Genomic DNA, 144179 nt, shown 5'->3' with positions numbered 1-144179 from the left:
GCCTATTCTTATTCCTACTACAGTACTTGTTTTCAGTATCTGAGGTAAGAGACATTTAATGCCCTTTAGGTTTTATAATTTATTTTAAAATTTCCTGCTAATGAGTATCAAGGAATGTAGCTATGTCCAGATATGGTGCTAATTAGCAGGGCTACTTAAACAGCCAAACTTGGTCTGGATCTCAGCGCAGTTCTCTCCCAAGACATAATTCTCAAACTCGTGATGGCTCTGTACTTTTGTAGATAATCCCAGTTTTTCCCCTTGACTCCTTGGTCACATAAAATTTGTGCAGTTGGAAATCTCTCTTGGTTCAAACTGGGTAGAAAGGACATTATACAATTTTCATGGCTAACCTATCCTTTTGAATCTCATACCATGAAGACATGCAAAGGGAAACAAAGTGTTCAAACAGTCTGCTGCCCAAAATTTTCAATGAAATAAACAATTTACCAGGAAATGGTTTGATTTTCTGAAGTGAAAAAAATATTCAGGTAGAAAATATGTAACCAGCTCTATTAAATACCATGACAGTCATTACAATATTGTTAATTCATGTCTGCAGCAGTTTTCTAATCAGCACCAAAGACACACACTCTGGGTAACTCAGCTCTGACAATGAACCACAACAGTATGACATCAGACATCCACACAGTGAGTCAGGGATTTGAGATGGAATGTAGATCACAACTGGGGGTGCTGATTACTACTCAAGTTCCCCTTTCTTCTCGGTAGTCATTCTTGTATGCTTCCACTCTTTTCCCTCCCTCTCACATTTTACTTTCCCATAGTCAGCATGGAGTTATACCAGTACTTCCATTTCTGTGTTTTAACTGGACTTTCCTCTCTGTGTACACATACTATATCTGAGTGGTTGCTCTTTGTCATGTGGTGCTTGCAGGCTAACATTCAGATGAGCAAAAAGCATGTACAGGGAAGCCTTAATCACCAATACAGTCATTAGCTAGCTCAAAAACAATGTGTTAGCAATCAAGCAAGCATTTTTCAAGGAGTAAACATTTCACCTTGAGCAATAACACTAATAAAATCAGATCTTCACTATTTTCACAAGACCATTGGAAGCTTAGTTAAGTTTAAAGATGCAACGAGGACAGAGAAGCTGTTCACCTGGGAAGACCAACTCGGTTGAACACTGTGAAGGCAGCAGATGTCCCACATCCTCTAAACCCTCAAGAGGTAGCAGTAGCAGCTCTACACATTCAGATTTCATGGGGACCAGGCATTAGAGGGATCTGACTCAGTGTTCAGTGCCAGAACAGAGGCAGGAATTACTGTCCTCAGCACCACACTGCAGCTCAGCTCTGTTCGATTCAGTATCGGCATAGTGATAAAGGGGTTTAGGCTGGATTTTGACTCCATGAAAGGTCCCCTTCTTGTCACCTCAGTCAGCAGCAGAACTGGATAATGAAGTAAATGACATACAAAAGCATCTTTTCTCGGGTCCCTTCCACTGTCCACAGTTTTTGCTCAGGAGCTCCAAAACAGATGAGCGTAGCAGGATGTGTCCTAAGAGATCAGTACCAGTATTTTCAGTTAAAAATATGCTTGTAATCATTTAGCTTTTAGAGAAGTACTTGCTTTTACAAGATACTTTGTGATTGTCTTGTAAACCAACCACCTAAGGAACCCTATTATAAGTTGTATAATATGCTTAATTTGATAAAGAATTCTGCCAGTTAGCAGTATAGCAATACCACACTCAGTCTGATAAGAAATACCTATAAAAGGTCCAAAATATCTAATATTTTTTAAGCTCTGTAGAAGAAGCGGGAGAGTTTTATTTACAGCCAGAGGTCTAAACAGTTCAGCAAGTTTATTACTATAAAACGCATAATAGCAGTTACATAACAAGTTTAATTTTTCTTCTCAAGATCCATATAAATTTCACTGAAACGGGCAAAGAAATGGCACAAGTTCAAAAATAGAGATGAAGTTGGGTTCTATTGACTTCTCAGTATTTATTGCATTAAGAGGTAAATATTGACAGAGATTAAGACAGATTAGAAGAAGGTTAGCAAGTCAATATGTGCCTTGAAGGACAAGAACACTTGATATTTATTAAAGTCGGGGTAAATTAACTAGAGAAGATTTTCCTTTGCTTTTTGCAAGGCAAAGAGTGCTGGCTTGCAAAGGACCATTCGTTGCTATCTAGCAGCTCATATGCCTTTAACCAGTGTTTTTCCATGTTTTGAAAAAACCCAAATAGTCTCCCTCTGGATGCTTACAGAACATTAGGTTCTTCTTGCCTTTCAGCCAAATGGTATGTGTTTCCGTGTCTGTATTTTTACTGGTATTGTTGCTATCAAAAATACCAAGAAATTTCTCCTAGTGTTTAAGCATATATTAAGGCCTGTTCATAACTAACAAAGCACTTTGAAACATACCTGCCTGCAAGAATAATATTTTCATTCTCTTTTGAAAGAGGATTTATTATTTATCATTTTAAACTGGGGGTTAATCAATCATAAAAATGATGGTATTGTGGAAAAAAATATGTTTCTCTCCATTTCCTTCAACAAAGGTCTTCCAAATACTAGATTCAGTTTCAGGTGTAAGTTTACTAGCAATAGCGAGTCTCTAGTTTGAAACTGTTTTTTCATCCTTTAACAATTAAAAGATGGTTTTATAAAGTTAGAACATTGTGAGTTACCAGTGATGGTCAAAAACAGATCCAAAAGTATAGGCTTCACATTAAGGTCTGCATCTGGTTCCCAGTTTTAACACCATACTGCAAACGTGAATAAAAACCGGAAAGGAGAATTTATGAATATTTTCATATTTGAAGCTTAAAAAGATAGTGGTTAGTTACATAATAGATACTCAGATTTCAAAATATCTTGTCATCGAGATACTGCTAGAGGAGGCAAATGTATCAGATTATCAGAGATAAGGTCAGAGCAGTATGTATGAAATCTAAGTCACAGAATCACAGGATCAGTCAGGTTGGAAGGGTCCACCATGGGTCATCTGGTCCAATCCCCCTGCTCAAGCAGGGTCATCCTAGAGCACATTGCACAGAATTGCACCCAGGTGGTTCTTGAATGTCTCCAATTAGGGAGACTCCACAACATCCTGTCTGTTCCAGTGAGTGGTCACTAGCACAGTAAAGAAGTTCTTCCTCATGTGTAGGAAGACATGCTTAAAAATTTTGTCCCTCATGTTCTAATGAAAATCAAAGGAAGATAACACCAATGGTTAACCTACTTTTAGTTTCTGCTCAACACTGTAGATTTCAGCTAAGAACAGCATTAATTATGGGGAGCTAGAGGTCCCAGAAGGGATTCTTGAACCATTCCTGATGAACATTACAGTAATAATAAAATGATGTAAAATAGAAAAATTAATTCCTTTTAAAGAAAATGTTATAGGTTCAAGTTTCAACACCTTATTGTAAGCAAAGAGTAATAAGTATTTATTTAAAAATAATATAAGCAAAGTATAATAAAGCTTTTCTCCAACAAGAAGTTTAAAGACAAAAAAATGTTTAAGGTTCTTTTTCATATTTTTAATTACTATTTTTGCATTACCTCCAGAATATATCCCAAAGAAATGTAGAGAAATTCAGTATGCATGGGTGAGATAGCAGCAACCTTCCTGTACTGTCAAATATTGTTTGGGGCAGTAAAGATTCTGCTGTCTCAGAATGGATTGGCTAACTTCTTGTGTCAGTGTTGGGTTTTTTGCTTTGTTTTATGATAACAGAATGTTAACTTGTCCTCTAACTTCTAAGCAGGTTTCTGCTTTTCCCTGGCTCTTCTCTCGAGCTGATTCATTTGGCCTACTTGTCCAATCGATAGAGAATTGAGAAAAAGTGTCCTCATCAAGCATCTGCTATGCATAAATGAAACAATTGAAACTCTAAAGATGCAAAAAAGTTATTAAATGCTGTAAAATACAGTTTCTTGTAAATGTGTTGTTGTGCAGAACCTTATTCTTTTAGGATTAATGTTTGAGCATATGCTGATCTGTCCAAAACAAAACACCACAATTCTCAGTCCCACAATATATGTTCCAATGTTTCTTTGACCAAGCTGTAAAGCTCCAGGGGAAATTCTAGAACAGCATTTCAAGTTTGCATTTCAAATGTGATTTAACTACAGGTCAACAGAATCCTGTGTTCAGAAGTCCATAACAAATTATCACAAATGGTTCCTGTATCTTCAATACCATATTCTCAATGTATCTTACAGTAACAATGTACTGTATACATTTCTAAAGCTGTGATGGTTATCTAAAGTATTTCAATCCACTTTTGAGTTTCTTTGAACCCGTATTCATCCTATGAAACTGTATTCATCCTGTGAAGTAACATATTTCTTTAAATGGTAAGTATACAGAATAATTATCATTTAAAAGCTTTTACTGCAGTTAATCAAACTCCAAATCATATTCTTGAAGTTGCCCACAAAATACTGCTCAATTTGAAAATTAAGAGCTCACAAGGAAACATCCTAGATGAAAACTTCAGCATACATTCCAAACACAGTAAATGAAGCTAATGTTGTCTGAGGAAGCTTTTTGCAGAAATATGTATTCAAGACTGCTCAAGGAAGTTGCTCTTGCAGTGGTCAAATCACAGTTGAAGTTGCTAAATTAGTTCTACAAAACCTTTGTGCACGTTGAAACAGAACAAGAACTCACTGGAGCTGCAGAAATTCAGTTCATGAAGAGTGGGTATAAATCTTACATGCTCTGATGGAATCAAAGGTCTGTCTGTAATAACCCCACTTGCCCATCATCTCAGCAGTGATCTGCACTGCTTCCTTCATTTATAGACACTACTGACCCATCCACACCACCCTAATGTGCTCTATACCTCATATTATCTTCCACGCAGCAAAAGCTCCCTGTTTGTACAGTCCTGCTTTGTCAGTCTTCCTACCTACCTCAGACCATACAACTGCCCGTTCACAGCTTCTCTGCTCTCAGTTCAGCCACCAAACCACAGGCCAAGCTGTTAAAGCCTGAGCAGCTTCCAATATATTTCCTTTTCCTTGTTGCTTTCTGCCTGAACCCTGCATATTGAAAAGGCACAAACAGCTAGTCACCAGCAATCAGCTGTGCACCACCTGTTCCTATAATCTCTTGACCATCTTCCCTGGATTAAGAAGAAATTTGATGCATCCATAACCAAGACAGAGAATGAAAGGTTGCTGGAGACACCACACAGGCATAAAACAGACCACCAGAGTTCATGCACATATGAAAGCAGGCCTGGTAAAACTGTCAAGTTTCCCCTTCCCTCTCCATGCCAGAGACTCCCTGAAACTTCAAGCAAAATGTGCAGAATGAGCTGGGACTTCCCAGGAGGTTGCAGATTTGCCAGCTGAGTTCACAATTCGCTAAAATAGGATACAGCCATATTCAGCAACAGAGTTTAATTCCATTAAGTAATTATTTCACCTGTGGTCTAGGGTATTAATTTTGATAGAGTCTTATAAAAGAAAGTCATTACTGATGCCTTAAAGGTGAACATCTAAGAAGTGAATGGCAGCTATAAATCCATCACTATCTAATTGTTGCAGTCCATACGCCAATGTATTTTTTTGCCCTGTCTTCTCCTTCCTTCTTTTCCCAGTCAAAGAACTTCTTTTCCAAATAATTAAATTAAATTAGATAAATTTGAGCCTAACTGAAACTAATTTTGTACAATATCCCAAACCATTTGCCTAAGGCTTCTAAAAATCTCCAAGCTATTTCTCTAGGCAGTGGGGTAGCTAATTATCTACCTTTCCAAGCAGCCTTCAAGGCACCACAGATCATATGTTTAGAAGACAGAACAATTTCATTCCTTTGTAAAAAAAAAAAAGTGTCCATTACAGTCCTCATGCATCACGAAAATTCCATGTTTCCACAAAGATTAAATAATTCACCCTCCATGGAATACCTTTCTTTGATCATATAAAAACAGGCAGACATGACCATTATGCCCTGAATATCACCATTTAGGAAATCAATTCCTGAACTTTTTGGGATATGCAAATCCAATTGATTCTTCAACTGTGGAGCTCTCAAAATGAACTGAGACTTTTGGTAACATGAAAATAGTCACCATCCCTTTAGGCTGGGCCAACATATCTGGCATCCTCAGACATACAACTGATTCTGTCTCATCCAGTAGGACACCTTTTTCTGCAACCAACTGGTTTACAAAACCTAAACTACATTACAGAACTTTTCTAATTATGACCACCATTCAGAAAGAGTAAAATATTAAAATCAGAGATTATATATGAAATTGTTATTCACAGGTATTGTCTCTCTACGTTCTTATAATACAGAGTTAACTTCTCAAACAAAAATCAGTCCCTTGGCCACAGCCCCTCATCAACACAGCGAATGTCTGCTTGGGGCTGACATGCAACCAGTTGTTTCAAACAGTGGATGGGCTGAGCTCGTCTGACTATATATAAGCATCATGGTAGAGCTCACCAAGATCCAAAATATCCAGATCTCTCACAACTCTTTCATACTGGCAAATTTCAGCTCAGAATTAAACAGTGGCAGAATTAAACGACAGAATTAAAGTGGTATTTTTACTAAAGCAAGCAATGAAAACATAACAGCATGTCCTGTATACAGATCCTTTTTTTCAAGCATCTAAATATACAGCTATTCATACCCCAGTCTAAGACTACGCACTTCTTACTGTGCTTGAAAATTAAATTATCTTTAAATTCCAGGTGATAATCTTGTTCCTGCAATGTATACGCAAGCAAAACTCCTTGAAAATTAATATGTTCCAAGTATTATCAAAAAATTCTCATTCTGCAGGTGGCCAAGGGTTGAAGGTTCAGGTCCACATACCTTCAAGGCTTGCCTACAAGCCAGGACAAGAGACTGTGAGTGACAATGATGGGCAGGGGGGACAATAACTTGGCATCTGATGTAAAGGAGACTGTTATACTTCAGAATAATCAGCCAATCATGATTAACCCAAATGTACCTGCTAACATGTTTTAAAACAATGCCCATCTTGAAGAGAAGGAAAGCATTCACCCCCCATGTTAATATCAGAAGAATTTCACAGAGTAATTTTCATCAATGTTTTATCCTTCCCTTCAATACTGAAGACACCACAAGACAAAGTACTCAGCAGAGGCCTATTCATAACTGAGATAAATGAGTGATTCACTTCATGAAGTCTGTCCCAGCCTGTCTTTAGGAAGAGCTTAAACCATAAACTCTTCACCAAAGAACATCTACTGCATTACATTTACAACCAGAACAAAAACACTCCTAATTCCCTGGAGGGCTCAATTATAGTCCCTCATTCAAGTTACAATCTGAGTCTCATGTCTCATCTGTCTAAATGACTTACTGAGTCTAGCACAAATCAACAACAAATACTCTTTCCTTGGTGTTCCAAGCCACAGCATCTGAAGTACAAATGCTAAGAGTAATTACTTCTAGAGACCCAAACACAGTCTACTGCAGTGCAAAGACACAGTATAAATTATTTTTCTGAAGTTTGGAAACCCTTGAGTGCATTTGCACCCAAGTGCACCAAAGGTTTTGTACCCTTGAGTGGACACAGAGAGAAAGGAGTAATTGATGCTTTAGAATACTCATCCACTTTATGGCTAGAACCTAAAGCCTATTATTTCATACACGGAAAGAGACAAAATTTCTTGTTGCTGTTTTAAAGCAACTCTTCATTTTGAGGATGGAGAAGAACTTCCTCCTGACACTTGAATATTACAGTTTAAACTTCAGCTCTCTTCAACTGTCTGAGTTACAGTACTTTTCCTTACATTACCCACAGGCCCACTAAGGCCACAAGTAATCTGAAATACTAGGGAAGATAATCCCCTTCCCCATCCTGCATTTTCATGGAGTTGAAGAACAACTTGTTGGAGCAACAGCTCTAACAACAAAAATCAGTTAAATCACATTATCGAAGTGCTGATAGGAAAGATAGGATGCATTCAGGGCATAGAGAGTGAAGAGAAAGAGGAGTCAGAGCATTATCCCAGTACCTGGGAGTCCTGTTCTGCCAAAGACTTCTGAGTCAGTCCTGGGTAAATCACACCATTTCTCCTATACCAGGTTCTTTCCCCCAGAGGGCAGACACTACAGAATATGCAAAACTCAATTTCAATGGTCATAAGAGTTGAAATTAGTACCCTTAAATCAAAACATGGATTGATATTTATTTGCCTAAATAACCCCAGCATGCTACAGGTATTGTAAAATCAAAACTGTTGTTCAAACTCACCGATAGCAATTGATAACATGCCGAATGACTGCAGCAGCTTTGGTAAAAATACAATATTAATAAAAACATATATGCACATCTGTATTTCTTTGAACTACTTTGATCTGGAAAGTAGGTTGTATGGTTCTTATTGTCAAGCTTTTTAATGAGGTTTCTAGTAATTCACAAAAATAGGAAAAATTACAAATACAAAAAATACTTGTAACTCTTAATACATTCAGTACTAGCACACTAATTTATAAATAAGGTATGGTTTTAAATGAACTTTAAAACAATGCAGTACTTATTAGTCTGAGAGCATGTCCAGGAGTCACCTAGAATAAAAGTAATTCAAATTGTAAAGTGGAGGACAGATAATCACTACAGCAAAGTCCATAGACAAAGAAAACTAAGTGATACCATACAACATGAAGAAAATTAAAGTAATATTATGCACCTGTGTGTTTATGTGTATAACAAAAGCAACAGGCTGAAATACCAATTTAATTGACAGAGAAAAATTAGAATATGAGACTGATCATAAAGGATACAATTTACAGCAGGAAATAAGGAAACATTCAGAATATCAGATTTCAGGTAGTAAATTGCCAAGCAGAAGCTTATTTAGAAGCAGTAGAATAAAGGTAGTAATTAAAATAACATTTAAAAGTATATCTTCTGAACTATCTTAACAACAAAAAAAAAAAAGCATAATTTACTTGCACTGAATATTTTTTGCAATGCAGCTGCCAGATTCGTGTCACACTGAATTTATTCACTATCCTTTTTTAAAAAAAAAAAAAAACTGATACATTTTCCATGAAGTTATTTAAATACCACCCTGAGATGCCAAGTTGGCTCTGTGACTGCAAAGATATATTTTTTAAAGAGTGTGAAGTAATTCATTAACATATTCATGAGGGAGTAAAATAACTGCAGACTTCAGGTGAAACACTAGCTTAAGTATCACCAGAGCTAAATTGCATCAAAAGGTGCTAAATCCTGTGAACGTGATTGCTGTAGCACCACTGAGACTTCTACCAAAACAGCCAAGTGTTCATATAAGTCTCCAGGAGCTTTACAACACAGAGAAGAAATTTGGTTTAAATAAGGACACTGGTCCAAAGAAGCCGCCATAAGGGCAAAGAACAAAGGAAGAGAGGAGGATAAAAGCAAGGGAGGGATTTCCAGTCAGGAAGCAATGTTCCAGCAAATAATAGGGAAAAGTTGTTTTGCGATCTGCATAGAAACTTCTTGTTTTCTGCAATTTCATCCAATCTTACCTTTTAAAATAGACTATGAAATTCATATACCACAGATACCTTTGGCCAAGTACTGTACATGCTAGTTAGAAAGGCAGCATTGCCTGTACAGCATTTTCCACAGTGGAGACAGGGTATCTAAATTACTAGCATAGGAAAAAACAGTGAGAGTAATCACTTCATTAGGACCTGTCTGATGTATCATAATTCCCTCAACTGTTTTTTCCCCACATTTAAAAAAGAATCATTGCAGCTGCATTCTGTCAGTCTTGTTACTATCCAATGTTCCTAGCAGGAAAATTTGGGAGTATTGCAATTTTTTTTTTTGTTTGAAGCAGAGAACAGGATTAAGTGATTATACTTCTCTTTTCTTTGCAAATATTTCCTCTCCTTCACTTTAGTGTTATTGTTAACATCTCTCTATTCATGACTGAACATGTGTTTTGTCTTTAATGGAGTCTCATTAGCTTGTCTGCAGTTTCTTTATCTTCTATTAAAAACACGTAAAAAGAAATTAGTCTATTAGCTAAACTGCAATAGTACCAATTTTGTAACAGTAATACAGAACATTTAATACAGAATTATTCCATTACAGTTAAAAAAGAAATATATTTAAAATAAACTGATTGCTGTTTTCCATGGAGCACAGATTAAGAGCAGCTCTTTAAGAGATTCTTTCATCATCATTCTCAGGACTGTTTTGATTCAAGACAACTGCATTTCCCTATTAGTTGGGCTTGATTTGTATTTAGTTTTTTCATTGTTTTTTTTCCTCAAAGTAACTGCCACAAAATGACATGTCCTAATAAAAGAGCAGCTCAGCACAGACCTCTTGCATCCTCCCTTCCTACACATGAAGTGTCTTGCACAGTCCGTTTTGACATGGTGCAACTGAAGACAGACAGATCTATACAAGGTAACATCCTCCACATCATGAGGGTCAAAGTTGCTTCCAGTTCTTACTCATGAATTCACACATCATCTGACATTTACATGTGTTTGTTCTCATTAGTCCTTGTCTCCCTCCAGTGGTGCGAGGATCAGACCTCTGCACACTTAAAACAAGGTACATGGTCACCCTCTGACTAAATTATACAGCTGAGCCCTCCTTGAAGTTTTTGTTCCCCCACTGAATGCAGAAACCCAGGAATATTTGTTATTTTTCCTCTAAACACATATCTTCCCATGATTTTAATACTAATTCTTTCCATCTCCAATTCATCACTATTCAAGGTCAATCCTGTAGGATGGTCTCTTATGTAGCTCCAGCTTCAAGCCATTAGCAAATTTCATTAACACATTCTTGTTTTTATCCTACTTTTCGGTAATTAGTGAAAATAATAAATAAGATCAATGTCAAAACCAGTCCCTGAGGAACTCCACTAATAACCTCCCTCCAGCCTTATAGCTTCTTTCAACACAGTTTCTTGTTATCTCCTTCAGTCACTCCCAAAGCATTTGTATTAACCACCCTCTCCTCCAGTCTAGACAGTATTTTTCCCACATAGCACCATATGGAGAGCTCCACTGGGGTTGGGACAGACTCAATCCTTCCTATGCTTTCAAGGCAAGTGACATGGCTATGAAAAAAGACAGAGGGCACATTGCAAGAGGTGTTGTCAGGGAGAAAATTAAAAAGCCATTATATCTGGCCCCTGGGGGGGACCTTATCTGGAAGGTTATGTATAGCTTCTCCATTTAAAAAAATAAGAAAAGTCCTGAAGGAGAACAATTAGAAGGTCACTCATGGAAACCAAAAAGAAGGACTTGCTTCTGTAGCTTAGCAAAATGATGGCATACATATACGGTTTGCATGGTGAGGTTTGAGTAATGAGGGGACTGCAGCAGTGGCTTCTGCAAGAAGGCCAAGCCCATCAGTGATGTCAGTAGTGCCTCTGTGATAACATATTTAAGAAGGGGAAAAAAAACCCATACACAATTGCAGCTGGAGAGAGAAGTGAGAATGTGAGAGCAACAACTACAAATACACAAAGATCAGTGCAGAAGGAGGAGCAGAAGGTGCTCCAGCCACTGGAGCAGAGACTACCACGCAACCTGTGATGCAGATCATGGTGAGGCAAGCTGTCCCCCTGCAGCCCATGGAGGATAATGCTGGAGAAGAGATCCACATGCAGCCCATGAAGAACCCCACATCAGAGCAGGTGGATGTCTGAAGGAGAGTGTGATTCTGTAGGAAGCCTGTACTGTAGCAGACTCCTGGCAGGACCTGTAGACCCATCGAGAGAGGAGCCCACACTGGAGCAGGTTTCCTGGCAGGACTTGTGAGCCCATGGGAGACCCATGCTGGAGGGAGGAGGCTGAAGAAGGGTGTGAGGAGATATTTTGGGATGTCAAAGTCTGTTATATTGTCATCTGCATGAGTCAATATTTTATTTAAAGCTAGATCTCATAATTACTGTGAAGAAACAGATGGTTTAAAATCAGTATTACCTCTGACATTTATGAGTGCCCTTGACAGTTACAGCACTGAGTTTTGGAGGGTTTTTTTATCATTTTTGGAAAATAACCCTTTATGATTTTTCTCTTTAATTTCATCCCCAAATAACTTACTCTATTTATTAGGCTACAGTATCAATTCAACCACTCAAAAATATTATAAAATTAATTAATCCCACTATAAATATTCTATTGTTATTTTTCTACCTTTTTTTTCAATTATTCACTTCTTTTTTCCAATAATGACATCTAAAAAAGGGGGAAAGGATGAAGTTTAGTCTGTGTCAGTACACCCAGCTGTGATCCCCTTTTGCACACCAATATCTGTGTTAACATGTAGGTATGGCTATCATCAGCAGAACAAATTTGGTCTTAAAATAGAAGCATGCAACACTTCAGCAACAAAATTCCTACACACATTTCACAAATCCTCTCTGCTGTAATGAAAATGAAATAACAAACGGAACTTGGGAACAAAAGGGGTTTTCCATCCTGCAGATTAAAAAAAAAATCCCATTGCTTAGGATTCATATGAAATCAAGGCTGATAGGGACCAGTTCTGGGAATATTTATTTCTTCACATGAAGAGTAAAGCAGACCCACGACAGAATAGCCAACAAGATCACTCTTCTCAGTTATGGATGATAAGAGTTCCAATTGGTGCTCTAGTTAAGGCTAGAAGATCATGTTAAATGACTGGTTTATTGACTTCTCTGCATCTTCCTCATTGCCACTTTGGCTCAAAAAAACCCCACGGCAAAGGTTTCATTAATATACCTCTAAAAGTACCATTTTCCAGTGAAAGTTATAATTCACACAACTGTTGTGGACCAAATCCTTTCAATGATACAAGGAAGAACAGCTACAATGCTAAAGTAAGACTGAAATTTAAATCTTAGTAATAGACTATTGTTTAAATATCAGTGAGTGTCTAAAACCATCTTGGAGACTGCAGAAATAAGTTGAGGCACATGGACATTATTCACAGCACTTTTTAGTCCGCATATGACTAAAGACAAGAGACAGTTCTGCTTTAAATTGGGACTCCAGCCTTGAACTTGATAGAATTACTTTAAATATAGCAAATTTATCACAAACCACAAGTCCATCAGTAGCTAATTCACAGACACAAAGACCTAGAATAAAGTAGCATTTGATAGGTCAGCTTTATTCAAGAAATCGCTTGAGACTAACAGCACTTGTCAGAAAGTGAGAGACATGAAGAGTTCTGGAGTTACCTCTCACATAATATAGGCTTCCCAGCATAGCCTAATTTTTCCTTAGAAGCAGAATAAAAGGCAGCATATATACATATATGTGCCATAGTATCAATGAGTACTGTTGCAGGTAAACAGTGGCGTTTGGGCTACTGTGCAAGAGTAGCTCCCTGCCTTAAAGGCATTGAAGCAATAACACCTGAGAAGGCTGGGAATGGCTGGTCATTTGCCACAAAACTTACTAGTTCAAAGCCAGCAAGTGTAAGCTATTTGATAGGATCAAGCAACAATTCCTAATAAAGAATAATTTATTTGCTTTCTCCTCACAAGTGGAGGATATCTGACCACAAAACAGCCAGTTACCTCCTCTATAGTCAAGTCAGGACATTACATAGAGAAATGGAGCAAGACAAATTTAAGTACTTGCGTTTTCTCGAAATACACGAGATAACAGGACAAGTAACTTGTTTCACTATGCAGGACAAACCAAGTCAGTCTTATTACTCAACCTATATTTGTATTAACACTTGTAAAATATTTCCTTGTCTGCTGAGAAGGCTATTTCTTAAACAGGGATGCTCATGAAAGAATTAAGTACACTACTGCTGTGCAGAAGTCAAGTAATTCAACTACCTTTGCCCTCACTTTGTGGCGTACTTTTCCAGAAGAGCAACAGTTTATTCCTCCCATCATTCTAGCACACTTAATCAACCTTCAAAAAAAAAAAAAAAATCTGAAAAAACAAGTACTTACCCTGCTTTTTCCTCTCTCTGTAAAGATATGATTGACTGGGAAGGGACACACAACAGAAATGCTACTGAAATGTCAAGTTCTAAATTTTTACAAAATATCAGTTAAAATGTTATTTTGGTCTGTGCATTTGTCACTCACTGCAACATGTTCATAAGCAAAACTTACAAAATACACCACAAAAAAAAAAAAATCTTGCCACAACTTTCAAGAGAAAAGGAAAAATGAAGTTCTATTTGTTCCCTATCCAAGATAAATTTCATTGGTGTTGGTGTCATGGAAGGAAGGTAGGGAAGTTCATGACCGAAAACAGCTTTCTGCTTGGGGGTAGGCTAGATGCTAAAGCAGATCTTGACACAGTTCAAGGTCACTTCTCTTTCCACTTACACACTTTCTGATGTGTCATTTAGGAAATCAATTTTTTTGGTACTGGGGCAGAAATGCAAAAAAGCAAAGGCTTATTAGGCCCATGTGCCACTGTTTTATACTCTCAGAGCTTATAAAATGAGGATAATTAAATGCATGAACCTCCCAAGGGTATTGTGAATATTAATTAGACAACAAATTCAGAGCACTTTGAGCCTAAAAGAGTGAAACACTCTGTGTTGGTATTTACTATCTTTATTCATACTGAAAAAAACCCCAAAAGATTACTTTTTAAAATTTATAAGAGAAAATGCATTAAGATGCTCCAAGTAGAAACTTTTCAAAATTTTTTCAAGAAACCAAAACTGTAGACTGTTAGTACAGTCTTTATAGAAGATGGCAACTCTTGAGCTCAGAAATTAAGTACAAGAGCTGCTAAAATAGTGAAAGAAGTCAAATTAAGTCTGGAACAATAATTGACAAACTTTTTTCGATCTATGAAGAAAATCAGATTTATCAGTTTTCTAACAAGGATAGCACAAATGATTCAAGAGACATAAAATTCAGCATATTCAATTCTGAAGTGAACAAATTAAACTATAGGAAGTTCTGTTTGCTGACTGCAGATCACTCTGTGTGCACAGAATGGCCATGAGCAGATCAGTTTCTTCAACTATTTCACTATTTAAAGCATAGAATCACAAAACTGTAATTATAGGAAGAGACCTCTGGAGGTCATCTAGTCAAACCCCTCTGGCTTGGAAGGGTCAAAGAGAGCAGGCTGCTCAGGGCTGTATCTGGATTTCGAGTAACTCCAAGGACAGAGATGTCACACACTCCCTCTCTGGACAGTCCATCTAACAATCACTCTGTCCAGTGTGTATCTTCTTTTCTTTGCTGTGTTTAGAAACAGCTTCTAGAAGAACTTGCTCTCTCTCTTTCCCAGTGATCAGGGTGAGGGTTACTGGCACACAGTTTGCTGGATCCTCCTGCTTGCCCTTCTGGAATATGGGAACCCGTAGGCACCGCATCTCAAACCCCATGACCTTTCAAAGGCAAACAAGTGTAGCTCGTGACATAAGCCAGCACTCATGGGTACATTCATAGCCCATCAGGTCCCATCTAGTTGTGTATGTCCAGTTTAAGTGTTCCTTAACTTGATCCTCCCCTACCAAGGATAAGTCTTCATTGCTCCAGGCTTTCCCAGTAGTCTCTGGGGACTGGAACTTTTGAAAGCAGATCTTCCCAGTAAAGAACAAGACGAAAAAGGCAGCAAGTACCCTGGCCTTCTCAATATCCTTTGCCATCAGGACATCACATTCAGTACCAGACCCACATTTTCTCTAGTTTTCTTTTTGCAGAAGCCCTTTTCATTCCCTCTCACATCACTTCCCAGATTTAACTCCATGTAGGCTTTGGCTTTCCCAGTCTCATTTCTGCACTCAGACTTATTTTTGTATTCCACCCAGGTCATCTGCCTACATGGATTCCTACTTTTTATATTGGAGTATTGTCAGGAGCTCCTTGTTCCTCCATGCAGGCCTCCTGCCACCCCTGCCTGTTTTCCTGAAAATCAGAATGGATTTTCCCATAAAGGTCAACTCCACCACCTCACTGTCCTGGCCTGTCCTTCCTAAAGAACCTGTATCCAACCATGGCAACACATCAGTTGTTTGAGATATGCCACCATGTCTCTGATGCCGCTGAGATTGTAGCCAGATAGGTATAAACACAGATGGACACTGCTTCCCTTGTTGTAAGCACTAGTGTACAGGCACTTCAGAGACTGACCCAGTTGTGCTGATTTCCCAGTAAAGGTATGAAAGCTTTTTCCTTCAAGCTGTCTTGTCACTACTCCCTTATTTGTGTACATACACTTGAAATGGGCCCACTTCGCCCCTGTTTTGTTGATTAAAAGGTCTCTCTTGCCCTCACTTGCTCATGGGTTGACATCTCCCTTTTCTGTAATTCCTAGTTTAAAGCTCTCTTTACTAGGTCAGTCACCGTGTTGTCAAACATGTGTTTCCCTTCTCTTTATAGCATTCTTTCATTTTCACAGGTTGAGAAAGTACATCATACTTGAACCACTTCCTATGAAAGAAGTTCTCATCTACATTTGGCCATTCCAGTAATATATAGTCACATTTCTTGGGAAAATAACAACTATCAGTTCTCCCATAAAGGAAGGAAATTATTCTTACAGAGACCCCTGTCGCTGAAAAAAAAATTGTATTTGGAGAACTGTCTTTGAATTTTGACAATAGCCAACTTGTTATTGATCTAACTTCATTCTGATTCATTCCATTTCTACAACTGTATTCTTTCCCAGAACCTGACCTTTGACTGGAGAAACCTGAACCTTCAAGTTTAAATGGTGAAATGGATCCTTCTATATTATTGAAAAACAAGTTCAAGAAATCCAGGTCCAGAAACAGCTGGAGAAAACTTATATAAAATATAAGCAAAAGCTAGAGATTTTATTTAATACACTCTGCTTCTGGGGTACTCATCCTTTTGCTCACAAGGTACCTCAGAATAAATATTCTGATGGAATATTTCCAAAACTGTCCCAAAGTTCTACAGCTGCACTTCTTATTTGCACAGATGAATTATGCAATCTTACTGATTTTCAAGAAAATTTAGACTTTTAAAATTTTAGAATTTGCAAAAATGAGGCTAAGATGCATTTGCAAGTCTTCTCTTTTAATGTTAGAAGGGACCAAGGATATGAGACATTCAGCAGTCATAAGTCTACCTGAAGAGTAAATTTTAAATTAATTTCACAACCAAAAGTTTGGATCTTGAAAGGAACAGGCCAAAGCTGGATAGTGACCAAAGAACCAACCTAGAATTACAATTAAACAGTCTTTCATAATCAAGAAAACACTTAATTCTACATTTCAGTAAATATCCATTCGACTCCCTTGTCTTACTTCAGGACTCTTCCTCATTACATTTGTCCCTCCACAATATTGCACCTGCACATCAAGATCCGTTTTTGCAAATACCAAGCCAATTCTTTTCTTTTTCTAGGATTGCCTTTCATAAATCAAGAGTCATTAAAATTACATACATAATAAAATTCTGTGAGGAGGAAAATCCCTGAGCAAGCAATTTCCCAGTATAAGATTTAATATCAATTGAGTTGAACAGCCAACTCAAATTTAGAGACAGTATGCCCTTAATTTAAGATGCTCAGCACTGAGTACAATAGTATCCAACCTGAGTCAGTTACCAACCTGACCCTACCAACCATTCCTGTACAAACAGCCAGAATGCTATATGCCTTTTAAAAGAAATCACTTGGCAAGAATTTTATGATTCACAACATTCAAGGACTTATTAAGGTCCATAAATAGTACAAGTAATTTTTAAAAAACCTTCCTCTGTTGCATGAACAAAAAAGATGTCATTATGAACTTTAGCAATGTCAGCAACATTGTGTGCTGAATAGGAGCTTGACTGGAGAATGTTCTAAGAAAACCAGGTTGATTTAATCATTCTATGAGAGGTGTTGGATTTTTTTAGCACAATACACACAGTGGGTATCTTACACAATAAAATCACCAGTTTCAAGAAGCTCAAAACGTTTCAAGTAGGTTTTGTATCAAAAGGATGTATTTATTCAAGCTGTGCTGGCTAGAAATTGTGAAGTCAGAACTGTATTCTGAGCCCACTGGAAATTTCTAAATGGATTACTTTTTAATTGAGTAACATTTCATTGCAATGGAATAGTCACAAAGCTTCATTAAGTAGTATACTTTTTCCCCTGCATCTGCTATAATATGCTCCTATAAACAATATTTGAAACTGTGTGTCTGTCTTAAGAACATTAATTTGGTAGGGCTGTTTGTCTGGAAATTCTTACGCATAACATGGAGCCCTCTGTCTCCTACCACCACTGATCTCCATTGTGCTAAGCACTCGGCAAAACACTCAATCTCCAAGCTGCACAGCTACATTTAGAGGCCACTGTAGTAACCATTGGTAGGAAAGAGGGAAAGGGACAGAGAAGTAAAACAATTTGGTTTTGTTTAGATGAGCCACCAGAGTCAGAAGCAAAGTCAAAACTTCGTATTTCCTAGCCAAAATCCATAAAGCAGGAGAAGTAATTTCTCAAAGACTACTGTTGCCTGCATTTCTTAGTTTAAGTGATAAAAAGAAAAGTTCCTAAGCCTGGTTAATGACAGGTTTCTTCCTCTTTCCCTTCCTCCCTCTCTCCCTCCTTCTCTTTTCTCCAAAAGGTGCTTCACATACTGCCAGATTTAGCTCTGTCAGGTTATATGGGAGAGAAAAAAAGCTAAAAAAAAAAAAAAAAAAAAAAAAAAAAAAAAAGCTGATTAAATAACAAACTATCACTCATAGACTTAAACAAGTGCTCAAATAGAATTTGGGGATGCAGATTACCTATGTTTCAAAGAGGCATATGAAACACGACATTTATTTTGAAATACTCTCCTTTTAAAGAACAGAGATTAAAAGAAAATTAAAAATTAAACCACTAACATTTTTTGCCTGTGGAAGGAGCAGTTATATTTACACCTTATTCCCATACATGCAGCAGGTCACAAGCCTCCTCACCTGCTTGTGTGCATGAACACAAGCCCAGGCTATTGAAGGTTAACCCCAGGAGAGATGACATACCTTCACTGACTTGTCTGCTTTCCAAGACAGCAAAGACCTACATATCTGAGGTCAATATAGCATGAAATTCAAACTAATAAGGCCTAATGAGTGAAAAGCATGTTGCTATGGACTGTTTCTCAGGCAGAAATAAACTTCTAGTTTTTGCCTGTTTATCCAAAGAGCAGATTGTTCCCAAATGAGATGCAAGCAAGATCAAAATCCAGACACAACAAATTTTCTAACTGATCTTTATTCTATCACAAAACTGCAATTTGTCAAATGCTAACATTTCATGGAAACACTTCCTTTTGACAGAACACATACATAGGCAGGGCTGGAAACGTGCTCTTTTCTAACAGTTTACTTACCTGTCTCCTCAGCAATAAGGAGCTAGATGCTAAGACTTGCAGGTTTCAGAGCCACCTGAGCTCCCAGCTGCCTGACTCCAGCCTGTGACTCCCAGGACAGTCTTCCACTCACCAGGGAACCCCTGGAGCCCATGATGCTGCCGAACAAGACGGCTATAATCCTTTTAGTTTCACTAGCAAACCCCACTGATTAGCAGCAGCAAAACTGTCAAACCCCATCAGTTTCACACAGCAGCAGTCAGGGATCCTGGGGAGCACACCAGTTTCATAAGCAAAATATTGTGATATTTTAATTGTGTGTTCTAGCAGAGGGGGACAGCTTTTCATTCCAGTTTAGAATTGTCACTGTTTTCACGTGAAAACTGATGAATAAAAAATTCTTTTCAAAGCTAGCTTGGCCAGAACCAAGTTAATTGCTCCTGTTTGGATACCTCATGATTTTTGGCAAACTACAGTGCTGTTTTCCCTAAGTTACTACGGGAAGCAAGAGACTCATGCCGGCATAGGGGCAAGCTATAATCCTTTCTGTCCTCCCTACCAGGAAAGAGAAACTAGCTATGAGATGTAAATTCATACTCACATTCAGGGTTTTGGCAATATAAACATTTCAACCAGAGGAAGCAGCCCCAGTCAGTAAATGATCTGCTAAAGTCTAAAAAGCATCCATCAATAAGATAATTCAGTCCCTGTGCTGGATGAGCCTGGGGGACCCAGCTGTAACTTATTACAAAATCGTTCCCATACACTGCTGTAGAGGGCATGCTCTGTGGCAGCAGGACATCATCTTACTGCATCTTTGCTCAGTGACAGCACTCAGAGAAATGTCATGAAGCTGAGTCAGGGGAGGTTTAGGTTAGATATCAGGAAAAGGTTCTTCACCCAGAGAGTTGTTGGGCACTGGAACAGGCTCCCCAGGGAAGTGATGATAGCACCAAGCCTATCTGAGTTCAAGAAATGTTAGAACAACAGTTTCAGGCCACATGGTGTGATTCTTGGAGTGTCCTGTGCAGGGCCAGGAGTTCATCTCAATGGCCCTGATGAGTACCTCCCAATTCAGCATGTTCTACGACCACACAGCTTTCATCTTGAATGAATTTTCTAGCACAAACAGATGTCATAGTCTTAAAAAAGGCCCCAAACTAAAGTAATTTAGTAATCCAGATATGCATGAGAGAAACCTTTGCACCATTTTTATAACCTTAAGGCTTTTGCAGGACAGGAAAAATACATTAGGGAGCCATTATGAGAGAAAATAATTAAAATCTGATTTTTACCATAGTTGTCTCTGTGTATGAATAGCATCTCTTGTATGTTTCAAGAAGCAGAGGCTGATTTGAAACTGCTCTGAAGCAATGTATTACCACTGTATGTTGGTCTGCTCACTGGCTCTGTGGAAAAAGTAACCAAAGAAAGAAAAAACTAATCCTACAGCTAACACAGATATGGCTAAGGGCTTGCTTTACACAGTGTAAGGACTTGACTGTCATGGTTAAAGGCCTGGAATGCTCTTGTAATATAACTGGAGACTGAGACAACAAGGTATGTTCCCCCCGGTTGGAACAAACTACAACCTCAATTGAGTTAATTGTAAATTCAAAACTACTCCATCTCACATCCTATTTTGCTCCTCTGCAAAGTAATGTCAAGTCCCTAGCTCTCACTCCTCGCAAACCCCACAAACCCACACCGATTGTCTTGCAGAGACCTCGAGGCTGCCCAGTATCACATATTTAGAGCATGTAAGATACTCCCCTTGCCTGACTTTTCTTCCTGAGATAGTCAGGTTTCAGTCATAGGAGATGTCAGCCTGAGATACCAAGAATTAAATATTTGTAAATTTTCTTTAAACTAATTTATGACATTATATGCAATTTGCCCACAGAAAAGTACAGTAGGTTTAGGCAACATGCATAAGGAGTTGCACATTTTGACATTTTGCCTGAGAGAACTTGGTGATGATGCCAACAAGCTGCTGCTTTCAAGGGTCCAAGCCACAGCTGAGCCTGTTTCAGAGCACTATACCCCCCATGGTTTTGCAAGGCCCAGCAGCCGCCACCAGCCCCAGCTCTGTGATTACATGATTTCCATCCATTTTGACAACATGGAGTTTCTGCTGGCATTGTCAATACTGAACACAGCACAGGCAACTTTTTTTTTCCTAAATTAACAGTAAACAAACCTAAATGTTTTGTGACAGCTGTCCTGGGAAGCTAGCTTAGCTGCTGCAAAAGAGAAATTCTACCTTTCCACCTTCAAAATTCTTTCCTCTGCGAGAAAATTCAGGTTTTAATGCAGTATCTCAGCAAACTGGTAAAGAAGCAGTTTCCAGAAAGATGATTTTAATTGTTGTTAAGTGAGCTATTATAAGTGACCTACAAAGATTTTTAATACCTTCAGTCATAACCCTTATTAGTGCCCTTTCTTAAATAAAGTGTGAAAGAGATACTTTAGTCAACTGTCCTTAAGCTTTAGGGCTCTGTGAGTTTCTTCTCCTCTCCCTTCCCCTACGCTGTTGTCTTTCACTTCAAAAAAATAAAGATAACACAAATTATATCTGTTTGTTGCACTGGAAAGTGTCAAAATTTAGCTAAAAAAGTGCTGTCAATCTATGGCAAATAGCATTCTGTAACACCTTTCAATGTTAATTTTTAACAGGGTTTAAAAAACATACGTAAAAAACAAGTGGTTAAGGGGATATAATAAATAATTTGGAACTTCATTTCACCCTAAGCCACTTACCTACCTTTCATGTCATGCATGGTACACTGACAGCTCCTTAAAGGAATAAAGCATAATGCTACCCTTTTCAGTCTATTGGAAGATAAGCAAGTTATCACAAACATTTCTTATCACTGAAGTTTTCAGAAAAAAACCCAAGACTAAAACTCCTCACAAATAAAACAAGCACAGCTTAAAAAAACCCTAAACTAACAAACCAAATAAACAAAAAAGCCCCCCCCCCACCCCCAAAAAAAAAATCTAACAAAAGCTTTATCATTGGGGGTGGGGAGATGACTGAAAGGCTTAGTCTTTTTACAGAAAAATGTAAAAAATATGCTTTTTAATTACAAGACAGTTTCATTCCAGATTTGTCTGGAACATGGCCATTACCATGGAAGCATGCTCATAATATGGAACATTACATATTGCAACAACATACACAAGATATAACATATAAATATACATAACCACAAAATATAAATATAACCACATCATATGTTGTTAAGACTTTATATGACTAGAACCTTAGCTTTGTTGAGATCCCAGGCCACTTGAGACTAGCAGACAAAGACAGTTTTTTAGCACATACAGTTATGAACATTAACAAAACCAAATCTCCCGGGCTACATTCAAAGGGAATTATGGATTGTTGACAACTTTTACAGAAAAGAAAATATTGGAATGAGAAGCCACCAAAGTTTTCTTAGCCAACATGGAAATAACTAACAAATACATTCAATGATACGTAATTATGTCCAAGACTTTAGAAAATAAGTGCCTACTGATAAGTTTCTACATCCGTATTTAGGAACATACTTTGTAGCACCGTTAGAAAAATTAAGTGATCTGCAATACAGCTGAAATAAATGCCTTTAGTGTTGTGACAGCATCAAATAAACACTGAAAGATGCAGGTCTGGAATTAGTGGTCTAATTTTAGACTCCCAGAATTAAAAGCAGAACAGGGACAATCACTGAATAACACTGCCAGCTGAAACTGCTTGACTTAGTGAGTCTTTCAATTAATACTCTATCTTTTTCACAGATAAAAACCCCCTTTTAAAAAAGCTGTACAAGAATCAGCAGTATTCCAAATAAATAAATAAAAAAAGTTATGTTCTGAATTTCTAGCAGAAACAAGCAATTGCCAAAAGGTTCAAACTTACTGTTTTCCAAATATCATTTGATTCTGCTTGGATTGCAAAAACACTGAGAACAAACAAAACAAGATCAAAGACAGAGTCCACATCGCAGAAAATCTTGAAATAGCAACAGAAATCTCAGAAGAAAAAAAGAAAAGTCAAACAAGAGAAAGCAACAAGGACATAACTTGGAACAGGTCTACAAATGAGGCTTTTTGTGTATCAGCACAAACATCTTACTTGTGTTTTCCCCTCAGTAATATTATTCCAGCCCATGCTGAAACGAGTCTGGATTCACAGCAGCTCACACCAGGTGCATCAAAAAATTCAGAGGAGAAGAAAAATAGGAAAATTGTTTTGATGGTATTGTCATCAGGAGCCTTACTGCTATAAACATACCGCTTTGCTCACTTTGGTATCAGAAGTTAATTCAGTTGTCACCATTCAGGAGAAAATCATGAGATTAACTTCCTTCCCTTCTCCCTACCCCAGTTTAGTTGTGATCCCTGTGGGCCCACAGCACAAACAGGTTGCTTTACAAAGTTTTTCAGAGAATTAGAGAGGCAGCTCAATTACCGTTCAGACGGCAGATTTCCAAAAGAGCCTTAAAGCAAGACGTTGTTGTGGTATCATGGCTGAGAGCGGACAAACTCCATCTGTGCCAGGTGGAGGGACTCCCTGCTCCCTCAGACCTGGCTGGCAGGTCTCGGCATCTTGGCACTCCCCCACATGTTTCAGGCAAGGGCTTAAAGACACCTGTTAGAATTTTAAATTAGGGCAATTAATTCTGACCGGGGGCGGGTGTGCTCGCATCAGCCACAGCCTGACCATTAGAAATAGGAACAGGTGGGAGATGGTGAGAAACAAAGCAGCTTGGGGTCAATAGAATCTATCTATAGCCTGGTACATGTGGGGCAAATCTCTCACCTATGGGAAAAAGGGCCAGAGCAGCTGTAAACACGTGGCTCAGAGAAAGACCCTGGGCATATGTTAGTCAGTCAGTCAGTAAAATTAAGTGACTCTAGCAAAGCAATTCAGGGTCTCTCAGTGTCCAGTGCTAGAACATACTCATTGAGCCCGAGCTCATTACAAGGTCCTGAGGAGGAAGCACTTGTAAACACAAACACACGTTGTAGTCCAAACACTCTTCAGACCCACAGCCCAGCATCAAAGGAGCTGAGCAAAACAAAAGAAGATGGAGAACACAGGGTTTTCATTTCAGCTATGAAAAAAATAGTGGTAGTGGCTCAAACAAGTCCTTTTGAGTGAATGCTGTAAGGAATAAGCAGCAGTTCAGTAGCTAGAGCCATGGATCTGCTGATTAAAGTCATGAGTTTCTGTCAGTGCCCTGAAGCCCCATCATGCCTTGTTTGTGCTGATCAGGATGCAGAACAAGACAGCTGAGATCCTATACTACAGTTGTGTGGGAAATGCTTGGCAACAGAGCAGGCAAATGGTTAAGTGCACAGAAACTGAACTACTTTGTCCCAGGAGACTGACACACACCTCCCAGAAACCTTCAGACTGTTCTGCAGCCAAATACCAAATGGTCACCTTTATTTTTCTTTTCTTTTAGTTACAGATGACAGACAGTTCACAGACACTTAGAGTGACATCTTCAAAGCTCTATTTCATTTTCTGTGTCTGAACATCTCCATGACCCATTTTTTAATTGCTGCATCTAATGGAGGTAGGAAGGTAGATGAAAAACACCAGGCTTTATGAGACAGTGAAGCCTGTTCAGTTCCCTATTGTTTTGCTATTTATTTTTACAGCAGAATATCATAATTTATGGCACTCCACCCTACCATGCACGTTTAGAATAATTTTCTTTAATAGAACATTCTTAAGAGGACAGACTCCTCTTGCATTTTTGAACACTTCATTTGCGTCTGTTTATTTATGTGCCTTTGGAAGGCTGGAAATCTTAATTTTAACCCCAGCTGGGGCCTAATCCTGCCCTATGGAACAATATGACAAACCTCTCAAACTCCTCTGGAAATTACTTAAAGAAGGAGGAGCCTGGCTGCTGATTTCTTGTATAATCTGTAATAGAGTACAGCTAACAATTTGATTTTGCAGGGTCCAGCGCAAATTGGTCTGGATGGAATTTTGAGACATTAAACCCAGAGAAAAAGGAGTAAAGAAATTAATATTTTAAAAGAATGACTAACCATTTTCTTTCATAAAACAAAATGTAAATTTAAGTTCCTGAAAAAGGACAAGATTCCCCAAAGCACAGGTATGATCTAGGCACACAAGTCCCACAGCTCAGCTTTGCAACTAATGTGTACAGCTAATATAACTGCTGACAATGTAGACATGTTTGTTTTGGCAGCATTTTCAGTGGTCACTTTTTCCACAGGTGATGACTACAGCCACTTTCTGCTGACTTGTGTTTTACTATTAAACAGCAGGATAAATAAGGGATCCTTTTCTTTCTCCTTTGTTTCCCCCAACAGATGGGTGCTGCCTTCAAACAAGCCAAGTTCAGCTATGTGCAGAAAATTCCATGCAGATCTCAGCATCCAAAACTGCATTCCCTCCAGGAATGGGAAATAAGTTTTCTCCCCTTTCAAAAAACTGAGAAGAGAGTTTTTACTTTTTATATGTAAAAGTATATGCACATACAAGTTTCTCATCAAATATATCTCATTCTAGTCTAGAAAAATCATCTGGGACCAGGCTCAGAATAGGTTTTTTTGGATCTAAAGCAATACCTCAGTAGAGAATATATATATTCCATAAAAATTGCAACTCTGGATAAAGAAAGAACCCTGCTCAGCTCTGCCTTGATTACCTGCATCATATAATGAAATGACAAGCTAGCATTTTATGCAAGTGAATCATAAGATAAAATAGTTAATCTTTTGAGGCAGCTGATTACCTAAATTTCCAAGGAAATATTCTAACTTTTAGGATATAGGGCACCTCCTCCCTTTGCTCTATTTGGTCTCATGTATCTCTTCTCATTGCAAGCATCTCCTTAACAAAAACAAGCCAACCCAAAGGGCTGAAATGACTGATGAGTGCCATTCTTAGCAAGACAGGTAGCTTTCAGCTTTCTCAGAGAGGAAAGAAAACCAAATTAACACCTTTCACACTCTGACAAAATACCCAAATTGTCTGTACGGGCAACAGTGGCCAGCACCTAGCCCTCATTTTCCACATTTCAGAAGAAAGGCAGACACAGGTACTTCCTTACATGCATTTTCTTTATGTCTTCTCTTGAGTAGCTTTCCACCTAACATACTGGTTTTATACAGGGGGGGTGAAGGTGCAGTAATATGGGTGCCATTCTGGCACACTGCAAAATGAGTTCATCCATATCTTGCAGCTGTGTGTGCATCCTCTGTGCTCATTACCTACAGGGCAAACTTCTCCATAAGCAATAGCCCTTAACATCCTAATTTCCCTCTAATTTCTGTAACCTTGCACTTTCGGTCTCCCCTCAGAGGAGGAGAAAGGATCCACATTCCTGTATTTCTCTTTCAAAGGTTAACTGCAAGGTAAAGCATAGCTGCAGTTCCACAGCACTGCGGGGGGGAAGGGGGGGAACAACAAGAACAAATGAAAATAGGAGCTGGGAATAAGAGGAAATCTCTTAATCTAGTTTAGCTGGTTTCATCTTTTCCCCTGCTGCCCATGAAAGAGTGATCACCTTGGGGGGAAAAAAATAATAGTTCAATAATCCCAGTTTATTCCTGGGACAGAGAATGAGTCCCTAAGCTATCTCTTGTCAACTGGATGCCATTAGACCACTGCTAGCCAACCTGTGACTAATGTAAGGAGACACAGGTGCAGCAATCATCAGCCAGCAGGCACCAGGGTAAGATGGGCTCGCTGCTCTAGAAAGACCCTGCAGAAAAACATGTGCATCCTTTCACTCAGCAAGATGGGGGAAAAAAACAGACTGCATAAAGCTGACAGTCACCTTTCCCATACCTAGCCAGATCCTCATCTCTAGGAAGACCACGTTCTCCCCTTCCTATTACCTTTACTTCTAGAGTCTGAAAGTTTACTTGAATTGAAATTATCTCTATTATACAGAAAATATTCTGGGGTCATTCGGTTTAATCCTTGGGCCTGGGGCTGGGGATTTTTTGTGCATATGCATGTCATCCATTAAAACCCAAGCTGAAAATAATGATTTTTAAGAGTCTGTTTCCATAGACTAAAATTTTGAAGTCAATCGAAGTCTGATTTCTTGACATATTAGACATACATATACCAGCTGCTGAGATCTTGTTTTAGTACTAATTATGATAATGTAGGGAGAACTCTACATTTAGAGGTTTTAGGTAACAAGTTTTAAGATAATAAGTTTTACCTGTTGATGCTCACAGTATAGTTTCTCCCAGGACCTTTAATGTTATTGCTGTTCTCTTACATAAGAGATGTTGCTCCCCTGTCACAACCCCCTCGCAAAACATCTGTTGGTTATACTGGATCAGTAGCATATGCCAGGAAAGTATTTCCACTATTATTGATCCCAGTACTAGCATTAAGAGTCATATTCTTCTACTACAGAAAAATAGTATTCCTTTCATCCATCTCCTGATTCTTTAGTCCATTAGCACTATAAAAGTTTTTTTCCTATAGCTTTGAGGGTAGAATCTCTTTTGTTACTGTTCTTAAAGGTGAGGTTGTCATAATTACACGCCTTCAGGATCTAGGATTTTAAGGGAACTGCTATTGGGATACTAAGAGTATCAGTATAATACTGCCTCCATCTTCTTTGCATTTCCCCCAGTGTCACCATAAGTTAACTTATGGCCCCAGTCTTGGACTCTCCTTGCCAACTTGAAGCAAAACCACACAATCCTGAGGAAAAAGACACCAATGGAATGCAGAAGGTCTGATTATTCTGGCAATAATAACTTTAAGAACAAACTCTCATATAATCCATACCCATTGTAAAAATTCTACATTGATTTACATTCTATTCCCTGGACAGTGATAGGGACCCATCAGGATTATTTAAGTATTATTATTTCAGCATTTCAATTGTTTGATTTCTTTACTACCTCCATATGCAGAAAATCTGCATGTAGAGAAAGCCATGTGTAGACATATATATATGTATGTGTATACATGGGTACACACGCATCTACACTAGCTTATCAAACATGAATGTTATAAAACTTCTTAAAAGCACAGCAGAAGCCTGTCAGTCAAATAGCTGGAAAAGACAGATTTTGATATTTCCCCCTCACTAAATATGAATACATTACTTTGAGACAAAAATAATAATGCCTTGCTTGGTTCATGTTTTATGCAAAAATCGGTTTTGGTAGATGACAGAGTTTTATCTGAGAAGCAGATTTAGTGAGATAACTAAATTCTCTTCCTAGCTTCTAGACTTAAATAACCTTGTGCAAATGTGCTTAATCTCCCTATATCTCCCTTAAAATACCAGAGAAAAAATATCTACTTTTAAAAGACTTTCAGAAAGCCTCAGGTAGAAAGACTACATATATATTTGAGGTTCAGTTTGATTGTCACTGATATTAACAGGACAAAGTCCCATGTGGACTTTGGAAACTCTTGGCTACTTCCATTGCAGTTGAGCCTCAGAATTAATCTTGTGATTGCTCCTCACGTCCCATCTATGCTATCTAGCAGTAATTAAAATCAAGACAGAGTACCTCGTGCTGAAGCAGATTGGGAGAGTCCACATTACAGCAGCTCTGCTTCAGGGACAATGGCAAGTGAGCAACAATCACGACAGCCCTTACTCAGCTTCTCATGGGGTTCTGCCCTTTGGTCAGATACAAAATATAATACATTAGGAAGCAAGATTTTCTTTCTTTTTTCAATGTCATTCATGAATACTTAATAGGAAAGACTGCATCTTTTTACACCATTAAGCAAGGATTAATGTTTTTTATGCATATTCACTTCCACGGGGGGGCGGGGGGGGGGACTAAAAAAAATCATTCTCTTCCATTAGCATGAGCTACTTTAGTACCTTTTCACACCATTTTGATTTTTTTTTTAAAAGCACTCTGACTATATAGCTGGCTTGCCTGAAACAAACCCCTGATGTGAGCCTTTTTACATAAGTTGAGTATTTCTGAATTCTTTCTATCCTGTGTCCTTTTCACCTACATGTGAAGGAAACACAGCTGTTAAAGTACAGAAGAATCCTTCCCCACCACATCCTGCTGTTGAACCATAGAGATATGACCAACTTTCTCTTTCATTAAAAAAGAAGCTGAACCTCTGCTGTCATTACTCATCCCAGCTGACTTCTCATACATGCTCAGATCTGAATCCAATCACTTCCATGGGAGCTGAATCCCACTCACCCTTTCAGAAAATTACTAGAAGGAGAAAATGGTGGAGTATGCAAGCAATATAAATATAAAAATATATCCAGGCCAGGGAACAGGCCAGTTTCAGGACTGTATGGTATTTTGCAGAGTAGGGCTGAGGACACCATGAAAGTGCATACTAGTAATATCTGAAACAAAGAAGTTTTACAGGGAACAGCAGGACAAAGAATAACATTTCAGCATCTTTTGCTTTTGTGTCAGAATGTAGAAGTTAAAATAGCTAACATTAGCCTGAAATTTTAAAAAGGATAACTGGTTTGATTACTCTGATATTTTCTAATCTTTCTGAAGAACAATATACACAATTACTTTCATGACTACAAAACACAGAATTACTTCTGTACGATATATCAAAGTCAAGGACAACATAAGACAAAAATTCAACTTTCCTTAACCATCTTCTTTTAAAGCTCCTAAAACTTATTGTTAACAAGTCCTGATGTTGACATTTTGGTATTAAATGAGCACACAGAAAAAAATCACATTGTAAAAATTTTCACTTTAGTACTCTGCTCATTATTCTCTTTCATGGTTTCCTGTTGTGGAGTAAAAAGAAGTTGCTACCTCCTTATTAAGATGGGATAATGGCTTTATGTCAATACTTGTCCCTTTTCTTTATATTTTACAGTGTAAGATTACAAAAAAGAGTTTCAACATGCTGGCTACGTGGTAGTTCTGAGACAAGTGCTGCACTGCTTCTGTATCTGGTATACAACTAAAAGGACAGGCTTTTCAGACAGCTTTCAATTCCAGAGGATTCTGGCTCTAAATAATTAGGTCCTCATGGCAAACAAGCAGAAATCTACCCAAACTCAGTCACTCTAGGTGCTCACTGTCCCTGAAATATCATAGAATCCATCAAGGTCACACAAACCACTTTTGCAAAAATTTTTCATCTAAGTATTTTTTTTAAACTTCAGACGCATAGAAACTATATTCTCCTCCCCTCTATAGTCAGAGGAATTAAAACAGCATCTTCTGCCCTCCAAGATTTCTCAAACCTATCCACTAAGCCTTCTTTCATGTTTACCCTTACCTGAAAACCAGCCAGTAAAACAGCTTGAGAGATTTAATGCAAGAGTTCTGAGTTCTCCTGCAGAGAAAGAAGAGGGTAGAGTCAAGGTGTTTGGCAGAGTTCACGTGTCCTGCCAGGTAACAGTGACAGAAGGCAGCACTGTCTGATCCAGTAGCAGACCACTCCATCCTCCCTCCACAGGAGCAGCAGCAGCACAGTAGACATCATGGGATGTGTCTGAGGAAGAATCAAATTGGCCAAATGGAAAGAGTGCAGAAAAAAAAGTTTCTGTTTTGATATGTACGATTTGTAGGAATGTACAGTAAGAGGAAAGGATATTGAATGAAATGGAAAACATCCATTTGCAGTCACAGCGAAAAGTTACAATATATGTGAAAGGTTTTTATTTGGGCATTATATGATCATTTTGCTTATTGCTTTTCTCCTCTTTCTACCCAGGTCAACTTTTTTAAAAAAGGTAAAAGTTATTCTGAAACAAAAAGTTCAAAAGAACTTTTAAAACAAACAAACAAACAAACAAACAAAAAACAAAACCAACCAACCAACCAAACAAAAACACACACGAAAAAAAATGACATGGAAATCAATTAATTCATCTTTACAAAATGAGTCATTTTAACATTTCTAATATGTGCATTTTTTCACCAAAACCATCTGCCTCTTTTTTCTGGTTTCACAAGTAATGTTTGTTACTTGTGAAATTCCAGTACTGAGTGCATATATCCTTTGTCAGACTAATATTGCTGGGCATTACCTAGAGCTGTGGATGCCCACAAACCCCAAGAACCATTGTCTTAGTTTCAGAGGAAGGGCAACTTTTATGAAAACTGAGGCAAAGTCCTACCCCAGCTAGTCTGAGCAGCACCACAAGTACCCAGCCACATCCAAACTCCAGCAGGTCCTGATGCTGACTGAGAAAATATGCTTTTTGTGTTCCCAGGCAGATTTCTTGTGTCGGGTGTGCCAATAATGAGGGAGCTTTGCAAAGTTCAAAACTTAAACAGTGAAATCAAGGTCAAGTCATAAAAAAACCCACCACCACACAGATGAAGAATTTATCTCAGAGTCAAGAGCAGCAGTTGGAAGGTCTTAAAAGACAAAGAGAGCACACAGAGATGAGTCAGAGCTAGTCCTCACAAATGTCTCACTAAGCTTACAGAAAGCACTTTAGATTTGTTGTTTTTTGATGTTTCATGAGTTTCTGTCAGTGCATTTGTTTGTTTTCAGGCTTTTCTTCCAAACATACCTGCACTTTATCTGCTTTTCTTCCTTCACAGGAGCTAATGGAGTCCATTCTGGCACACAAGCTGGGTGTTCTGTTTTGGAACAAAAGCTTTTCTTCTGACTCTGCCATGATTTTTTTTCTCCATGCCATGGCCAATCTCTGTCCAGATCCTCTGATGTATCCTTGACAAAGTGCTCAGCTCTGCAGGAGCCATGCCTGTATGTTTCCTGCACAGCAGCAGTTCTAAAACATAGCAGCTCGTTGAGCAAACGCACTACATCCTACTCATTTCTGGCTTTGCAAAATACTAACATAGTCAAAAGCAAGGAAGAAAGAGAACCAAAGTGAAAACTCCTAGTTAGAAAACAGAGCTTTAGCCATTTACTTCAGAAATTAAATATACCTTATCTCTTGTCCCTCTAGAGCTAAAAAACACAAGCGAGAGGGAAGAAGGGTGTTGAAAATTATCTGTCTCATCAGAAAAAATTGCTTTCATGAAACGAGGGCCAAAAAAATTGAGATCATTTAATTTGACCACCAAATCCACAGAACTGTGATGGTTTACACCCATCAAAAATTTGGTCACACACTGCTTCTGGTTTGCCAGACCTCTGCCTGCAGAGAAGCCTCTGCTGGGGTATGCATGATGAATTTATATCATCACAGGATGAGCAGAAATCCAGTCACTCAGCACTGGACAAACCAGCAAGAAAAAGAACATTTTAATTTCTTTCATGGTTGTTGGCTTTGAAAATATTTGTATTGAAATAATTATTGTTTTGTTTAATACTGCAGCTTCATAATTACAACTTTTAGAACAATACACTTGTCCTCCAGAGAATCAGAATAAATGTTCATTTGCATTCTACATTTATAGAATATCCAGCCACATCTCTGAAAAGGCAAGCAGAAGGATTTGTGGATTTTTTTTTCTTAAATGCTTTGCACAGAGGCAGCAAAAAATCACTTATGTACTTTGTGTAGCAATAATAATTAGCTCTTATGTAATCCAGCATGGAAATCATGCATGGATGCTGGCACAGCAAATTATTCAGAGGTCTTTGTGGGCCGGATGAGCTAAAGAAAGATCCAGTGATGCAAAGACTGTGGCCAGCTCAGAAATCCCTCTATGACTACATCTACAAAGCAGGACTTCTGCTGTGGAGCTGGTGGGAACCTTGTTCTGATCACATACCAAGATAAAAGTCACTCTTCTTCCTAGCATCTAGGAAAGAAATCCAGATGTGTGAACCTGGGAATATTCCTCCATGTCACTCACCATCACCAGAGGGGATAAAGACTGCAAAAGACACCACACACCTGCCACACAAGTTCACACCTGCTATTAGAGGAAGACTGAGAAAGGCCCAACAGGAACGATTTTTGGCAGGATTACTCAAAACTCTAGATGCCAACCACAGATAGGTTTTTGCCTGACAGTGCAAACATCACAGGTTTGTGAGGTCTCTCAAATTTCTCCTAGAAAAGGCATTTCTAACTTTGCAGAGTGCTCTCCTGCTTTAAACTGAGAACAATCACTTCTGGACAGTGCTATGCAATGCCCTGCCAGAATATCCAGGACAAAGATGGACCTAAGACCACAAGCCCCTCTCATACAAAGAACCTGTGCTAATTAACCTGTGGATACTGTGCAGTTCCACACTGACAGAACTGCAAGAGATTCACCAAAGACTTAGCTCAGTATTTTACAACCCAAAATACCTTCCTCAGAATAAGCAATTTTGCACCTCAGTTCATACTTCTTTAGGGCCCTTTTGACACAATGCTGTAACAGATGGGAAATTGTTTGTTTATTTTCTTTCTTCCAGGACTATAACCAAAACCTAAGACATTAGGGAGCACAAGAGATGAAACTATTAGGGCCATCCCTTCATCAGTACTAATAAACCTAATTGGACCTAGATTGTCTCTCTATATAGGTACACAGAGAATGCTAGCATACTTCTATTGTCTCATATTTTTCTACTACTGCTCAATCCATTGTTATTCCAGATTATGGAGCACTGTCTGCTTAATAAAAGTCTTATATTATGATAAACTAGCTAAGCAATCAATAACCCCAGAACTTGATCCAGATTGGAGCATTATCAATGCTGAACAGTGCAGAATTACTTCATGCACCTTACAGGTGATGCTCTCTTGCCAGTTTCATCTATTAGTACATTCCTTTGCATGGTCCCTCTTCCCCTTGTTACAACCATGCTCTGTTTCTGCTCTTCAGTTGAAATCATTTTATCCATGTAACATCAGCAACATTCTTCGTTTTTAGAAAAAGTATTAACTGATTTGGTGCTTGATTGATAAGTCTATATAATCTTTACCTGAAAATAATTCTTATTTTAAGATAGAAAAAAAATCTTCTTATGCTAAAGAGAATATTGAACATTCCTTCTCTCTGATCCAGCTGAGCTCTCTTTCTTCCAGAAGAGAGAAAGAACGGCTCCACAGAATGCAGACATTTTGTCTCTCTTCCTTTCTTTTCCCACTCTAGAGATATTTCTCTCTTGTACCCATTTTTAAAAATAATAAAGAATTGTTTCCATTCTCAGCAATGCTGATGCTAGCAGTAACAACATGTATTAGTGCACTAACATGTATTAGTGACTAATCTCATCCTTTTCCTGGTCAAAAGGCAGAATTTACCAAAAAAATTCATGATCTTTCAACAACATGCTCTTCTTGATCTGGAGACTGCTGGAATTGTCATAACGTGGGCACTTGGTCTCACTGATTCAAAGTTAATCTTTGCATTTTATTGTATCCCAGTTTGCTGAGCAGTGGGTTTTAGCGTTCAGACCAGGCTGGGTCTCTCCAAGCTCATGGCCAAAAACAAAAGCCACACTACTCTATTACTATCTCTATAGTAGTAGCAGTGATCTCTTTCACATGCCAATTTGTGTTTTATATCTCCTTAGTCCAGCACCTGTGCCTATGCATAAGCCCAAAACTCAGAAGAAGAGCGTGTCTGTGCGCCTACAGTTTTTTAGTCTATGACTGAATGACTAAACAACTGCCAGCTTACTTTTGTGCATCATGACATGGCAAACTTGTCATTTGAAAGCAATTTGGGTACTCAGTGAACCACAGTACGCTTGCTGCCAGCTCATGCATAGCATAGGTAGTGTGTCAAATTACACATTACAACTAACCATGGTACCTCTCATTTATAACATCATATCACTTATGTCAGGTTACATTATGTCAAGCCATACCATTTTCTATAAAGAAAACTCACATCAGACAGAATTGCAATGATAGCTTCTGTTCTTTTTTATTTCGTTTAATATGAATGGTCCACCTATAATAACACCAGTGGCCTCCCCCTTCCACTTCCACCTCTGAGGACCTCTCAGAGATTTTTGCTTTCTGTGTACAAATGCTAGAATCAAATGTTTAATTTCTCATCTCAAAATGCATCCTGCCAGTTTAATAAGGGCCCTGTCATCCAGTCCCTCAGGAATGTCTCCTGAAAGAACAGGAATTCAAAAAGATACTTTATTACTTCAAATCAATAATATTAATATTTTCCATTCTATAGTGCATCCACATCTCGACTGAGTGGATTGCAGCCCTTTGCAAGCATTAGCTTTTCAAAAGACCAGCCTGAAAAAAAGGTTGGCTTACAAATGTGTTGGGGCAGCTGCCCTTCTTGACTTGATTTGCTCTGGAGCAATATGGATACAAGCATACTGCCTGAAGGCACCAGAATTGTGGATTTTGTGGAAAATCTGAGAACTAGCTCACATACCCCCTGCATATTACAATTATCCATGTTTAGTTACCTGTTAGTCTTTTCCTACACCTTGTTATATTATCAGGACATTGTATAAGGGAACAGTTTTATACTGGGCATCTGGCACAATGAGGTGTAATTTGGGTACCTGACACACTGTAATACACAAACTTTGTATTGCTGGATGTACCAGACCATGAGTATGTGTGAACCTATGTGCACAGCTTGCTTGAAGCAGGTATCTGCCACAAATTAACCATGCATATAATCTGCTTTTTCCTCCACTTTGTTATTGATGCTACACCTGCAGCCAGGCTGCAGCTATCCTTGAATTGAAGGCCTCATTGTCATAAAGTATTAGAGGGGGAAGTGTGGCTCCAATAAGGCTTTCTCCACAAGGTCTGTCTCATCTTGAAACTCTATGACGAGCTTCTTCATACGATGCAACTGCTGACTCCAAAAAGGTATGACAGACCTGTGCAAAAAGCAGTTGCCATTACCAATGAATGGGAACCCCAAAGGTGTAATGAGGGCTCAACGGCCTGCATTCCTTTTCTTCCATGTGGCACACCAGTCATCCTAGCTAGAGTACCTGGGCATTGTGCTAGTGAGCATGTGGGAGAAATCTGTGAAAAAATGAGAGTAACTGCCATCAAATGTATTTAAGATAACTATCACCTTAATTTTCAATAAGGTCTCGCATGGAGTTCTGCTACATTAATTTCATACATAATTGCCAAAAGCCTCAGACTTTGTCCTCAGTATGCTTATTATACTGACAACTCAATAAATTTCCTACTTGTAATATTTTCCAGTAATACATAAATTTTATCTCTTATTAAATCATACTGTGAAGAATCAGAGATTAGCACTGTTTTTATCTAACTGTAATAGGACACAGCACTCAAGTAAAAAATGCAGAATTTATTACGGCTCAAAGATTAAATAGTTTCATTGTTTAAAAGAAATGTATTTTCTATACAAATTTAATTCTACAAAATTCATTCTTTAATTAAGGCCCTGATGCTTGTTCATCCAACCAATATAATAATTAATCTTAGAATACTAAAAAAATAGCATTACTGCTGAACAATAGGGAAAAGAGACAGCTAAAAAAAAAGTTTGAGAAACATGCCGGTTTTGCTCAAATACTACAATAAGGATCAGCATATAGTACCAGTTTTTACTACCTATCACTTGACCACAGCAGATTAAATGCATTCTCTATTCATAGAAATCACTTTTCATCTGAGTAAGAGTGTGAGAGTCAGAAAAGAGTAAAAAATTAAAACTCATTTTCAGAGCTCCAAAGACTGAATATCTGGTTCCAAAAGCTACATTCACATTTTATAAACAAAGGATGAAAAAGGATGAAATGGAACATACATTATATATATTTTTACATTTTATGTATACATGTGCACAGAGACACCATTACAGACAAGACCACAGAATAGAAACCATTTGGAGAACTTCACCATAAAGTGCAAATTTGAAATTACAGTACACCAAAACAAGACCTATGCACTTGAATGCTTTTCAGAAAGATTAGATGCAAAAGATTAACATAAAAACTGGAACTACATATTTCTTTTCTCATCCAAAGGGTTTTTTTCCTACACAACTACAATAAGGACAGGTTTATAAGCATCATGCTTGCAAAACAAGAAGACATTCCCACCTTTAGAAGACTTTAAGCAAATATAGAAATAAGAGAGCAATAATTTTGGACAAGAGATTCTCAAAACAAAACATGCACCCAACATTTGGAGATACTTGCTATACCAAGTCTCTACAAGTGTTTTGTCAGGAAACCACATGCCTGTAAAAACCACATTGACCTATGCAGGGAATGAGAATGAATTTACACCTACTTTGCACATTCCAAAGCACTTCCATTGATGGTGGCCACGTTGCTCAGAGAGTTAGCTAATGTCACTATCTACATGTATTTGTATTCTGGGTACCTATTTTAAGATGCACAGCATCAGGTTTGTAGAACCTATAATCACTCAGGACTGAAATGAATTAATAATAATAATATGATACATTACTATAGTCTGCAAAGCAAACATTCAGTCTGGGGCTTCAGGCTTGGTATCTCACATTAGCAGATACTTAAAAGGACATAATACAATACTTTATATTAAAAACATTAAAATAACCTCTGCTTTCAGGTCTTCATTCTCCAGCATTAGGGTGGAGGCACTATCTCACCTCTCCAGCCTCGTGAGCATTAACTAAACACTCACAAACATTTAGACACAACCTTGAAAACCCTTGACATGCCCCTGGGAAGAAGCAGCCATGGCACACGGGGAGCACGGTTTGTTTGGGGTGCCCTGTACACAGCCCCACAGCCATGTGTGGGCCTGACTGAAAAGAAATACTGGAAAAGCAGCTATTTGGTGAAAAAGGTCTGTGGGAAAAGATTACTAGCCAAACAATTCATATTTATAGAGGCTGAGAATGACATCTCATAGCTCTTGAGGGGTTAACCTTGCAGCCTTAACTTTTTTGTAACAGGTGCCTCTTCTGCTATTTAATGAAGTTCATTTAGCATCATATTCTTCCCCCATAGAGAGTAAGAAAACATGGTGCCCGCTGTTGTGGACCACAAACAGGGACAACACAACCCCACCATACCTGAGTAGTATCATGCTGGCCAGGCTCTGGAGCAGGAGAGGCAGCTGGAGACATAAGGTAGCATCCCCCATCCGCTACCTGTGCCACCAGGGGGGTTGATTTTTAAATCAAAGAGCTGGGGAGAAAAGGGAGGCTATTTTGGGGCAAAATAATATGTTTCCTCCAAATTGCGTTCTGAGATATGGCTGACTCACCTTCACCTGCAGCATTCCTAACAAAAACATTAAGCCTGAGAGCCTGCATGGAGAATTTAAGCCTGAAGGGTTAAAGTCATAAACAGTGAACAACGGAGTCTGAAAATAGAAAACTTTAGCCAAGTATCAAAACCAGTTTCTTCTGTGGTATTAAAACTGAAAGGGAATGGGTTCATTTCTGTGAGAAGGGTTATGCAAAATAACATCTTTCATAGCATCACATTGTTACATGAACTCTGTTTCGATTCTGATTACACCAGTGTGGCTTTCCTGTAATGCCACTGCTCCTGATTTATTCTGGTTCAAGGGAAAAAAGAATCTACCCATGTTTGTCTGGGCCTTTTTGTTACTGAACTATATCAGAAAATAAATCAAAACATCAGGACCATAACAGCCTGTCAGCTTTCTTCTCAAAAGCCAGAGCAGTGCCTAAACTGGCAAAAGAGCTTACAGCTCAACAAAACTCTTTTTTTTTTCATTTCAGGGCTTGACTTTTTCTGACCCCCTCAGCAGCGTGCATGATACATCCGCTTTGTGTGTGGTTGCTGTTTGTACCAATAAAATGAGCCATAAAACTGGAGTCCCCCAGCACTGCATTCCAAAGAGGCAGAAATGGAACCAGGCAGAGGGAAAGTTTGGCTGCAGCTGCTCACATCTCCCAGCTGCTGCCTCCCTCAAGCCGCTCCAGCAGAAATGAGTGTGGAACAACACTTACTCCATGAAGCCTCCCTGGCAAAAGACAGATCATTTCTCACTAGACAGGTTGAAAGGCAAAGGATCACAAAATATCTCTGCAGTGGCAATACCTTTGCTGTTGAGCACCACCAAACCTCCAGCACAGCTCCCTTCTTTGCAGAATGTAGAAAGGCAAAATTCTTTTCTTTTTATAACTTTCTGTGTAGAATTAAAATTTTAGTTTTGAGCTGTGATATCTGAAGAGAAAAGCTAGCATGGAAAAATCCGGACTGTGTCTGAAATAAGGAAAGAACACTGCTATGAATATACGCTGGGTTTGGGTTGTTTCTGTGAATTGTCAGATACATAAACTTTTTATGATATCTTTTGTAAAAGTGGAGTAAAAAATAAAATTACAACAAAAAGAAATACAGCTAATTTATCTTCCTTATAATCCATTGGATTTTTTCTGCAACAAAATTTAGCACCACAAACACCATGTCATCTTTAAAGGTCATTTTGACTTTGATACCTCAAAAAAAAAGGAAAAGGTAGTATTATCCACTAAAGCTTTGCTTCTGTGGTCTTAAATTTTAACCTTTTCTCACTATGATCTATAAATGGATGCAGGTTTCTATATAATGAGCTGGAATCTCAGCAGATTTAAAATAGGCATAGTCGACTGAGTTGAACTGAGCTGTGCCAATTTATACTTACTGAAGTGCTGGCCCGCCATTAATAGTTCTTTCAGCAGTTTCTAACTAGATTAATACATTCTTTCTCTGTTAATCTGTATTTCTGTAATGAGCAGCATACCAGAAAAGTTGAAACTCCATTCAACTGTACCACATATTCCCTAAAATTCTTAGCAACATGAAAAAATAGCATGAACCCAGAACATCCTCACTCTGCCTTAAGGTCTAATAGCTTGAGCTATGTAGTTACTTAAAATGTGGCACTTGTTGAAAGGCTGCAGCCAGCATCTGAACTATCTTTGACTTTCAGCTTGGTCACACTATAAGAATTTGCACAACTTAGTAGGATATTTCACATATAATTAGCAGGCTCATGCTTTTCACTAGGAGATGTAAGCTGGGGAATTGCTCCAAAGACTGTGTTCTAAAATACTACTTTTAAGTCACTAAAACATGATGTTTTGGTATGCTTGTCTTCCTGACACATTATCTCTAATAACCTTACCAAAAATATATTTCAGCCTATACTTCATGTTATTTCTTTGTTATTTTTTGGCATGAACCAAACTCTGTGATACCCATCCATTTCAGCCCTGACACATGGTACATTAAATGCCATACAAAACAGAACAAGTTTTCTCAAATCTGGATGTACTTGCCAGAGTTGATGTATTCACTCATATTTTTAGGTCAACATTCATAATAAAAATTCTTATTACATTTCATATCTATTATTATAAGATTATGGTCTAGCAGCGCCTAGAGGTCTCAGAAGTGGCTGGCTCATCATGCACATAGTTTTATACTCCAGGAGAAAGCACCCAAAAATGAATTTGGGTTATTTAAGCAGCTGCAGTGTATTTTCTAATTTCAGCCTCTGGACTTACACCAGACGTCATTTGGAGACACAGAGTGTGAGATGGCAGAAGACCATTTCCCAGCAGTGATATTAGCTCATATTTCTAAAGCAATTCTTAGTGCCTCCCAGACTAAATGTCTTTAATGGCTGTCACAGGAAAATGAAGGACATGAGAAGAAATAAGACAGGTTTCAACTGAACAAGGAAATTGTGTGTGAGTTTGAAGTCGTTTGAGACCCAGATGGAACTGAGGATTTAGGAATATGCCTCTGATCCATGTCTCTGGTTGGGTAATTGAAACTGTAATTCTGCTGGGTTTCAGCCTCTGTCGTCATCTACATTTAATTTCACCCTCCAGGGTGCTCGCTATAGTGCTAGAAATCCATACTAAAAGGAAACTTTACAGACAATACACTATAGGTGAATGAGAGACCTCAGAGCTGAAACCACAGAGAACTTTTGAAGAAGGAAAGAGAACAATGGAGAAGCTTGTGATACAGCTAAATCACTCACTGACTTCTGCAAAAGATGTGGTCTGCCTTAACTCTGCTTTTTTTTTTCTTTCCCCAAATTGGGTAGATGCTGCCCTGTTCTGCATATTTATTCCACAGATGTTGTAGATGCATCTGTCAGAATGAGACACACAATTGAAGAGAGCATTGTGTTAATATTTATCTTTAGCACTAATAAATATTTTCAAAAGCAACAAAAGTGTGAGACCCTTTCTCCCTTTGCTTCTGGTGCTAGAGCATAAGAATAGGCTAATATTAGGTTTATATAGGGATTAGAATAATATTAGGATTATATATACATATGATAGTTGTATAAGAATAGATTAATAGTGGAGAATAATAATAGGTTAGCACATAATTCTTCATGGAAGATTTTCCAGATATACCAAGGGCCATTTTCATACTATCTAACAGCTGCTGCATGTGTAGCTGCACATGTAACAGTTGCCTTCACATGTAGTACCCACTAGTGTAAAAGGCTTCTTGACACATCCTTTCCACAAGAGTTCAGTACCACAGACAGGACTGAAAGCATGCCCTTCTTTCCCTGACATTCAGCCTGTTTTATTCTGCTCAGACTTCGACCTCTACTTAAATCTCCCACCTCATTTATTGAGAACATCCACAGCATGAATAGCACATTGGAAAAAATAATGGAGACTCCATGTATGCCTCCATACTGCATATGAAAATATTTTTCTGCTACTGAAGGCATAGGCAGACCAGCCTGCAGACAGCAACATGGGATAAGAAAACCATCCAGTGAAAAAATCCAACAAGAGCTAAGGAACGTCCTCTATAAAGGGATTTCACTCAATAAAGGTGTCAGCATGTTAAAGGGTCTTCCCATTAGCAATCTCTCAACAGAAATCCCCAGAGGTGTTAGGAATCTGTAACATAAACCTGCACTTAAAATGAAAGGTATAATCATCTTGTGTAAGGCTTTCCTTTATTCCGACTGTAGCAGAGAACAATACCTTCTGCAGTTCCTGTTTCTCTTTAGACCCTTAGCAAGACCTCAGTCAAATCTAGTACACATCTCCCTTGCTCAAGGCACACATAGACATTCTTTGGAGTGACAAAAAAACCTTGGTAAAGATATTGCTGAGTTGAAAGCAGGTTGGTAGGTTCAGTAAGTACAAGAAATGCACATGTGTGTCTGAAAGGTTTAAAAGACAGCTAACAGAAGCAGATCTGTTCTTAAAATCTAAGTATCTAGTTAAGGTAGAAAACCAGCATAAGAGCACTATTAGCAGTTTGCCCTTACAAGCTTTATATTTGCCTACTTACTCAGTCATGCCCAAGTGTGCACAGACATTTGAAGAGCCAGATCTCAGTCAAGTCTTAATTAAATCTTGTTCTACATTTAAGAGCTTAGAAACATTTTTATGGGTTATTCAGCAATTCCAGCAACTGTATACTCAAATAGAAATTAGAACCCTGCTGAAGCCAAAGGGAATTGTGCCATGGACTGCTGTATCTCAGCCAGGTCACTCACCGTGAGCTAAACTGAGGCTGCAGTTATTGCTCTGGCAATTTGCAGCTACAGAAAAGGAAGCTAGTGGCTAAAATGGAGCAGTAAGTGCAAAAACTCACAATTTCAGTTGTTTCTCAATTATGTCATGCCACTGTCTAAATACCCTTTTAAGAGACACTGCATTACCAAAGTCATTAACAAGTCATTTTATTTCCATTATATCCATGTTTTCATCCAGAAATAGAGGAGAAAGTTAATCAGATCTCTTACTCACCTACACACATTGTGTGTTAATGGTTGCTTTCTTAATGCTAGACAAAACACTGGCACTTATGAATAGCATACTAAACCCACATCAATTGTGTGTACACAGAAATACAACCTAACCTAAACTTCCTCTGCTTTCAGAAAGATTCGGGGGAAATCAGAGTGACAGCACAGATTTCCTGATCAAGTGGTCTACTTGCCTGGTTATTCTGTGTTAAGAAAATATTCTTGGCATCTCAGAGCAATCTCCAGCGCTAAACCTGCTGGCCAAACCAGCTCGAAGCAATGAGAAATGATGGCATTCATGCAAGGCCAGCTTCCCAAACGAGAAAGTGAGTAGGTTGCACAAGTTGCTAAAATAATTTGCTGTCCTGGGGCCAGTGCAGTCTGGTGTCAGCAGGTACAGTTCGCAGGGCCTACTCAGCTGCAACTGAGACTTTAAATAAAGGTTCACTTTGCATGACTGATAAGTCAATATGACTCTTTAAATAATATTTTCCTATTGATTCATTTTATTTTTTTGTTTTGGCATACAACTTAACTTAAGCTCCATTAATATCCTTGTGACTACATAATGCAGCTGGCACAGTTTAAACAGCCAATCCCTTTGGGCAGAGATATAAAATCTCTGAAAGTGCTCAATATCTGCTCAGTGCATTATTAACCAGCAAGTTCAAAACTCAGACAAATCAAGGTGGATCTACTCCAACCACTGGTCACATGAGACGTATTTTGCTCCTTCTTCTGATCAAACAGATTCAGACTGTCACAGCCCAAATGCAGAGGTGGTATAGCCTAATTAAAAACATTTCTGAGTATCACATGAATGACAAATAGAGCCTTATACACAGCAATGTAAAAGATATGTAATTAAGTTCGTGCTTGATAGACAGGCATTACAACACCAACACAGAGAATCAGCCACATGAACACAAATGAAACATAGATGTATGAGAACAGAAACATAAGTTAAATTAACAGCTTCATCTGACGACAGAAACTAGGTACTTGCTTCCTCTTTATGACTTTGCATATTTCTCTTTTAAGTCCCATACTAAGTAAATCCACAGTATCTGTGAGGTATAGCGATTCATCTGAGGCAAATTCCACCAACAACTATGGAAAGCACCATTTATTGAGTTTAGAGCTGGTCACACTTCAGAACTGTTCTAAAAGATTTGAGTAGGTATTTTTCAATGAAAAGAGTTTGCTTTCTGTGGGAGCACAGTTGCTGAAAACCTTGGCAACTGGAAACACACAAGTTTATAAGAGAAACAAGGTTCTCATCCTCAATTCCAGCAAGGTCCCTGTGGGACACAAAGCTTTGATGCCTTATGCCCACATCCTCCTGTGTGTGATGCACCATGAAAAAGCACCTTGATAATAAAACATACATCTTAGATGCTCATAAATAGTCAAAGAAATTAATCTTCAGGTTTTTTACTGTAGGTTTTCATAGGAGGCTGGCTAAAATGTTTTTACTTTACCAGATTTCCCAGTAGAAGCCCAGTAGGAGTCAGAAATAAGCAAAGTTGTAGCTGTTCAGCTGATTTGTATTGTCTTGTATCAGATAAGGCTAAGGATCCACAAATTCCTAAGGGCCACCAAGTCTTCCCCCTCAAAAAAAAACAACCAATGTCACCTTTCACAGATAACCTGTCTACAGATTTCATGGACTAGTTCCAAGCACTTCACTAATCTCGTTGATTGTCATTAAAAATTTGTCTGCTTTCTGCCACCTTTTGTAGATTGCTGAAAACACTGCTATGTATTTGTAGATTGCTGAAACCACTGCTATGTATTTGTAGAGTGCTCCAGCTCACTGTATTAGTAAACAAAAACATTCCAGATTTCATCTGAAATTTTCTACCCTTGCTGCCTTCAAAGCCATGGGATAGCACACACATTTATCAGTGTAACCATGCAACAGGAGGTTGTTTAATAACACATTCCCAAGGAGCCAGGAGCTACAAGGATGAAAATCATTGCAAGCTCTGTCTGAACCAGGTAGACACCCTGGATTTGAGTCACAAGTAAAGTGGATAGAAAACTTCTGGGACTGCTTTTGCTCTCAATCTGTCATTCTTTTAAAAGGATTATTTTTTTAAAACTGTTCAGTGCAGAATACTCAAGGGAAGCTGAATTCTAATTCATTACTGAGGCATCTAGCATTCAACTGACAGTGATGCAGGCATGCCTAAATAAAGAAGATACTTGGAAGACAGAAAAGCAGAAGACGTTTTCCTAACTGCTTTTTTCACACTCCTCATGCAGACCTACTATGCTCAGTGGAACAGGTAAAAGTAGAATAGTCACTGATTAGGCTTGCTGCAGCAGAAAAATGTTATAGGAAGTCTTTTGGGGTAGCCACACACTGGAGTGGCCATTTCTAACTTCTTATTAATGATCACAGCACTGATACAAAGACCACTAGAGGCAATTGAAAGACTCTGACTAATGGGATTTGGAACAGCCCTGAATGCACTCACCTCCACAAAGATTTCTGTTGGGAAATCAGGGTGGGTAAAAATGGGAGTACACAGGCAGCTCAGAGCCATTGTGATGAGTGAAGTCCTGCAGCTGGGGAGTTATTTTCATTTTTATTGAAGGGCAAATTTTTAGATAAAGATAAAATGGTAGGTTCTTTTCATTCATCTTCTGGATGGGGAATGTTTTAAACCATGTTTTTAGCCTTTTTTCCCCCACTGTTTTCTCTCTTTCCTATGCAATCTGAGATTCTTCTATCATAGCACCAAGGATTAGTGGAAAATAGCACATATCTTAAGATTTCTGGTAAAAGATAAGAGCTGATGAAAGTGTAGTCATCACTGAGAAATCCTTAAGGACATCCTTCACCTTCCCCATTTGTATGCAGCACTTACTAATGTCATAATATCCTTAACATGTAAGACTTTACTGCATGTGGTTCCCCTTGAATAACTAACATTTGTCTCTTTCAGGCAGCTGGTGTAACATAAATCTATGGAGTTCAAGATATTGCTCATTTAGATTCCTTATTTAGCAGCTGAGTCTCACGCCTCTGTCATTTCTCCTGGCACATCTTAGAGTGCTAATAACTCTCAGTGGCTTAGTTTAACAGAGAATAGAGTGCACATCATAGGTCCACACCTGAGTTACTTCTAGCCCCTATCTTTGTAATTTCCTGATCAAGCTTCTAATCTCAATTATGAAGATGCTTTCTAGAGCCCAAATTGTGCTGGGCTTTTTTGGCAGAACATAGAAGTCACTAAACAAGTGAATATTTCAGTATCATATTCAGTGCATGGTTATAAGCATAGTTAGCTCCTTTAAAAGCACTGGCAGTTACAAACCTTCTGTGACACTTCACAACATTATTTCTCCCCAAATTACTTTAATTCTGAATTTACAGCTGCAGGCACAAAGACAGGAATGTTTTGTGATGACTTCTTCTGTCCTCAGTTAATTAGCATGTGGAAAGACTGTCATCCCTGGAGCATGGATGGCTGGTATCTGGAAGGCAATCAGATTTTCTAAACAAGTCCAGCTGCAGATGGGCCAGATTAATTTTTCTTTGGGTTCAAATAGGGAAAAAGAAATACATGAGTCATGGAACTGCTGTATTTACAGATGGTCCAAATGTGAAAATCCATAGTGCTTCCAGTAACACTGCTATAGAACACACAGCTCATTCAGGGATGACAGCATCTTAATGCCTTTGAAGAACATTAATATCTATGAGCAGTACTATTGACAAGCATTCAGCCATTAATTCTGTGAAATTATTGTCAGGCAAGAGTAGACCGTAAATTGTACAGAATCACTTTTCTTGACAAAGGTAAGTAATAACAGTAGTGCACAAAGAAAGTGCCTAATACCACCCCTGCCCTGATGTTAGAAATTCCTGTACTATAAAACAGAAGGAAAGATATAACATGGCAAATCTCTCTCCTCATGACTCTAGGTATCTGAGAAGGAAGGAAAGTCTCCCTGGAGAAGGGCTAGTTGGTAAGGGACTTTTTGTTGAAAAATCTGTGTCTGTAGACCAAGGCTTTTGTAGGCCGTGGAGACAGACTTGTCCATGATAAATTTAAGGATCCTGTAGCAGTGGTTCATATCCCTACTACTGCCATCCCCTCAGGCTTAACACTTGAGAGCCTAAGCAGCTTACAAATGGTGCACTAATGCTACTTAGAGAAACAACAACTTAGTCTTGCGGTGTGTCATGCACCTTGTTGCCCTCAGAGGTGAATGCTTCCAATGCTTAATCAACACTGCATCCCAGGGACTATCATGGACTCCATGCTCCCCATGTTGGAGGCCAGAAACAAGTCCAAATTAACATATTTGAAACTATGTGTGCATAATTACATGTATGAACAAGGCCAGCCTTGGAATTTGCAGATCCCCAACGCAGCCTGTTCCCAGCCACTGTAATATACACTGGAAGTGTATATATAGTCAAGGGCGAAGCCACAGGACCCCAGTAGACATGTGATATTGATGGTGCACTTGCCCAAGCCTGGGCTGGAATCTCAGTGCACCACCAGGTCACACCCTTTCTGTGCCAGGGTTGTGTTCAAGCCAACTCTACCTCCTGATAGTAGAGAGTACACCAGTTCTACAATTTCTTCGATTCAGCAGAGCTATGCCTGACTTACATCATTTAGGTGAAAAAGGATCAAACTCTGTATCTCTAGAAGCAATTCAGCCACGGTACTGGATAATCGCCTGAAATTTCTATGGCAACAAGAAAATTGTTCGACGCTTCTGTCTCGGTATTTTCACTCTGTATACGAGAGAGTATTATGTTAGAGACAGGGAAGGAGAGAATATTTAACACATAATCAATTAAATTTCACCTTTGATCCAGTCAGTTGTTTAGAAGCATTATCTTTGCATCAGTGAATGATTTTCTCATGGGCGGACAAGGTGCCTGTTTATTTTCTGTAAGGAATTATTAAGTTAGACATCCTTTTCTTCCTGTGAATGAGTGATGAAAAATGGATTCCGTATTGATTGGACCACTTTGTAATGCTTCTGGATCTCTGTGCTTCTACTCTTCATGAAACTGTAGCCCTGGACAGCATCATCCCCATGCCTGACCTGGCAAATTTTTTCTGTCAGACACAACACATTTTGCTTGGCCCTCATGTTACTATTAAAGGAAGGAGCAGTAGAAGGGGGCATAGAGACTTTCACAGCCTTTAACCGCTCACATTTGGGGAGAAATGAACTTTGTACCCTCCCTACTGCGGGGGCACCATTGCTGTCTCGTCTCCGTTCAGCATCTCAGTAGAGTTCAGCAAATGATGACAGACGTGCGGCAGATAAATAATTATCCCATACTGTCACTTCACAACATACATTGAGCAAGGAGCAAAAAAATTCCTCAAAGTGTAGTGCTACTGATTTCCCATTCTGAGATTATACAGGCCTATAGCAAGGTCAGACTTCCGTCTTAACTAGAAAGCTCAGTTCAGCAAAGATTCTTCCCAGGATCTCTGAGTAGGTCAAACAGTTCCTGAAGAATTCTGTGGGGTTTGTATCAGGCTCACATTATTTATTAGAGCTCCAGCAAAGCGTGAGTTTAGGGGCTGATTGACACCAGCTTGGGCTGCTCTGCAGCTCAAGATCCAACATAAATTTAAGCATATGCTAAATTTTTTTACAACATACACAACTACATCTTCCTACTGGACAAATAGAAAGTTTCAAAATACATGGAACTGAAATTAAAACTTGTCTGTGTAGACAGAAGAACGGTTTGGTGATATCCAGATCTTTTCACAGTTCACACAATGGAACAACTCATGTAAAAGGAAAAGCCTGTGTTATGATAAGTTGCAATCAATAAATACAGCTAAATTTGGTTGAATTTGGAAATATTGTCTTTCAAAATTGTGTATTGGTAAAAGCAAAGTGGGTAGGTTACACATAGATGCTTTATAAAATCATTTGTATGTGCCCTTAGCATAGTTTATGCAAGACGAGATTCAGCATTTTGAGACATGTCACTTGCATGCCATTTTGCTGGACAGTATCACCTAGATTGTGCAGGATCAGGCTAATTTTGAGATACAGCCTAGAATTCATAACCTGTCAAACTCAGAAACATGTGTTAAAAAACTCCTCATTTTTTTGCCATACAATCAACAGTGACATAAAATATTCTAATCCCCCTAGAATAACAATGCAATGTAATACAATCAAGTACTTAGCACTAGTAGCATCTATCCTTCTGTATATGGTTTTAGGCATCCTAATTATGTGATTTAAATTACCTCTGTGCAAACTTGCAGTACTTTAAAAAAGATTGTCAATAAATACTAATAATGTTGCTGAGAATATTGATAGCCTGCTATTGAGATAGAGCAAATGTCTCCTAGCCCTAGTTTTTATTCTAATAGCAACGCAGCAACATCTATTTTCCCAATTATATATTGCTGCCTGCTAAACGAGCTTTGTTTCTGTTAGCCCAGAATGTCCACTTGTCTAAATCAGAGAATCTGCTGCTATAAAATGACATCTGCACAAGAGCTGTAGGAATTCATGCATTTCCAGGCTCAGGATTTCTCCAAATTATAAGTTTTCTGTCCACCAGCAATGCCCTGGAGTTGAAGGAGCAGTGAGATGATTAAAGTGAATAAATAAAGTGAAAAAGCCAACATACATTTCACTCTAAATAATAATCAGGCAGCAGAGTCTGACAAACAAGGCTGAATATGTGTCTGGGAGTCAGAAATTCTCATGGTTTAACTGCAGTGTCCTTGGACAGTTTCTTTTACCTCTTTTGTCTTGCTTTTCAGGTTTTTTTTATTTGCTTACCTTAGGTTTTTTCTTGTAAATTATTTAAAAGTGTATAACAGCAATTTAACACAGTGTCATTACTCTTCTGGAGGTTCTGTGTTATAGGCAGCACCTGGACTATGCTGGCACATAGTCAAGGATCAGGCTGTCACACTGTGTGTGGCACTATGCAGTTATGGAATTCTATTTGCAGCCCATCATTGAGGTCGTGGTGGGGAGAAACAAGTAAGCTATGGTACAGGAAAGAGAGATACCAGATTACAATTTTCTCAGCCATCACCAGTTGCTGGAATTGGTAACCACTGGTGGCAAAGCAATTGTTTTGGTGCTGGCTGGTTAGAGAGAAGGCAAATTGATGTTACTGGGATTTTTATTAGCTCATACAGTCGAAACAGAGAAAGCAGCATTCTGCTTTTAAATTCACAAATGCCATTCATGCAGAGTCTCTGAACAATACTAGCCAGGAATGCTGAGGGAAAAGAGGCTGCTTACTGATTGCTGCTCTTTTCCTTACCTACTCTACAGAAATTATTAAATTTAAACAGACTTGGATTGCAGGCTTTAATTCAGACACTTGGTTGACAGCCTTCATGAAGAGAACTCATTGACTGTGAAGCTGTAACAAACACAAACACTGGACAAGTCAAGATCTGGTACTGAATGTGTAGGATACACAAAAGTGTTACATACCTCATTACAAAGAAGATCTCAGGTCAAGATTTTCAAAATCACCCACTGAAACAGAGTTGCCTTGGCCATACTTCAGCACCTATTTGAGCAATACTATTTGCAAAATTGTCAAGTATTCAGTATCCCTGACTAATCACAAGAAATAGGAAAGAAATGTGGGTGCTCAGTAGTTCTGAAAGAACCACAATATTTACTGTGTATTAGACAGAATGTGAGTTTAGATAACCAATTTGCAGATATTAACCTTAACTTTACGTCACAGAAGTGAGCAGGTTTAAGGCACTTCTATTTCAACTGGTTATTGCTGCTCTACATGGAATCCGATAGCATGATGCTTAAATGCAAAGTGAGATACATTTCGTCATCCATAAGAGAAGAGAAGGGTCTTTGAAGAATATCATTATTGTGCTGTACCTTGGATGCCTTTCTGAGCACCTGAGCTTAACAGGAGCCCATATAGAAAGGGGTACTATTAGGTAAACTTTCTGAGGCTTTGAAAAGCCTTCTTCCCTTATTTCAGTTAGCACAAGAAATGTACAGACTTATTTAAATACATGAAAATATGAGAGAGATCTCATCACATTTTTGTAGCTCAGCAGCTGAACAAATCCCTTGCAAGTGTGTTTAGCATAGTCTGCATTGCTTGCACAAGTCTGTCTCTGCTGACAATGTTCCAGCTGTTTCACTCATGCAGTTATTTGGAATTTGCTTGCATTTCAGATTGCTTCTGGACAAGTAAGACCCTGGAGCAAGAAGAAATTCTCTGGTATATGGCTTCTCACTGACAGTTTGATACAGCAAAAAGACTGAGCACACTGAGGCTGAGCCTTGCAAAGCACTTGACATAAAATATGTGTTTTTCTTATCACATCAGAGGAGCAAGCCCCATTCACAGTCGCCTTCTGTAGCAGTGACAAATGCTAGCTCTTACCTACTCTGCAAGATTGCATTTTCCACAAGACCAATTTTCATAAAACCAATGCTAGTTCCACTTCCTCCACTGATACCAGAAGTGGGAGGTCAAGATCTATGAATAGCACAGATTGCAGCACCCCCCTGAGAACTTCAAATCAGTGGTAGCATTAATATTTGCCTCTCAGTTTTCAAGCAAAGAATCTGGTCCCAGGAGCATGATCACACAAGCAATCCTATTCACTGTAAATGAGCTTTGCCCTGATTCAGTATCACCAAGTCAGCCCTAAACTGTCAGCAGAAACACAAAGGGGTCATATACCTTTGCTTTCCCATTTGTGGGAAAGTTGATTACAGCACCTCATATGCACTTTTGTGAAAGAAAGACTATTCTCTACAGTCCAGTCCAATTTTTAATAAGTTATGTGACTAATTTTTTAATATTTACTTTTTTAATGTAGTCGGCGTCTGGCTCACAATCTGCACTTTTAACAACACCAATGCATAGATTCACCATGTGAACTGTATAATAGTTTTCGAGAGTAATTTCTTGATCCTGTTGTCATAAAAACACCTCCAAAAGCTTTAATCCAGATGCTAGGAATTAAGCCAAAATTATTTTCAGTGTTTGTTTTTTAATCTGCAAGATTCTATGAGCCAATGCTAATATGCATTCATACATTTTCACAGGTCAAAATTTCATCATCAGTATTTCTATACCTCTTCACGTCACATACGTGACTATCAGTCACATACTGACTATCCAAATTATAAAACATTCATTTATGTTCCATCCTTAATTTGCTGATACTACTGAGCAGTGTAATTATCCAACATCAAAAGCTGGTTGACTTTCCTTAAAAACTGAGTGGGGTGAGGAGTCATTAAAAAAAATAATCAGTAATTTAAGGCACACAATACAGGCCAATCGAAATTGTCTACTTGCAGCATAAACAAGTTTTTCATAGATCTGTTAGTATACTGACCTGACTTTTGCCTCTCACTGGTACAGGTTTTTGAAACTTTAAATGTTTTGTCATGTCCCTATAAAGTGAAGCCTTTAACCTTTAACCTTTAAAGTGTTCTTTCCTATGTCTATTCTTGACCTCACGCAGTAAACCGGAACCAAGTCAATGTCTATTCCTTCCAAAAATATTTAATAGAATTAAATGTAGAGATCTCTTATTACTCATCCATTTCAAGAATCAATGAGTGACTCCTCAGACAGTTATTTATTTGTAGCTTTGGTAATGTTTAAACACAGTATGACTACAAAGGCCACAAATGGAAACAACTTACCTGAGTAATAGATGAGATAAAAAATGTTAGTGTGGTTCCTTTCCTCATTCAAAACAAAAAGTCATGAAGAATTAAAAATGCAGATAAGCTGTTTGAGTGCTGTTTAAAGTCTACAAGTTCTTAGTTTCTCTACATTATTTTAAAAATAGCAGGTATAGAATGTTCATTTCAGTCTGTATTGTTTATCTGGAACTATAACTGGAGAAATTAAATGTTTCTCCCAGAAGCAAGGCAGGAAAAGACCAAACAGATTAAGAGTACAAAACACAAAGTTAGTTGAACTTCTCAAAATTCTGGTTTTCATTTAGGGAAAAAATAAATACAAAATCAAATCTCCCTGATTTTTTTCCCATTTGTTTTATTTCGATTACTTATTGCATGTTACAGTCGATCAAAAGGTTTTGGCCTCTGGGAGGGAAAAGAAATCAACATTTAAAAAGGAATACATTGTTTTCCTTCTTGTACAAACTGCTATGCTCTATTTTATTGAACCATTTAGTTAAATTATCATATGCTCCTTTTCAAGACAGGGTGGAGAATGGTATCTTCCTAGTGAGCCAAACTGAATGGCCACCAGAAATGTAATTTCACCACAAGTCATGGATTTTGCTATAGCTGCTACTAACCAATGCTGTAGCACCTGATAGTGCTTGTGTAGCATCCTGATAGTGAATGTTGTTGCTGTGAGCCCAGGTTGCTGAGCTACTGTTTAAAAATGTGCCTTTCTGCAAGACTCACTTTGTAATTCAAGCACTCTACTTTGGCAGATTCATCACCCACCCTTTCAGGGGTTTAAAACCTAATGCTCTTGACGACAAACAGGTTACCTACCTGAAGCAATCAGAGGGAAAAACAGACTAAGGTAAACCAGATAGGGCCCTTTTGGTGAGCAGAATGGGCGGCCCCAGCAGCCAGCTTATTGTTTGGTTTTCATTAGCACTTCATTTGCTGATCACATTTTCAGAGAAAAAGGCACTGAATTCATGGTCATCAGGCTGAGTTTTTTGAGGTGCACCCTTTGGCCTGCTAAGAGAAACTCACAGGATGAAATAGTTCATGGAAAACTGTTGTGTCTTCTCAGGGAAGTGGAAGAGGGATACTTTTCAAAGGAGAACTGATTTTATAATTAATTTAGGAGATTTCATCCCCTCTTCTCCCTAACAGTAGTTAGTTGCTATTTTCACCACCGCCTAATTACTTAGTACTGTTTTGTGGGAGGATTCAGCTTAACACGGCATCCCACACAGGTTGTCATTTTGTCAAGAATTCCTTCATTAACAAGCTGTCAATACCCTGCCAACAGCCACCATTTGGTTTGTTAAGGGACTGGGGGCTCTGGAGTGAAGAGTTGGCTCTGTACCCTTTCCTTTTTTTTTAAGAAATAAATAAATAAGGCACGAGGCAGATGTCTGCCAGTCTGTTCCTTTGTGACACATTGCAGCCTTTTCCCTTTTTTTTTCCTTGCTGAAAGAGCAAGGCAGAAAAGGAGGGAGAGGAAAATCACTCAGACTGTGTAGGTTGTAGCTCAAGTTACTGTCTCCATATTGCGCTGCTTCCTTACGAAGTTGCTTGGGTGCTCTTTGCCCATGCTACCTCCCAGCTCCACATGCTCATGATACCTGCAATGCCCCAACTTTAGCATGTAAAGGAAAGCTCTAAAGGAATACAGGCACAGTTTTGCCTGCAACCTTTAAAATAATCATCCTAATGAAATATGAAGAAAGCCTGCCCACCACATAGATGCTTCCAGAGGAGTTCGTCCCTTCCTGCTAATTAACTGGATTAACACAGATACTGACAGGCTTTGCCAGGACCTTCTATCATGCCTGTTGAGATGCCGATACTTAAGAATGGCTTTGTGCATCTCCACTCTTGAAAGTCATACCATATTTGCACAGTCATCTTTTTTTCCCCTATTAGCTCCCAAATCTCAGCTTGATTTCACTGATTAGTTTTTGATTACACTGTGTCTACCAGGTAGAGTTTCAAGGTTAGCACAGATCCTGAGAGAACTGGGGTATTTGTCCATTGTCTGGGGCATTTCTGAGAACCTGCTATTACAACCAATTTTCAGCTATGTCAAGCAGCAATTCAGCTGGGTTGGCCCCGATGACTGGAAATTAAAAGCAGCCAGTGGGATGGAGAGCAAAGAGGGACAAAATTCTCTGTTGTATCCAGAAACTACAAAAATAAAGGATTATTCAGATTGACAGGGGATGAAGTAAGTGTTGTCTCTGGAGGTCTCTGTGGCAGGTTTTTGGTCCTTACATGCCAGTGAGGCTATCATTATATTCAGGAGACACTCAAAAGAACTCAGGGGAATCAAAGAAATTTCTTTTCTTCCTTTTTTTCCTGTCTAATCCTTATCACTTAAATGTCTGGTAGACCCTCCTCTCATCTGGAAAAGCATGTGTGCAAGGGTCATATCTGTAGACAGTACATTGATACTTATTTGCCAACAGTTTTATGTATGTGCAGCTGCCCACAAAGATGGGTTTATAATGAACCCAGCTACACGTTTCAGCTTATGTTAAAAATTAAGTTCCAGCTTTTATTTTGAAGAAGTACAAAGGTGTTTATGCCCCTATAATTCTCAGATACAGACAAAAGGATCTCTGCTACATAATTATGAGGAAGCAATGCCATCTAATTTTTGTTGTAGCTCACAGACACCTTTTGCACAGAAGTGACTGCCTGAATGATGAAGGAGGCAGCAAAGACCACCTGAGATTCCAGTAATAAAAGCAGGTTCCAGCTTTGTCAGATGCAGCTCTGAAGTTGGTTTAAAATATTCAAGTGCAACATAAACACATCTATCCAGACAGAAAAAACAGTCCCCTTGTCAGCTGCAATTAGATCCCAAACATAATTTCCATGGAGCCCATGTGAGTAGAGTCAGGGAATAAGTAGCAATGAGGAAAAACAGGTTGGATGCAGTACGTGCCAATCATCCTCTCTGGAAATATGCTTCTTTTATCATCTCCTCCCATCTTATTGTCTTTCTGTTTTTCCTTGCTTATTTAAAGGAGTTTTTTGTGAGTTCCTGCAATAGTGGGCAGTGTAAAAGTGGATAAACAGAACCAGCTGGGAGATGCTTTGGTAGCCAGACAGCATGCACCTTGCAAAACACGAGTGTGCATATGTATATGTACATATATGTATAGCTCTGCAAACTTTCCATCCTCTTCGGGCCCCTTCAAGTTGTCACCTCCACTGGATTACCCCAAAGCTGAGCTCTGGTGATTCCACTGCCCTTCGCAGCAGCAGAAGCCATCCAGGTTCAGCCAAAGGCCTCCACATGGGGATTGCCCCTGAGGCCTCCCGGGGCAGTGCTCCCCCTGTGGCTCTGAAAACCTGCAAGAAGTATTCACTCCGTATTTTAACTGACCAAAGCCCTGGTCCTCCATTTTCCCTGGAGGCTTCTCCTGTACTTGTTCCCATATTAGAGAAATTTTGCACAGGAGCATCTACTTTCATAATCAGGTCTAAAGGGCTTTTGTCCTTGTCTCTCACAAAGGGACAAGGCCTTTCTAAAATTTGCTTACTAATTCTGAAATAAAAACTTTAAATAGCACATCATAGTCAGAGGAACCAGAAAGAAACCAGAGGCTTGCACTTCAGAAGGCTTCTCAGCATGCAAATGAGATTCTTCAGTTGATAAATATTTACCTGCCTCTGCTCTTCAAGGATACTGTAAATGAGTCCAAGACATCTAATAAATAATGTTTAGAACAGAGGCAAGCTATATGTTTACAATGCCCCAAGTGACATGTTGTTAGAACTTCTGCAGAAGACATGTCCACACAGTCAGTAGCAGGAAAACTAAAGCAGTAGGAAGCAGGATATGACCCAGAATCCAGCCTCCAGGATAACTCTTTATCTGCAGCAATTTTCATGAGTTAAATGCAGAAAATAAAAACCTGAGACAGGTTAAAAAAGAGGAGCACTGAGCAGCACTTTCAAAATCCTGTGCTCTGTTACAGACAAAATCACCTACATTTTTTAAAGTGGTACTTAGGGATCTGGCCATATGGTTCCCATATACCTTAATGGGACTCAGGCAGCCAAATCCCTTATGCAGCACTTCAACAATGCTAAAAAGTATGTCAGGCTGTACACCCATCATTGTTATTTGCTGCAGAGCATTAAAAAATCAGCTGGATTTAATATGTTCCTGTTATAAATATGTTTCTTTGAACAACAGAGAAAGGAGGGATCAAGACAGAGAAGTTATTAGCAGGAGTGACACGCTGGCAGACCACGATACTGCTTCACAGCAAGTACTGTCATCACTGTTACTTCAACACTAATGTTATTTAAGCATGGGCAGGGCTGGAAATAACAAAGTAAAACCAGTTCTTATCTTTCAGTACAGTATTAAAAGTGAGTAATGAAAAAAATATATTCGTCATTACATTCTCTATTATTTCAATGCCTCAAATACAGTGATTTTCATCTAGGATTTCTTGAGTTCATTATTTGTGCCTCAGAACAGGTATGCTTCTTAAATATCTGTGTGGACACTGAATAACAACATGCTTAAAATGTTTAGAACATCTCAAAACAGCTCCTTTGTACTGCATTGAGCATCCAGTGCCCATGAATACCTCTGGGTTTTAGTGAAGGAAAAAAATCCCCAAGCATTAGCATAGACTCTTGAATTAGGTGACTGTTTACTTCTTCTTGCAGGTACTGTGGTTTACCCAGAACCAAAAACCCCAGTTTTCTGACTAGGATGACAACCATATTGAATCACATTTTCAAAACTAAACGAGCGAACTCTTCTACTAAGGCAAATCTGCCCCCATGAGCTTTAATAATGCAATGCCAGTTTACGTTGGTTTTAATAGTGGACTCAAGAGTCTTATTTCATTCATATTGGTATTTGTAGAGTATCTGTCTAAACAGCAATACAACAAAATCTTCATAACAAACTTAACCCAGGACAAAGAAGCTGAATTATCTTTCAAGTTTAAACATTTGCTGCATTTAAAATGTTTTTAAAGTTAATAATAGACATGAAATGTTTCAAGAGTTAGCCTAGTTTCAGGGAAGAGCAGTTAAACAATGACTCTGATGAGAGTTGAAGCCTATGTAATTAAGTTTTGCATACATGAGCCTGGAGTTAATTTTTTATGAATCATAATGTTTCTGTAGAGTGCTTCATTTTTTATTGGTTAGCAGTGATATTTTAGCTGGACTCTTTTCTTCCTCACACAAAAATAAAATATACTGTACCGGTGAAAGTAAGACCTTGTCATGGCATTGGTTCCGAAGCAGTTTTGCTTTCACAGTACCAGATGTATTGCTCTCCATACCCACTCCAGGTTTACCACACAACTTGCTAACACAGGTACGAGCAGGACAAAGACTATCTCACCTCAAGAAACCAAAATCTTTCCCGGCTCTCTCAAGCTAGACATATCCTGTGTTTCTCTGTAAGCGCTTACCAAGTCACCCTCTCTCTTAAGTTCCTGCTAGGAATTCAAAGTACTGGTTCAGGTGTTCCCGCATGGCTCATCTCAGGGCAAAAAAAGCCCCAAACTTATAGGGACCCGTAATAAAATTATAGAGAAAAACTGCAGTGATACTGGTCTATGCTTGCAGTTTCCTCTTTGGCAGTCTCAAGATTTGCTATTCTACCTGCTGTTATATAGAAACACAGAAAAATTCATTATATGTATTTGAAGCCAAGGTGGTAAATATACATCAATATTTCTAATGATAAAAGCACATTCTAGAGGCTGTTAGAACCCAGGCAAACCAATCAATACCAACTGTAAAATGCTAGCATCTCTGCCATGCATTCTGGGCTAAAAGTTCACCAGTTTAAGAATTTAGTGTAAGTGGGTTGGTATTACATTTCCAGTTATCAAAACAAACATGGACTGAGAGAGGCTGTGATGATCATCCTTGGATGTAGTTACATCTGTAGCACTTAACTAAAATACTACATTTTTAAAAGGAACGATTCAGTCTGAAAATACTGATTTTTACCTAAATAATACTGCCAATATCCTTCCTCAAGAGCCTTGGAGCCCACAGGGTATTTCTTATAGTATCTTAAAGATAATCCACAAAGGGCAGAGGAAGGCATTTGTCTTCCCTTGTTTTACAAAGACACCTCAAAAAGATTTATAATTACCACTCACAAATATTTTCCTCCATTAGTGGTTTTAATATTCAGGTGAAAGTCTTGACTACAAGCCAAACCATACACTGTATAAATTCTCAAAGGTATGTGGGCACTCATGTAGAGGTTTGGATCAAGTAATTAAAATACAGAAGAACTAAAATGCTTTAAGAGTCTCAGAGAGGTATTTGCAAGACCAGCTTCAGCCTGGAGAAATGCGTCTTCCTCAGTTCCCTCTAGAGGATGGAGGCAGGCCTCTTTGGGAGCAGTTCAGATCAGTGTAATCTCAATTTGTCCCTCATCTTGTCTTTTAGAGGTTTCAGTGTCTGAGGCCCTATCCATTCTAAGCGCCTCAGGGACAACTTTAGATGCTTGTATCCTCCAAAGTTAGAGATAAGGACCTTAGAAGATGGTTAATGTCCCTGACCAGGTTAGTGTTTTCCTGCCATTGATCCTAATGGTTTCAGTCCTCTCTTTGTGCGCGCACCAGACTCTCTTCTCAGTCTTTTTCTGAGCAGGACCTTTACGGTCTTCTTATTTTAAATACAAATGTTTGCTGAATTTCTTGGGGTTTTCATGCTGATATTTCTGCTAGTATTTATTTTAACAGCCACAGGAAATCCAAATGCTAAAAATTCAGTACTCAAGCAGTGCTTCAATAACTTCAATAACTAAACAAGACCCAAGATTCCAGATAATTTTTCTTTAGAACAAACCAAACAAAAGGAGACTTAAAAATTATTATACTTATCTCCCTTCTTCCCTTCCTTCATATATTGTCCAAAAGCATAGCCATCCTAGCGCTGGGCTATGTCTTTCTTACTACAAATCAGTTATGAAGATTCAGTTCCCTACCTTATCTGTCTCCCTTAAGCCCTGGTGTGCACTCAAGCTGCTCAGCAGTGAAGTTGCTCAGACAGCTGAAGGGCTCCTCTCTTGAGTCAACACCATCGCTGATGTGACTACAGAATGATGCACAATCTGACATATGGGAAACAGAGTAGGACCATAGTACTTTTGGATCAGATTTTAGTATCTAGAGGTACAGTGTATGGTAGGATTTTTACAAGCCTGTCAACATAAAATACCCATTGGTATTTCAGCATTTGGGGTCATTTTAAATCCCAGAAGACTTCCATCTACGTTTTTAGGAACCTAGGTATTGTTGTGATGTAAGCCTGCATTTGAAACAAGAATTTCAGAGAGGAATAGAGCTTAATCACAATTTATTTTGTCTACCTGGACATTGGCATAAATACACATTATATTCTATGAACATGCACATATATATGTACTCATACATATGCACATGCACCCAGAGATTTGCAAAACATCAGGTATCATTTTCAGTGGTCCCTAAGGCAATAGACACGTAGGATAAGGGAAGAGCAGATCACATGATGGCAGTTACCCACACACACAGACAGACTGCGCTGACAGGCAGAGAGAAGAGGTGACGTGGCACACAGAAGAGCAGGAATTTGAAACGTGAGAATTTCAGTCTGGGTTCAGTCACAGGAAAGCTCACTGATTTCAATACAAACCCAGTGCACTGGCAGAAGCAGCATCATTGGTCTGCCGCTTTTTGAAGCCAGGGCAGCTTGGCTTATCAAAGAAATACACAGCATGTGTGATTTAGATCCTCTGGGCTCCTGAAGGTGTAATATGAAATGACTCCTCAAATAGAAACTTTTGAATTCCCATGCTTTCTATGGAAAACGTAATCATGACTGTGGGACTGTAAATTGTACTGAATTTAGCAGCTACTTGCTAAACCAGAGCCTGTCCTCATAAGTGTACAGTTTAGATGGCTTTCATCTCAAGGTTAGTTTTTCTTTCATAATGAAAACCTTTCTCCAACACTAGCAAATGGATCCCATCTTATCAGTTGCCAAACTGATGGTTTCTTCCTGTGTAGATGTCATTATTTCAGATTAATTATTTGATACAATCTGATTGCCATGCCCATTGACTGTTTACTAGCAAAGGCCACTTTCACTTCTCTTTTTAGATGATGTGATATTGTCTCAAAAAATGCAGATTGCAGATACTGATATGTGTGTGTGTGTGTGTGTAACAAAACATGACTGAAACAGAACAGACTCCTCTCAGCTCCCAGTTGAATATCATCAACTGTGATCAAAACACTGCTATGGAGTTTGACTGTCCACTCTTCCATCGCACTACTGTATCACACAAATTTGTATTTAGGCAAACTCAGCAAACATATATGCAAATTGTTCTCAACACAGAATTCTGCAACCATTTACACTGTCTAGTAGCATTTTATACTTACCCTCCATATTTGCAAATGACTACAAGACTGTTCAGAATCAAGATATTTATCTTGATGATTGATGGCAATAAAAAAAAAATTAAATTTTAGTCATCTGCTTAAAAATTGTTCAGCCTTGCTAAGTGCATGAATGTATTCTTTCAAGGCTACCCCAAGGAAAAGAACAATAGCTTAAAGCTTCACTGCTCCAACTGTTCTGTCATTCCTACAACTGTTGCATTTGAAAACTGTCATCTGGAAGTTTTTTCTATAAAAAATGAGATTGTGTCAAGAACAGGGTTTGGCTAAAAAATGCTATTTTTTTTTTTAACAGGATATCTTATATAAAATTAAATAAGCATTCTAGTTTCGGTGGCTTTCAAGAGTCTCATGGCTTTTCATTCTATTTTCTTCTTTTGTAACTCTAAGCGTTTGAGTGAACAGAGCCGACTTTTTTCCATCTTCTGAATCATCAGAGAGTTCAGCAAGACTGAAAAGACAGAGTAACAAAAGGAGAAATAAATTTTAAAAATGCAGTCAATAATCTAAATTTCACAAAGTCGAGTCCCACAGCTGAAAAGAGTAAACACTTTAGAAAGAAAAAAGAGATAAAAAGGAAAAAAGTTAGATGCTATTCATATTGTTAGTCTCAGTGACAGAAAAAGGGAGGAATTAATATAAAAATTTCTGAATAGTATATTCCAATGTAAATTTTAAAAATAAAAGTAAGAAAGCATTCTATTTTAAAACCTGAATATGAGATTCTTAATAAGATTATGCATTTCTTTAAATCTAGTTTCTCATCAACTCTAACATTTAACTACAGAATTAGAACTTTTTCATACCTACCTCATAGTCATATTGTTAAAGTATTCAGATTTGTAACACTCCAATAAAATAAGGACTTTCAGTTTCCTGTCTATGTCTCTAGAGGGAAAACATGACGACAGTAGCAGTTTTCTGTGAATTAGGACTGCAGAATATGCCTTAAAATCAGAAAAGGTCTGTATTTTAATTCAGTTTTTAAAAGGACTGATTATTAATATGATTGCTCCTCAGAGAACTATTTATGCCTAAAACTTCTTCAAAATTTGGTACATCAATACAATTGTACCATCAGTACAAGGATAGATGAACAGAGGCTTGAGAACTTCATTGTTTGCCTTGTTCTCCCAACTCCTTTTACAAACTGTCACTCACCACTGTACCTTCAGTGATATTTTACAATCCTAAGTGGAGCAAACTCTATTTCTCTGAATATAGTCTCCAGTTCTAATAGGTATTGTCCATATCAGGTGTTCTCATCTTGGTTTTGGTAATGTTGATGATACAAGGAATTGGTTTTACATGATGGAGATAGCTCTTGTCTTTAATCATTTACAAAAACCATGAAGTTCAACTACTGACTGCATGACTACAATGGCTAAATGTAATAGCAGGCTGTTGGAAAACAAGACTTCCTAAACATACAATGGGAAACTCCGACAATCTCCTGAGGATCCCACTGCATTTATAGTGGACAGACAGTCCCATCTAGGAAATTATAAGTTAAAGGACTTTGTCTGCATAAAATTTGGTTAAAGAAAGCTACCTTTGTAAAGAGAACATCTGTGGCAGATTCACAGATAAAGCACCTGATGGAGAGCAAGAAGGAGACCTTGCTGAAAATTTGAAAGTAGCAGTCTTTTCCTCTTTTCCCAGAATAAATGGTTTCAAGTAATGAAGATCTAGGTGAAGACTTTTTCTTACCTTACAACCCCATTCTCTTACATGAAAGTTTGATAAGGTTTGCTTCACTTTAGCCAGGAAATCTGTCTTGTCACCAATGACAAATGCCATTTGCTTCTCCTGGGAAGAAAATGGGGTTAGTCCCCACCTGTGACTGAAGCTGGGGTGCAGTAACTAGGACCCAGTCTGATGCTGGGAGGATATAGAAGAAGAGAAGAAACATGAGATCTGTGGGAACAGGAAGGAAAGGAAGAAAAAATCAACCAAAAATACAGAGTAAGGATCACCCTGCCCTGCAGCCACATAGCCACAACAGCAGTCGTCTGAAATCAAGGGAGAAAGTTTTGCTCTGTTCTAGTCAAATCCAGAAGCAAAACAAAACAAAAGAATCCCCCAACCATTTCCTGTTAAGGAGTCAGGATGTTGGGGTTTTTTTCCCCAGCTGATTTAACAGATAGCAATTCATAACAGTTAAAATTCATTTGGCACTCAGAAAAAACATGAAATAAGTATGCACTGGACGTGAGATATAAATAAGACATTGACTTTAAGGACCCTGAGAGAATCACTGACCTTAGCCTCTTGTGACCTTCAGCACTGTAAGTCTACCTGCTGACCATTAGTACTGGTTGCTGAAAGCCTCTTTCAGCAGGCTTTATTGTAGATTCAAGGACAATGAGCTGTTTCTCCTTGCCTTGAGGTTTTTGCTATTTTAATGTTTCACATCCTTTTTTTTCTTTATCCCAAGAAATAAAAACTTTTAGCTAGAAAATCTTTTGTCTTGCATTAGGTGCAGTTGATGATGCCAAAAATAATACAACTTTTAGATTAACAATATTTTTCAAAGAGTGAATCAGATGACTGATATTTTCATTTAATAGCCTCTGTTAGCTACTTCTCCTTATGAGAGGACATAATTTGCCTATGTCTCATTTTATTTTTGGGAAGTTTAGCAGTACAAGAATGCTCCCTTAGGATCACAAAGCAAAGTTGGAAACTAAAGATGCAGAAGGAGTATTTGTTAAAAAGTATATAATTACAAGTGCCAATTTTTCTATAAAAAGGAAGCTGAGAAGCATGCCATGAATGTTCATTTGCAAAGTCTCAAGCTGTGACTGCGTAGCTGTGAATCTCATTCCGCTATTGTCAAAGCACCGCACTGGTAATTGGCAAGAATGGATGGCTAGCCACATACAAAGTAACAAAAGTTACAAGATCAGCAGCAGCTAAATATACTTGCTTCCTCTCCAAAGTGTATAATCTACTTTTATTCTTTTTCCTCTGAGAGCTGCATGATAGGTGATGAAGTATAAAGTTGGGGAATAAGGTGAAAGTGCAATCTCTGTGACTTAAAGCTGGAATCCAATCCCTCTGCTTGCTTTCACCTTCTCTCTGCTTTTCAGCAGACCCCAGCACTGCAGGAGGGGCCGAAGTGACAGCATCATCCAGGGACCATTCATCAGTGTTACTCATCAAACCCTTCAGGGACCACCAGGTGCCCGGATGTATTAACCCACACAGTTGTATGGGTTGTATGAGCATCACAACTGATGCTCCCCAGGGGAAAAGCATCACCAGCTGGGAGAGAGAATCATGTGTCACCGTTCTATGTAACGTGACATGACACACAGCATGATGGACTGCAACTTGGTATAACAGCAGCTATCTAGGGAGTAAGAATTTCACCTCAGCAGCAACCCAGATTGAAAATGTCTGCAGTAAATTCCCGTAACGTAGGAAAGATGCCGCGAGTAAAAAGATTGTGCCTTTTTTTTGCAACAGCTGTGAATCATTTGACATTTAGGCAATAGTGTAATAAAAATAATAAATAATAATTTAGCCAGAGCCTGTTGGATCCTTTAATAGATGCAACACTTGAGCTGCTGGTGTCTCTTGAGCATTTCTGAAATGTTATCGGAAAACACAAGTAAAAGAAGATCCCATTGGTAGCTCTGAATGTCCTCTAATAATTCCCTATTCAGATAATTTGCTTAGACTCATCACCTTTACTATCATAAATCAAACTTTGATGTGATTTTAAGTCTCTTAGCTACCCACACAGAAAAGATATTGTATTATATTGTTTTCTGTTGCCTTTTATCCCTTCTTGTTCCAAGATGTTTGGTAGAAATCAAGGCAAGTTTTGAAATTATGGGAAATTTGAAAGTGGAAGGGTTTTTTTCAGATATTGAAATGGCTTGGTCTTGTCCTTTATTTTTATGGAGTGTCTGAAGGAAAATGTTTACCATTTGGTGGAGGAGGAGAACCTGCGTTTGTGGTGTCTGAAAACCGAGAGAGTTGGGTAAAGGCTCAAGATGTACAAAGATGGTTTCTTTGTAACAAAATGGGAAAACTTTGAATCTAATTTCTGGTTGTTTTACACAAAATTAACTTTCTTAGACAGGGGTTGTGCCACTCCAGCTATGGTTCTGGAGCAGTAAATTGGGTGGGGACTGAAAAGCAGGACACCGCTGGTGGTAGCACCATGACTGGATGAGAAGAAAGACACCACAAAAAAAGTATGTAAAAGGGCATCTCAGAATAATCCAACCTAAAAAGAGTGCTTCTAAAAGAAGTAGGAAGCAGGAGTATTCAGAATATGTAAGAAGTTTCATTATGCAGGGAAATATGGCTATTTCAAACCTTGTTTCATTTTGAATATGTCAAAAATAAAACTAGTTCAAGCCACCAATGAATGAAAATTATCTATCCACGCTCCAAAAAAACATCTTTGTCTAAAACTTTAAAGTCTGAACCTTTCCTTTATCCCTTATAAACTCTCTAATCTCACAAACAAGTGCAGTGTAAAACTACTGTTTTCATGTGATTGTTTTTCTTTCCGATGGTCTCCCAAACTCAAATTCCCATGCTAAGGGCTTGGGTTGTAAAGTGTTTCCATTTTAACATCAGAACCACTTCTCCCAGTGCATTACACTCACTACCAAGCCCTTGTGACTAGCTGTATTGGTATGGCCATATGGAGGGCAATATGGCAAGAACTCTTAGTAAAGGGGCCAAGAGGTGTTTTGAGAGGGCTTGCAGGGAACAAGGAGAGGTGCAAGGAGTTGTTCAAAGGACTAAGGAGGTACTGATTGTAAGGGGAAAAGACTAGGAATTGAAGTGACTGTTGAGGGTAGGCTGGAAGTGGTGCAAAAGCGAAACAGCAGATGGAAAACTTGGGAAAGATGCTAGATTTAAAGAACAGGGTTACAGCCATGCTCACAGGGAAATATTTGCTACAAAGTGAAGTGTCAAGATCAAAACAATTAGTTAGCAGGGTGGTCTTAAAACTTAATTTTTTTCAGTGTGGTGAACATCAGAATATGTTCAAAGACTTTAATTTTCAAGTCGTGTGATTCAACAGACTGCATTTTTTCATAAGGGGAATGGGTCAAACTCTTGCCTGAAGTTGAAAGGCAAGAAGTCCTATGCAAAAAAGTGGGATGTTTGCCTTCATTCACCTGAACTGGAGGTAATTGAGCCATCTGGAACTGAGCAGAAAAGGATGAACAGCTTCTTTGAAGAGAATGTGGAAGTAACATCCTCTCTGAGCACTGCTTTCCAACATGGACTCCTGCTCTAGATGGAGTGGTCCTGTGAGGATAGCAGCAGGTGAGGCAGAGATTTGGTGGATAAGGAGGAGTGAGAGAGAGAATGATAAATGTTTTTCAGGTTTGACAAAATAAGCTTGAGCAGATGTACGGCTCTCTGCCCAAAAGGATGTTGTGGGGCAGAGCACCGATCCAAGCAATGTGTTCATCCAATTGACTGAGAAATGCTGATTTGTTTTAGAAACAATGTTTTTCTTTGAAAAAATGATTGCTAGCTGTCTCTGCTCCCAATGAAGGACTAAGACCTCATTTCTGAACAGCTGTAGGCAGCTCTCTGAGGGCAAGTAAGGGGGCAAGGGAGTCCAGGACAGGCTGTAAGCATGGTTGCTGCCCCAAAACCCCACACTTGCTGGCTGAGAAAATGACAGCTCCATCTGAAATAACAAGTACTCCTGAATCCATGCCTTAAGTCTCTCAAAGTACCAGACCCAGGAACCTGTTCTAAGAACAAAATGGCTCCTCTCCAACATAAACACAGAGGCATCCTCCACGAGGTTAAGCAGGATGCAGATGGATGCAAACCTGCCCCTTAACCCTATACATCTGGGAATGCAGCTGGGGTGTGTGATGTGGTCCAGGCAGTTTGAAGGGTTCTGAGATAACCCCACTAAAACTTAGGCTTGTGTATCTTGTATGGAGCAGCCATCCCTTTTTCCTCCTCTCCAAAAGTCTGCTTAACCGTTTAATGACCTCCTTAGCAGCACTGCCAGTCTTGACAACAGCTTGGGAAGAGGCCTTGGGAGTATCACCTATATCACCAACTCAGTCACTAGTTCATCACTATCCACTTCTTTCCCTGCTCCTCCCCACCAACCAGATGTTCTTTCCTAAAGCCTTTCTGTTGTTTTCTGGTTTGACTTTCCAATAATTTCTCCTTCTTTGTTGCACTGAACTCATCCATTCAGAGATAAAACCCCCATAAAGTTAAACAGTAATTATGGAAAAGGTCAAGGCACATGGACCTACACCCACAGCAGCACAGTCATAAAATACTTCTACTCCAGATCCACAAGCACTGTCCAGTCTATTTGGAATAGTCTCCTGATAATTTTGTACCTTTTAAAGGGCAAGGTGAGGGCCTTTTGCTGATCACGGTGAATAGCAGCAGGCTAGCTGACAGACAGGAAAGGCTGCAATCTCTTCAGCACTAATTCCTGGACACTGCAGAACATATCTCTTTTAAACAAGAAGTACTGGTAAAGGACAGTCTAGAAGCATTTGGAAGGAGCTGGGGAACACATATTGGGGGTTTTCATTGCAATTCTTTGCTTATTACATATGTGCATTTTTCTGTCTTAACTGCTGTTTGGAGCTCTGTTTTGGGAACTGCATAGTGCAAGACAAGGCAGAGGAGCTGACAAATGGGGAAGCAGGCTGGCACATCACGTAGCAGTAACACACCCTCTCCCAACAGCTGCTCCCCCTGGACAGCCACTTTTTTCATCATAGCTCCACAGTGATGCTTCACAGTGAACATCATACGGCATAAACTAGTTGCATTCGCTTACCTCAGATACCCATCTCCATCAAGGCCCATGGCAAAAGTACACACATCTTTCCTTGTGTTACCCTGTGAGCCATATCAAAGCACAAGGAGCCCAATCCATTCCTTTAACTCAATTTCCACTTTCTCTCCCTTCAGCAAGTACATGTATGCTGTTAATAATGTTTCCTTAGGCCTCATTGTGTTCCTTTTTTTCATATTTTTCTGCCAGGACTTGGTCCTTTTTTTTTTTTTTTTCATTAAAGCAGAAAAAAATGATGCTATTGGAACTGGTTTTATTTCACTTTCAGAAAAGCAAAGCATGCTGCAGAGAATATATGCAGTTGGACTTGTGTGGCTGTAACTCCCACACACACAGACCACTTCTCCTGGGAACTGAAGTGCTTTTACCATGTGTTGGGTGACAAAACACATTAGTATGTTCCTTATATAGAAATGCTATATACCACTGTGTTTCAAGCATAATCGGGTAGGAACATTGTAACATGAGCTCTAGAAAGTGGGACTCAGATGAGTGAGCATTAGTCGTTCCCAAGGAAAGGATTGAGATGAGATTTGGCTTCTCTGCTGCATTCTAGTGGATATCTAGCAGGCAGCTTGTATTTGCTTTGGGAAGTTTGGCATGTTCCATTGCAACTGATTTGATAGCAATACACACATACGCTGCACAAACATCAAGGAAATCTGTATTTAACAAAAGTAAGGCTGCATGTGCACATACACAGAGAAGAAAGGTTGCAAAAAGAGGCATGACTACAACTGTACTTACAATCAGGCACAAGAGAAATATTTCCTGTCATATAAGGCAGTGGATGCATGTGCCACTCTATAAGATGCCCTGTAGTCCAATGCAAACTCCATGCAACAACCATATTGTTTTACAGGTCAGAGATAGAAGACTTGGAGGTAGACTTTCATTGATTGGGTTGTGATTTGGACCACCCTTTGAAAGAATAAAGAGCTTAATTCCCAGTACTGCTAATTGCAATGAAAACCTAAAAGCATTAGTTACTTGAGCCCAATCCTGCAAATGGCTTTGACAGCAGCCCAGCTTACCTGCAGAGAACCTCGCTTAAATCCTAGGTGACAGCATTACCAGAATGGGGAGCTGGGCTCTGAGCAGGTAAAGGGATCCAGGAAATTACTTGTGCCAGGAAATTGGCATTTGTAAAGCTTGACTTGTCTTAGCACAGTGTTCTCTGTGAAATTATGAGGCTTGTGAAAGCTAAATCTGTCTTCAAGGAATAGCACTAATATCAGTCCATCCTTCCAGCTCTGCAATAACCAGACGTGGAAGACTTAGTACCTTAATAGCTTGTTTATGGGTCAGCCTGGGCTCCTCTGCCCTGCATATATGGCCTCAATCTGCAGTTTTACAAGGAAAAAAATCCTGTATTTGTTCAGTTTGCTTTTCCCACCCATCAAAGAGGCTTCTGGAGAGACCTTCAAAAAATATAGCAGCAGGGGAAAGAAGCAGGACAATTTTTGGACTTGCCTTTCTAGAGCTACCTCTCCCTGCTGCCTGCATTCATACTTTGGCAGCAAAACTGCTCTGGAACCACTGATGTATTCTTGTCTTTTGTAAGGTGTGTGGGAGATCTGGGCATAAAATCCAGGGCACAACTGTGCATTAAGCAGCACCATTTTCATCTCTCTCTAGCTCTCTGTGGCGCAGCAACTTCTTTCTCCTTCATTGCTTTAAGTGAAACGAGAAACTCCTTAACTATTTCTCTTGGCATTTGGGTTTTAAAGATTTTTTTTTTAACATCTATTGCTATATATGCTTCACTTTTCTGTTTTGTTCCCTTTCTCCCAATTATTTTGCCATGGCCACATTCACTTCATATTTCTGCTATTTTGGGATTTCAAATTTGAAAATATGTCTCAAATACCAGCATGAGCTTCAGACAATGAAATCATTAGCTTGAAAGAAGCCTAAGCTGTCCATCAGCAGTAATGTTGGCTACATGACAGAATGCATAGAGCTAGACATACAGGAAAGGAATTTTTTTTTTTAAATAGAGGAAATTAACAGAATTATATTTATTAAAATTATAAAAAAGGGATTAATTAAATGTAGCTGTTGGAGCATTCTGAGTACAGCGATGAGCCAGTGAAATATTTTCAGTGTTCTGATCAAGAATAATTTAATGTGTTCAGGGTGTAAAGGTAACTCAGCTCAGGGTATATTTGTTCAAGAAAGCATTTAGTTTAGAGAAAGTATTTCTGAAAGACTGGTTGGTGCTATAATTACTTCAAGCTTCCAATTATTTCATAGCTAAAGTGAAATTACTTCTTCAGAGGAAAATAGTGGTTTCTTTTACATCTATACCATTGTGTAATTTAAGAACAGGTAAAATTGAGCATCAAATAAAAACTAAACACAATTAGACCTTCTTTTGCTAAATAATTTTTTTATTAATTGAATATTTCCTGAAAAGAACATTCATAGCTCTTGCCTTATCAATGGGATTAGAGCATTTAGGGATAGTTTAGCTTTTTGCAGCAAAATTGGATTGTCTCCTCCCTTCTTTCTATTACACTTTAAAGTCCTGATCCACAGTAGTATTAAAACCTGACTTTGTATATCTGAGCAATTTCACTGTCTCCATTGGTAGTGCTGTCTAGACTGAGTTCTTCATGACACCTACAACCATACACTGCTATTCCACATCAAAACAGATGATTAATATCACATTATAAGAAAGAAAGAAGTTTTGTTTTAATGCAACTAAAATACATAAATCTGAAATAATAAAAATACTCCTGACTCTTCTCTGGATATGAATCTACACACGACTGCTATGCATACGAAGCATCTCAATCTGTATAGCTGCAGTAAAAAACAATCGGAGTAAGTTTAGAGACAATTGTCATTACCTTATCTTCCTCCATTTATAATTCTGTTATAATTCTCCTTCAGGAGAAGAAGCAAGGAGGGCTGACATACCTATTGCTCAGCACTGACAGATGTCTCTGCTGTTATTACAAGCTTAATCATAATTTAGTTCCTTGCAGTATGTTACTGTGTCTTATGCTGAATCTACTGAAGCTGCAGATACACTGAAAGAAAGCAGAAAAAAGATTAACTCTGTTTTGCAGATCAGTTGGTGTCAATAAAAATCCAGAATTTTTTGGATATGACTGAGCAAACATAATTTGTGTTTTTATTAAATGCCAGAAGCAGAGGACATTTTGAGTACAAAATATTGCAAACTGAAAAAAAAAAAAAAAAAAAAAAAAAAAAAAGCTGACCTGCCTGTACAGCCAGTTTTCTCAAGTCTCTCATTATTAGCCTTGTGCTCCTTGTAACCTTTCCTGGCCCTCTCCTGAGCAGAGATGTGACTACAACAGGAGGTCAGATGCTTCCTTATCACTCTCAGTCTCCACTCGATTGCTTGTTTTTGGCTGTAGAGTGAGTCAATTTGGGTGGGAAGCATCTTTATGTTAGAAAGCAATTATTAAGGAAAAATTAGGTAGGCTACATGGTTGTATAGCATATAAGAATCTGAATGAATATAGTAAAGTCTCTTGGCAGCTGAGATGGTGGATCTGCTTTTAAGATTTGCCTGCTGCAGATTTAAAGCTGTGATTACAAAATCTCTGGTATGGAGGAGCAGAGGATGCTTCACAGGGGATATTCCATGGACCCACTGGTCTTTTGAGAAACATGCTGAGGGGATGCAGCCCCCTTTATAATACATTTTTTCCAACATATGGTCACATGTCATGTGCTACAATCCCACTATTTTGGTTATGACTGTGCAGGATAAAAACTGTGTTTTATAGTCATACACAGGGACATGCAAACATGGTTGGTAGGCTGAGGTGACTGCTCTCCTTCCTGAACAGTAATGTCTCTTACTGCCTGGTACAACCAGCCCTGCCCACTGCTGCTCTCTTGTGTCTGCAACATGAAGCTCTTTGCGGTAAAGACTCTTTTTCTTGTTCTTCTGCACATTAGCCAGCCCCCTGCTGGGATGTCAGGTGATGCAAAGCCTTTCCTTTTCCATATCTGATGGGAATGAATCCACAGCCTTGGTGCAAGAACCCACAGGTCTGACTTGTTGAAATGCTGAATTATGGACTAATTATTTCAAGTCAAGAGAGGAAGGCATTGCAGACCATCTGGGAAATACTGTGAGTGGGATGAAGCCACTCGATGTGTAAACTGGATAGGGCCCATAGGCTGGAGGTTATATCCTCCTGACACTAGGCATTCAGGCAGAAAGCTTTAAAGTAACTTAGTGAAAACAGTGAATGACATCATCAAATAACTTAAGATTTATCAAAAGCATTGTAATTTTTAGAAAAAGAAGACATTTTTGCATTACTAACTAGCCATAGTGGGTAAAACTACTGCTGCAGTCCTGACCTTCCTTTCCCTTCTTTCATTCATCTTCTTTGTCTTTTATTTAAATAAGTCCATGATCACATCTTCATGTCAAAATGGGAATAAGATAGCAATTCCCAGTGAGTTTAGAAGGTGGTTAGAAAGTACTTTAGAACAAGAAACAAGATTGAGATTTTGGAGGAATCATTAAGAAATTTAAGCTGGCACATTACTCCAACTGCTTTCCACTGAGAAATAGTCCTCCTTGCACTATTCAAGCCAATGCTTGAGAAGGGTAACTGCTAAATTCATCTCGATTTTTTAAAGCTTAACTATGTGTGTTGGTACTACTCCTTCCTAAAAGTCTATATGGTGGTTTTATACTGACCATGAAAGGAAAAGTCACTTAAGGCAAACTGGATAGGGAGCAGCAGAATAAAATGCACTTATATGGCTTAGCTGCATTTCTTTACCATGATCGTCTCTTGTTGCTATGGAGAGACAGGTTTTATATATGTGACAGCAAAATCGGGTAATTCAGTGCCAAGCTACCAACTGTTGCAGAGATTTCAAAGATGAGTGGCAGAATTTTCTCTCCTAAATAGGGGATTTTGAAGGACAGAACATTCATCTTAATTTGTCAATTAAAGGTTTGCTCAGTCATTTGAAACCACTAGATTTTTGGCACACCTAACATAATTAACTCAGCCTGGAGTAATTATAATGAAGTCAATACAACACAGAACTCTCAAGTTTATGACATAATGTAGCTATTGTGGTGCTAACATTTTTTTAAATTTGATAATATATTCCAGCAAATGCCACACGTAAGAGTGCTTCTTTTCTTTCTCTTGGCATTGTCTGACAAAAAAAAAACAAGAAAAAAAAGAGGCAAAAGGCAACATGGATAACTGCCGAGGGGGATGGGGCGAAGTGAAAAGCAGTAAAAGACTACCTAAGAAATGTTAAAGTCAGAGTGGATACAGAGTATTCAGAAGTCACTGATCACCTCCTCTGATCTGATGAAATTTTATGTGGCATTTCTTAAAATGTGGTTTTAGCTTTAAGGTTCATATTTTAAATTTCCTTCACACCTTTAAAATAGAAGAGGTAATTTCTGAAAACAATAAATCTTCTTCAAAGAGATACATGATGCAGAAATAAAAAAAAAAAATTAAAAAAATTTTTAAAAAAAAAACTTAAGTGCTACTAGCCCCCGAAGAGTTATGGTAGCTGGCAACCCCAATGGCTGTTGAAGATGAAGCACCCAGCAAGTACCATCAGCTGAAACAAAATGTGGTGTTGACATAGATCCAGTGTCAAGTATTCCCTGGATTTCATGAAGTTGGCAAGAAGTGGACTCAGGTGCACTGCAGTTTGTGGAGAAAATAGACTGACACAAACACACAAGGCTGTTTTGTAGGCAGTGTTAATTTAAAAGATGATAGTAAAAACACAGGAGAGCATATTCTGCCATGTCCTCTGCCTGACCTGTAAAATACAGATTTATTCTTATCCACATTTTCCTTTCTCTTGCACCTCTGATTTGAGATTGGTTAGGAAAATGCTTTTAACAATGGGCACAAGGACTGTTATTCAGCATTTCAGCAAACAGAACAGTGATCTAATCTCCTGCCAGAGTCCGGCTCCAACAAAACCACCTGGTTCACAGCTTTCCGTCTTCCAACACTGCATCTTGTGATCCCATCTGCTATCAGCTTGAGCCATGACATAGCTTGCTAAATACTTATGCTGGCTGAATGAACATACCTAGAGCTGTCTAGAAGGCAGAAGAAATCCTGCCAAGCATGTAACACTTGCATTAAGCACACAGGAGTTCACCTACCTGCATCCTACCCATGAAGTCTCCACCAAGCCCCTTGGAAGTCTGAGTGGCTGCGGTGAAGCAGCTCCTGTTGCACCAGGACAGTTGAAATATCCACAGCAGTTATTTGCTTATCAAAACTAAAATTCACCCTTCTTTTTTCCCTATATTTTTTGCCTGTGACTTAGTCTCACTCCTGTGCTCATTTTCTCCACAGCAAACACCCTTTCCAAGGAAAAGCTGGCATCACTAGAAGAAAGCAGGGAGCAATTTACAGCAAAGGAACCTCCACTCACTTCTGTTTCCCAGGAAAGATGATAATCACAATTTTGGTTAATATTGAGGCTGAACCAGGGCATCTCAATATAAATGCTTGATTTGGATCAAAGACAGACCTAAAACCAAATCTAGGAGCCTAAAGTATGCTCTTGATAGACATTAGATTAAAGAGGTATATTTTCCTTATCAGTTTATCCAACTGTCTACTGAGTTAAATATATCTGTTGTTTTTTGACATTTATGTGAGCTGTCATCTCAGGCATGTATTTCTGCAAAATTACTAGTTCAATATTCAGAGCTGCTTTACTATAGAGTGCATCTGAATGCATATTTGAATCCTAAACAGGTAAACATTTAATAAAATAAAAAAATCTCCACTATGAGAAGTAGAATGACAGCAAAGAGAAAACAAGTATCAAATCCCAGAGCTGTCCTCATAAATCCCACAAACTCTATAATGACCTGGTGGGCGGTCAGTGGTTACGTGATATACATCTGACAGCTCAATTTAGTTCCTGCTGGACCACATTACTCCTAGTAGATTTCCACTCCCTCCACAACTTTACTCCCTGTCTCTGGTTATGGCAGCAGCAACTTCTGCATTCCCAGCATGGAACCAGGCCATCCCTCCAGCTCCCAGCACCACAACCCGGAGGTCAGCAGTCCTCTGACCCTCAGGGAGCTGCTTCCCACCTCAGCCCCACAGCACTGTGTGGCTACCTGAGGGGAGGGAAAGAAGGCATTGTACCTTCTTTCCTCTGAAGGTACATCCATAGCACAAGAGACAATCCCTCAATGGGAAACAAAGAACTAATGCAGGGCATACAGAAAAGATTGTCTAGCTCAGATGGAAGTCATGGGTTTGATGCAGCAATTAGTGCGTGGAATCCAATGTCCTATGTTATGCAGGAGCTCAGGTAAGATAAATGGTTCCTTCTGACCCTTGTGTCTGTGAATCTATAACTGGGCATTTGTTGGAGGTACAGAACACTCCTGTAGCAAAGATTTCTGCTTGAAAGATCTCAAGATCTTCTCTTGATAGAAGTTCCCTTCTCAAGAGAAATCTTGTACAAGTATGTCCAATGCAAGAGCATAGGCATTCTAGAATTACCAGATGACATATTTTCCTAGGTGAAGACACTAAATCAGGATTAGTAGCATGCTAATTAGTAATTAGTAATTCCCATGGGAACTACCTTATCTCATTCCCTGCTTCCACCAAGTTTATCCAAGATACAATTAGAGAAAGTGATACATATTTAGTTAAATCACTATCTCTATGGGAACTGAATGACTCTGGCATTTCTGGCAATGGAAAATGGAGGCTATCTCTGCTTCTACTTATCCCAGACAAGAATCATAACTTGCTTTTAGGAGATGGTTTTTAAGTGACTTGAAGCCCTTATATCCAACTATTTGGATGTGCTGTTCATGTCACCTATCACCTTTTCTCTAATTTGTTGTCTCCCAGATCACCTTGACCTTTTGTCTCATCAAAAAGAACTTCTGCCTTATCATTATATGACTGACAGATCCTGTAACAGACTAAGCACACATCTGGTTACATCTTGTGGGCATAAGCAGGGCCTTGTCACACAAAGGGTGCAAAGCATGTGACAGAAGCATTTTAGCCATATGACAGCTCACAGTTTTTTGTGTGAGAGGGCAAGAAATACTGGATCCCAAGAAAGAGAGGCAGTTGCATATGAAGGTGGCAATAATTGCTTCCAGCCCAAGAAAAAATTATTCAGCTTACTTTGTCTTCCCTTCTCAGGGCTGGATGCTTTGGTAAGTGACCAGTGATTGAGCCATAGCATGGGAGATTTTTTTGAAAATCCCACCTGGTTGCTTCAAATGAGCCCCACAGGTTGCAAAGTGCATGTAACATGGCTCGACCAACCCAGAACGAACACAACATTCTCAGCTAGTTTTACACATTATTTCTTTGATGTGAAGCTCTGCTAAATACTCAGGGTGAGAAAAGCTGTTATATCACAGCTGAGGTTTTCCCCTGTAGGCCTGATTAGCCTGATTAGCACCTTCACAACTGCTCCTTGAGTAAGTCAGAAGTCTGGCCATATCTGTGGTTGGCCTTGGCTCCCTCCTAGCCACCAGGTTCACAGGACGTTGAAAGAGATGTTGCTGAAGGAAGAGGGCAGCAGTGTTGTACTGCACTTCCTTGCTATCAAGAGAGGCAGTGCAAGTGTGAAGATCTTGAAAGTAGATTATCTGCTCCACTCCCAAATGTATTTTCAGACATGGTTAGGTAGAACTCCCCTGGAAGCCATGTCCTGAAACCAGGCAAAGTAAAGGAGGAATTACAGTTGTTGGAAGCACAGGAGATAGGGGAAAGGACAGTGTTTGATGTGTTGAAGTGTAAGTTTTTCTCTGTGACTTGTAATTAGTATCATAAAATTCACTATGAATGTTATTTACATACAACATATAAACTAAACCAGTGCTCCTTCAGAATTATTTTTTTTAAAAAAAAAACATTCTCACCCCTCTGGATCTTTCATGCCCTCTGATCACACTTATGGTCAAACTTCTTGACCCTTCTCTACAGAGAAGAAATCATAGCTTTGTGAAGACCAGCAAGACTATACTTAGATCAGAATCAGCCTGGAGCTTACTGGAACAAGATCTTTACACAAGATGTGCTTAAAAAACACTATCTGCCACGGGTGACAGAAATGCAGAATAATTCTGTAATTTTCTGTAATATCTCTTGACTTGTGCACTTGCACTCCTGTTCTCTGTGGAAGTTCAGCACTTTGCCATTGAAGCACACTACATTATTCAGCAATCACAAAACAGAGGGAGAGAGAAAAACAATGTTATTTCTTCCAAGGCTGTGTCAGATCACCACACAAAAAAAAAAATCACTGCAATATTACTGGAAGTACAGACAGGACAAAAGCTATGTCCAATATTATGACAGAAAGAGCAACTTAGCCCACTAGAAAGCACTCAAAAATAGTTCAGAAGCCTCCATAGTCATTAAGGTGCATTTCAGAGTACGAATTAATTAGCAGGAGGCTTTCAGAAAAGAATTGAATCCTTTATTGGCAGCTCTCAATGTGAAAGCTCTGTCATCATGGCTGAGAAAGTGACTCGAAAATGAGAAAGAGACAGAGAGCTGCCACAATATCCAACTCCCCCTCCAACACCAAGTCATCAAGCCAGTCAGCCAGCGAATTCTGCTTTTAAATGTTATTGGTCACATACCATTATGTAACTAATATCCTGTCATATTACTCCAAGCTGAGCCCTGTTGTACACCTAAGTGACAGAGCATCCCTTAATGTAATGTGGAGTGGAACAAACACAGGAAAAAAGACACAGACTTATGGATAGCATGGCTGCTACCAATTTATGGACTGATTACTCAAAATGATTCACATTTTTATTTTTAATATGATTATATTTCCTGCTACCTTCACCCTCCTCCACATTCTTCCCTTACAGCTGAGATGCTTTTTTTTAAATTCACCAAACTGATGCAAAAGCTGATATTTCTCTGCCCACATTTTTCTTGCAGAAACCCTGCAACCTTGCGCTTAATGAGGAGGAGTTTTAATAGAAGGATAGAAAGGTTAAATTGGCTAACAGAGAAAAAAGAACTAGATAAGAAAAAGATCAGGTTTCCATGGAAACAGAGCCACATCCTATAATACTCTTTGACTTTATGCATTTATTTATTTATTTCAGCTATATGTGTTTCTAAGTAATAGGTTAAAATAACATTCAGGAATTCAGAGTTGAGAAAACTGTTTTTAAATAAGAGTCCAGGTCTTCAGCTGCACAGCTTTACTGAATTCAGCATGGCTAATGGCACCATCATGATTTACACCACTTAAGGATTTAGCCCAAGTGCTCCACAGAGAAATTAAATGTATGAATATGAACTGTGAGACAAGAGACTAATCAGAAGATCTGCACAACAGGGAAGCTACCAGAAACCAATGCATGGGATTATATGGGGTTTGCACATAGCTGCCCTCCTTTGGGACGGCTCTTCAGAAAGGATAGTTTTAGGTAGGTTCCCTGCTTGTACAAGGAAGGTAAGGGAAAGTGCAGACCCCAGCTTGCAAGCAGAAAGGCAGCAGGCAGGTCTGACCAGCCATGCAAAAGACAACACCGGGTTCATTTGGCTTACACCTTCATTTTCCATCCTAACCCTAAAACTCTTTCAAAGAAGAAGAAGAAAATGTTCTTATGATTTTAAATATATGTTGGCAGTACTGACTTTCAGTTATCCATTAATCACTCAGCTGCATAAATATTTCTCCCCAAGCATTTAATGGTGTAATGTGGAATTTCATGAGGAGCAATGTGTTTTGGTTTTACCTGGCAGTCAGTGCCGCACTGCATTGGACAGATGCACTCAGAAGAGACTTCAGAAACTGTAGCACCAAGTCGACTAGTTCAGCAGGGTTTTGAACTTCCTCTTGAAGAACTAAAGTAAAAACAAAATATCCACTTTTGCTAGAATCAAGCAGGGACAAAATCTGACACTAAAACTTTTTCCCACTGCCCACATTTGGAGCTGTGAAACAGATCTCCATGTGGAGTTTTTGCAGCTGAACTTTATTTTCCTAATAAGCTTAAACTTAAGCCCAGATCTGCTGAGAAAGTTGATTTTTGGAGCCTTTGAAATGTAGCTCCAGATCTAAATCATTTGTCTCTGTCCTGTCTCCTGGGTTTGTGTGAACTATTTGGCCACCTACAAGTAGGAGGAAGTAATGTGGTGTCAGGGGTGCTGATCTTTAAGATGTGCACTGAGCAGGAGTCTTTATCTTCACGTCCAGAACTTGTCTATCTTTCTGTGCCTGGAGAGCATGGCAAGATTGGGAGCCTTATTTAGTTTTTTTTCACCCCGATTCATCCAGCAGAACTTGGAGAGTTATTTTGATCTGAAGAGAAAAAGAAAGAAAAAAAATTTAGGAAAGACTTTTGACTTATCTCCTCACAAAGTCTTGTTTAATACCTTTATTGAGGATCTGGATGAGGGGATTCAGTGTACTCCCATTAATTTTGCGGACAACAGCAAGTTAGGTGAGAGTGTTGATCTGCTGGAGGGTAGGAAGGCTCTGCAGAGGGATCTTGACAGGCTGGATCAATTGGCTGAGGCCATTGGTAAGTACTGGGTCCTGCACTTTGGTCACAACAACCCCAGGCAACACTATAGGCTGGAGGAAGAGCAGGTGGGAAGTGGCCCAGTGAAAAAGGACTTTGGTGTGGTGGTCAACAGCTGACTGAACATGAGCCAGCAGTGTGCCCAGGTGAGCAAGAAAGCCAATGGCATCCTGGTTTGTATCAAAAATAGTGTGGTCAGCAAGACTTGAGTAGTGATTCTCAGTGCTGTACTCAGCACTGGTGAGGCCACACCTCTAGTACTGTGTCCAGTTTGGGACCTTTCACTTCAAGAAAGACATCATGGTGCTGGACCATGTCCGGAGAAGGGTAACAAAGTTGGTGAAGGGTCTAGAAAGTCAGTCCTGTGAGGAGTGGCTGAGGGAGCTGGGGTTGTTTAACCTGGAGAGGAGGAGACTCAGGGGAGACCTTATTGCTCTCTACAAATACCTGAAAGGAGGTGGTAGCAAGGTGGGGGTCGGCCTTCTCTCCCAGGCAACTAGTGACAGGACAAGAGGACATAGCCTCAAATTATGCCAGGGGAGATTCAGGTTGAGTATCAGGAAGAATTTATTCACAGAAACAGTTGTTAAGCTCTGGGATGGACTGCCCAGGGAGATGGTGGAGTCACCATCCCTGGAGGTGTTCAAGAAACTACTGGATGTGCACTTAGTGCTGTGGTCTAGTTGACAAGGTAGTGATTGGTCAAAGCATTGACCAACCCAAAGGTTGACTTCGATGATCCTGGAGGTCTTTTCCAGCCTAAGTAATTCTGTGATTCTGTGAAAGGAGGAAAAGTGATTTCTGGCAGCTCAATAAAACAGAAACCTACATCCAGGGAAGGAGATACAGTCTGATGCTGTCAGTTCAGGGTTCAGTTTTCTCAAGCATCGAAAGTCACCCTATTACAGTGATGACCACCTGTCAAGGATGTCACTGCAGGAAAGACCCCAGAAAATTATCTGGCATAAAACCCCAATTGTAAAACAATGTACACAGCTCACCCCATTAGTCAGCCTGACTGCTTGATATGGTTTGCTGAGCCTAGCCACAGTGGGAGCCCAGTAGAGGCCCCCAGCCTGCTTCTACATTCCCAATGGAGTGCCTGCTCCAACTCCTCCAACAAGGTCCAGCTGTGCTGCCCTCACTGCCCAGCAAGCCAGCTATCAACACTCTTCATTTAAACAAGCCCCTCTGCAGATCTCAAGTTCACTCATTTTAGTGTTTCCCTCTATCGAGAAGGTGAAGCATCTCTAACATGTGGCAGTGAAGGTGATGTCTACCAGGGAGGTCAGAGCAGCCAGGCAGAAAGAGGCACAATGGAGAGACAACTCGCCCTAGAAATCAAAGAACTTGTAGGAACATTGCAAACCACCACCTCAGCCACACACAGGCAGGACTCAACATTTTTTGTGGCCGCTTCCTCCCCGTGATCAAAGGCGACAAAGAATTCCCTTCAGCAGACGCGGTGTGTGAAGGGTTTCCTATCAACTGGCTGCCTCAGCTGCTGTTTCCTGTTCTGTGTTTCATCACTTCAGGGGGGAGAGAAGGAGACAAGAAGAGAAAGAAAAACTGGAGAAAACTCTACTCGTATCATTCTCTCATTAAAACTTCAGATTTTCATTCTAAAACTGCATACTCTTTTTTAAAAAGCTAACCAGTATTTTACAGCAGGAGTGAAAAAGTTTGCAAAATAATAACAATATTAGAAAAATATATTTTTTTATCTCATCACACAAAATTATTCTGATTGCACAAAGAAGTACTTTTTCTTTGATCAAAGACTTACCTGATTTCTATTATAGTTCAACTCTAGCTAGTAATTCCTTTCCATTTTACTGAAAATTTTATTCAGCCCTGGTCTGTAGCCAGTGTCTCACAATGTCTACAATAAGCCTTAAGAACTTGCTGGATTGCCCCAAGTTCTCCTAAAAGTCAAGGAATCATGGAAACAAATATATTATTGTTGCCACCTGAGACTTTTCTCTTGATTTTATTTTTCAGATGTCTCTGTCTATAGGCTCACAATAATTATAACAATCTTTGCTCACCGGAAGTTCAGTATATGTGACTATATTCTTAGCAACAGTACCTTCATAAAAGTTGACAAATTTATTTTTTATTATGACACTTTTCATATGTATTAGCACACCTAGATTGCTACAGCAATTAAGGAACTAGAAGCAAAAATAATTTTTCAAATGTTAGAAATGCTTTTTGTCAGAGAAAGCATGTTAGATTGGCTGTAAACCTCTTTGAAGAAACAACTGTTTCTAAAATTTATAATATTATAATTCTCCTTTTCAGAATCTCTCTTGATATGATGCTGCATATCATTCTCCTCCTTAGAATCAGTATTTTGTTGGTTCAGATTTGTGGTTTGCCTGCCTCTTGGCACTTGAGACCATTCCTTGTGCATGTGCAGTCACTTTTTTGGTGGGGAATAGACACAGTTGATCTCCAGATGCCCAGACTGCTTTGGGTGTTGGCAATACAAACACTTTAAGTGCCCAAATGCTTCTTGGCATCAGTTATCCAACAATGGCTTCATGGATTCAGAACAGGAGGAGGAGTTGACATAGCAGAGCTCACTCCCAAATTCCTTCTTGAGAGTTTGCACAGAGAACATGACAGAACAAATGGGATTTCCATGGCGCAAGCTTGGTGGACTATTTCACCCCTTTTGGACTAGGATCACTGATATGAAAATATTTGCCAAAATCTATATATGCACAGTATTTGCCAAGCTTGAAAAAGGGCAGGTGACAGCTGATTTCTCTTTGCCTAAGTGTTAGGGTTACTTGCTTTCCAGTGCTTCAAGTATATTTCCAAGAGAACATGCTACTTTTATACACTCCATTACATTACATTAACAGTGTCATAATTAGGACTGGGTTTCAGCTTTCTGAGATATTGAGCAAGACATGAATGCAGGAATTGCTCAAGGATATATGTGTGGGTTATGACTGATTTGCAGCTATCATCTGAGTCATTAAACACATGTTATTTCTTCTTGCTTCTGAGATAATTTGAGTTCAACTTCCACAGAGTGATCTTCGGTCAGCATGTTACATAGGAACTGTGGTACAGCAACGACAAATTTCCTCTGTAATGTGCTCTTTGTTCAAGGATCTATTTAGGTTTGACATTATTGACCTGCTGAAAAAAAGTGTTCCTTGGTGTGAGTCTTGCTGCTATGTTCCTGAAAAGACTGTTTGCCTTGGATCTTCTTTGCATATCTCAGAAGTTTTTATTGATATCTCCTGGTAAACATTAAAAGTTACATCAGTTCTGCTGGATTTTCTACATTTTCACACAGTGAAGACAACCAGGCACAGTCCATCAGCCGTGAAAATGCTCTGTTACTACCATTTATTCCCTGGAACGTTCTCTCTCCCAGCCACATGGCAAGAGAACATTTTCAGCAGTACTTGCACTCCGTATTATGCCTCTATTGCCTTATGTGGTTTTTATATGGACTCACTGAACCACACAAGTGGCCAGAGAATAGATCTTACTGAACACTTTGCTCCATCTTTGGACAGCAGTTAACATGATTATCCAAAAAACTGGAATGTGATGTGGATAAGTTCATTTTCTGAAATCTCCATCAGCTATTTCTGCTACCCCAATAGCCATCTGGTCATATTTCAAGGAAAGGTCAGTTTGAAAAGCATCACTGTTCTTTTTGAAATCACTATGCACTTGCTCTCTTATTTTTGTTGCTGTGAGTAGGTCATTGATATCTCCTCCCTGGACTTGCTCTCTAGCAGTCAGATAAGTGGGTTACATTTATTCAGCTCTTACCATGTCTAACCAACTGTTCTTAAGCAGTTCCAATGAAAGTTCAAAATCTGGTTGGTATTTCTAGAGAGCTACAGATTTGCCAGAATAAGAAATCATTCATTTAGTCATGTCTATTGTGTTATACAATGCTCAACAGCAAAGTAATACCTACTGACAATTCCAGTTCAAGAATAAATCCCTTTGTAACATTTAAAATAAGTCTTTATCTGGCCTTTCACCAGTTACTAATCTTTTTTTACCAAGAACACTTCTGTTTGAACAGAATATCTCTCATTTTTATGATGCATGTGGACATTTGGGAAGTTTTCTAGTATAGATATGGTTTTCTTATGGTACAGAAGTTTAATTTATCACTTGAAAAACGGACTCATGAAAGAGAATTCTGTCCCATCCTCCTGCTTAAATGTACAAAATAATCCCATCCTATTTGGACTATACAAATGTCAGAAATACAAAATTCTGGCAAGTTCCATTTACAGCATTTTGCAGGTAACCATGTTTTTAGGTAGCACAGTTCCACTCCAAGGCCATCATTGATTTTTGAAAATCAGTCATTACAGCAAACTCCATTGAAATGCACTTGTCATGTATCACCCCAAGCATTAAGGATTTATTTAAGTGCTTCTATTCCAAGCAGACAGCTTCCAAAACTGGAAGGCAACAATGGCTCTGGGCAGGTTTCAGAAGGGCATTCTACAAATTCATGCTCTTCAGTGACAGTACACTGGCACATGGGTCTTCTGAAGTTGCGTAAATCATTCAACGTCTTCCTTGCAAATTTGGAAAAATGTCCACTGGCTCCCTCTTCCTCTCTGCTCACCTCCATAGACGTGACAGTTATTCTTCAAACCCCCAACAAAAACACTGCCTGTATTGTAAGATGCACAACAATTCAGCAGTGCAAGTAAATAAAAACAGTAGTAGCAGATGTACAAATGAAATTACATCCAACTTCATTTCACCAACCATCTTGGAAAAGCAACTCATGTAGAAAGGTTATTGCACACAAAAAGACTGAGTTATATAGATAAATCTGTTTGACTCAGAATTAGAAATTGTTATCAAGCTGGTTAAGCACTTCTTGGTAAACACAGTTGGTCAAGTGCCTGGAGCTGTCACTTTTCCCACCATGCACAGTGGTATCAAGCCAGAGAACAGAAATGGAAAGGTATAGACTCTTCTTTTCACCCAAAATTGTGTGCTTACTCTTTTCTATTCCTCCTGTGCAGATGCTTGGAAAGTAGTACAGAGGGGCGAGCTCTCAGTTTTGGATTTACAAAAAGACATAGGGTATAAAAAGGGTGTATAGGGTACAAAGGCCTTCTCACAACAGGGCATCATTTGGAATTTTTTCCTGATGGCTTTTTAGTGACTTCCTGGATAAAAATGCAACTTGTCCTTTTCTAGGCTCTGTTTTGGTATCAGAATAAAGAAATTTGAAATAAAACCTCTTAAAATTGGAACACAAATTCCCTTTCCAATGCTTAATGCAGTGTAACAGACCCAGTTTAAAGTACAATCACGTTCAACTTTCCTGAGAGCCCTCAGGAGGTTGGATGAGCATAACAATGGCATAGCTGCTTGACTGGAATCGTTGGAAAACTTTGTGAAATAACCAAGGCACACTGAAGCTTGATCACAATAACCCGATGACTGCAGGCATAAATCAACGTGGCAACCCACACACCATCATCTCAGCCTTCAGTGGCTGCATCTCTGCAAACACAGAATCAGGGTCAGAGGTAACTAGCTCCACTGCCATCAACTGCTCATTTCCAAATGATGTTCCTGTGAGCATGTCCTTTGACAAAGTTACAAATAACATCTAACCAATTCATCTCAATCTCCCTGTAGGCAAGAAAAAAGCACCTCTAAGGCACTGAGTACTGCTCTTTTAGTTCCTCCTCCTGGTAAGTATAACTGAATATCACACAGAAATATGTAGCTGCTCTCGTAATATCCTTCAGATAGAAAGTGTACACAGCATTAACCATGAGAGTGACACCACAGAGCTTCACTGGGGTTGCAGCATCCTTATGCTAAGTAGTAACTGGTATTCTGTGCCAGCTGTGGTGACTCTCTATGAGTGCTTTATGAATTAAAGTATACATATGGTGACTATATATTTTCTTCCAGTTCCTACCTGGACACTTTCTACTGATCAAGCATAATTTAACCCAGTGTAATTTTTCCAGAACTTTATCCTTTAGAAGAACACCTGATTAGCTCCGGCTCTCCTGAGCTGTTGTTTCTGTTATTTCTGGTTAGGGTTGTATCACCAGTGTTGTCAACCAGGTATGCCCTTCCCATGCACAGGTGGTTTTCAGTGAGGATTGCTTCCTCAGTCATTCTCTCATCTAACCCACAGAAGACACCTACAAGTAGTTAGTCTGCACTTCTCACTCCTCCATTTTTGATCCACCACTTTAACAATATTTTTTGAAGTCCTTCATGTGCCATCAAAGAATCATAGAATGGCTTGGATTGGAAGTGACCTTAAAGATCACCTAGTTTCAACCTCCCTACCTTGGGCAGGGACACCTTTCACTAGATCAAGTTGCTCAGAGTGCCATCCAACCTGACCTTGAACAATTCCAGGGATGGATCTCCACTCTGCAGAGAACTAATTCCTTTTAAAAAAATAGCTTCTTGCTTTTCTCTTGGTAATTCTTGTACAACCAGGTCCAAAGTTTTTATTGTGCTTTCTATCCTCCCTTACTAGTGGGTTGTGATTTTCCCCTAGTGACCTATTCATTAAGTGCCTTTTCAAACCAATGTGTCTCTCCTGGCTCAGAGATGGCCATGCTCTGGGTGCAGGGCTGGCATGGCACATTATGAAACGTGAGTTACTGTCCTGCCAGGCAGCATGGCAAAACCTCTATTAACTCATCCTGTTAATACACATAGAAACCTCTCCCAGGTTTTCCTTTCCTGTCCTAATATGCCACTCTGTCTTTTATTCCCCTCTGCTCCCTCTTCCTGCCCTAGGGAAATAGCTGATTCTGACTGTTCTTATAACTATTATAATATCCGTGACCCTTAGTTTGAAAATTTTGGTAAAAGTGTTAGGTATCACCACTCAAACCAACTAATGCTCATTCCAGTAGCCCTGATTCCTTGGGGAAAGCGATAGCTCAGAATCCATCCAGCATTCACAGATCTCAGACTCATCCCATGGTCGCTGTCTTTTTTTATTGCCACGAAACACTTTTATCATCTTGGAGTTACAGCAACTGGAGAATGGATAAATTTGCCTAGTCTCTCTTCAAACTCAGTGTGAAGTGTTAGCATCTGCAGCTTCCTCTGGCACAGAGCTGCACAGATGTGCTGTGCCCACTGCATGAGCAATCGCCCACTGCATTTTGTTTGTTTTGAGCCTCGCTCTTTCTAGCCTCACTCCATGCACCTTAGCTCTCCCACTGGCACAAACAACATACAATCAATTCTTATCTGCTTTATTCTGTGCCTTTCAAGATTTTGCCATCTCTTTTCCAAACGGAAGAGCCCTAGTTTATTTAGTCATTACTTATCTTTACCCACTCCCATTTCCTCTGAATCCTTTCTAGTTCCACTACATTATTCTTGAGACAAGGAGATTAAAAATACATACAGTATTAAAGATAGGATTGAACCAAGGTTATTTTCTGCTTTCTCCTCTATTCCTTTCCTGGTAATTCCTAACATTTTATTTGGTTTTCCACCAAAAAAAAAATGGAGCACATTTATGCTTTGAAGGATATGTCAGAACTCCAACATTTAGTTTCTGAGGCAACAGTTAGCCCAGAGTCTGATGTTGAGGTTTTTTCCCTATATGCACATCCTTCCACAGCCAGCAGTGTGGAAGCTACAGTAGAAGTATCATGGGAACCAGTGCACTTTTAACTCTCCGTTTCTTCACTATGCTCTCATAGCATCATGAAAGGGACCAGGAGTCAGGGTTGCTGCTCTCTGGTTCCAGCTCCAGAGTAAAACAAATGGACCGAATCCATTGGATGGATTCAGCAAGATGGATTTACAGTAAGATGGAGTGAGGCCACAAACATGGATATCGGGACAATTCATGTCCCACCTCCTTCTCTCACAGGTGAGATGAGAGTGAGCAGAATCCACCCACATGCCACCACTACCACAGAGTTTGCCAATTCCTGTGTGGAAAATATGAAGGAAATGTATCAAGTACAAAATTTTGTCTCAAGAAGAGCTTAAAGTCTTAAGAGACAAAGAAAGGAAAGGAAAAACACACAGAGTGAAGTGACCTTACAAGGATATGCAGCAAGCCAGAGCAAAAACAGAAGAGGCAGCTCCACCCCTAAGCCATCATTTTTGCCGCCTACCCTGACCAGAACAGAATAAAATATTACGTGAACTTGGCTAACCACTTGTTCCTCTAAAAATGAAAACTGAAGCTGATAAATAACAAAAGATTTCTACACAGAGGTTGCTTTTCTGTTCTTGCCACTCCAACCTTCAGCCAAGGCCACCTAGAGTTGAGCTCTGCTCTTGTGTCCTGCTAGACAAAGGACTGTCCAGCACACACCAAAACCACAGATCTGGAAAATGAATGGAAACTTTGCCTATAGCCAATAGGAGTGAGACTAGAACATTTGGGAAAGAAAGAAACTTATAAATATTTGATATATTCTTTTCATTTCATCTTTTTTCCTTATTTTTTTCCTTTTTTACCCCTCACTCTTCTCTCATCCCCTCCCTATCCTCCCCCACCTCAGTATACTTAGCAAAGCACCCTTGCCAAGTGACTTCAAGCAGAGCCACAGCAAAAATTTACAACATGCAGGAGCCAAGAAAACATCTCCATTCCAAGCTGCATGCATGCGTAGGCAGACTCAAGGTGTCATATTGGGCTGTCAAATAAAGTATGAGCACACAACAGTGAATCAAAACCTTTTAAATGAATTGTTTTGTTTTCACTCACTGCCTGGTAGGTGCATCTGTGCTCCTGATGATATACATCTTTGTTTTCCTATTTAATATTCAGCACATGAGACACACACATAGAAAAAACAAATAAAAAGGAGGAAAGCAGGGGGAGAAAATAGATTATTTTTTTAAGTGCCTTCAGAATTAAATCTTATGGATAAGGTCATGCACACAGGAGGCTGGAAAGACTGGGCAATTACCCATGAGGCTTGCATAATAAATGAAACTAATGGGTAGTAGATGGGGGCACTGAAGACTGGGGGAAAGGAGCTGCATCTCATACCCTGCCAATGGGACCTCGGCTGTTTCATAGCATAAGCAGGTGCAGAAGTGATTCTTAGAGTCTAATGGGGAAAAAAAGGCCTGTCTGGTGTCTCTTGCAACTATAACACATTTCTCCCCAGATGCAGCTAAAATATATTGTAGCTTCTGTTGTCCTGATGCATGTGAACATGCGTAAAGAACTTTTAAAAGAAGTCAGCTATTTCAGAGGCATCTTGGTAAAACAAGATGCCATCATACAGAGTGAAAGCAATAAAAATAGGAGAGGGAAAGGGAAGAAAGGTTTCTGCAAACACAGGCTCCCTCATAACCAATGAATCCTTTTTTTCTCTTTTCTTTTGCTAACGTGCAATGTCAGGAATCAAACTGAACTGTCCTTTCGGTAGCAGCTCCTGCTAGATATGAGCAGTGAACTTGCTCTGCCCTCTAAGATAAAAGCTTAAGATTTGAAATGGAAGCTGCTCCTAAGAGCACAAGCTGTTAGAGCAAACCAAACTGGAGCTGCTGTGTTTGTTTTTCCCTTTTGGATATCACCACAGTATTTTGCAGGGATGGCTTCATACCCTGAGGCCCTTAAACACTGGCAGGAGCAATCCTAATTTTTTTCTACTGACTTCAGCAAAGCCCTTCTCTGAATTAAATCTAGAAGTTTAGTTGGCTTCCTGAAGAGGTTAGTAACCTATTTTCAGTATGATTACTATTTAGCTGAAACTAAGCTCCTTTAAAAGCCTTATATAAGAGCAAGGTTTTTAGGCTCTGATTCCCTCTAGCCTCCATATTGAAAGCCCAAATCTAACAGGGCAGGTGTAAGCAACAGTGACGCAGGTGAGAAATCTGTCCAGGGACTGAGAAAAAAATTGTCTACAGTTACAGTTCTTTATTTTGATACATACTAAGTTTTAAGTTAATTAGTCCTGACATATCCTAGTCCTACATATCCCAACAAATCACTACTGCAAATCTGGCTTCTCTTTCTGGGACCCTGAATGAACATACACCCTGAACACCCCGAGCAGCTTATGCCTCAACTTTCAAGCAAAGAACTGGGTGAAAGCCAGCATTAACTGCAGAGGGCAAAGGAAATATGGCTGAGCCACACCCTACATTAAGAGCGAGTAATGTTTTCAACAATATAAAGGCGGAAATATTTAGAAGAGATGGAGATATCATCTTTCAGTTGGGAATGAACTGCCTCTGATGCTGTACCCTTCAGTAGCGTTGAAATGGAAATTGATAAATATAAAGCCAATCTGAGGACTAACACAGTAGAAGTCACCAGCATCCTTATTGCATTCAGATGGTATGTAGGTTGGTACTGTGCTTTTGGTGATAGTTGACCCTTACATTTTTGTCCACTAATCAAGGGGTCTTTCGTCAGGGAAGGACATTCAGCCTTTGAGAAGCTGCCTTCCATAGATACATCATGCTCTCCCCACTAAGAGCTGGCATTAGAGCTAGCATTAGCCCAGAAGAAGATTACAGTACAGTAACAAAATACAGGGTCAGAGATGAGAGAATGCATAGCAAGGATTTTCTCACTAACAAAATGAAAGCTTCAATATTTCACTTTAGACAGTAGGGCCCAACAGAAGTACATCCTCTCTTTATCACTTCAGTAGGCAGAGGAACTATTAAGGTCACTGAGGTGTAAGGATGGGAAGCCCGAGGCCTGAAAATGTGCCTCTATGTACTTAAAACGTAGACTTTTAAGGGAGTATCAGCAGGTAGCAGCTGTTTTAAATTATATATATATAAAAAAGGCAGAACTGAGGAGCAATTTTTCAAAGAGAGACATAAGATGAACCCAAAACAGGAAAGCCTTTTCCACCTTGGAGCAATATGTGAAGGTGCATTTCAAGCGTCCCTGAGTCTGTTCACTCCATTACATGATAATTTGTAAGGAAGTCTGGATAATGACAGAGCCTCTAGCACTGTCCAGCTGAAATTGCCTCCTTACTGTCTTCTTTCTTGCTGTGTCTGGCAAGTTGTATCCATACTTGTCCTATGATGCCTGTATTTTTCACTCTCACAGTATTAACAGGAACACACATGACACTCCATTAAAAAACAACTTCAAATCCTGTTGAAAGGCCTTCATTAAAATTCTATTAATATATATTTGTCTCACACTGTGAATAAATTGTTGACACTTCCATGTTCTTCTAAACAAAGCCAAAAATAAAGCACCATCTTTCTGAAAAATCCTTGACATACAAGAACAGCTAAGTTCTTAATGGAGGACACTACATTTTCAGTAAGGGGTCTACTACGGAATATTCTGGCAGCTTAAGATGTTCATCTAAGCAGTAAATGCTGTAATAATGGATGCAACATTTCACAATTTAGTTGGGGATCTGCCTACATGAGACACACTTACTGAGAAACGGGCAGATGGAAAAAAAAAATATTTCTTCAGGCCCCTGACTTTCACTATTTTCTCACTCCATAACCCAGGGAGTGAGATCATGAAATTCCAGATAGGCTGAAAAAGAATCCAATTTTTGTAAAATTCCATGTATTTACAACCTTTCTCCCCTGTCCCTCAGAGGCAGCACAGCTTCTTCCCTTGCACTAGGGTAGAGTATAAAGGAAACCCAAGTGGCATTTTCTAGCAGCACTGCTATGCGCCTTTACTATTTTGCAGAAGAACAGGAAAGCATTAGCAAAAAAGGCACACAGCATTTTCTTTGAAAAGGCTAATCTAAGTGGAGAAACTGAATACTGGCCAGGTGACTCAGAGGTCAGGATTCTTCTGATTCACATCAGATGTAAAGTTCTTCACAGAAGTCTGTGGGTAACATAAGAGAGTCTTACTGAACTTTTAGCTGCTCAAGAAACAACACATCTTTCCAAAGTAAAAGTTTGTGCAAAAAAATTTCATTATTCCAGAGAAGGGATGCTCTGCTAGGCAAAATCAAAATTATTTGGCCTTAGCTAAGAAACACAGGGCTTCCCCTTATCCTTTTCAAACGTTTTTACATCTCCAATTTTTCATTTGTCCTATTTGTCCTATTATTAGGAAAAGCTCTCTTCCCATTTTTCCCTTTACTTCTCTTTTCTCCCTTCTCTTCCTCTCCACAGAAGTTGCTAGTTCAGCATTTGTGGTGGTCTCAGCCTGTGGTAGAGTCATGGTGGTCCAAACACTGCTTGCTCAAAGAGGCCTCCATGTGTTTTCTCAGCAGATATGAATAGATCTCAGGTCTGATTACTTTTAGAGCTCAGATGTTCACAGTATGGTCAGTTCCTGTGCAAACCATCCTTCACTTCAAGCAACTGGTCAGAGGTCTGGCAGTCTTGGTTGAGATTAGCACTGGAAACTACAGAGCTAAATCCAAGAAACTTTTTACCACAGATCAACATGAACCCTTCAAAGATACTTACTTTTGACCTTTACACTAACCTGAAGAATATGCTCAGTGAAGTTATTTTATAGCGTTGAGCTTTACAATTTAGATCACCAGTAGGACTTTGGTGCCAAGCCAGGGAAAATGTTACCTAACTGCTTGCCCAATTTACAGTGACTGGAAACAACTTCAAATATAGGATTGGCAGGAGTTTGTGAATAAACTGACACTATAGAAGGAAAACAAAATATTTTGGAAATCTAAAGCAAAACTGTGCATGGTTTGACTCACTGCTGACTGGGGTGAGACCTAATTTCCTATGAGTATTAGAAAGACGTAAAATCTCAAAAGAAATCAAGATGCCGGTTCTATTTATTTCCAATTTTCAACCTTTCATTCACAAAGGTGTTCCTATGCCATGTATGGCACCAACAAGACCATTTGCCGGCTAACATACACAAGCTCTCTTGGCTTACTGCCAGGCACTGCTTTGCACATGCATTCAGGTTACAAAAGTCTGCAGAGGACTTAGTGCACTGGCCATCAACCCAGTGTTTGGTCATTCACACAGAAGATCAAAATGCATATAGCAATGTCAGGCTACCAGCTCATATGTATATATCAAGACCCCAGAAGTTAATACACCTATTCTCTGTGAATTAGCTGTATTTTTTCCCACTCTTTTCAGCCCACAAAATTCTCAAAATCTCATTAGTACTTTTAAAGTTGGTCAAATTTCTCACTGCAAAACTAAATATTGCACCTACTTTCTCATGTCTGGTAGGATTCACTGTAAACATTTCCATTCCATCCACACACTATAATTTGGCCTTGGAGAAATTTTCCTCATCAATGAATATACCGCTGCTTCTTTTCAGTGTTTCCAGATATATCTTGAAGGAGCATCCTGTCCCCAGGGTGTTTCCCAGGAAAGTTTCCTTGCAGAGGAAAACTGAGGGTGGAATCATGGCTTAAATCCTCTAACGTTGCAGCCAGAACAAAGTGAAAGCAAAGCAAAATACAACAAAAATGGGAAATACAATACACACCTGACACATTTAGCATGACAGAGGCTAGAAAAAGCTCTGGGCTGAGATTTTTCTGAACCTCACAAAGGTGTAGCAAGCTACAAAGTAGAAGAAGGGTGTGTATTTTATCAGGAATGTAGTGTGTGGTGCTGCTCCCCAGTAAAGCAGCCCAAACCCTTGCCCACACAACAGAAAAGTACCTCAAATCTGCTTTAAACCGTGTTAATCTATGTATGTAAGTGCCTTGTAGCACAGCCCAGACACCTCACCAACTTGCCCTACCTGAGGGCTGCAGAAACAACAGGCACACTCTGGATCCCTTTCCCCACCCTCGACGTGGGGGAGCCCAGTTGTGGTTCCTTCTCCATCTGAAGAACCATTCCGACGTCTTGAGGGACGGGGAAAGGGGACTCCAGCGACAGGGTTTTTCAGGCCCCGAGCCTGGAGGGGAGAGGTGCTCCCCCCTCCCCCCAGCACCCACGTGGCTCCATGGCAGGCACAGAGACAGCACATCGGGCGTGGAGAGGAGGCAAGAGAGAGTTTATTGTTGGGGATGTCACATTTATAGGGTTAGGGAGAATCACAGGTTAACCAATTAGAAGTCTCAAGGGGCTTACAGGAACACCCAATCACAGGAAAGGGTTAACAAGGACCAATGGGACACCTCAGGACACCTTGTATGGGAGACAATAGCTTCACAGGGGGGGTGTTGGGAAGAAGAAACACGTGTTTACAAAGAAACCACAAAGAGCCATCCTAAGACATGTTCAAACAAGTTTCTCATCAGACTTAGTGCTACAGCACACAGTAAGAGAAAAATGTAGAAGTATCATTGTGCAGAAAGAGAGAAAAGCATTAATACTATTGGTGGGTACAGCTTTGAATGATGGAATAAATCAGATAATTTTCTGTTTCATTAAACCTGAGCACAAAGAGAGGGATCCTGTGCATCACTCCAGGCACCTCCTCCAGTGGTGCCTAAGGGCCCACAGCACTGTACAGAACTGAGCCAAAGAGCCAGCCATTAGAATACACCTACTTATTAAGTTTTCATGCTCATATAGCGATTTAACCCCAGAGCCCTGTAAGACAAGCATTTCAGCACATCTCACATCTCTACCAGGTCCAGCACATTCCCTCTTGTCATTTTAGCAACCATAACCAATATTTTATACTCTCCAGTTTGTTCATTCTTAATGTTTGTGATTCCTCTCATAAAGCTTGGAAATAGCATTTCTTCCTCAACAGATTTTTTCTTTTTCCAGTTGGCCAATAATATTTCTACTGTCACATGGTGGGAGTCACAAGACACAAGACAGCTTTGGTTTGTTTGCTTCTTTGTTTATGCACTGGTGTCCCTGATCTGCCTTTCTTGCTGTTATCAAATTAAATTAGAATCATTTGCATCTCTAATGCAAGACACTGAGAAGCTGTGCATTGCCTTGTCTCAGGAAAACATGAGAATTTTCTCCTTTGTCCTATTGTCTTCCTTACATTAGAAGAAAAAGGAGAGGGATTCATCTCACCTAACCTGAGTACGCACACACATGCACCTTGGATTTCTTTTGTAGACACAAAAACTAAAGAGGTCTTGCCTTTTATCATGCTTTATATCATACTCCTAGAATAGTCATGCTACTGAAATGTTTGCCTCTTTCCATTCACAGCAGCAAAGGCTGACTGCTCAGATGTAAATGGGTATTTCATACTCTCAGAGTTACGTCAGGTGAAGTCCAGACAATACATTCTGATCTCATAAAAAAAACACAAAGCAGTAGAAGAAAAACAAGGGTAATCCTGCAAAGAAAGCGAATATTTTCAGTTTGTGTCTTCTGAAACATTAGTATGATGACAAATGGAGATGGTACCTTGTAAGCTTTACATTTCCACTATTTTCAGTACTGGGAACTCAGCTGACAAAAGAATAGAAGTCGTTGAATTTGAATAACTATATTCTTGGGCCTTCACTGTCCTCTCTTACACAACTATTTATAAAAATATTCAGAAATAAAAAATTTTAAAAGGCAGGATTTTGTACTTTTCTCTTCTGGCGCAAAATGTAAGGCAGGAAGGACCCAGGCTCTGAAGTTAAAATCTCTGCAGTTCTCCAGAAACAGATCTGAACCAGCACCCAGGATTCCCAGAGCCATGGAACTGTCCTGACTTTCAGCTGCCCTCAGCCCCTTGGACACACTTGCAGTTGTCTGCTGCAAGGAGAGGGTAGCACAGGTGCACGGATTTCTTTTTGCCTTTTTATGGTGTTATTTCCATATCAGTTTAGTCAATTTTCCTGTTTATTCACCTTGATTATATTCTGTTCAGTGCAGAAAAAATCACTCTGGGTTCAGATATCTCATGTAAATGCATAGCTTACATTTTTATTTTCAGCGTGGACGGCTTATATCTCTGTAAAATGCCAATGACTGCCGCACACTGGAGGATGCTGGCTTTTTGTAGTAACTTTCTTTGGAGAAATAGATTCATTTCCAGTTTAGTGAACTGAAAGGATCAGGCCATGTGGATGCAATCCAACGAGAAAGAAGGGGGTTGGTGACCTCATTTCGTTACTTTCAGTGGAACTGCATCTATGCTGTTCCATAAAACAGCGCAAATGTAAACGAGGTGTGAACTGCTTTCACATCTCATTTAGGTAACAGATGAGGCATGAAATGTATTTCACGGGCACGTGTACCATGCTAAGGCTTGTGACAATGAAGAACTTTTTTCATACAGGAGCACCCCTTCTCAGAGCACCGGATTAGCTCTGAAAGAATGTGTTAAGAGAAATATCATCAAGAAATGGTATGTTGTCTGCTTTTATTATCTCTCAAAATATTTTGAATAGTACTCAAAGTTCCTGGGGTCCTCTGTCATTGCAAAGTTTGATTCTTTTTTCTTTTCCCTCAAAATGAGTCACCTCCAGACGGTACCAAACAATGAAAGTAAATAAGTAAACATAAAGACTCTGCTCCTAGCAATGAGCTTCTGGCCCAGAAAGCAGATTCACTTCTTCTGAAGAACAAGGACCTAAAGTGTGAGGTAAAAAAAATGTCCTCAGTCATTTTTCCAAAAATACAGGTTTCAAGAATGTTCTTACCAATCACACAGTACATGTAACATCACAGGGCTTTTTTAGTTCTAAAACAAGTACAGATAAGGTAGAAGACACTTAATTCAGGTTTAAGGTAAACAAAAAGCTATGAAAGAAGTTGGGAAAATGTGGGGAAAAGAAGTCAAAGTATTCATTTTAAAAAAATTTAAAAGTAACAAGGTGTTTTAAATTAGAGACTATGGGATGAACTATACAACCTGTGGAGAGATATTCAACCCCTTGATATCAGGTGAGCATAGAAGGATATTTGCTGGCAGAGAGTCAGAGGTAAATCTGAAACGTGTTTTGATGCCAGTGGCACAGTTGAAAAGTTCAGCAAAGGACACAGGCATGAGGAGAACTTCACATGCTAAGGGCAGAAGAAATGTAGACATCCAAGAGAAAAGCAAAGCAAAGTAAAGCAAAACTTCCTTCGTATCACAATGATAAAGAGTTCAAAAAATGTTCTGATTTTTTTAAAACCCCACCAAAAGTCACTTTAGATGTCCTCAGCCTTTATACCTTCTATCACAGAAAAAGTTTGAATGTACCTGTTCAGAATTCGAAGTATTTCTTTTTGAATTTTCTATCAACTGTGAAACTACTAAAAAAAAAAATGCAATTTCACTCAATTAAGCACAATTCTGTTGACTATGTTATAACTTATAAATATTAGAAATTAATTAGAAATTAATTTAAAATTAATTATCCTTCGTTCATCAGTAGAAAGTATTTCTTAGAAAGCACTGCACATTCACAGTGCTCAAAGCCCTATAAGAAGTGGACCCTTCTCTCCTGCTCCATAGGCTTTGGTGTAAAATTTCTTGCAGAGTGTCCTTTTTTTAATTGGGGTAGGGCACAAGTCAGGTACACACACAAATTGACTACTGATGAATAACAGCTTTACAATACTGAAATAATAGTTTGAAGAACCAAATACTTTTGCCATTACTCAGGTGAAACCCTCACTAATTTGAGACCGAAAGGGAAACCTACTTGAATATAACCTGCATGATAAGGCAAAAAATGGCTAGTAAATGAAAAAAGAAAAAATTGAATAGAGAAACAAGTAAAGGACTCAGAGTTCCGAACAGTGCAGAAATGAGCTGGAGGAACATTGCTAATGATTCATATAAGTCATTGCAAACATTTTTCTTCCTGTGCATCTCCCTCCAATTTAGAGAGCATTTGAGTGCTGTTCTTTAACATAAACACTCCTTCCTTTGCTCTGTTCAATTTAATTGGTACATGTCAGCCCTCCTAGCCCACTGTCATTCCCTCAATTAAATGATTATAAATCTCTTGGTTAGCTCTTTTTCAAGGCTGCAGACTGCCTGCATGCTACGTTAGCACCTCTCCCACCTTCCTCCTCGACCCTTCTTCAACACTTCTCACCACATCCTTTTCCTACCCTTTCTTTAGGTTCCCTGCCTCACACCATCCTTCTCTCTGAATGTCCTTCCCCATCTTTACCTGAGAAGGGCCTATTTTGCAGACTCAACTGTGACCCACAGAACACACGTGCAGCCAACAGCTGCCAACAGACATCCACAGCCTGCCACCCACACACTCCTGATTCATACCCCAGCCATCAAGATCCCTTCAAAGTAGGTCTGCTGCAAATTAACCTCACTTTCGAGGGTGACTGTCATGACATGGCATGTCAGCAGTTCTCTGGCGTTCACCCTCTTTTGATCCCTGTGTAGAAATGGATTCACAGGAACATTGTCTTTATCTGTCCTTGGTAGTCGTTTTTTCCCAGATCCATTTAGCATTTTACTCACCTTCACAGATGAGCATCCCAAGGACGGTAGAGACCCTGAGCTTTACACTGTAGCTTCAAACCACGTGGTAGAAATGTCAATCTTTTTGTCTCTGCCTCCCCTTTTCCTGTAAATGAGTTCATCTGTCTAGGCAAATGGCAGCTATCCCAAGATTCCCTAAGAAAGATCACTGCCGCAAAGATAAAAGGTACAGTAAATGAGTTGTTTGGAGATAACCATTGTCTCAATTCATCATTTGACTGACTCTCAGCCTATTGCCCATTAAATTTAATTGTTAACAGGCTGGAAAGACCAGAGAGTCCTTAAAGTCTTTCTGTGGAGCACTCAAAACACTTCAAAATGTCGTCCCTCTCAACAGTTTTTTTTTCTTTTGCTACCAGCATTGGGGGTTTTTTTTTACATCTTCTGCAAGATCATCACCTGAGAAGTGCAAATTAGCTGGCCTTTTGGCAGAAGCGATTAAGCCAAAATCACACGGTCTACCTGAAGGGTCAGTAGCAACCCTGACACGAGCACTGGAAAAGCAAAGGTCAGATGCCATCTCGAAGGAAGTAACCACTAGAAAATGCACAAAAGAGACATCTTTTAGATTAGGGACAACCAAACAGAGCAACCTAGGCAGTGGAATATTATGGAGCTCCCCCGAAATTCACTCCAGCTTTGCTGTTGCAGCGTTACCGAGGAGGGACTGATCAAACTTGCAGAGAAGCAGCTGATAACAGCCTATTTCTCACATTCCTCTCTGTAACACCTGATACACTACTACCTTACTACGACCTGCACATATTGCTGAACTGATCAATTTGCGTATATTGTTTCAAGGATCAGACAAATATCGACTATACCACGGTCCTTTCTCTCTTGCTTCAGTGATCGAGCAGGTCCTGCTGCAATTCTCTCAGCATGTGCAAACTCTGAGCAGTCGGATTTACGTTTTAATCTGATGCAGGGATGTTAGGATGGCATCTCACTGACAATGGAATGTGGGGCCGAATGGCTTTTAGTTAGATATTCAATGTTTTACATATTTTGTTTAATGGCCTAGAAAATATGCTTATTAGCATATAAGACTGCAGAATTAATGTCTGAGGACTACAGCATTGTCACAATTTCATGCTTTGGCAAGATAGATCACCTTTCTTGAGCACTTAACGAACAAATACCATTGCAAAAGAGCCACTTATCCTCTATTAGAGTAAGAGCAAAAATGCCGTGATAATACTCTGTCTTTTATCAAATGCACAGCATAGAAAATCATTCTATTGCTGCAGTAGATACAAGTTTTTCAATGAACTGTTACTTACCTGCTGCTTTGGTAACACACATTTGAGGTGTGTCTGTGTGAGGTTCAGAGAATTAATGAGCTTCAACGGGTACTCAACACACCTCAGAGTAACGTGATCTTAGCAAGTGCCCTGTTCTGTGCTTCAGTCAGAGACCATTTTATACATAACAAAGACCATGACTGAGAAACATATAATACTGCAAATATCTTTTCAGAAAGCCTGATTTGCCTTGGTAAATACCATATGTAAATGTTGATCAGGTATCCTGCTATTGGCCAGAGTTGATTTTCTAAGAATTAAGAATTAAAAATAAAACTAATAAACAACCAAAAAGGCAAATTCTTTTGATTCCAAAGCCTTTAATTCATGATCAAGCACAAAACTTAAATGAGAAATACTCTCGTTAATGTCATTTTATGATCTATCCATGATATATAATTTTCAGTGTTGCCTTTCATCCCTTCTACCTACCCTGCATAGCTCTTTTTTAACTTTCCCTGTTTTTCTCTCCTGAATCTCTGGGGTACCTTTTTACCTTTAAAAGTAATGGAACTCTTTAAACATCAAGATGTTAATTCAAGTATTCCTTTTTCACCAGCGAAGAGAATGAAGATTTTCTTCACTTTCCTGTAAGGGATTTGCAATCATCCACTAATCAAGATAAATAGAAGAGAAATCACAAACTACCCGAGGACAAGAGTTCTGTACTTGGGTGTTTAAGGACAAACACATAAATCCATATATAAGTAACCAAATAAACAACCCAATTTAAAAAAATACAGAACTTCCAGCAATTCCCATTGATTTCCCTAGTCACTTTGTTTTCTTCATTGCAAGTGAAAAATTGAGTATTTATACACAATGACTAACTCTAGGTATTTACATTTGAAAATATTCACTTCAGAAAGACTATTTTAAAAAACTCTGCCCTGATACAAGAAATGAAAAATATCAAAATTGGGTTGACAACTTTAAATTATGGGATTAAGGAGATTACTTCTTATATCCTGTATAGTGTCAAACCTACTGATATATGGTACCACTGAGTTATACATATTGATCCAAGGGACTTCAGGCAACTATCAAATAAAAGTGTTCCTAATGACTGGTAAATGAAGGCATACAGGTCTGCAAAATCTAGGATAGCCACTACATGATATTAGTTTTCCTTTTGCAGCTGATAGCATGAAAACTGTTTACTCGACTGAAACTCTGAAACTCACAACTTTGTCACAGACAGGAGTTCTCAGACCGCCATCTATCAATGGGCCTGACACTATAATCCCTATACAATTGATCCGACAAGAAGGGAATTTTTAATTTCAGGCTCCCTAAATTTTTGCAGGCAGCTGGTTTGCATTATTTCAAAATATGAGACTGGGCCATGGAATATGATAAAATCTAAAAACTATTCAAGCATAATGGTTTGCATTCACCTATATCTGTACTCCTGACTATCTGAAATCAAGTCCACTGACACCACAGCAAAACTTCCACCGATTTCCATAATGTAGGAACATACACCATTAGAAAAGCACTGAGAAGAATTCATACCTCCAGAGCTTAAAAACAAAACCTACACCTCAAAAAAAGAAAATAAAAACATACTGAAGAGCAACACATTGCCAAGTGGTTTGGCTACTGCTAGACTGCTAGGACTTTCCTTTTCCTTCAGGCATTTCCCAGGTGGCTACAGAATCTTCCAGCTGAAACCTCTATGCTACTGTGGCAATATTGACACATAGCAAAACTACCAGTATCCAGCTGCTCTTAGTGGGACTGCAAATACAAGATGCTGTTTACTCAGGAGTATTATTAGCCATAGGGTCTCTGAGCTTCAGTTGTTAGAAAACATTCATTATCAGAATCTCATATGAAAATCGCAAGAAGGCAGCAAATATGACGAGGCAGTGTTCTCAGTTTTTCTTATGCAACTGCCTCTCGGGACTAATTAGAGTGGCTTTTGTAATTCACGAGCTATAAATTCCTTCAGATGCTTTTGGAAACACTGTGTGATCTCCTTGGCGAGATTCTGCTTTGTGCTGATACGGCAAGTCAGCTAAACTTCCCAAAGCATGTAACAATCTGTCTGATTAACACAGAGAGGAAAACTGAGTTCGGTAACTGAATAATGGCAGCCAGGTTGTTAATTTGCTGTTTCCCTTCCTCTCTCACTTAAGGTTAATTGTACATCCTGCAGAAGTCTGCACTCTGTTCTCCTGATAGACTTTTTTTAATTAGCTGAATAACGCCATCTTATTTAATGACTGACCACAGCTAAAAGCTGGAACAAACTATGCCTATGTTGCAAAAGAGGAACTTGAAGCAGTAATATGGGAATCTGAAATACAGGTCAAGGCTGGATACCAAAATGCAGATATTCTCTCCTTTTGAGGGAAGTAAAGGATGCCCAGCGACAGATTTAAGTCCTACCTGCAATGTGTCCTTCCCTGTGGGCAGGTAGGACCCACCATCAGACACATTAAATATAGACCAGACCACTACACAGATATCTCTCAGCCACAGATTTAGCAGGATCCAACCTCCTTACAATTGCCCCTATGGAGTTCAGCGAACCAACAGGAGGAGTGCAAGGCATGGCCTCAGGCACATTTGGTATGTAAATCTAGATAACCAAAAGGATATTTCGTCCTGTTCCTTGCATGTCTCCTGCCCACAGATTAGAAACAAAATACAGAGAATTTAATGGATCAGCAGACTATCAGCAAAAAAGGTATTTTTTGCTGAGGCTTACACTAGGGATAAAAAAAAAAAGGGAAAACTAATTGTGGGAAAAGCAAGATAGGGTGTCAGCAGCAGAAAGGGAGTAGCAGAGCTATCCATGGCCACTCATGAAGATGGCCAAAATCCAGCTGTGTAAGGAAGGAGTAGGCTCTGAAAGAAAATGACCAGATCTAGGGGTAGCTGAACATCATGTTAAAGACTGAGGGACATGAGACACAAACAGTATCTTAGCGGGATTTTGCATGGAGAGATTTAAAAGAGGCAAGATTTGAAGAAAGAAACAATACCTTTGATTAGACAAGGTGGGATACAGGTAGGAAAAAAACAAGCAATATCTCACACATCATTCTTCTCTTTTTTTTTCAATTATAGCAGTTGACCTAATAAAAGATATTATCATTTCTTCAAACCATCTCTCTTTTACATCCTGAGAGACTCATAAGTGCAATAACTTTTTATTGCACTTTATTTATTATCATGCTGTCTTTAAAATACAATATTTAGGCTTTCTTGTAAACATATCTGTAATATCTTATCTGGAGAGCTGATGGATATTACAGTTGTGCTCTTATACCAACAATCTCCTTACTAAATATTATTGAAAACAGTACTAATCAGACTGGGATTTCTTTTTTTTTTTTCAATCAACCACTTTGGTTGTAAAGGCTGTCTGTTTTGCTTAAAAAATGAAAATAAAATATTGAGTAAGAAGAAGTAATATAAATGGATAATGAAAGCAAATTATCAAAATGTTTCCCTCTTCGCTGCTGCAATAAAAACAAATTTTATTATTCTAACAAAGCCAATTTGTCAAATACAGAACTACAATTTTGTTTAATACTCTATTGCACCTTGCATATTCAAAATGTCCCAAAGTGTCTTACAAGAGTAAAGCCACCGCCTTATTACCATATGTGCCTGATTTTGTTACCAACCAAGCACTAAATTGAACAATTAACCATCTAATATATTTATAAAAGCTTTCTGAGTTTTCTTCTCCCTGCAGCTGTAAAGGGCTGTAAACCTGAAATTTTTATTTTGTTTTGGGTTAGACCATAATTTTGAGTATTAAAGTGCAAGAACTGATGCAAAACCACATCAGCAACTCAGAGTTTAGCCTCTATAGCTACATCCCTGAAAGTGCATTAAAACACTGGGCAGTGATTGCCTTTTTCCCACACACATGATCTCAAAGAGCTTGCAAGGCAAACTTGTGGCACATGTCACACCCTCTAGGGAGGCTGCATATAGCTACCCTATTCTGAAGTCTATGAGACTCTGAGATTTACAAACTCCTGAGACTATAAGGCTTTAGTAGCAACAGATTAAGCGCTGAATAAGCTTGCTGTGCCTATGAAATATATACGCAAAGACATATTTTAAGAAGAGATCTACTGTCATGTAAAGACCAAAATATTCAGTCAGATTTGCAGAAGTTTATCATGAGCATGTCAATGAATTCTAAGAACCTCTTCCTTTCCATGTCATTCCTTCAAAAAGGAAAGATTTTTTACAAATCTGACCCTCCAGTACACTAAAATATAACTTCAAATGAAACAATAAAGAATTCATCTGAGTCTAACTGTAACATACACAATATCTAACCAAGTTTCATCTAAGTTATTTAAACACTATCTCACTCTGTGCAAAAGAGGGTTCAGAAACCTCCCAGATAAAGGCTCTCAAGCTTGTCTCATTTCTGATGCACCTAAGTTTTTCAGCTGCCTGATCACAGTCCTTGCCAAAGTATTCTACAAGTTCAAATTTGGGCATGAAATGGATTTTTTTTTCCAATTCAGTCATCAAACCGAACTCCTGAGCAAATAAACAAAGAAACTAATTGTTTGAGTCACACCAAATTTTTGGAAGAAAGTTTGTAGAGTACTAAACTCTAATTCACCTAATGAAGTTAACTCCTAACCCAATTGAAATTGACATTCACCCCTTTAACCTAAATCCCGCTCTGCACTCCCAGCTAATCCCACAACATATTCTCCTATGCTGCTTATTTTTTGAGCTCTGCTCACACCAGCAGTATGAATCTTTTGACTGCTCGTTGTCGCACACCCTGTTCAGTACGTTTTTGGATCACTGACATCTTCCTGATAAAAATGCAAGAAGCGAATATCAGTATGCTCTTTCCTCCTCCACATAGCTACCTCTAGTACTCAGTTATTTCCAGCTGCTGGTACCTTCCATCAGCAATGTTTTTTCCAGGTGTTTTATGTTCATTTCAACATACTGAGGTCTTGGCAGCACACACTGTAGATGTTTGATGGCATTCAGCTGTGGATCTTTTACTGTACTGGGTTATCTTGGCAAGTTACTGTGCTGCTTTTCATGCCAGAAGCTTGCATATGCTATTAGCCTCAAAATGGTTTCCTTCCATAGCAATTGGATCTATTCATCTTTCTCTGATCTAGGCCTGCTGCTTATCAGCGCTGCCAGGATTAGACTGAGGCTGGGCCACAGGGCAGATGAAATCCATCTGGTCACTGATTTAATGTCCCGTGTAATGTCTGTTGGCTCCTCCTTCATCCAGCAGCTCCATTAAGACCCTTTGGACCTGCTAGAGATGCAAGTTCTCTAAACACTTTAAAGACATCTTTAATGGATTTTTCTGTGATATCTAAGGAGTGCAGGCCAGAGAGCTAGGACACCTGTAGCTCAGATGGCATGTTAGGGTTATTCCATGGCTTCCCACCAGTGCTGTCTTATCTTGCCAAATACAACAAAAGATCTTCTAGGGGGACTTCCGTGGCCAGTTTACCAACTCAACATTTAGCCGCCTGCTGTCACTGCAAAGGTAGATAATCTACTTCTGAGGTGAACTTCAGTCAAGAAAATTCCACACAACAGCTCAGCCCATTCAAATAAATAGCTCAATCCAGAGCTTTGTCTCCATCTATGCTATAAAATTCATTCAAAAATTTTACCTGAGCCCAAATTGTCATCTAACAACTTATATACAAGAGAAGTTTCACCTTGAGTACAGTTTCAGGGCCACACTCACATTATCATCAATCCTTTGTATGCTCTCCTGCTTTGTTTTTCCTAGGATAGTAGCTGCTACAGTTCATAAAACTGTCCTGTTTCCCATTTTATTAACTCTTGGGTAGTGGTCAAACCTTACTCATTCCATCACTTTGCCTAGCACTAACACTCAAGAGCAAGACTTGTGTGTTCTCAGACTATCTTGTCTCCCTCTTGCTACCATTAAACTTTTATCTTAAGGTCTTGCATTTGTTTTCTACTGCTTGCTTGTCTTGTTTAATCCTGGTTTCCCCCCCCCTCCCCCAGATAATTGAGTTCCTCCTGTTAATTGCTTGCCTTTCTTTAAGGCTAAACAAGATTTTCCGTAACCACTCCTGTAAACTGTGGTCAGACATTGGTCATACAAACGATTTTCCTTGGCTCTAATTAGTCAGTCTATTATGTTTCCAAAGATACACAAGGAGGGCAGAGATCTCAACTCGGTAACATACATATCCTAAGAGAGTGGGATGAAGCAGCTGACTCTGGTCCATCAGGAACAGCACTCTAAATCATAAACAAGGCATCAAAAAGTTCCTTTCATAAATCTATCAAACTCCTTTTTTTAAAACCTTCAGGAAGGGGTTTTCTGCATTGCCCTGACAGTTGAAAATCTTATTCTAATTTCTATCTTTTTCTTATTAACAGATAGCCTAGATCTTTTGTTCATTTACCATCCTCATTCTTTGTCTTAATGTGTTTTTTATCCCTCTGTAGTGTTTGCTATCCTGATGCGTGTGTAGATGGCAATCATCCCTGTTCATCCTTGATACTGCTAATCTAAAGAGACTGTGTCCCTTTAATCTCTGTTTATAAGATAAGGCTCTCCATTCTTTTAGCTACTCTAGTAGCCTTCCTCCGTATCTTTTCCAATTTGAATTATATTTCTTGAGTATGGCTGCTCAGAAGAGCACACAGACATCCACACCCCTTGCAGAGAAGCATTAATGCTTTCCCTTCTGTGTTGGAAATTTCTCTCCCAGTGCAATCCAGAATCACAGTGCCTTTCTCAAGGTGGGACCCCTGATTCTGTAGGGAACAGAATATGTGGATCCTGTGCCACGGTCAAGGAGTCCTGCTATTTCTTTCTTTCTATTATGAAGCTTGTTACAGTCTTGTTGGGATCACTAGTGTTGAATGCGTTTATCAGATCTTCTCTTTCTTTGTTTCTCTGTATTATTCCTGGCAAGAGTCTCAACTTGGTTTTCATATTTTTTACCAGCAGTAAACATGAAAAAAATATACCAGCTTCCCTTTTTTTCAATCCCACCTCCTTTGTCAACTCAGTATGAGGACTTGGTCCTTACTTCTTCCTCTTCCTTACAATTCTCAGGAAATGTCTTCACAGACCTAAAATCTTCAATGCTGCCAGATGTTCTGCTTCTGTTTTGCAGAGCACACTACTAAATATGCTCTCACTTGAGAGACCAATGGCAATAGGCTTCTCCTGCAGCCCTCTAGCAGTGCCCCAGAGCAAAAAGATCATGTCTTACCTATCCTTTTCCAAAATCTTCATTCTTTCACCTGCGATTCCCTCCCTCCAAATCCCTTGCTCACAGATACAGAGGAAGGCCACAGGCCTTACTGACAAAGGTTCACACAGCAGCATGGAACAACTCACCAAAAACGTTCCGATGTACATATAAAGGCACTTCTGCTTTTCAAGCCTCAATCTGCAATTTAGAAGACATGAGAAAGTTCCTTTACTATAACCACTGTTTGCAGCAGATTCTCTCCAGCCCTGGAGGACAAAATTTTTCCCCAGTATTTTCACTCCTGCTGCCTTCAACAACTTCCAAACCAATCATTATGGCATACATCAAAAGCTTTTCATCTGAAGTTCTGACTGATTTCTGCAGAAAGGTTGGGGGTTTATTCATTTAATAGACACCAGGGAAGACCAACTCCAGTTTTAAAAATCTCTGAGTAGCCTAAATGAAGTTATTTTTCCCCCACTTTACCCTTAAAGCCAAAATAGTGTTATTTTCTTAATAGCTTACCCCAGCTTGTTTTCTTTCACAAGCAGCAGCACTTTAAGTAGAGAGCCCACACTGTAATAATTTACTTGAGGAGAACAGATGGAAGTGGAGAGGGTCAAGGCTGAGTTGCATGCTGTGGCTCTTTAAGTGCATTCATCTGCGCTATTTTTTCATTTTTGACAATGCAATTCTAAAACTATTGGTATTTCTTCAGACAGCAAATTATAAAGTCAAAAAGGTAACAGTGCTTAGCAAACAGATCCATCATAAACTAAATTGTACTACACTGTGCTTTCTTATTTAAGTTAGAGGGTCAAATTCTGAGTACTTCTAAGAGAGCAATTCGCGAGGAAAATGGAGAGAAAATAATTTACACAATTTTACCCGTGTCTCTGGTTTGAAAATTACCTCACTTAGTCCTCTAACATATATAAAGTTTTCTGAAGACTGCTCTTCCACCAGCTGCCAAAAGCTTCAAGAAGCCACAGCACAGAAAGGGAAAGGAGAGGCACAATGGGATCCCAGCCACACCAACAGGTAAATAATCTACTTCATCCAATGATGATCCTAGTTAATATACTCCAGTGGCTTTTCAGAAGGATCATATTAAGAAGAAAGTAGGTATTTTGGTGTAGAAATAACTAAGACAAATTTCTTCTTCTATTCTTGGCTTCATTTCTAGAGTAGTTGTAGAGATGAAGAAGGGAATGGAATACGTTCACATAACATTGCATGTCTCTCAAATATATGTACAAACTGTGAAACTTTTTAAGTCTACATAAACCTGATGTTCATCTGTGAGGGTATTCATCTGTGTTATCCAGCATTTTGAACAGGTTGCCCAGGGAAATGGTGAAGTCATTGTTCCTGGAGATATTTAAAAGACATGTAGACATGTTAGGATAATGGTTGGACTCAATGGCCTTAAAGGTCCTTTCCAACCTAAATGATTCTATGATACTAAAAGAAGGACAAAGACTAGCATAAGAACATGGTTTCTGGATTGAAAAGGTGTACTTGGTTGTTATAGTAACTTGACTTTAGCAAAGCTCACTTTCTGACAAAATAGAGGTCTTTTGAATTAGCAGAAGATCTTTCGAGAAAAGAAGTAAAATTATATGTGCAAGATATATAATTTGAGAAGTTACAAAAAGTCCTCCCTTTGTCTTTGTAATCAAATTAAGGCAGAAGATACTTTCTGTGTCAGTGACAAAAGCAACAAAGCACATTAGTCTAAAAACTTTTTTAAGCTCCCCATAGATATAGCAGAGACTTCTGCTGCCTTCTCAGCAGCAGTAGTAGTTTAGCTGTTGGGGGTGTTGCAGTCTCACACACATTCAGATTCAATATTCTGCCAAGTTCCCTATCATGTTGTCATTTTCTTAATAGACAGGGCATTGGGGAGAAGATTGAACATTTTATCAAAAAGACTCATAACAAGGTTTCTTTGGTTGACTTCCAAATGTCCTTTGTAAGGGATCACATGCTTCTTTCCCCACTCCATAATTTCTTTCTGAAAAAGGGAGATTTAATACACCTAGGGAGACAGGAGCATGTGTGAAAATCTTGTCAACTGCTAACAAAGTGTCTGGATGCAAACATTAATTTGTACAGTGTACTTGCTTTTTGGGGAAGATCAGTTTCACACACATCCTTCTTATTTTTCTTCAACCTTTGAAGGCTAATTCAACATGTATACTTGATTAATTTCATGATCCGATCCAATCTGCACAAAGTGCTCTCTTTGAGCATGTGTAATTAGCCATCTTTTCTTTGCTCTATTCCTATAGTCTATCTGTAATGAGATACATAATGCTTTCCTAATGTGCTAGAAATTTTATAGGGTTTTTTAACTGTCAATTTGATTTGCTGTTACTGTATGTTCTCTTTGTAAATTGATCCATTCTTTCTCTCTCAACACCCAAGAAATTAAACCTTTCAAAAAAGCATCTTTTTCATCCACATCTAGCTAATACATAAAATGTATATATAACACCACCATAGAATACATATGCACAAACACACACAGAGTATGTCTAATAAACAATTTTTTCTCAGTATGCTTCCCTGGTACTATATTTGGGTGTTAAATTCAAGCAAAATTCCACAGACCAAACATTATTCTTCAACTCAGATTTGCATATGTACAATCAACAGAGAAGGCAGTCAACACCCAGTCTCCCACCTTACCCATGAACACGTTCTGCTTCTCGGACATAAGTCTCAGTTTTGCAGTTCAGTCACACATGTATGAACCAACAGACAATGAATGTGCCTGTAAGGTCTAATGCATATTTCTCTCATAAGAGCTGCGGAAGCAAAGATCTCCAGTTTGGCAGGAGAAAGGACTCATTTTAATCTGCTCAGCAGCCATGATACAGTGGGACAACATGTCCTTGTCCAGATCTTCTCTATATGTCAAACCTGAGATAAAAACCCTGATGGAGAATTGTGGACAACAGGGCCGTGTTTTCTGCAGCCTGATTATGGGTGGGGACTATAGTCCTCTTTTTCACAGATTAACAACAATCTTTCCTGAAACATGACTTCCTTAAGCCTTTCAGAAGAAAATGACATGGGTATCACTGTTACTGTGGCCACATAATAATTAAGGAATCTCCACAACAATCCTGAAGTTTATGGTATTAGGAACAAATAAGAAGCCCCTCACCAGTATTATGAACACTTCTGTAAATAAAAGCCTAATTAATTTTTTTCAAGCCTTCTCTAACAAAAGCCTGTCCCTTCCACAGATCTACCTCCTCACAAAAGCCAAACAAATATAAAAATCATTAACAACATGATTTGCCCAAGACTCTATAGCATTTGACAACATTAGGAATAAGAAATGGGACCTCCCGATTCACAGTCTCATGGTCCAGTCCATAGATCACACAAGTGAATATATTTTGCATATGTTTGAGAAGAAACACTAGTTCATGCATCGAGTTATTGTGACCTTCTGAAATATGTCTCAATTTGTGACAATAGAGGCACTTAATGAAAGAGACTGTAAATAAATCTCCATTCCTCTGGAATAATAACTAAACAATCAGAAGATTGATTTTACAGTTTAATGTTTAAACAAAATGACTCATGCTCAAAAAATAAATTCTTTGTCTAATTCTTAATCAGCTCGAAGCAAGATGAACTCCTCTGTACAGGCTTTCTTGAATTGCTCTTCTGCATTTACACCACAAATGTTCTAGCCTTCCTCAGGATTAAAATAGGTGTTTTATCAGGATAAAAGATTGCATGTCTACAGCACTGACTATATCTGTGGTCTCCAAGGAGTGAAAGCTTAGCCACCTGTAAGATGGTCGTAATAATACTGATTTATTCATATATTTCAAAGGGTGAGGATTAGCTGCCCAGGGAGACTAAAACCTAGGCTATTTCCCTACGCACAATCCAGCAGTAAGTTTGCAAATACTTGTTTAGCTTAAGAGAAATCCAGTTTTAATTACCTCTCATTTCACTAGAAAAATCTATTTTCAGGAGAACTGTTTGAAATTTCTATTTCTACTTTTAAAATCATAAACTTTTACAAGAAAGAGTTCATTTCAATGAAAATTTGGGGGCAGTGTGGACTAATGATTCATACATTCCTTCTGCAGGCAGTGGGAACTTACACATAAATTATGCATACATGTAGTCACATGTCAAGTCATAGGATCTTGTGACAGTACTTGGCTATTTTGCTTATTCCTCATGATAGATAAACAACATGTCTCTTGCTGATACTGTTCAGAAAGTAGATAACATGGAGAAGTTCTTTCAAGCAAGAAGGGAAGGAAGGAACTGGAAGGAGCGAACAAAAGAAAGTCTGTGGACCACGAAGGAAACCACATTTATCATCAGAAATCACAAAAATACTTAGAAACCAGGGTTTACATTTGTAGCTACCTGCCCGTCATACAAATTTATTACTTAAATTACAAACACAATTCAAACGGAGTTTGGAGATAAAAATTTAGGCAGTGCCAATTGTTTCTGTTGCATTTTAAAATGTATTTTCTGATCTGGTTTTACTCTTTATATATAGCATATATCTGTCTTTGGTTTCTCCTTGTGCTTCACTGTCTTTCTAGTCTGTTAAACCACCTTTATGCTCTGCAATATCTGCTTTAATTTTTACACCTCTGTTTTTCTTGCACTCTTTTCTGTCATCCTGCACCTACTCTTCTTTTCCCATGTAGTTTCTAAAATGCAATGCAAATCTTCATCCTCAGATTGTGCTTGAAAGAAGGCAAAATAAGTTGCTCAATTCTGTCACTGCCTTGATATCTTTGAGACAGCTGAAGGCAGTATTTCAGAAAATAACAGTTTCAGTTCAATCTTAACACTCTTTTGGCTAGTCTACATAAATATCTCCATATCTAAGTAGAGATTATGCTTCACTTTCAGGTCTGAGTATCCCCCCCCATGTTGTCTGTCACTCCGAGGCAGCACTCTACTGGTTTACCTCTGTGCAGGAGAAAAATCAGTGCCCTTCCCTGACACGTGGAACACTTGCTCACACCACATTATGCTTTCAGTTTTCTGGTGTAGCTGTGTTAAGAGGAGGAACCTACATTAGCTCCCATTTCTACCAGACTCTTTAGCTAAGTTCTTGACCTGAAAATTTTCCTTCCCTAATCTGATCCCACTCTTTCACCAAAATACTATGTCTTTTGGATTTAAGCATGTTGGCTGTGTTACAGTTCCAGTCTGTTTTGTATGTGACAGAAAATCTGCTTTCATGATTTGCTTAGTTTTCCATTTGTTTTCCTCTGGGCTATAAATAAGCAGTGCAAATGGTATATCTTTCTGAACTGTTCCTCCTTGTCCCATGCCAGGGACAGGGGGAGAGGGGTGGGAGGAAGTAGAGAGAATCCGTCCACAACCTGAGACAGGACAACTGAGAAATCTAGTATAAAGGATGGCACATTTTTGGGCAGCTGGTGTCTTCAGGAACAAGATAAGGAGACAAATGTGGTTTTTTGTCAATCCCTGCAAATGTGATTTCACTGTCAGAAGCGAGCTGTTCTCTTTGGCACGTTGAGAACTTAAAACCAGGAGAGACACCAGGAGAGAGTAAAGCATCCAGAAAGAGGGGAGGAGAACATTAGCTCAGCTCTTTACTGCATGACATGTCCTGAAGACAGACCAAAGAAGAGATTATTATTGCCATCTCACAAGCAAAACCCACCTGTGATCTTCATGTGAGAAACATATTATAAAGTTTTTTTAAGAAGTACTGCAGGGAACCCAACTCTTTTGTGACTGGACATAGGGTGTGACTTCCCAGACATTAAGTGTTCTGTTACCAATCCATCAGAAACAGACAAGTGTGAAATGGTGAGGACAGGAAACAAATGCATTTATGTAGCTGTACACTGAACAGCAGAGAGAGACTTTTCAAACTGAGGTCTCTATGATCTTCAATTACATGGTCTGGGAACATACAGTTTTTGTTGGGGTCCTGAAGGCAAGGGACACAGCTCTTCTGATACAAGTCCTAAAAAGACTTTTGAAAATTATTCTTTGAAGCTGGTCTCTCCTTGTTGCATTACATCAGCACTGTGCAGCTCTCCCTGAGCACCTCCCTTCCCTTAAAATCAAATTCTAAGTTGGTTGGACACATTGCCCACCTGCTTAAAAAAAAAAGTAAATTAGAAAACACAAAGAAACAATCAAGACCCCTTTGACAAATTTGGGGAATGTTCTTTTTAGCACTGAAGAAAATAATCAGTCAGACCTGGCAGTTAGAAACAACAGGTCATTATCCAAGAGCAAAAGATATCTTCTACTTGGCTGGAGGTCACAAAAAGTTTTTATTTTCATACACAATATCAGCAAGCATTAAGCCAATTCATCTAGTACTAAGCACTATTCATCTAGTACTAAGCACTAGAGGCCCAAGTGTTTTGCATAGCAACTCTAATTTTCTTTTTCTGCTGATAACAAAGGGACAAGGAGCTGAAAAATCCTTGTGTATCATGCCAATTGTCACTGTATGTCATGACACCACTTTTATGCAAGATGAGTTTCAGACAGAAATAATATAAACTTTCCATGTTGAAGCTTAGGGCACTTAGCTAACACTTTGGGAGCTATCACTGAAGTTAGAGTAACTGTAGAAGCTGAGGAATAAAGGAGAAAGGACCCTCCAGTAAACTCCTTCAATCTCCAGATTCTGAAAACTGATCATAACAAGATAGAAAGGCTCTAGAAATATTATAACTATCCTTCATTCATAAAACCACTGCTGAAGGTGTATATTGCCCTAAAATGCATGACATTTTATAAAGTATACCCATACTTACAGCAAAACTTCCAACAGGAAAACATATTGGTCCTTTCCTCCCTGTGATATACCAATTTCTCAGGTCTATCAACTGTTCAGCCATTCTATAAGGCAAATAAATGTCTGTTGTTGGGGACTTAGGTCCACTGAGTTTTCTCATTTGTGAGCTAAAAAAGATTTGAGGCCTGAGTTTAGCTTGATTTCCCTGCTGGATGATGTAATGTCCATGCCCCAAAATAAGCTTCAGAATATTCTACATTTGGCTCAAAGAGCCAGTATTTCCCATACTGAAACACCAGCATTTCATGCTGTGCAGCAAAATGAAGGTTGTATGTGGGAAAAACAAAACAACGACCAAAAAAAAAAAAAAAAAAACAAAACAAAAAAAACCAAACCAAGTTAAAAAAAAAAAAAACTGATTCTTAATATCTGTAAAATAAGGAGAAAAGCCAGTATATCTGTGGCTGTTTTGCTCATTTCTTGACTGACTGCTATTTGTTGCTAAAAAGCAGTGCATGGAGGACTAGCCAGAGGAATTTGTTGATCATGCAGGCATCCCACATTCTGTTCACCATTAATGGACTAGCAGAACACGAATAACAGGGCCACACACTACTGATTGCTGTGTACAAAGCAAGACTGACTTTCACACTTATGAAAGAGTAATGACCAGAAATAGGAGGAAATAATCAATTATTCAGACTTTTGCAAGTTAAAGGGGCACAAAGATATTAATCTCTTATTACACTAGGTAAGCTAAGCAATGTTTACACAAACAGTAAGAGATTTTGCCCCAGGACACAAACTAGCTGCTGCTGAAATTTAGAAGAAAAGTCTACTGAGGAGTTCATACTTAATTGACTGTGAAAACATTTCTTGCACCTTTCACACAAGGATCTGTCTCCGTGCACCCTAAGAGAAACCTAAGTCTCTCTCGCTATAGCAAACGTAAGCTACCGATAAATTATTGAGTGTATCAGTGAGACCATAGCCTGAAAATTTCAAAAGTATCTTTAAGTGCTTTCTTGCCAATACATCAATCTGATGGGTCAGTACTCAACCGCCTATGCCCTGCATTTCTTTCCTAACAGCTGAATTTTTTCTCATAACAGCTCCTACAACGGACCACACAGAAGTGCTTTGAGAACTGCCGGACCAATGAAAACACCAGTCTCATGTGACATTCATTTGCAGTTGTTAAGTCAGTTCTAAAACACTCCACCGAGTTTTGCAATTGAGGTCTAGAAAAACAAGATGCCCTTGCTGAAGCTGTAACCCACTCACAACATGAAGGACAGAGGTGATAAGGGGTACCGAGTAAATGTCCCCATAAGAGCAGATATTCCTGCCTACCACAGCAAACCTATTTATCTGCTGAAAATAAACAATGATACTTGTCTACACAAATTGTATGTGCTCTCCAGATAAGCAAAAGGTATTATACTTGTCAGGCCTAAAGAAGCTGACAGTAGAAAACCTGTTCCCTCCTCCTACTCCCATCTTGTTTCCCCTTTCCTTATTCTCTCTCCAGCATGAGCTTTCTCAGAACCAGTACTCTCTGTGTAACAAAAAGTGAAGATGTGGCACTGAAAAACCTCCATTCCTTTTTCTTATGTCTGTTCTTCACTTTAAATTTTTGTCCCTTTCCCCTTGGTGCCCCTTCATCTCTTTCAGCATTTGCTGGTCTTGCTCTTTCTTACCCCACCTCACTCGCTCCCCATCCCACTGCTCAGACAATATTTTCCGTCTCCCAAATTTCCAGACTCCTGAATCGAAGTCTTCTCCACCCTTCCATGAACCTTCTTTTCCATCCATCATTTGCCTAGCAAAAGAGATGGTAGCTACCATTTCTTGATGCTGTGTTTCCTTCTTGGAGATTTGCTGCATTTTTTCCTTTTTCCTGATTCCACAGTTGGAGAAACCCAGGAGGAGGAGAAGAGTAGATAACAGCATGAGAAGAGTCTGATTGCAGGCCTATCTTCAATGCACATAGTAAGCACGTAAGAAATCATTCATTGACAGACCAAGGATGGAGATATTTCACAAGCCAGACAAAGGCTAAGAATACTTAATCCTCAGCTAAAGAGTCAGGCAGGTTTTCTTCCCAGTCGTACCAAGCAGGTAGCAGCCTGGCAGCTTGTTTAGCTAATGAAAGCCATCACATCTAACAAGTGCAAGTTTTGTTTTAGACAGGAACACCTTTGCAAGATCAAATCAGCACTTCCATTAAAATGCCCCAAAACCTCCATAAACAAACACAAGTTTTATGGGAGAAAAAAAAAGCCGCCTGAAGGCCATCTAGGAGATAACATGTGATAAAGGAGAAATGGTCATCACAGAAATCTTCAGGAAACAAGTATCACACTTGCATCTATTTGACAGAAGCTCAGAATTAGACTAATCCTATCTCCATGCTTTGGATATCCAATGGATTTTTAAAGGATTCGGCTTTAATATTAACAGTATTTTAAGACCATGAAATGAAGAAAACAAACCAAGCCTGTAGCCAAAGACTCTATGTTTTTTCTCTCTACTATTTGATTTTTTTAAATATCTATTGGATATTCAGCTTAAGTTCTAAGGCAAACAGAAGAATAAACCAGCCATTTCTTATATGTCCATATTTCTCCTTAGACATGGTTTAATCTATCCTGAGTACAGAAAACACTGCAGAAAGAGAAAATGTTACATTGCAGGTAAATGTCACATATACAGAACTGAAATACTTTTGTTATTCATCCAGATGACACAGAGCCACATTCCAATGCCATATTTCACAGGAACTCCCATTGGTTCTAACAGGACTATTCAATTACAGTGTGACTCCAAATATGCTGTAATTAGAGCCAATGGTTGCATTGACTTCACATTTTGAATCAGCCCATGGTAAAATAGGGTCCAGTATGAGAAGTAGTATCAGAATTTGGCTCATAATGAGAGAGTTATGGAAAGTTTTCCCCCCTTACTACTACCTTGTTGAAGGTGCCTGGCTGATGTACAGGATGAAACCTATATATCAGATATTTGGGGTGAAATCAATCATTAAATTAAGGACAGGAAGGAATGTTTCTTTCCTGGTCCTATTGAAAAGAAACCAACAGGGGGTAGAGAAATTATTGGCTTTTCTCCATATTATGAGGCACTGTTCACTTTTAAGGACTGCACCCAGTGTCAATGCAGGGATCTATGACACCGATAACCATAGCCTTTCTTCTTTCTTTGCTGTGGCATGTGGCAATTTTGAGGTCCTCTTTCACTCTTGTCCTCAAGTGAGTCTTGTAGGTAGCAGGAGGAATTTTGGAAGTTGTCAGATAATGTCACACGTAGAAAGAACATTTCAGATCATTTTGGAATTCAAAAAGCAATTAATTAGACCTATTCACAACTGGTCTTTCTTGGTAGAGTTGTACCTATGTCCAGTCTATGCAGCACTGCAGAACAGGATGGCATAGTTTGAGATGCTGCAATTCTAAATAGCTTTGAAGTCTGTGTTTCCCTGGGCTTTATCAGAAGAGCTTCTTTCCTGTTCTGTTTGGTGTAACTGACAAGATGAAGCCATGGTTTAAAAAATAAATCAGCTCCAGTCATCAGGGACATTATTATGCGCACTCACATCTTGACAGTTTTTCACAGCTTTCCAGTTTAAGAGGCGAATGGTTGCCACTAGAGCTATAAATATAGTTTATAGATAATGTTCCTGCTACTTTTTGGCCCACATGAACCGGAAAAAAAAAATGAGTATGTGCATACTGAGTTTTTGAACAGGACAATGTAAAAATATGAAACAATAAGGAAATTAGGCCTCAGAAATCACAGAAAATTAGAACTCAATCTAAGCAAAGGAGAGAAGAGTAGAAGAGGCAAAGACATATTCAATATAGAGAGCTGTTTAAAACGAGGATAATGGCTTTACAAGGAGATTTTAATTCAAAAGGATAATGAAAAAGAAAACAAAGAGGTAATAACCATCCATCCATCTCAGCACAAATAATTTTGTACTGCGTGTGAAGATTTCAGCTGTGACATAATTTGCTGAATATGTAATATTCCTACTATTAATATGCATTTACCTGCAATGAGAAACAAGACCTGAAGTATAAATTGGAATATAATTTTTTTTTTCTTAAATACCCAGACAACTACTACTTGAGTCTGCAAGACCAGCAACAATATTCCAATGAACTACTCATGAAATGGAGAGCAAGAGGCCACAGAAATGTCAAGCACAGCACCTTTTACGTGATCTGCTCCAGACACCCAGCACCAATGCCAAGCCGGCGAACCCAGCCTGGGTAGAGGGGATAATGCAAACCACATCACATCTATCTCAGTGACATGCACCAGTGTTGTCTGGAAAGAGGACAGTCTTGGTGCCCACCAAATCCTTAACAATTTTTTTCACAACAACACTAAGATAGAAGAGTGGAGGCTTTCACATCATTGGCTTTGGGGAAAATGGATATTTTGAAAATTCAATGAGATTAATGATAAATCCTTCAACGCTTATTAAACAGCTATCTTTGCTGAGATTGTCAATATTCTAATCAATATGTCAGAGGGCAAATGCCTTGTACCCAACCCAATTCTGCCAAATAAGTAAGTAGCTTTCAATCATTTTTCATTATATACCTCTCAAGAAGAATTATATCTATGATGCAATGTGTATGATGTGACCTAATGTTGTGTATGTGTGACCTGATGTTATTCATGTTAATATTTCTGAGAAAAAAAAAATCAAAACCCAAAAAAGCTACTGAAATTTGAGGCCCAACTTCAACAAATCCTCAGTTCTGCAGTTAAAATCCAGCCCCTCCTATATGCTGGGCAAGTTACTGACTAGGTTCTGTTACAATTCATTTAAATCTTGATACTAAGCAGTCTTAAAAAAAAGAAAACCAAAAACAAAGTTGAAGACATGACAACAGTGTCATTCTCTTCAATCATGCTATTTCCTCTTGAGAACAAAATGATACCAAGAATCAAAAGTGAGGTTTTGTGTAGGTTGTGACAGTAGTGAAAATCCCTCTCCTTGATTCTATCCCGAAAGGTATCAAAGGAAATTGTCTACTGCACGTTGTGGGCATAATACACTATTACTTTTACAGTAATGCTGAAGTACTTTGCAGAGGAAATGCTAAACACGACCATGTTGCTATTACAAGCTCTAGTGCTGCGGATGCTTGCTGCTTATTTCTTTGTATTCTTGAAACATCACATAAAAATATATGGATGGCTCCTTAGGTTCACTCCAAAGGTTCACCTCATCTGTAGCCTGCTCTCAGATGGCTGCCAGGAAAAGATGATCAGGGAAAATTGCTGTAAAACACAGCAAGCAGCAGGGTAGTCCTTCCCCTGATGTATCCTCCCATCTTCTAGGATTTTTTAAGTGAAAATAGACTTTAAATGAGTGTTTAAAAGATCCAGGTTTCACAGCGGTGAAATCCCACATATGCTGCTTTGACAACCAAGTTTGCAATCTCTGATCTAACCCCAGCATGGGTAAGAAATGTGACACAGGGATTTAATACTGCACAATTTCTCAGTGAATCAGTGCACATATCTAGAACAGGGAATTCTTGATCGTCAAAGTTGTAATACTAGGAGCAGGAAGCTTAGCACCAACATGTAATTCATTGCACATTCTTGGCTTGGGTATCTTTCACTCTTTGCATAAGACACTATCTTTTTACACTTCCACTTTATTTTGAATGAGGGGATTCATGGTCTTTTTTATTTCACTAAGGGCAGGACATGGCTTACCCAAGTAAGCCATCCTCATTGCCTTCAGTGGGATTGCTCTCACAGATCTCTTTGTGGGTCTGCTTCTTACTAAGAGCAAAACCAGTATTCTCTAGATAACAGGGTCTCAGAGACACTGTTGGCCAGTGGGATGTAGATTAAATCAGAACTCAGGATATCTGAGTCTTCATCCTGGCTCTGCTGTTTGCCTCCTGGGTGCCCAAGGCTGAATTATTTTGCCATGTCTCAATAACCCACACAGTAAAAGGGATTCAGATCCTTCTTGTGAAGTCTTTTCTGCTTTATGTATTCAATATCAATGGTTTTGCTGTCATACTCTCCTAATTTTTATTCCAAGGCTTGTCAAGTCCCCTTAGATATACAGTGGGACTAGTTGAGACATGTAAGAAGATCATAAAGGGATACAGACCATCTGCCAACTAGTCATTGTCTGGATTCTGACATTACATAAGAGACAATCTAGATGAACTCTGGTGCACACGATGAAAAAAAAATAGAATAAGAAGAAATATAGAAAAGCAGTGGAAGGAGATGAACTCACCATGCTCAGCATAACTGTACAGATTTTTTGATGGAGATATAAAGATCTGTGGGTCTTTTAATGAATGTATCATGTTTTCATCCTCATTTGTTTTATAGGGGTTTAGTCACAGGTGTTTTGGGGTTTTTTTTTTATTGGTTCAGATACATAAATTGAAAAATTTATCTAGAAAAATTTTAATCACTTAAACAAATCACCATGATGATTTCATGTCATTGTAAGTTTCTGCCTCCAGTATCAAGACTTCAAAAGATTATTTCTTTCCTTTAGTTACAGAGCGTTAGTAGATGTCCAGTGAATGCAAGCAGTGGGGAAAATCGAACACCAAAAACGTGGGAGATTAAATGTTTACACAAATTTTGCTGGAACACCAAATTATATGTATATTTTGTGAGAATTTGGCATACTGATGTGAACTGGAGTAAACACTGAAATTTTTTATTCAGCCAGCCTGAAGAAAAGGATGCATTTTGAAAAATACACTGGAAGATGCTCACACCTCCTCTAGTTTTGCAATATGTGATCAAACCTACTGTATCAGTCAAAATACTGTGGCTTTGCTAACTAGCTGCCCTTCAGTAGCATGATGTCTAATCAGAACATCAGCCTTAGAAGTCTCTCTCAGCCTCACAGCAAAGTTGTTTCAGAAAAAGCTGTAGAGAGAATTGCTATTAAGTGTGCCTTTGTTAATTCATCTTGTTAAAAATATATATGAAAGCTCACCATCTACTCTCTCCTCTCTTATTTGCCCCCTTCTGCTCCATGCATACTCTGGGGAACATTGCTGGCCTAATTTGATTGTTTATAGGAGGGATGAAGAACTCAGGGTTCAGTGGCACCTCAGGTGGTGACAAGCAACAGCAGTGGCTGAGGCTAAGCCTAGAGCTGAGGCATTAGGGAGAGCTACAGAGTCCTTCTGCCTCAATTCATCTCAGCAAAGCCTGCTTAGGTTAGTCTCCTCTAGTGCGAGGGACAGCACTTTGGCAAGGAAAATACCAGGTTCTCATACAGAAACAGGAGAAAATAAACCTGAAAAACAACATCAGAAAAGCTGCCAGAAAGAAAAGGGGGGGGGGAGGGATGGAAAGGAAAATTAATTAAAATCCGTCTGCTTCAGGAAGCTGCGAGTTTCTTTGTGCTCCGAAAGGGCAAAGCAGCCCCACAGACACTTGGTTTTCCAGCACTGTTACTTCAAAGCCCCACAGCAGAAATCTGCGTCAGAGCTGCCCTGAAACTAAGAGCAAGCTGGGCACTGGCTGGAGTCTGGCACTGTGAAATATGCTTCTCCCTTATCATCTCTGCCATGGGACCTGACAGCTGAGGTACAGCATGGCCTGACAAAGAACTGAGCTAGTTATACTGCAGCAAGGCAGGTAATACAATAAAATGTTATGGGTTTGAAGCAGGCTATATTACTGTCAACTCTTTAAGTAGAGTGCAGCAACTTTGTTAATAAGGATGTTTCAAGCTGGGCTTTTTTGGAAATGACAGTGCTTTGCCTCATGTTGTATCACCAGATTTGCTTTTATTCTATTCCAAATATTCCTCTCAAGTCCAAAAACTTCCATGGATTATCTCTTCCATTGGATATGATGTACAATTGTTTGTCAAATTAACACAGGTAGTGGAAAAGACCCAAATCCACAGAGCGAAATAATTACTAGAAAAAGATATCTGAGGATCCCAAAAGCTTTGAGAAGAGTTGTGGGAAGCAGAAATCACAAACACAGCCCGTGGGAAATAATCCCTTCAGTAAGTCGGTATTTCCAGTTTTCTCTCATTATATGGTATTTGACATGACTTCCTACTCTGAGTGTCTCTGAAACAGAAAACTCCAGATATGAACAAGGATTAGCTGAAATACACTGCCATAAACCTAACATACTTTAGGCTGTGTCAAGCTCTGGAGAGCTGTAGATGTTATTATACCCACAAAGCAAGCAAGGCTGAGGCTCCATGCTATAGGAAAAAGGGAAATGGAAGGAGGTGGTGAGTAAGGAAGAGGTGGACGGCAATGCTATTTGCTGAGAAGCAGCACACTGTTTGTCTTAGCATCTAGAAACTTAAAATCATTACTATCCCTGAGCAGTGTTTCTTTATTCTCTCCTTTTTCCTCATGACACCCTCCAGCAGCCCCTTTTCAGCCTTTGTTTCCTTCTGCCTCCAGCGATGCTCAGTCTCCTTCTGTTTCCTGCACCCTCAAGCCAGCGCTGCAGCAAGCTCACATGTTTCATGACACAGGAGCAACTGTGATGCAAATTAAACTTAGGCAAGAAGTCACAGAAGATTTCACAAGAAAAATAGAAAAGAGGGGCAACTTCCAGAAGCAGTTAATTTTAACGTCAAAATGCAACCGTGGAGCTTGTTTTGGTAGCGGAACCTAGGAAAGCAAGGTGTTCTCCAAAGTTACGCTGCAAACTTGGGCTCCGTGCCAAGCTTAACCCTGTTTCTTCCAGGTGTGCTGAAGAAATATGTTTCTTCTTTCTCTTTGCCTGAGAGCCACATCACTAACTGGGAATAAGATATGGGATCACAATTGCCATTGCCACCTCACTTACTGAACTTTATTTCCTAACAGCAACTGGTGCATTACACTTGGGATTCAAAGTGTAGAGACAACTGACCAAATTCAAGAAAACAACATTCGAACTGATTCCATTAAAACACTATATCTCTCAATATATAAAGGAATGTTTTAGCCCTAGCAGGAAGAAGCAATAAAACATCACCTCCTTATCGCTAACAGTCCCATAGTTTTCCCTGCCTCCAGTCACTCCATCTGTACAGATGAAACATTTTAGATAAGGCAGAGTGAGTGTATAAACCAACCATTATCATATCTGCACTACTAACACAACTAGCATATCTCAAAAAACCTATCTAGTGCAACTACTTCAAACATAATAAGCTACTATTACTTTTCACTGCACAGTCTCTCCATCTGAAAAGGTTATTGTTGTTACAGTCTAGATGCTACTTCACTTAACTCATCCTGTGAGAGATGCTACAAGCAAAACTGGAGATTACTATCAAGATAACCCCTCTATCAGTCCTTCTAAGTTGCTCCTCTGATCTCATCCAAAAATAAGATTACCCGGAGGCTTTAATGAACTATACTTAATTGATGTCTGGTATTAACTGCACCTTCATGAGAGAGATAATATCTTTTCCCCAGACACATATCATTCATACCCTCACATAAATCTAGTGTTTGTTGAGTGGGCCCATTTATATCATCTTACAAAATGTCAGACAGATCAGTTCTTGCTCCAGTTTCTAATTTCCTTATATAATGGATATGTACATTCACCGTTGCCAGGCAGCAGATCTCAGGCTTTAGCCTCCATGGCATTATTCTTCCCAATTTCCACATTAATTATTGACAGGTTAAAATATATTAATTAGTAACAGCCAGGAACAGCATACTTCATGCTAAACACTGGGATTACCTGGCACAGCAGAAGAAGGCAAATAATCTTTAGGGTGATATCTGAAGGATTGATTGAAGCAGAAATGTACAGAGGATGTTCTCGGAGGCAGGAGCACCCTTTTGCAGCAACAGTCATGTCCTTTCTCCTTTGCAACTCTATCACTAGCACAGGCTCAAGTCATTACCTGTGTAGGAAGAGCCACAGCCAGGACAAATGACTGTGTGAATGCCTGTGTCTGAATGACCCTGAAGAGCGGACCACGAGGCTGAGGAAAGGCAAAAGTTGTCAGGTTCAGCTTCTCTTGCAGAAATCCCCTTAAAGCATCATCCAAACCTGGGCCAAAATATTACCAAAATTTAAGACAGACACAGCCCATCTGAGTTCAGTGTTTCTGAAAAGGAGCTGGACCATGGTCTTCGGTCATGCTAAAGGTCATATGGTGTTTCTGCTTGCCTCAGTGCATGCCTGTTACCACTTTATGAAAGAGAGATCTCCCTGTTTGCAGGAATGAGTATTCCTGAGGAAGGCATAGCAACACTGAAGTGCATGAGAGGAAAAGGGAGACAACCTGCCATGCTTGGTAGCAGCACCTGGAAGGACCATGTTCCTTACAACAGCTGAGTAAATTACAGAGCAATCCTCGGGACTGATGATATTTCCGCCAGAGAACACAATCTCTGATCTTTGTAGAAGTGCCTGGTCAAGCACACACAGTGCTGGGAGCCACATAGCCTGTACAATTAGAAAAAGGGAGTAAAGCCAAATGATATCAGGTCCAGCATCTGCTACTGATAAACACTTGAAAGATAACCAGTCCTGCGAATTTTACTCAATCAGAATGTAAAAAAAGTATCTTATTTCTCACACTCTCTGCTGAATACAAAGTGAGGAGGTAGCAAAAAATTCTCACAGAACTAATACTAAGAGAATAATGACTCATAAATATACAAAGAGCAAGAGCACTGTGTTTCTCCGATTATGCTATTTCAAAGAGCTGCCATACAGCTGTATGAACACTCATTTGCACACACACAGAGATCAAAGGACTCTAGCCCACCCCAAACCTTCTCCTGAGATGGTGTCATAACTCATTACCAGGAAAATTGCTTAGGTATCAGGTATTTCCAAGGGGTAAAATCAAAGGGAACCATGTTAGAAAAACTGAGAATTCTCCATCTACCCATTCACACAAACTGCTTCTATACCCTTAAGAAACAGAAAGCCAAATACACCACAGAAGCTCAACTTGCCACCTGTACCAGCTAACAACATGTTGCTGAGTGAAGTCAGAAGAAAAGCTTCCTCTGATTTTATACACATGAAATGACAGAGCCTGTGTGTTCCCAGCACGGGTGCACCTGCTGATGCTTGCTTTGCCCATCCTCTGTCTAGTTCTTAGCTATTCACAGAACCAGTGATTATTGATTTCCAGGCTTTATTGCAGCTCTGATTATTCATTCAGGTCTCAGTGGGTAACCAGAGGAATGATTTGTCTCTGTTCAGCCATTTGAAAAATTGTTAGTGGCCAACCCAATTTTGCCTGGCTTGTTCTGCCAATGTTGTTTAAGACTGAGGCTGTGCATCGGGAGGTTGCAGCACAGGCATATGCTTTCCTACCTGTGACCTCTGGAATTCAGCTTCTCCTCTACAGGACTGAAAGTTTTCAATACCCATTCATTTCTGGAAGAGTATGAGAACGCTGAGTGATGTTCCTGGTACCTTCCCTGAAAGTGATCCTGAAAGGACAGACACAAACATGGCACTAAGGGATTGGATGCCTTGTCTGTCTCTGTCTTGAGAGAAAATACTCTGTTTCACATGTTGCCCTTTTCATTTCATTTCAAACCACACACATATTTTCCAGATTAAAGTGTCTTCATCTGCAATCAAATAAAAACATTCTGATATTCAATGCCTTTTCAGATTCATATCCTTTGAAGTCTGTAGAGGGCCATTAAAAAGTGTCAGCTATCCTCCTCATTAAATGTGGCTCTACAGATGAGTACAGGTTGTAATAGGTTCTTCTCAGGAAAACTGCTATCATACAAGCATCATATTAGGGCAAAAAACAAATTAAAACCCTCTTAGTCAGAAGCTTATCTAGGCTTGAATTAACAGCCTGCGCATCCAACTTCCATTTGCTCTGTGCACCCTTGCTGCAAATGTTCAACATTTCATGCTGCTCCTGTAATTGTGTCGAAAAAGGCCATCAGATTCAGAGAACGGTTTCCCATATTTCTGAATTACATTTATAGACTAAGGCACTCCAGGGTACAGCGTACGCTTATCTTTCTGCACTTTAAAACATGGCAGGGGTACCACAGTCCTGGACTAACGATGCATTAGTAGAGTCATGCAGTGACAAATTGCATAACACCTGCTTTTACTAGGCTTAGCTCTAGTCTGCTATTAGTCCCTTGCTTTCGTGAACAATGTATTTTCCTATGAAAGAATAACATAAAACTCTGTCAAGGTGGAGCTGTAAATAAATGCCAGTACATTACACTGAAAAAGCTTTAGAGAATGTCACTGTCAGCAACCAGGAAGGCCAAAAACTTGAAAGCACAAAGTTTACGCACAGGAGACTGGTGACACCTCACACTATGGCCTCTGTCACTTCATGCACCACCACAGAGCAGAGGTTTTGGACTATCACAAGGATCAGGTTGCCCATCTGCAAAGGTTAAACACCACCCATTTGCATCACAGTCCATGTAGCCAAAACAGAGGGAGAAATTACATCCTGCAGGGTCCCACACCACTGCACTATTGCTCTCTGTATGCAGAGATATTTTGGAGCACTCAGTGCTGGCTGCTCTTGCTGAAGCAAGGTGCACAGGCACGGTCCTGGGGTCATGGAATGTGGAGGGTAGAGTGGGGTGCAGCAGAAGCCAGCCCATAGTATGGTCCCAGTTGCCCCTCAACTTCAGCACTGGGCTTCAAGAGAGGGAAGCCCCCTATCAGCAATGTGGGGCCATAGAAGAGACTGGGACAGCCCCTGTCCAGCCACAACTGGCAAGAGACCAAGAAACACCAGGCCAATTCCAGCTTTGTGTGGTCACACTGGTGGAAAACAGTATCAAAAATTAGGTCTTTCACTGCCCTGTCCTGCAGCAGGATGAAGCAGAAAATAGAGCTGGGCCTGTCAGGAGAGAGAGAAAACCAGACTTGTGGGACATGGAGAAGTACTCTAACTGAGGACTGAAACTCAGGAGCAACAATCCCAGGGCTGATGGAAAATATATGGTATAAAACATTGGTGTGCATCCAAATAGTTTTATGTTATTATTAGATCTTGGAAAGAAATTGGAAAAAAGGGAAAAGCAAGGGAAAAGCATTTAAATACCAAGAGGAAAGGTACTGACAATAAGAAAGGTTGAACACAAAACAGTCCATGCCGAAGCATGCATTTAACCCCAGCACCAGAAGGGCACATCTGCTGGTGCTCTGGGACTCGCAGAAACTTCCTTATGTTGTCTGCTTGGAATTTATAAGATAAAATAAGACACAAAAATAAGCATATCTGGTTTTACTCAGCACAGAATGCAAACTATGTTTTCACTGCACAAGGGTGACACACGTAGGTACATGGTTTTTGTGCTTCTGAGTCACAGGAAATAAGGCTGTACTACAAACCAGTGGTACAAGCTAACAAACTAGCTAACTGGAGGCTGGGGCAGCTGAGTTAAGGAACATAGAGAAAGCAGTGCCATCACTATTCTCTGAGACTTGTATGCGTCACAGATACCCCAATGTTACTTAAAAAACTACTCTCTTAAACAATCTGTAAATCTTAATTAACTGCAAGATCCCTGCTGTGTTGCTGAGCATTGCTGCTGTTTCCTTGACATGGCCAGTGAGGTGGGGTCTCCTCCAGAGGTCATGCTGGCTCTGGCAGATGAGGCACTGGACAGACTCAGAAAAGCAAAATGTATTCCCAAGTCATGCACAGCTTCATTTTACAGTGATCACACACTTCCCAAGCACGACATCTTCTCTTTTCACCAACTATAAAACGTTGATACTTACAAAGCTTCATAACTACCAGAAGGGCTAGGGGGCACAATTCAAGTCTGTAATGCATCCTGTGATTTTCCACAAAAGATGCCATAAACAGAGTTACAGTAGTGAAAATAAGGAGGACAGCCCTCCCTGCTCTACACTGCCTAAGGAGTTCTCCCTCACAGAACATTCTGAGAGTTGTGCTGCTGGTTTCAGTAAGGTTGTTATGCCAGGAGGAACAACTTTCTCTTTAAGGCAGTGGCCTGAAACCCAGAGAATTCTATTCTAGCTCCGAGGCTGCTGTAGATTTCTTACTGGCTTTGACTTAGCTGTTTAATCTTCCTGCACTTCAGTTATCCCATTAGGAGAATCAGGAGATAACCCTTTTAACTCACATGGGTGTTGTAGGTGCATTCAAGTTGCTGAAGAGCTCTGATACTAAGATGATTTAGGCTATAGAAGTACATAAGTGTATTAGGAATTCTGTAGCTAGCTGATCCCTATTTCATAACACCCACTAAAACTGGCATATGGAGTTCTTAATCCGTAGATAAATTAATTTTAATCCCCAAATCTAGTCAATGGCACTGGTTTCCTTCAAGATCAACACACAGACACACAAATCAACCTATCCCAAGCCATCTGGATATTACTGGGTTAAGAGAAGACAGAAAAAGCAAGAAAAGAAATTTAAAAAAATGAAGAAATAAAACCATTTAATTATAATCATTCATAATTCATCAATGTTTCAGCTGGTGTATTTAAACTTTGCACAAATAGATCCTTGCATAAATTCCCACATGCAAAATGTCAGTCATGCTAATTTAGTTTTGTAATTTGGAGGCCAGTTCAGGGACACTGTACTTCAAAAGTGTATGTTTAGTTTCAAGCTGAACTATGAAGAGAAGAAATGTCTGGAATAAACTAATTGTGAGGAGGTTTTTTATATTGTAGCAGATCACAGTTTAACAAAAGCAGCAAGGATACTGAGGAATGAATCCTACAGAGCAAAGGGGGTATAAATTACAGTGACAAGAATATAACTAGTAAAAACATTGACGTAAAGAAACCACATCATGTTAGATATGAAGTGTCCTCTCACAGATCAAACTTCAGCCTGAATATAGTGAACTTAGTGGAATGAGTATCACTCTTGTAGTATGACTAATACAATCAACTCATTCATGTGACCTGACAAGAGCTTTCTGTACGTGAGATTTAAGGTGAGAATTTAATAACATCATTGAGCTAGAGCTAATGTCATCTGGCACTTTAAATCTCTTCGATGGAAAGTTATCAGCAGATAAGAACCTTTTGTTGAGTTCAGTTAGTGATTCAGAGAGGTAAATTTGCTGAAATGTCAAGACTGAAATGAAAGGTAGTGTTAACATTCATTCTTTTGCAATAAAGAATGAATTTAGGAGCTCAGGAAGGCTGGTACACAGGGTCCTAGATAAAACCAAGCACAGCCTGGGCAGATGCTATTTCAAACTTACTCTTCTCCCTCTGTGTTTCACTTTAAAACTTATCAGGAGACAAAATAAAAATAAGGAAAAAAAAAATTGGCTATTCACAACTGGGTGTCTTTTAACTAGACAATTAGGTATGTCCTTCTAGTTGTCCGAGGCACTTTGATGCAGACAAATATCCATGTGGCTGTAGTAGAAAACAATAAAAAGTACTTCATCTGAAAACAAAAATAAGCCTTAAACTTTGAAGAATTAGAGAACTAGACTTTTATCTCCTAAAACATTTCTACTGGGAAGGATCATGACTTCTAGTTTTCCCACAACCTGGATTTGATGGCAAACCTTCATCAGATCATAAGAGGAAAGAAATTGGCTTTTTAAAGGGGATAAAAAGACACCACCATAAGTATTTTAAAAATTAGTAAGGGATTTTTTGAATGCTTGATTGAGTTGTCTTACCAGGAGACACTTAGGTCTATGTATATTGCCAGTAGCAACAGCAGACAAAGGAAATAGAATAGCTAATGGAATAGCTATGGAATGGTTAATGATCAGGGGCATGGTTTGGATGACAACACAAAATAAAATTACTGCTTTTCTTTTATAGGTGAATTTCTAGATGAAATAAATGCAAGGTCTTCATCAAACTTGATATGAGAAAAGCATTTGATGAAATGCCTCATGGGAAATTATTAATTAAGCATAAAAAGACAGGGATTAGTGCAAGAAATATAGCAGCATGGGTTTAAAAAGGAAGTTCCTGGGCAAAATGGAGCTGACTGTGGGTGCAGCTGAAAAATCAATGTGAACCATTTACATCTCGTATTTTCATACAACAACTTCAGTTAAAAACAGGACTGAGCTACGACACTTGCTGAGGGATGTCATTGGTAAAGATGAGTATCATCATATTGTGTGGGAAGTACCTAAGATGTTGCAGAACAGGAGTAGTGGAACTGATTTCAAATTGCCTAGTACAAAAGTGGCATCACCTTGCACTTATAGTCTAGAAACAAGAAGCCTTTTTCTAAGCTGAGAACTCATTAGTCAGTGATGACAGAAGGGAAAAAAGGCCTGGGGGTATTCATGGAAGACAGGATGACTGAGCTATGGTGTAAAGTGTAAATACAGTCCTTGTTATCATCAGGTAAAACATTTCTGGTAGAAACAGGGAAGTATCAGTGTGATTGTACTCATATGTATGCTCATACATGTCACAGAGCTACCAACTGCAGTACACTTCTAGGTAGTTTTTTCTAGAGAAAAAAAAATTGAATCAAGAGTAGGCGATTAGGATAGTCAATGAAATTAACAACTTCATCTTCCAAAAGTGTGTGAACAGAAGTGAAACAAAGGCTTTTGAAGATATGAATGCTGTCCACAAGCCTAACAGAGAATAAACATCTACTAGGAAATACGGTGATTTATGCTAAAGGACAACATGGGCACAAAAAAAGCATCTATTTGTTATGATCACAGATTAAGAAAAAGGTCAGATGAGGAGACAGGCAGAATAGCCATCTTCTTGTAGGAAAGTGATAAAAAGAACTCAAAAAGGAACAAAAACTCCTTCTAGTTTTAAAGTGCAGCGTGATCCTCTACGTGGTATGATATAAGTACTTGCAAAACAGAGGACTTGCCTCATCCCAGGTGGTCCCTCCCTATCCCATATGTCTATGCATTGCTCCTAAAAAAAAATTTTTCCCTCCCCTTCCCACATTTGCAGGCCTAAATAACAGTAATTGGACTTAGCTGGTGTTCTGAAATCGATGGATGTTTAAGAGCTCACAAAGGATATTCTTTTCCTTTGTACACAGCTTGCACAGTTCTTCTTTCTGAATGAGCTGAATTACAAATACTGATATGAGTACCAGAAGAAACCTGATAAAGTCCTGGTATAAATCAAACAGGTGAAATTGAGACTTTAATCCTGCTAAAAATAAGCTTGTTACCAGAAAATAAAATGCCATAACAGGAATGGATGTACTTTGGCTCTAAAAAAAACAAACAAACAGACGAAAAAACCTTGTTACAAATTAACCCAGAGGAAGAGAAAATCTCTCCAAGGCAGAGATTTTTCACCAGGGGAAACTGTGCTACAGCTGGCAGAGCCACACCAGCAGAGAATTTGAGTGGGAGGTGCTTTCTTCCCAAAACCTTCCCTTTCCAAACTGCGTGTAACCAGTACCCCAGCAAGACCACCTCTGGATCCCCACAGCCCACTCTGGAAAAGAAAAATGGGAACTTAAAACACTGAGAAACACGTTGTAAGGCCTCTAACATCTCTTCAGCAATGCTTCATTCATCTTGTCTGGTTTTGATTCCTCTGGTTTAAATGTGGCTGAATTTTAACTCTTGGTTAATTATAATTCTGTTCAGTGAATGTTATGGGCTTTTTTCTATAGAGAAGTCACTCCAGAGTGTCATAGAACAGTGTTAGAAGGAACCTTTAAAGGTCATCTAGTCAACAAGAGCATTATTAGGAACAGCATATAAGGAACCTCAAGGCCAGAGAGAAGTCTTTAACTTACACACTCCAAGAAATGTAATAAGAATTTATGAAATTGCATTAACAAGGAGTGAGAGGACAGTATTTTAAGGGACCTTGTGAAATTTTTCTTTCAGTCTTTATCCACTGCATGTGTAAAATATTCAGCCAACAATGCTAACTGTACATTAGCTTTGTGATTAATGTTTGATTCAATTATGAGATTGAATCTCCCTCTTATATGCAGAAGGATTCATCCAGAACTTCAGGTAGCATCCCAGACAAGCAGAGATTTCTACCAGACCATGTGTCTTTATAGAAGTAAGGCTCAATGATCTGATTTAAAACCTAGACCTGCAGTCTGCAGTGCAGACTACCATACCACTACCATCAGTAGATGGATTCCTGGAGTACTTACAGAGGCTTTGCACTACTTGACCTGAAACTCTTCTCCTACTCCACCAAAAAGATAAAATCCGAACAAACCCTTCGCTTACAGCACATTCAGTTTATGCCCCAAACCTGGGCTCATACGGAAGAGTATTCTGCTCGTTCTAAAACAGCCTATGCCTTTCCCCACCCTCCCTGTACCTCTGCACATGCATTTTGCTTCAGTTGGACAGGAGCCACCCAAGACGTACAGAACACATCAGGGAAAATAATGACAGAGAAATAAACCCCATTTGTCAGGTTAATTTGGTTATATATTTGACAACGCATTTAATTTTTAAACGTAAAAATGCACACTCTATGAATGCAGCTTCCCAGCAGCTGGCCTTCCTTTTGATTTGTCAACCTGTTGAGAAGGCAGATATTTAAGTCTTTAATCACCTTTCTCTGGAACTATACTGAACCCTTAATCAATTCCATTTTTAATAGCTGTTTAACATCCCAACAGGAGTGATTTTATAGGCTAGTTTCCAACTTTCTCCACTGACTACTGAATCAACTAATAAGAGTTCGTGTTTTCAGTCATGTATGTAAAGCAACTATAAATGAGTCCTTATTTCACAAATGTATTCCTGTAATATATTGGGTACTTCTGTTCTGATCCAGCAATGCTTAGATGAATGTCCTTCACTTCAAGGACACTTTCCTCAATTGAGTAATGATCTCTAAAAAGTGGGGATAATTGATGTGCTTAAAGTTATGTGTGTTGCTAAGCTCTTTGCCACAACAGGTGCTGTGCTCAGGTGCACTTGGACAGGATCCAGGTACTTGGAGCTACTAGACTGAAAGTGTATCAGACAGTTAAAAAACTCCTTTATTTGTGAATCATAGCTGGAGTTCCTGATTGAGATTCAAAGCCTGTGTAATCACTGCAGCTATTTAATGATCTTATCAACAGAAAACATATTTTTTTATCCATGCCTTTCTCATTTGTGAGGTACCCAGAACTGGAAACTAGACTCCTGTTAGTTATTCTTTCTAGTGATCTTTTCATATAATCTTTACACAAAATTTCATAAGCTCTTCTAATTAGACCAGAAGCATTTCAAGCCATGCAATGCATTGCTCTGTCGCTGCAGTAGATGTAGAAAGAAATTACTATCCAGGCTTAAATATTATGTGGCTATTGCTCTCTTAAACAGGAATTATGGTTTTGGTGAGATCTTGAGCCAGAAATCTCATTTTCTATCTGCTTTTATAACACAACAAAATGAGCAGTCATGAGGTAAGCCTATGACAGGTTAGAAATGAGAAATTTTAAGGGCTATTAAACTTTTTAAAAATGTTCCCAGTGGAACAGCATAAGCTTACTTAGTGCCTCTATTTCTGTAACTGTGATATAGTGGGAGAATTTGCAGTGTTCAGTGGTTTATTCAGTGAACTGTTACAGCTTGGTAGAAGCCTTGGCTGACATAAAAACCAGGAGGGATATCACAGCATCTACACACCTGAAACAGGGTTTCAGATTACTTTGTACCTACTATATTTTTCATTAATGTTATTTTGCAGTATTGTTTTGCTTTAAGTTTCTTTGTTGTTAATTTTTGGTGGTTATTCTTCTTTTAAGAATGTGGTGTTTGTTTTCAAATTAATTAGGCAAAAAGCAGAGTCTGAAATAGGGGCTAGATAACTTTTCCCCAATCTATGGGTAAAATCAGAGCCATACAAAGCAGCATTAGTTTGACCAACATATACCACCCAGGTGAACGTAGTTGGGTGAAGAAATTAAATGCTAAAGGTCACAGTTATTGATGGACAGTCTCCTCAAATCCAAGCAATGCATAGAAATGAGCATGGCCAGGTCATCCTTTGCACTCATATGCAAGTTAGGTTTTGCGACACAGAATAAGAACATGAATCCAAAGGGAAAGAATGAGTCCACACCAAAAATTAGGCAGATGGGAAATATCTGTACTGGGCAGTGAGAGGCACCTTCTAATCATCCGAGCTTTGAATCAACTTTCGGGCAGGACCTGCACCTATAACTTGTGCTCTGAATGGCATGTATAATTGCTGTTGACAATAGAAAATTTATTCTAGATTTATACTGAGGTTACTGAGAGCAGAGGCCAGTCTTTTAATATGAAATAGGTCTCCCGAGAGGCGTTGCTGGGTAGCAGAGAGTGAGAATTTGCATCATATAAGCTGCAGTGACACTGACATCAGAAAGTGCCCTGTAAGCATTCTGAGAAAAAAGCAGGCACGAAAGTATTCAGATTTTGATTTAGCATCTGAAGCATTTGGCACTGGAAAAAAAGTTTGAGTCTGGGCATCAGGAAAACTGTACAGCTCTTTGCCTTTGTGACCCAGGTCCTGTCCCACCATCACCACCCAGTATAAACACCTGTATCAACACAGATCCCACATCTGACCAACACCTTTTACAAGGAACAGCAATGCAAATCATATCTGAGCACTCTAATACACACTTTCATAGCTGGTTCAAGCTTCTTGGGAGAAAACCTAGAGAAGTTTCTCAGTCGTGTATCTCTACAGAGGGTGAAAAATTTGGCACTGACTTGGCAAACTCCTTGTGCTCAAGCAAGAATGGAAATGGGTAAAAAGAATTAGCTGTGCCCTTACAAGTAGTAGCAGCCATCTTCTGCTTTATTTCAGCATAGATCTGGGCTCTAATGTACACCTCCACAGTAGCACAAAGGAGCCATAAAGCCATGCTGGCTGACAAGCAAGAGATTCCCCTTGCATGGGGAATTCATACACTGTGAAGTCAGAAACACCAACTCTGTTTCATTCTTCTTCCCTGCAGAGGTGATGTAGGCAAATGCCAGCAGCAGTTCACAACTGTGGTTCTCCAGCTGCTGAAACAGCTGCTTGGAGCCAGTGTCAACCTGGAAAACGTTAGAATAATCTTAAGGTTGCTTTGAATCATTCCAAGAGCTGAACCAGCAGGCTTAATTTTGCACACTTGCCCTTCTCAGGCCTACTGTCAGGATTTCCTCACATAGAAAAAAGCCATAGGCACAGATTATCTGCTCCAGAAGACAGAGCTAAGAGGCTACTGAATATGTCCAACCCTGGATTTGAGGGGGAGAGAGAGGAAAGATTACCCAGGTTCTGCTACCAGCATATTTTCTTATTTCATGAGCAGATCTTTAGTAAGTGACTGACAGTGCTTCAGGCACTTTAACCAACTTCTGCCCTCATTTAAAGCCAAGTCTACCCAAATCCTTTGCTTCTGCCAATCAAATGTCAAGAGTGCCTTCCAAAGTTTGTCTTGGAGTAAAATCCATCGTTTTTACCACACTGATTCAGAAACCCACCCGACAGAGCTCTCAGCAGGAGGTGAACAAGATTTTTCCTGGAATAAAGCTCTTCATTAAAGGATTTTCCGTACCAGGGAAGCATAGTGTGGTTGCTACAGCATGTAATTAGAAGTCAAAGGACTAAAGCTTAAATAAAATAGCTGTGTGGCTGAATTATTAACTTCCTTAGTTATTAATTTGCAATATATACCGACTCATCTCCATCATAGGGATGTTGAGAGGCTTAATCAGTGAAAATACCTGAAGCACTATAAAATGTTGAAAAGCTGAATACTTGGCTTTATGGAGGTGACCATTTTAGTAAACACTTATATAAATGAAATAGGAAGCTGGCAAATTTTGATCTAAAAGAAAAAAAATGCACCTGTGGTGGGACTTTAACACTTTCCTCCCTCTATACTTGGAAGATGTTCACAAGTAAATGTTGCCCTCTATTACTGAACAATATCGTTATTTGAATTATTTTTTTAATAAGCCCAAAAGTGTATCTGGCTATCATCAGACAAAATTTATGAGCATTTGGGTCCAGGATTCTTCCCCTAGAGCAGAGAAAATAATTTTCATCTTCTATTGAAAGCCTTCCCTAATTTGTCAAAAGAATTAAAGAGGAGGAAAAAAAATCCTCAGAAAAAGGATGAAAGTTACCGCAGAGACCAAAAAAGGACATTCATTAGACTAAGCCTTTCACTTGGTAGTGTATTATAACCATTGGAAGTAACACAGACATCTATTTTCCCTTTATAAAAGCCCAGTTTCATTTAATGAGCCATTTAAGGACAACTGTGTGCACTTTTGGGCACCAGAATGTAAAAAAAGACATTAAGCTATTAGAGAGCATCCAAAGGAGGCCACAGGGATGATGAAGGGCCTTGAGGGGAGGCCATATGAGGACTGACTGAGGTCACTTGGTCTGTTCAGCCTTGAGAAGAGGAGACTGAGGGGAGATCTCATTGCAGTTTTCAAAATCCTCACAAGGAGAAGCAGAGGGGCAGATACCAATCTCTTCACTGTGAGCAGCGAGGAAATGGTATGAAACTGTGTCAGGGGAGGTTTAGTTTAGATATCAGGAAAAGATTTTTCACCCAGAGGGTGGTTGAGCACTGGAACAGGCTCCCCAGGGAAGTGGTCACAGCACCAAGCCTGTTTGAGTTCAAGAAGGGTTTGGACAGCGCTCTCAGGCACACGGTGTGATTATTGGAGTGTCCTGTGCAGGGCCATGAGTGAGACTTCAATGATCCTGATGGGTCCCTTCCAACTCAGCATATTCTATGATTCTGTGATTCTATAACTTAAAGTCAACACAAACAACGGAATCTCAGCATGGTTGAGGTGTGAAGGAACCTCTGAAGATCACCTAGTCCAACCCTACTTTTCAAGCAAGGTCAGCTACATCAGTATGCTCAGGGCCATGTCTAGTCTAGTTTTGAATGCCTCCAAGGATGGAGACTCCACAATGTCTCTGAGCAACCTGTGAAAGTGCTCACAGAGAAAAAATTATGCTTAGATGAAGTCTCTTGTAACTCAACCAGTGCCCATTGCTGCTTGTCCTGTCATAGGGTACCATTGGGATAGTCTGGCTCCCCCTTCCTTACTCTCATCAAGTGTTAATACACACACTGGAGAGATCCCCCTAAGCTTTGTCTTCCAAGAGTGAAAAACCCCATCTCCTCCAGTCTCCCCACATATGAGAGATGCCCCAACTCCTTAATCATCTCTGTGGTCTTTCACTGACCTCATTTTAGAGTATGTCCATGTTTCTCTTACACCAGGGAGACCAGGAGTGGACGCCACTTCAGGTGTGGGCTCACCAGTGTTGAACAGAGGCAGAAAGGTTTACATTTGTCAAATCATCAGTAAACATATTTAAGCAAGCACATTATTCTTCCATATTCTTTACACCATGATCAAATAGCACCTTGGTACATGGAACTACCAAAACTGTGCACCTTGGCTGCTACATTCACAGGACACAGGTCCCATGAAAATGCTGTCCCATCAGAGCCTAGGAAGGAACAACCCAGCTGGAGTGGAGGCTGGAGATGGAGGAAGAGCAGATGCACTAAACTGCAGCCATGTGTAAAATAGCTTCTTAAACACATCTCTCGTACTTTCCTTATTAGGAGTCAGCAAACACAATGGTTTGAAAACAATCCCGAGAACTGGGCAACTTTGTCCCAGGTCAGTCACAAAATAATATAGAAACTGTATTGTTCTTATAACCCAAATAGCACATGCAGCTAGAATAATTTAGTAAAGAAATTCACATGTCTGTTGTAAGGCACCAATTTGATAGAGCATCTTAGGTGAACTGTGTATTCATCATTGTTCTAAAGAAATAGTGAGATTAATTATGTATTGTTGAAGTAGGAACCCAGATGACACTACAGCCCTCTGTGCCATGTGCTACACAAACACATATGAGAATGACCTCAAAGAACTTGCAAACCAAACAGAGCAAAGGAAAATAGTATTACGCAGTTTGGAAAGATTAACTGTTTCCATCCAAGCAGCTCAACAAAGACTCAAACTTTCCAAAGTGTCTGAACTATTCCTGTGTATAGATACAAAAAATCTATACCTTTCAGAACTCTCCTTTAAGACTTAGCCAGAGCTCTGGAGCATGAGGATGCTGCAGAATACTACAAGGCAAGTAAAAAAGAATCCAAGACTCAAGTCCTGAGCAAAATTATCCTCTAATAATCCTATAATGTTAAAACACCTAATACCAAATTCATGAGTGAGAAAAGATATTTTTCCCCTGACATCACAAATTACCTTAACTCCCAACTTCAGTTCTAGAAATTTTCCAGAACTGTTCTTATCTTTGATATTTCCCTGTTTACCTTTGCCTTTTGCTGTGATGCTATTCGGGTCTTCCTTGCTGTTCAAAACAGATTCCAGTAAGAGAGAGAAAGGTTTTTGAGAAAGAAAAGAGATTTGTAAGAAAGGGGCAACTATGCATGAGATGTTCATGGCTACAGGAGGAGAGCAAAATGCTAAAGGTGATGAAGAAAGAACAAAAGATCATCTTTTTGTGACAAACATGAGGAACCAGCACATTTTGGATGGAATTCCTGAAAATGCCAAGCAAAATCAGGACAAGTAAACAATGCAAGAACTTGGGAAGAGAGTAAAAAAAAAACAAACTATTCATAGCAATTTATAGAGCATACCACCGGGTTACAACTCACTAACAAAGGGCACAGGTGGCACAACATAAAACAGACAACCTTATACAGGAAACAACAAATATAGGAAAGGCTTCATCTTAGCATCACAACATAGCAAGGGTAGCTGATAGAGTTCCTTAGCTGTGGAAAATCTTCTTCTATTTTGTGGCTTTGCATGGGATCATGCATGCCCTTCAGGGCAAGAATTGATGTAAGCACTGGAAAATCATTTGTCCTGTGGATGGACTTAATGTGAGATAAGCTGTATGGTGTAGAAGCACATCTAGCATGCTTGGAAAGAAGTAGGCACTTGAGGGCTTTATAGCATGTTTATAGAGACTCAGATACTAGAAAAAGGTCATCTTGTCTTTTGGAGTGCAAGACTTCCTGAGACAATACGTCCTTCACTAATCAGTAAACAAACAGCAGGGAACAATGAAGTCCTGACTTTGATAGGCTTGAAGAGAGGGAGTAAGGGGAGAGGGGCTGAGCAGGTTACTGAATAAAATTTGCATCTTGCAAAAATACCACAGGTTCCAGAATCAACCAGTGTGGGCTGCAAATAGATCAGAAAATACTTGATTTCAAAATCCATTTCACTGGCAAATGGGAATTAATGTCTCACTATGCACTGATGTGTTTCAAAATTAAAAAAAAAAATATATTTTCTGCTAGTGTCACAGTGTCAAAACAAATATCTGTATGTTTCAGCAGATGTCAGATATTGTAGAGGTGCATACATGCTTGCAACTTTAAACATAAGATTTTCTAAAATTGGAGACATAATATGTTGCCCTAATTGCAACATACACATAAATCTTGGTTGGAGGGAAATGTGCTGATTTAATCTTTCTCTTTTTCCACAAACAGAACCTGACTTCCAAGTACAAATAAACTAAAAGAATCAGTAGCATCTTTAGATAGATCCAGGCCCATGTCTGGGTGCCATTATTTTTCCTTCTCATACTGTTATTTGAAAAACGAAAAAGAGTGTTGCACAAATTATTGTGTTTGTATTGCAGCTGAGGATAATAATAGTATCCTTTGCTGAGACTAAATAATTTCTCACTCCTGAAGATACAGATTATTTTGCCACAAAAATAATATTGTGGAAAGAGCCCCTCACTGACATTTATTTAAATACGCTGTAGAATCAAGTGCTTATTTTTGTTATTGTAGTCACAGCCTCAAGAAAAATGCAGATGTAAATGAAGTATGTTAAGTCAAAGACAAGGTTCTTCAATAAAGAATCCATGTGCAAAACAATACAGAAATTACACCTCTACTATAACAACATCAGATTTCTTTAAGGAACCCTCACAGAGATAGGTCTTTAAGACAGACCTTTAGGAATACACATCAAGAAAATGCATGCCCTGGAGATTCATTCAAGAAGGTGCATTCATTTATGCTTGGATGACCAACAACTGCAGAGTTTGACTCTGAAGCTAATGTTCAAGCCACATCCTTCCACAGCATCAGCTGACACACAGCTGTACCCCACATAACTCTAAAAGCAGCAGTCAGTGAAAATACGTAACAAAAAGGGGCAACGCATCTTCCTTGGTGAGAATCATAAGGGAATTTGTGATATACCAGAATATCTTCTCCTTTTGTCCATCACACAGACCAGTTTTCCCATTCTATATTCAATTATCTCTTATGTCACATGTCATTCAACTTTATTGTTTTAGCCAAAAAGTTAAAGGGACTCCAAATAGCAGACAGTTCCTCTGTCAAGGCAAGGGGCTATGGCCCTGCTGAAGTCCTCAAAACCAAGATGCATTTGACTCTGTTCAAACTCAGACCTGGTGTTTGTACAGTAAGAAACTGCAGCAGAGGGGTCACTACCACATTCTGTGTCAGGTGTGAAAGCAACAAAGGCTAACATAGTTCTGTTCTTGTCCCAGGGTGCTGCATTATACATCTGTCTTTGTGGGTTAAAACCAGTTTTCTCTGTATCGTTGTATTTATTGTAACCTTTTTAGTAAATTGTAACTCTGACTTGTAATCTCTCTTGAGTTGGGTTCATTTCTCTCCCCAGTTTACTTTTAAACCAACACATCTGCTCATCTCAGAAAGAATATAAATTGAGCAAGAAGAGACACAAAGAAACATGATAAAGGTGATCAAAGTTTGGCATAGCTTCCATGCGAGGAACAACTAATACATTGTGATTCTTCAATCTGAAAAAAAAAAAAAAGAGGTAAGAGAGATGGAGAATAAGAGAGGTTGGCAAAATCATGAAAGGTATAAAGAGAATAGGAAACAATTGCTCTTTTTCCTTTCTAGTACAAGAACTAGCAGGCATCAAACAAAGTTTTCAGAATGTATCTTCAAAACAAAGAATATATAGCTTGGCTGTAGAAGTTGTTACTAAACCTGTGGAATGCTAAAAATACACAGCTGGAAAAACTGATCAGAAAAAAAATTCACGGAGGGAAAAATGAATAAATCCATCAAAGACTCTTGAACATGAAGGCAACGTACCAGGCTGAGGACCTCAAACCACTAGAGACTGGGAGAGTTTACCAGCAAGGAGGACTAAACACTTGCCCTATACTTACGTACTTGTCATATCCTGTATATCTGTTCAACGTAAGATACTGTGCCACATGGATCAACACAGTCATTTTAATGCTCAAAAAGAGCCCATGATAGGGAAGAAGAGATTTTCTGCAGACTCAATGATCTGCAAGAAGGGCATTTAACTACCTGCTTAATTCTAAACTTATTTTTAAGTCTTATTAAATTTAATAGAACTAAGGCACAGGCATAAATCCTTTCTTAAACTGAGGTGTTTTCTGAGGTTGGAGATCTTGTTATTACTATTCATGTCAATGTTTTTGTGCAGTTGTCTTCCCTCTCTGTTATCATTTTCCCAGGTTTAAAAAAGCAAAATGTGCACAGCGCTGCAACCATTTATGAAGGGCAGACTGAGTGCACACTTCTACAACTTAATGACATCAAAGCTTTCTTGACAAAGCTGATTATAGCTCCCCTGTACTGCAGGGGAGTTTGTCAACTGAAGATTCTTATCACCTATGAGGAACAAAATATCTTTGTCCACGGTTTCTAATATTTAGTAATACATAATTTTTTATTTATTTTGCTGTGACACTCTAAGTGAGCATATGCAAGTATCCCAAAGCATTTTCTTTAAAAAATAAATTATTTATAACTGTCAGTGAGTTTCAGGTATGCTTTTATTTTGAAAGTTCACTAGTTATGTTCCCTTTACAGGATACACAGGAAGAAAAAATAAAGACCTAAAGGAATTTGTATGTTCAGTGATGCTAATGACTAAGACTCTGGTCATGTTTTCTAGATTTAATAATACATCCTCTAGCCTTTTGGACTAATCAAATGAAAGTAAGGGATTTATGTTCCAGTGTGCTTTAAGAAGAGGGCTTAGCAGACTCCCAAAGTAATTTCATTTGACATTCAAAGCTATTTGATTGCAGTTTCTGAACATTTCTACCACATTTGTATTCAGCATGTGGTAATCTGAGTTTTGTCATGTTTTGAGGCTGACTAATACATGGTATTGGTCTTTTCCTTCTTTTTTTCCTGTTCTGCAGTGGTGATTGCTTTCATATCACTAAGGCAAAAACATTGTGAGTACATTCAAAATTGCTAACATTAGAAAAATCCCAGAGTCACCAGCATATTGGTGACTATTATGTAGTATTTAGGGATCTGGAATTTAAGGGGAAAAAAATTGAAGCATTGTTGTATACTAATGGTAAGCAATTTTCTGCCACTGCAAATTTTGCTAGGAAAGTGCAAAAGCTGCTGTTAATATATTTTCAGAAGACAAAATGCTGATGTAAGAACATTTGTGAGATTGCATTATTCTGATGATTTTATTTTTACTAATATGATATGGCACAGCTGACATAAAGGTAACTTTAATCCTCTTTACACTCATCTTCTTCTCGCTCTTGCACTTTTTAATCATCTGAACACAAGGTACGCTCTGCTTTATTATTTGACCACAGAGACAACTAGCATCTTCAACAATTTCTGATAGTTAAAGGACTGGACACTTTTACAACATGGTTACAGAGTCAGACGACCAGCTGTTGTCTGACCTGATGATGTGACAAATCCAAGAGACTGTGCAGATATTCAAAAATACTAAACCCACCATCACAAAGTGTGTCAACCTTCCAATCATCACAGAAATCTTGACAGGACAAGGACTTTTTAGCTCTCTAGGAAAAGCACTATTTGTAGTCAAGTGGATGCTCCAGTTCACATGCCAGATATTTTTGCACTCAGAATTTCTAGCCTGCCTTCATTCCAGATCTGCCTTAAGTACACTGGTACAGGCTTTGCAATGGCACTGGTGGCTCAGTCAGATTGGAATGGAATTGAATGGAATGGAATACCAGATTGGAAGGGACCTCAAGGATCATCTGATCCAACCTTTCTTGGCAAAAGCACAGTGGGACTTTTATGGTTTGCTAAACCCAGTTCTCAGCTATCAATGACTTTAGGAAGCTGAAGTGCCTGGTGACCCACTGTTCTGGAGGCCTCAGAACAATCATGTTCATACAGGTCTCAATAGTTTCTGTGCTGTCTCATCCCTCGCCCTCCATCCAAAATTCAGCAGCATGTTGAGCAATGCTCCTGACAAGGATCCTCTTCGCAGGCTGCTGCACCCAGAACCAGCAGTTGTTCCACAGGAGCACCCTAAGTGCTGCTTCCTGAGTGAAAAAAAGAGACCTGAGAAAGGTCTGCTCTTTACCTTTTCAATAGCCAGCACCTTGGGAAAAAAGGATGCAGACCTCTGAATTGGCACTCAGTGAGAGAGAAGGTCAGAAAACTTCAATTTTAAGCAGACTTTTGCTTTGAGGATTTGAGAAGGGTAGGCTGGTCTTTCTCACATTGCAGAAGCACTAGCTCAGGGTACTCTGTCATGCAAGCAAGCAAACAAAATAGCTTTTAATAAATGGGGTAGGTCAATGCTTTTGTTACCACTTCTGTACCTAACTATTGTTCTGAACCAAAAGCAATTAAAACAGGGATTATACTTCGACAGCTGCATGTGTGGTGATACGTATGCGTAGCAGAACTCTGTCATGCTTTGAGAAGCTGATCCATTTTTTAACACCCTGTTATAATTAGAAACACATGATTTACAATGAATTATTTATTTGATTAATTTAATCCTTTTTTCTTTTCTATCAATGAATTGTCCACAGACAGCATGTTGAATTCTTGAATTCATTTTTAATTTAAATAATATCTTTGATGATTAACTTCAGGTCTGTAAGTTATTCATCATTTGCTAATAATCACAACTCAGAATTTGTCCAGTGGCATGCTATTTTATGAGGCTCCAAAGACATATGGATTCTGTCCTCCTCCTTCTCTGGAACAGTATGGAGAATATAGCATTATGTACGCTTTATAAGTTTATATTATTACATATACAGTCTTAGATTGTCTTATTGTTAAAATTTGAATTAAAAATAAAAAAGAATTCCTGATGCTAATCTTTACTGTTTAACCTTAATGCGATTTGGAAGGAAATTAAATAGAAAATCAGAACAGGAAAAAAAAATGCTTCCAGATATTTAGAAAATAAATTCGTGCAAATTAATTCCATGCAATTTGTCAAACCAGATGTTTTCAGTGATTTTTTTTCAGAATACTCCCTTGTCCAGTCCCATCTTTTAGTTGGCACAATAGACAATTCCTAACCTGTTTCTGGAAACATAGACAAAAGCAGTTACAAACACAGAAATCCAACTTAGTCATGGAAGATGTATGATGTTATCATATATGTTACCTAATGGTAAAAATACCTTCTCTCTCTCATCTCATACAACCTAAAGCACTGCTGCACAAAAATCTTCTATCCCAACAACACTTATCCCAAGGTAAGAATGCATTTATAATTTGAATAATTCATTTAGTATCAATTTCCTGCTCTGCAGAGACTCATTACTTGCAAATAGCAAATATTCACAAGTTGCCATGGTGCAATATGGCACACTTTCCTTGAGGTACAGGCCTCCAAGCCTTCCTCTCCAACTCTCACATACAGCACTTATAGCTACAACACTCACGTTTATACGACTGTTAGTATAGAACTCTGTCTTACCAGGTGAAGAAGTTTTTAAGTCTCAGGCTATTTTTAATCTTCTGGATGTTTTTAAGCCTTGAGAAAGGATGTCCCGTTAATTTCCCGTTTTAGTCAGCAGACGTGAAGGCAGGCGATGTAATAAACACACAGCCGATTGCACATAGGATGACTTGTAAACTTGTCTGTAAATTCTGCCACAAATTATTAACAAGCAGCTGCAATGTTCTTACTGAGAAAAAAAAAATACTTACATAATAGTTCATCATGATAGACGCTGAGTGTTCAAACAGATGTATTTTTAGCCAGTTCCTATGGAAACATGACTTATGTGATACCACTTTATATATGTTCCTCAATAACTTCTGACCCCATCGGATAATTTCAGCTACCTCTGACAGAAAGGTGCAGTCCTCCAGTTTGTGCAAAGCAGTTGGGTAACCAAGTAGTTGCCCTCACTAGAGAAAGACCACTGGATGAGCTCAGCCTGTATTAGCCACCAGTGAGTCTACTGACTGAGGTGTAGAATAAGATGAGGAAAGAAGATGGCATACACCCCAGTCATGGGA

General features: G+C 39.2%; 1 long non-coding RNA gene across 1 annotated transcript; it reads right to left on the bottom strand.

Annotated features, from left to right (window-relative positions):
* Nucleotides 1–59833: 59833 nt before the first annotated feature.
* Nucleotides 59834–143802, bottom strand: LOC135421334 (uncharacterized). The gene is made up of 3 exons (XR_010433965.1): nt 143632–143802; nt 62649–62855; nt 59834–61389 (listed from the first exon to the last, which is right to left on the bottom strand). It is a non-coding gene; the product is annotated as an uncharacterized LOC135421334 (long non-coding RNA).
* Nucleotides 143803–144179: the final 377 nt, after the last annotated feature.

The sequence above is a fragment of the Pseudopipra pipra genome, chromosome 1 (genome assembly GCF_036250125.1).
Source record: "Pseudopipra pipra isolate bDixPip1 chromosome 1, bDixPip1.hap1, whole genome shotgun sequence".
Taxonomy (NCBI): domain Eukaryota; kingdom Metazoa; phylum Chordata; class Aves; order Passeriformes; family Pipridae; genus Pseudopipra; species Pseudopipra pipra.
This window is presented reverse-complemented; position numbering and strand designations above follow the sequence as displayed.